The 137,447-nt window shown below is 35.3% G+C and overlaps 14 protein-coding genes and 3 pseudogenes across 27 annotated transcripts in view; 9 read left to right on the forward strand and 8 right to left on the reverse strand.

The window, feature by feature from the left end:
* Positions 1-1,772, reverse strand: part of LOC125186656 (protein FAR1-RELATED SEQUENCE 5-like) — an 8,752-nt gene extending 6,980 nt beyond the window's left edge. The window contains exons 1-7 of the mRNA XM_089059266.1: positions 1,761-1,772; positions 1,611-1,691; positions 1,337-1,399; positions 1,183-1,246; positions 995-1,069; positions 381-551; positions 188-306 (exon numbers count right to left, since the gene is read on the reverse strand). Of these exons, the coding sequence (XP_088915392.1) occupies positions 188-306; positions 381-551; positions 995-1,069; positions 1,183-1,246; positions 1,337-1,399; positions 1,611-1,691; positions 1,761-1,772 (585 nt within the window). The remainder of the gene's footprint in view (positions 1-187; positions 307-380; positions 552-994; positions 1,070-1,182; positions 1,247-1,336; positions 1,400-1,610; positions 1,692-1,760) is intronic.
* An 11,474-nt stretch (positions 1,773-13,246) lies between these two features.
* LOC125186710 (pyrophosphate-energized vacuolar membrane proton pump-like) lies at positions 13,247-17,623 on the forward strand. The gene is made up of 8 exons (XM_048083139.2): positions 13,247-13,627; positions 14,635-15,209; positions 15,285-15,664; positions 15,884-15,970; positions 16,062-16,392; positions 16,515-16,925; positions 17,000-17,059; positions 17,146-17,623. The coding sequence occupies exons 1-8, from the start codon at positions 13,381-13,383 to the stop codon at positions 17,350-17,352; spliced, it is 2,298 nt and encodes a 765-aa protein (XP_047939096.1). The 5' UTR covers positions 13,247-13,380; the 3' UTR covers positions 17,353-17,623.
* A 679-nt stretch (positions 17,624-18,302) lies between these two features.
* LOC125190328 (triphosphate tunnel metalloenzyme 3 pseudogene) lies at positions 18,303-20,107 on the forward strand (annotated as a pseudogene). Of its 7 annotated transcripts, XR_016130899.1 has the most exons (3): positions 18,303-19,028; positions 19,806-19,826; positions 19,915-20,107. The product of XR_016130899.1 is annotated as a triphosphate tunnel metalloenzyme 3 pseudogene, transcript variant X5 (transcript). The 7 variants fall into 7 exon arrangements; XR_016130898.1 differs by lacking the exons at positions 19,806-19,826; positions 19,915-20,107 and adding an exon at positions 19,579-19,799; XR_016130901.1 differs by lacking the exons at positions 19,806-19,826; positions 19,915-20,107 and adding an exon at positions 19,583-19,799.
* Positions 20,108-20,243: 136 nt separating this feature from the next.
* On the reverse strand, positions 20,244-23,077 carry LOC125190329 (uncharacterized). The gene is made up of 4 exons (XM_048087604.2): positions 22,983-23,077; positions 21,706-21,848; positions 20,864-20,916; positions 20,244-20,779 (listed from the first exon to the last, which is right to left on the reverse strand). The coding sequence occupies exons 2-4, from the start codon at positions 21,808-21,810 to the stop codon at positions 20,446-20,448; spliced, it is 492 nt and encodes a 163-aa protein (XP_047943561.1). The 5' UTR covers positions 21,811-21,848; positions 22,983-23,077; the 3' UTR covers positions 20,244-20,445.
* A 1,574-nt stretch (positions 23,078-24,651) lies between these two features.
* LOC125187967 (topless-related protein 1) lies at positions 24,652-32,043 on the reverse strand. Of its 3 annotated transcripts, none has more exons than XM_048084665.2 (26): positions 31,727-32,043; positions 31,390-31,528; positions 31,111-31,290; positions 30,904-31,017; positions 30,672-30,830; positions 30,268-30,442; positions 30,059-30,179; positions 29,540-29,646; positions 29,273-29,447; positions 29,067-29,176; positions 28,903-28,972; positions 28,743-28,816; positions 28,561-28,656; positions 28,388-28,483; positions 28,106-28,233; positions 27,792-28,026; positions 27,516-27,674; positions 27,334-27,408; positions 27,014-27,163; positions 26,819-26,929; positions 26,559-26,738; positions 26,338-26,466; positions 26,150-26,245; positions 25,822-26,010; positions 25,568-25,734; positions 24,652-25,084 (listed from the first exon to the last, which is right to left on the reverse strand). In XM_048084665.2, the coding sequence occupies exons 2-26, from the start codon at positions 31,467-31,469 to the stop codon at positions 24,874-24,876; spliced, it is 3,387 nt and encodes a 1,128-aa protein (XP_047940622.1). In that variant the 5' UTR covers positions 31,470-31,528; positions 31,727-32,043; the 3' UTR covers positions 24,652-24,873. The 3 variants fall into 3 exon arrangements, with proteins under 3 accessions (XP_047940622.1, XP_047940621.1, XP_047940623.1); XM_048084664.2 differs by having other exon boundaries at positions 30,265-30,442; XM_048084666.2 differs by lacking the exon at positions 27,334-27,408 and having other exon boundaries at positions 30,265-30,442.
* Positions 32,044-40,414: 8,371 nt separating this feature from the next.
* Positions 40,415-41,976, forward strand: LOC148926841 (uncharacterized). The gene is made up of 3 exons (XM_089059267.1): positions 40,415-40,674; positions 40,759-41,596; positions 41,863-41,976. The coding sequence occupies exons 1-3, from the start codon at positions 40,415-40,417 to the stop codon at positions 41,974-41,976; spliced, it is 1,212 nt and encodes a 403-aa protein (XP_088915393.1).
* Positions 41,977-51,809: 9,833 nt separating this feature from the next.
* On the forward strand, positions 51,810-54,784 carry LOC148926842 (RNA polymerase II C-terminal domain phosphatase-like 4; annotated as a pseudogene).
* Positions 54,785-62,954: 8,170 nt separating this feature from the next.
* LOC125191319 (Transmembrane amino acid transporter family protein) lies at positions 62,955-65,176 on the forward strand. 2 transcript variants are annotated; one of them, XM_089057906.1, is made up of 2 exons: positions 62,956-63,170; positions 63,413-65,176. In XM_089057906.1, the coding sequence occupies exon 2, from the start codon at positions 63,541-63,543 to the stop codon at positions 64,729-64,731; it is 1,191 nt and encodes a 396-aa protein (XP_088914032.1). In that variant the 5' UTR covers positions 62,956-63,170; positions 63,413-63,540; the 3' UTR covers positions 64,732-65,176. The 2 variants fall into 2 exon arrangements, with proteins under 2 accessions (XP_047944803.1, XP_088914032.1); XM_048088846.2 differs by having other exon boundaries at positions 62,955-65,176.
* A 3,580-nt stretch (positions 65,177-68,756) lies between these two features.
* Positions 68,757-69,762, forward strand: LOC125189000 (uncharacterized). Its single transcript, XM_048086162.2, has one exon. The coding sequence runs from the start codon at positions 68,905-68,907 to the stop codon at positions 69,595-69,597; it is 693 nt and encodes a 230-aa protein (XP_047942119.1). The 5' UTR covers positions 68,757-68,904; the 3' UTR covers positions 69,598-69,762.
* Positions 69,763-69,801: 39 nt separating this feature from the next.
* LOC125188999 (GTP-binding protein Obg/CgtA) lies at positions 69,802-73,490 on the reverse strand. 2 transcript variants are annotated; one of them, XM_048086159.2, is made up of 6 exons: positions 73,285-73,490; positions 72,627-72,824; positions 72,051-72,159; positions 71,397-71,479; positions 71,237-71,299; positions 69,802-71,135 (listed from the first exon to the last, which is right to left on the reverse strand). In XM_048086159.2, exons 2-6 carry the CDS (start codon positions 72,756-72,758, stop codon positions 69,936-69,938), a joined length of 1,587 nt encoding a protein of 528 aa, XP_047942116.1. In that variant the 5' UTR covers positions 72,759-72,824; positions 73,285-73,490; the 3' UTR covers positions 69,802-69,935. The 2 variants fall into 2 exon arrangements, with proteins under 2 accessions (XP_047942116.1, XP_047942115.1); XM_048086158.2 differs by having other exon boundaries at positions 72,627-72,848.
* Positions 73,491-80,693: 7,203 nt separating this feature from the next.
* On the reverse strand, positions 80,694-82,839 carry LOC125189338 (putative UPF0481 protein At3g02645). The gene is made up of 2 exons (XM_048086623.1): positions 81,364-82,839; positions 80,694-80,783 (listed from the first exon to the last, which is right to left on the reverse strand). The coding sequence occupies exons 1-2, from the start codon at positions 82,837-82,839 to the stop codon at positions 80,694-80,696; spliced, it is 1,566 nt and encodes a 521-aa protein (XP_047942580.1).
* Positions 82,840-83,102: 263 nt separating this feature from the next.
* LOC125186799 (BRAP2 RING ZnF UBP domain-containing protein 2-like) lies at positions 83,103-87,371 on the forward strand. Its single transcript, XM_048083240.2, has 12 exons — positions 83,103-83,374; positions 83,963-84,078; positions 84,171-84,279; positions 84,379-84,493; positions 84,698-84,795; positions 85,198-85,304; positions 85,422-85,653; positions 85,751-85,804; positions 86,046-86,195; positions 86,332-86,396; positions 86,898-86,952; positions 87,086-87,371. The coding sequence occupies exons 1-12, from the start codon at positions 83,162-83,164 to the stop codon at positions 87,248-87,250; spliced, it is 1,479 nt and encodes a 492-aa protein (XP_047939197.1). The 5' UTR covers positions 83,103-83,161; the 3' UTR covers positions 87,251-87,371.
* Positions 87,372-98,244: 10,873 nt separating this feature from the next.
* LOC125186111 (uncharacterized) lies at positions 98,245-102,410 on the reverse strand. Its single transcript, XM_048082429.2, has 5 exons — positions 101,954-102,410; positions 100,085-100,135; positions 99,708-99,770; positions 99,534-99,602; positions 98,245-99,025 (listed from the first exon to the last, which is right to left on the reverse strand). The coding sequence occupies exons 1-5, from the start codon at positions 102,260-102,262 to the stop codon at positions 98,774-98,776; spliced, it is 744 nt and encodes a 247-aa protein (XP_047938386.1). The 5' UTR covers positions 102,263-102,410; the 3' UTR covers positions 98,245-98,773.
* A 6,829-nt stretch (positions 102,411-109,239) lies between these two features.
* Positions 109,240-112,670, forward strand: LOC125187368 (uncharacterized; annotated as a pseudogene). The gene is made up of 6 exons (XR_016130784.1): positions 109,240-109,839; positions 109,988-109,992; positions 110,824-110,914; positions 111,746-111,857; positions 112,116-112,168; positions 112,295-112,670. The product of XR_016130784.1 is annotated as an uncharacterized LOC125187368 (transcript).
* Positions 112,671-113,623: 953 nt separating this feature from the next.
* Positions 113,624-118,325, reverse strand: LOC125188883 (plasma membrane ATPase 4-like). The gene is made up of 13 exons (XM_048085957.2): positions 118,128-118,325; positions 117,422-117,640; positions 117,197-117,334; positions 116,788-117,102; positions 116,388-116,714; positions 116,068-116,310; positions 115,876-115,980; positions 115,482-115,791; positions 114,872-115,386; positions 114,628-114,801; positions 114,356-114,538; positions 114,096-114,280; positions 113,624-113,969 (listed from the first exon to the last, which is right to left on the reverse strand). Exons 1-13 carry the CDS (start codon positions 118,173-118,175, stop codon positions 113,873-113,875), a joined length of 2,859 nt encoding a protein of 952 aa, XP_047941914.1. The 5' UTR covers positions 118,176-118,325; the 3' UTR covers positions 113,624-113,872.
* Positions 118,326-126,115: 7,790 nt separating this feature from the next.
* Positions 126,116-130,645, forward strand: LOC125188900 (plasma membrane ATPase 4-like). The gene is made up of 14 exons (XM_048085994.2): positions 126,116-126,255; positions 126,587-126,805; positions 126,883-127,020; positions 127,100-127,414; positions 127,485-127,811; positions 127,889-128,008; positions 128,092-128,214; positions 128,317-128,421; positions 128,508-128,817; positions 128,910-129,424; positions 129,512-129,685; positions 129,785-129,967; positions 130,040-130,221; positions 130,301-130,645. Exons 1-14 carry the CDS (start codon positions 126,211-126,213, stop codon positions 130,395-130,397), a joined length of 2,853 nt encoding a protein of 950 aa, XP_047941951.1. The 5' UTR covers positions 126,116-126,210; the 3' UTR covers positions 130,398-130,645.
* Positions 130,646-131,174: 529 nt separating this feature from the next.
* Positions 131,175-131,948, reverse strand: LOC125191259 (ethylene-responsive transcription factor ERF003-like). 2 transcript variants are annotated; one of them, XM_089059730.1, is made up of 2 exons: positions 131,784-131,948; positions 131,175-131,678 (listed from the first exon to the last, which is right to left on the reverse strand). In XM_089059730.1, the coding sequence occupies exons 1-2, from the start codon at positions 131,864-131,866 to the stop codon at positions 131,255-131,257; spliced, it is 507 nt and encodes a 168-aa protein (XP_088915856.1). In that variant the 5' UTR covers positions 131,867-131,948; the 3' UTR covers positions 131,175-131,254. The 2 variants fall into 2 exon arrangements, with proteins under 2 accessions (XP_088915856.1, XP_047944731.1); XM_048088774.2 differs by having other exon boundaries at positions 131,175-131,663; positions 131,784-131,946.
* Positions 131,949-137,447: the final 5,499 nt, after the last annotated feature.

A 137,447-nucleotide genomic window follows, 5' to 3' on the forward strand; every position in this document is an offset into this window, starting at 1 on the left:
TCTTTAAATTTGTAAATATCAGCAGCAAAATTGGACAGAGGACGTGTTGGGTATATCTGTTTTTAAACTAATTGGTACAATGCAGCATCAGCTGGAGTAATCGTACTAGTGCATAGAGACTCCAAAAACGAATATAGTTGAAATAATATATTGTAACAATAACAATGGTCCTCAAAACGAGAATTACAACAACATCCTCGACCTTTTCCTTCCCTTTGCTATCCTTCTTCCCAGGTGCATTTTTGTGTAAATCTTCTTCACCTGGACAGCTTGCTTCCTTCACAGATTCACGAAGGCGCTTTGAGCCTGCAAACATAAATCCAAATCAGGTAATATTACTTTTAGTTAATAGTATTAGTTGTCTTATAATGGATTAATACCTTTAGACATATCAGGTGATTCAGTTACATTGCCAGTCGCATTGGAGGTATCTGCCTTATCTCTTGTTGTTGTCTCCAATTGCAGAATTTTGAGGCTCTCCTTAGCTCTGGCTCTCTTCCCGATGATCAGTTCGTTTGCCTTGTTTAAGGACAGACCAATCCTGCCTACACCTACACAGTTATAGGCAAAATTAATTATTTTTCCAATGGCATAATACTTTCACAACGTATTTATTATAGCTGTAACTACAGCCATGATTATATAAAACTTAAAAATATAGTAAATTAGACACAGATGTTTACAAGTTGTGCATTACTCCTTGAAGTGCAATATTTATACCTTTAGAAGTGGTTGTATGAGGCATCCTGTTGCACTAAAGTAATTATGTAATGATTCGAATAAATGATTATTATGACCCAGATTACCCATACGATTTTTGACTTCAACATCTGTTTATTATGACCCAGAAACAATGAAGCTGATTGTGTTATTATTTGAGCTAAACATTTGAGTGTATTTTTTTAGGGTCACTGTCACAAGTCCTAAACAAGTATGTCATTATTCTTAGATGGAATAAGCATTACAATTTTCTTTTAAAATGTGAATGTATAACCTTTTGCAGCCTTCATTACGTTTTCTGCCACTTCGTTCCCTTTTGCGGAGGTGTCTACTCCCCCTATTAGTGCATCTGTACAATGGAACGATGTTAATACTTATAGTTAACCGTCATAAATCAACATTTGTGTAATAGAGACATCACCAAAATCATAGTAAGTTATTATTTGTGTTAAAAGTAAGTACCTTTTCCAGAATTGGAAACATGATCATCTGTTTCTTTCTCTTTTTCCACTTCTGGACTGATTTTCTTATGTGGTGATGTATCAGAAACATCAATAAATTAGTACAACATATATATCCTAGCAAGTATGACATTATTCTTAGATGATAAACTTACTGGACCCTCATCAATTTCTTGGATCATAGTAGAATAAGCATTATAGTTTCTCAAAAGATTCAACTAAGTAATACATTTTACACACTTATATAACCACATCACAGGCACCAAAGATGACTCTTTTGTTTTCCACAATAATGGGTAGTACATACACAACAGAGGGAAGAATATATGACATGTTCCAACTTAATCTCATTGTCATTACAAAACAATTGTGAAGTAGAGATATAATCACAATCATAGCAAGTTATTACTAGTTGAATAATGTAAGCACCTTTTTCAGAATTTGGAAAATCCCCAGCCGTCTCTTTCCCTTTTTCCCCTTCTGGAATGATTTTGTTATGTGGTCCCGTATCTGAAACATCAATAAATTAGCGTATAACATTACAACAACAAAGCATAAAAATATGCCTTTATTCCATACCTGGTTTCCCATATTTGTCATACCAATTCATTATTTATTAAAAATCAGAGCCACATAATGTAAAAAATCAGTAACTTTAACCTTGTTTTGTGCTGTGGCTACCAGGCCTCACTTCAGTTGAGGGTTTTGTGGAAGTTTGGCCTTTTGCTTATGAAACAAAAACCACAATTATATACCAAATTCGAAACAAAACTACATGCATCCAAATACCAGAAAGTGAAATCGACTTACCTTTCGGTGCTTTTGGGATTTGCGGGTTCTTCTTCTTCGCGTCCATTCTCTGATACACTACGCGTCGAACAACGAATTGAAGTGAAATTTTGTCCTGATTTTGTCAAATTGAAGTCAAGGGTTGAACAAATTCTTACTAACCTTTTCCGTCATGACTAGCCGATCCAAATGCTCGAGTGTCCACCATTGTTGAATTAGGTTTTTTGGTTTCCCTTCTTCGTCAATTTTCTGGACTAGGAATAGGGTTTTTGTGGAAGAAACGATTGTGTGGAAGGAGGCGATGTTTTTGTGGAGGAGACGATGAATGTATGGAGGAGACGACGATTTTTGTGGGCGGAGAGGATTTTTTGTTGAAGGATTTTTGGTTGATTTGGTGGTAGAAGAAGAAGATTTGTGGGAAATTGAAGGGATTTTGATGAAAGAGAGTGAGATTGAATGGCGCGGGAATCCAAGCACCAACTTAACGTGTGCAGTAATCACTCCCAAATCCCAATTAATCAGCGCCTAGAAAACGGAACGACGGTTCCTAATATTTCCAATTCCTAAATTACCCCTCACATGACACAGATCGGTCTTATTATGACCCATACAAAACGAGGAGTCACTACAGATCTTAGCCATTAATCACCAGATCTGACGGTCTACATATGGTCTATATTTCTATACTTAAGGACTGATTTTGGTAGATGAAGACCCTATATATATATAAATATTATATATATATATATAGATAGATAGATAGGGGTGTATTCAGATTAATGTATAAAAAGCTGTTAAAATGGAAAACTAATCTAATCCATTGATTCTTGTCATCTAATGGTTTATATTTGTGCCACATGGAATTAATTTAAACATTAAAAGAAGGTGAAAAGGGTAGAAAAGTAAGTTGACATTTTGAGTAGTTATTCTCTTTGCATAATTCACGCCTACCATGATTTATTAGTTATTTTGCATTGATTTGTTTTCCTTTCTTAATTATAAATATTTTAGTTGATTATCCTATTGATTTTGCAGCATCTTTATACACAAATATTGTTTAAATTAAGAATATTTTCGTCATTAGCTTGATTGTGTCGAATATGGTATAATAATGTACGTAATCGGTATAATAATGTACGAAAACGATATAATAATGTGAGTAAAAAAGTAGTTAAATGTTTTGCAGCACGTTGAATCCATACCATTTGGGTTTAGCAATCCATTGGGCTAGGTTGTAGTACCGACTCACTAAAGAAACCTTCACCAAGGGCAGGAAGATAAATCTTTTCCCATTGGGTTTAGTAATCCATTGGGCTAGGCATATTACCAACGCTTGCTTATAATTTCTGTTTTTATTGTTGTTTTTGATGTACGTAACCGGTTTAATAATGTACGAAAATGGTATAATAATGTACGTAAGAAGTAGGTTAATGTCTTGCAGCACGTTGGATCCATACCATTGGGGTTTAACAATCCATTGGGCTAGGTTGTAGTAGTGACTCGCTAAAGAAAGCTTCACCAAGGGTAGGGAGATAAATCATTTCCCATTGGGTTTAGTAATCCATTGGGCTAGGGCATATTACCAACGCTTGTCTATAATTTCTGTCTTTTATTGTTTTTTTTTATGTACATAAACAGTATAATAATGTACGGAAATATTATAATAATGTACATAAGAAGTAGTTTAATGTATTCCAGCACGTAAAATCCATACCATTGGGGTTTAGCAATCCATTGGGCTAGGTTGTAGTACCGACTCACTAACGATACATTCACCAAGGGTAGGGAGATAAATCATTTCCTCTAGGATTTAGTAATCCATCGGGTTAGGGCATATTACCAACGCTTGTCTATAATTTCTGTTTTTATTGTTTATTTTTTATGTACGTAAACGGTGTAATAATGTACGAAAACGTTATAATAATGTACGTAAGAAGTAGTTTAATGTCGTCTTGTAATGTATGAACCCTACACATTAATGTACAGTTACTACTACACCAAATAATAAATAATTGAACCCTATGAGAACGACTCTAACTCGTTGCCCTTAGTGAACGTTGTGCTACTGGTTGGTACTACACCCTAGCCCCATGGACTACTTAACCTTTGGGGGAATGGATATAACTTCTGTCCATCATCAAACAAATTTCAATCTACATTACTCAGTAGGTGACATATACATTAAAATACAATTTTTGTACATGATATACTACAACACAATAATAATGTAGCACATCTTTGAACATCTTTAATGTCAGTCGTTGTCCAAGTCGTCCTCGTAATCGATTCTTGCACTCGTTGAACCTATTCAGAAACACATACAATGCAATATCAATTAATGTACATTTATGGCTAAATAATGGAATGGAACATAATGTACAAATGTAACTAAATGATGTAACAAAACATGATGTAACCCAAGGGAAATGATTCAAACTTCACGCATGTACATTAAATGTCACTTTTCGTACATTAATTACTGTATGCAATCCAAAACACACATAAAAAAATGAAATTCAATGCATGTGGTGGTACTATACCCTAGCCCCATGGATTGCTAAACCCTAGTGGAATGATTCAAACTCTCCATCCTTGATGATGGTTTCGTTTTGTGAGAGGGTACTACATCCTAGCCCCATAGATTGTTAAGCCCAAAGGGTATGGATTCAACTCCCGCCAAACATTAAATCCTTACACAGGTACATCATTTAGTATTATGCATGTACATTAAAGGCCAATTTTCGTACATTATTTACTGAAAATAGAGCATAAAAAAAAATGTACAACATCAGACTGAAATAAGGTACGAATTTGATTCAATAATGTAACAAAATTCGTACACATCTACCTACATGATGTATCATGAGAAGATGCCCAAAAATCAGAAGCTCATTATGTACTAATCTACGTGGATGATGTAACTGAACGGATGTTCTTAATTCATGTTAAATATGGCATGTATAGTGTAGCAGTAGTTCAAACAATGATGTAGCATCAATTTAGAGCACAATAGACCTCTTAATCAGACACAAATCCTCAAGAATGATATCAAATAATGTACATAAAAAATCAAATTATGGTTACAGAAGTTTAGAATAAACTTAAATTTGAAGAAAATTTAAGTTTTAGGGCTTTACCTTTCACGCCGCCGTCGGAGCTTTAGAGAATCGACCGATTCGTCGTCGTCTACAGCGTGAGAAACGCGTCGTGATGGTAACCGATTCTCCGTCGTCTGCAAATTCAGAAACTCGTCGAGAAGAGGAAAGAAGGTGGAGTGAGGCGGCGGTTAGGGTTCCTTATGAAAAACGATGAATGAGGGAGAAGAGAAGGTGGAAGTAATGGTGAGAGAGAGAGAGAGAGTGGGAGGGAATTGTATCAATTATGGAATTAAATCCCATAAATCTCGTACATGCATTTAGGAATAGGAACCGCCTCATTATTTGATTACTAAATTGCCCTTTAATGTAGTAAAACACTAACATAATGTACCGACTAACCATTAATCTAAGCCATCCGATTAATCTATCCAATGGATTATATTAGTACTATGTTTTACACTAAGGGGATATATATATATATAGGTTTGTGTTAAAATGACAATGTGACACCGCTTATACAACAATATTATAAACGCTACACAGCAATATTACAAACACTACACAACAATCTATAGATTGTTGTATAGTATGTCGGATATTGCTGTTCAAGAAAAATTGTTGTTTAAAGACCAGCACATTGCTGGTACAAATGATTGGCTAGAAATGGTGGTATGGTGTTATTTTAAGGGGTGGTGGCACCCTAACATGCCCATATATATATATATATATATATATATATATATATATATGTAGGTTTAACTGTCATGCTACAACTTACTGAAATTTATTAGCATTATCGAATATACTGAGGAAATTGAGCTCTCATATAGAGTTTAGTATGAACAGCGAGTCAATTGGTATTCTTTTCAAAACTATAAAATTTATAAAATGTCGATAGTAATTCAGGTTAGCAATTGTTTATCATATATTTGTGTGGTGCGAACAATTATTGTGGGCTCGTTGTTAATTAGGCCCCAACTGTGGATTCACTTATAAGTTACTCAAACTTTAAAATAAAGAAAATAAACAATGAAATCACAATACTATGTTTTCTTTTCTCAAGCTAATATATACTACTATTTCAGTATGTCAATATAAATACGACAATTAATTTGCAACATTTTCCAATTAATTTGAAATGACACGTACTCGCTTCGATAATTGTTGAATTAATAATATGTCTAATATCCGATATTTCCTAAAACTCACTCACTCACTTAAACAAAGTGGCCCGTCTGGCTAACGCTTATACCATTAAAATATTTAAAATCTTCACGGGTTCAAACCCTGTCACGTGTTGGGAGACTTTCCGATCAAACAGGATTAGTCGGATTTCGCCAAACAGCCTGCATTCGGTACACATTTGGTCAAACTAAAAAAATAATAAAAATGTTTAGAAATGAAATTCACAAAATTAATAGTCTGTCTTCTTTTGTCACATTCAGTATTATACATATGTGAATTTTTATATTAAAAATGACATATCATTATGTTATCATGTCACCATAATTACCTATAATATGGTCCCATCCAAATGAGGTCAGTGGGCTTTGAAAAGGGCCCATTTAACTTGCCGGTGGGTAAACAAATAATCATCTACTACTAATTATTTACTCTTTTTATTTTCTTTTTCATTTTCGAATGTATGCATGTAATTTACAAATTCACCGTTATAATAAAGGCATGTAATAATAGATATATGAGCTCATTATTTGGTGACCTTTGAGTTAGGTGACTGCCAATCCTTTATACATACATGCTCTATTATTAACGTGACATTAAATTGTGCGTGCGTGCGTGCGTGTTTTTTTATGGTACTAAGAAATATTGGTAAACGTAATTTGAGAATGCATTGTGGATACACTTTATTTATGGTGGTGTTCAGTTTGCAAGATAAAATAATACCAAGATACAATCTAGAATTGAGTCGTGAGATTATTTTAGTTATAGGAGTTAGCTATGACTAATTATCCCATGATTATTCATTTAGGATTGAGTTGTGTGGTTGAATCTCATGAAACAAGCACATTACAAATTTAATCCCGGATACAATCTTGCAAACCGAACACCCCCTACGTGTATTGTGTAATAATCATCGTGCTATTGGAACTTGGAAGAGCAAACTATTAGCTAATAATAACATTACTACAAGAATCTTTAATTTATGCGTATATTCGTTCTAAAATACAACGTATTCCTTCACCTCAAATTCAATTATTAAATGTAACTTTTTTTTAACTTCCTAAAAGAAGAGAATATTACTAGTATAAAGTTTGGTATCAAATCTCGCCGCGATCACGATCTTGTAACTAAAATCTTATTTACTCTTTTTTTTTATGATTACTTGTTTTTTTTTGTATTTATATTGTCTTAATCAAGTGGTTCAATAATGATAAATTTTGGAGTTGTAAAATCACGTCCCTGATCAGAAGAATCTAAAAATACCTTTATATATGAGGTGGTTTCCTAAGTTGATGGGACAAAACACCTAACATGATTAGCAAAAAAGTTTGGAGAAATATCGAACACGTGAAATGGCAACTCTTTTTTAACCTATTGGTTTTATTTTTTCCTACAGGTATAATATACGACATCAATTAAAGCATTACTATATTATGCATATAAGCAAAAATATATAAATCATCATAATATGTGAATCTACAATAGACTTGTCGAATAATTATGCACAATCATGTTAAATGACTGGCAGATCTAACTATTTCAATTTAAAATTAATTTAAATTAGATTAAATTAAATTATAACTATAGACTATGAATTTAGGTTCGATATGTAAATTCCCCCTTATGTGAATAATGAAAATAATGGGTGTAGAAAAAGACGCAAGTTTTGGAAATAAGTGAACGGGATGGGGATGATTTATTTTAAGAATTATACTATGAATATTCGGTGGGATATTGCACGCCATTCAATACACGATAATAAATATATATATACTACTGCTACTAATAATTCGATCGACCTATGGATTGTAACTTCGAAAAATAAATTGCTTAGAATTTATTCATGGAGTGAAAGGAGTAATGGAAATAAGTTGGCAGACACAAAAGTCCCATCTTTACCCTAATAATTAATTGAAGTTAGCCCTGCATCTTATAGATGCTCAAGTTGTTTGTTGTGAATAAATAAATAAACGGCTAATTGTATATATTTTATTTATTTCTTTGAAAATTTATAAGTTAGATCTAATTAGTGGACGTGGGAACAATCTTGATATGGAATTTCGACAACCAACCATAATTAAATTTGTTCGACCATTTCTTTTGTTTGAAATTCTTATCTACTTCATTTGTTTTCACATACTTGTGTTTCCCTTTTTCTTTCTTTTAGTAGTATTTTATTTCGATGGAGAAAGTGTGAAAATGAGGACCGTAGCATGTTGGTGTGACTTGAGGCCGTATATCCAGTGACTTTGTCAACGTGTTTCCAAGAAATTGTCAATGGTTAATTAAATAATTAGGCACCTAATGAATGATTAATTATTCATACATGTAATTAAGTTACATAATGTAACTCCATGTCTCATAATATAATAATGCAGAGTTGGTCTCCAACTAAGAGGACTGGGTGGTTGGCTTGTATTGGTAAACATTTCAATATACTACTACATTTAAATGCAGCCTTTAATACTAGTATCATAATAGTTACCAAAGTTTATTTAGTATGCTTTGCGATTTGAATTTTGTAGTACTATGTGGCTATGTGCTTTAAAAAGATGCTACATGAATTTTTATTTATTTTTATAAAACCTCCACCTTTTTTATAACTTGTTTGCGATCGAACGGCACAGAATTGTGGATAGAACTTCAAAATACACACAGTGCTGACGTCAGACGATATTTGGATTATATAAAACCAAACGGATAAATTCTAACGTAATAAGCGGCGAAATTACGCCTTTTTATTCCCAATTTACCCTTGTACACAATTTCGTAATAAACAAATTTATTTAGTGCGACCGTAATATCGTGATTCAGTTGTAGAACGCAACTACAACCCATTTTTATATAAAAATAAAAGTGGTGCTCAATTGATTATTTAGAACGTGACATTATAGTTTTGAATAAATAATGTAAATATTGTTTACTCCACTTCTTAGGTATAAATCATTAGCTTAATCTTTTCTTATCCATTACGGTATTACTAATTCGTACGAAGCCTAAAATATGATGCGGACCCAACTAATTATCAATTAATTGAAATTATGTCCGTTTTAATATGAATGGAGGAAAATGGAATGACTAATACTACTACTCTTCTATTTTATTTTATTGTTTAGCAGGAGTAGTATATTTTTTTTCTTTTGAATCATCTCTTAGTTTTAAGGAAAGTTTCATTTGAAAATATGTACTTCCATATTTTATGTTATCTCATGGGTCAATATGATATAACTAGAATAAGATCGCATTTTATGAGTTCAAATCAAATCGGAAATTTGATAACAAAAATTGTTGAGGCGCTTGAATATTCGATACATGTCTGATTCAAATTGCTCTTTTCTATCAGGTGACTTGAGAAAGCTTTTGTATAGTGTTTAAGTATATGCCTGCCTGCGCATTATTTTAAGAGCATGCACAATGCATACTCATTGTTCCATTCCGAAGATACGAGACGGGGCAAGGACGTGTTCCCAAGAGATAGAGGGGACTGCCCCCGGCCAAAGAGGAGCAGCCGTTACTTCATTTGCCCAACTTTTATTAATCTATTTCTAAAATAAAATGAAATTACAATTTCACAATGATCAATATTAGGGGTGGCGAAACGGGTTACCCGCGGATACCCGCACCCGACAAGTCGGGTACCCGTACCCGATTTTAGCTAAATTGGTTGTCCCAATACCCGCCCCGTGATATACCGGGATTACCCGATACCCATGTCGGGTATCTCGTACCCGGCATTGCGGGTACCCGTACCCGACCCAAAATTCGAATAAAAAATTTGAAAACCATAATAATCGTCAATGTTCCCTAATTTACTTAATTAATATTGGTGGTAAACTTTGAATAGATTAAGAATAAAAGTGAAGGGACTCTATAGCTAGTTCCGATGAGTTTTCAATTGTATGTTCGTCGGAATATAAAAATGTTTCAAAAGAATTCTTAGAAACATTTCATTTTCTTCACTCATTTTGGAAAAATAATAATATAAATACTCTTCTTCTCTACATTATTATCTCTCTTACTTTATTTTTTCTCCATTCTAACTATTTATTTTTAAATTTTCAAAATGAATGTGTATATGGCTATTATTATTTAACTATTTATTTTTTTTTCTCAAATTTAACTATTTGAAACGCCTCTATTAATATGGAATGGAGGGAGTATTAAAAATGATATATGGCTACTAATAATAACGGGTATTAACGGGACTAACGGGTATACCCGTACGGGTAGTGGGTATACCCGCTACCCGGAAAACTCTAAAACACACTATCCGATCCCGCCCCATTTCCCGTTATCGTCGGGTATCGGGTACCCGATACCCGGCGGGTAACGGATCGAGATTGGAATTACCCATTACCCGCTACCCATTTTGCCACCCCTAATCAATACATAAAAGCATTGAATTAATGTAAGATTATATATTTTATAGGAGTGAATTTAGTATTGTTTGAGAGAGCCATTTATAGATATATTTTGAATTTCAACATTGTTTGTGAGTTTAAGCTGAGACAAATGGCTTTATTCTCAATTCCATCATTTTTTATTTTTTAATCTTATTATATACTATCATTAATATATATGAATTTTATTAGTATAAAAATTGGTATATGAATTTAATTAGAATATTAATATACTATTTTACTTGAATTTAATGTATTTGTGACTTATTTTCAATGCATCTCGTATTTTTATGAGAGAGAAAAAAATAATTTAATTAGATTTTATTATGTATAATTAAATTCACATAAGAAATGAAAATCTAAAAAATGGGACCATGAATGGTTATGAGAATAAAAAATGATGAACCGTAGGTTTTAATTGTTGTTTCTTAAGTGATGAATATGGTAAAAATTGGTGCGAAACAAATTAATAATGTAATGAATAAGTGATTTTAGACTTTAGTGATTGTAAAAACTGTATCTTGTTTTATGGAGCATAATTTTGTTTTTAACATCAATTTCATTAGACATACATGTCTTGGCCGAGCAATCAATTTTTTATTCTTTAATATATTAGTATTAATTATAATTATGAAAGTAATTCCATAATAATTTCGTATCTTGAACGGTATGTTTTTAAAACTAAAATTCCATTTTAATAGTAATTTTTAATTTTATTTATATTTATAATTTGTCATTCGATTATTTTTATATTTCCTGTCAATTTTTCAAAAATAAAATACAAAACATATAAATAACTAATAGTGAATTATTTATTACTCCTATAATTTATGGTAATGAATATTTTTATTAAGAAAAGATTGTATTTTAATTAAAATTAGACTCCTGATATAATTTCGAACTTATGAGAAAGATTAAATTTCCCTAATTATATATATATATATATATATATATATATATATATATATATATAGTTAGGGGAGTGATCAATTGCTAACTCATCATCTAATTGTTAACTACAACTAATTTAAGGCCATAGGATTTTAAAAAATGTGTGGTTTACAATTTGCCACGTGTAATTTTCGTTTTTATTAATAAAATAAAAAAAGATTAAAAAAACGCCAAATTAGGGTTTTAGATGAAAATGTCAATATAGTGTTTCGAAAATATCAACACAATGCTTTGAGAATGTCAACACGATGCTTTAAGAATGTTAACCCATTGCTTATATTGACATTCTACATGTATTATATTGACATATTTTATATAGTATGTTGACATTTCTGCTTTACGAAAAAATTGAAAAATTTTCAATTTTTTTTTTAAATTTTGACGTCGGAACATATGCATATATGATATCGTTGGAATCCTTATAAAATTATCTTTAATTTGATATATGTTATATGAATTTAAAGTTTTGGGATTTCTTTTAAAAGTTAGTTATAATTAAACATATAGTTAATTGACATTAATACCCCTATTGATATTTTATGGAATTAATCCTATGGCTTTATTGATGTTTTTTGTTGATCGTATAGATATTTCTTGGTTGATGATTTAGGCCTTTAATTTGAATATCTAATGGCTATTATTTAGTTGTAGTTAGCAATTAGTTATTAGTATTATTTTCTGTATGATTATCCATTATCCATGACGTTTCATTGCCTTAAATAAATTCCAATTATGATAAATGATCTCTAATAATGAATATTTTTTTATTAAGAAAAGATTGTGTTTTAATTAGAATTAGATTCCTGATATAATTTTGAACTTACAAAAAGATTAAATTTCCCTAATTATACATATGCTTATTTGTATTTGATTATGTATAATTATCCATTATCCATTACGGATAATTGTCTTAAATAAATTCCAATAATCCACAATAAATGTAGTGGAGGTAAAACTATCCAAAATTGGGTTTTATTAATCATGATATTGGTTTTCATACGAAAAAGTGAAAATAAAAATGATCTTCAAGATATTTTTTAGAATCAAGAGGCTACAATACATTTTAACATTTTCCCTTAAACGTGACCATTTTAATTGTAACTAGCTTAGAGTGATTTGTCATTGCTGACATGCCAATAAGGCTATTACCGGATGAGTTTATCTTATCCAAAGTAGTACTTCTAGCACTTTAATTTTCTTTTCTTTTTCCTTTTCCTTTTTCTTTTTTGTTTCAACGGATAAACACCTCTTTTGTAGTTGGGCTATTCTGCATAAACAAACACTCTTGCAAGATTGTATCTGAGATTAAATTTGTTGTGTGTTTGGTTCATGAGATTCAATTCCACAATTCAATCTTAGATGGATAATTATAAGATAATTAGTCATAGCTAACCTCCTATGACTAAAATAATCCCACAACTCAATACTTAATCTTGGTATTACCCGAACATGAATTAAACAAATAAAATATGAATTAGTACTAATGCACAAACTTAGTGCGGATAATTTGACACGTCAACCTGCGCTATATCAAAATCCAAAAATACCGAAGGATCCATAGTAAGACGGTGCACCTTCAAGTAGAGTAGCAGTACCTTCGACTAGAAGAATTTTAGTTATCCTATAAATATCCTTGACAGGCGTTGCTCGAAAACCTCCTCAAATTCGTGAGACCTCTTTCTGTCACTTTCATTCTCTCGCCGCTCTTTTTTATTTCAATTTTTTGTTTCCTATTTTTTCTTTAATTATTCCGGCGAGCTAGTTAGGGTTCCGGAGAGAATGGCATTGCTGTCAGATCTGGGGACCGAGATCGTGATTCCGGTGTGCGCAGCCATCGGAATCATCTTCTCGCTCGTGCAGTGGTTCTTCGTCTCCCGCGTCAAGGTCTCGGTGGACCGCTCCGGAGACGCCGCAGTGAAGAACGGGAAGAATGGGAACGCCGACTACTTGATTGAGGAGGAGGAAGGCATTAATGACCACAACGTCGTCGCCAAGTGCGCCGAGATCCAGAACGCTATTTCTGAGGGTGAGAGTTGTTACAGATCTCTCTTCAATTCGCCTAGATCTGTGTTTTGGTTGTTTTTTATGTTTCGTTGTATGTGAGTATGGTTGTCTCTGCTTGCTTGCTACTTGATTTTGAGCTCTGTTTTTTGCTGCTGACTGTTAATAAGTTACAAGGATAGTGGAAGTTTATTTATTTACAACTTTTTTTGCCTAATTATTTTTTGAGTAAAGCTGGTGTTTTGTTAGCTGTGGTTTCTACATTTTTTTTGTATATATGATTCGTGTTGCTGATTTATAAGATGTTCAGTGATAGTATTGTTTTAGCTGCAAGCGTGATTTTGTATCCACAATCATTTCTTTTGCGGATTTGCAGTTAAAGCTAATTACTAGTAGATTATTTAGTGCAGTAATTTTTTTTTATGGCCAAATCTACTTCTTCATTTAGTACTACTAGTATATTTTAACCCTTTGAATTCAAGCTTCGTTCTTTGCTTGAAACATCAGAGCTGGATCAATATTTATGATCACCGACAGAGGTTATATAGTTTAATAGAGGTTTCAGGTCTATCCTCTTACATTTAATATTATGAATTTTTTTAAAAAATATTTCTGGGTATTTTTCTCATTATGATTTATTATCGTGGCGGCGGATTTAAATCTTAGGGTTTCATGCTCGCCTGTGCGCTGTGTTTATTCTATTACTTTGTATATATATGACGTGGCATTGAGAATTGAAACGGATCTTATTTTCTTCGGTTATTGCCTCTGGGCTTTATTTTTTAATTCCTTTATAGTACCAAAATCTTGGGAAGGTTGTATTTATTATTAAGTTAATATATAAATGCTGCACTTATCGTCTAGGGATAACTTGGGAGTTGGCTTCTTGTTGTCTTATATGAATTAAAAAAATTCAAGTGGCTTATTCCTATAAATAGTAAACAGGAATACTTTATGGTGATACCTCTTGGAGCATGTGAGGTGCTTATGGGTTCTTTAGCTGGGACTGATGTTCTTTTTTTGTCTTTACAGGTGCTACATCTTTCTTGTTTACTGAGTACCAATATGTGGGAATTTTCATGGTTGCTTTTGCAATCCTCATCTTCCTCTTCTTGGGTTCAGTTGAGGGTTTCAGCACAAGTTTCCGGCCCTGCACTTATGATCAGGAAAAGCTTTGCAAGCCTGCTCTTGCAACTGCTATCTTCAGTACAGTTTCCTTCTTGCTTGGTGCCATCACCTCTGTCATTTCTGGTTTCCTTGGGATGAAAATTGCAACCTATGCAAATGCAAGGACAACTTTGGAGGCTAGAAAGGGTGTTGGGAAAGCTTTCATTGTTGCATTCAGATCTGGTGCAGTTATGGGTTTTCTGCTTGCTGCAAATGGCCTATTGGTTTTATACATTACCATCAATCTATTCAAGATCTACTATGGCGATGACTGGGAAGGACTTTTCGAGGCAATCACTGGATATGGTCTTGGTGGATCCTCCATGGCTTTGTTCGGAAGAGTTGGTGGTGGTATTTACACCAAGGCTGCTGATGTTGGTGCAGATCTTGTTGGAAAGGTTGAAAGGAATATCCCGGAAGATGATCCGAGGAACCCTGCTGTAAGCCCCCTATTCATCCCTGAAATTAATATTTTTTGCATGGAGATTGTACTGATGTCTGTTTTTTTCCCTCAGGTGATTGCTGACAATGTTGGTGACAATGTTGGAGATATTGCTGGAATGGGGTCTGATCTTTTTGGTTCATACGCTGAGTCATCTTGTGCTGCTCTTGTTGTGGCTTCGATATCATCTTTTGGAATTTCTCATGACTTCACTGGAATGTGCTATCCTTTGCTTATTAGTTCCATGGGTATCCTGGTCTGCTTAATCACTACTCTCTTTGCTACGGACTTTTTTGAGATAAAGGCTGTCAAGGAGATTGAACCAGCATTGAAGAAGCAACTAATCATATCCACTATTTTTATGACTATTGGAATTGCAATTGTTACCTGGACTTGCTTGCCGTCATCATTCACTATCTTCAATTTTGGTATTCAGAAAGATGTGCAAAACTGGTAATTATGCTCTTATTCTGCTACAAACTTTAAATTTGTTCTTCTCTAGTGGACAGTTGCATTTCATTTTGTAGATCACCAACCTTTTCTGTCTCTTTAGTTGCAAGGCTAACAGACATAAATATTTCGTATTTTCTGCCTATTGTGCATTAATTTAATCTTGGCATCTGTCTGTGGCTTTGTTTGGAAGTTTTGTGCTAATTCAATGTAACATTGCAGGCAGCTATTCCTTTGCGTTTGCGTTGGACTTTGGGCTGGACTTATAATTGGATTTGTGACCGAATATTACACCAGCAATGCCTACAGGTGCAAATATGACTGTCTGTTTCTTTAAAAACTATTTATAATTTTCTTTTGAAAATGGGTGTTTAAAACTTTTATCGATGTTTATGTGCAGCCCTGTCCAAGATGTTGCTGATTCTTGCAGAACCGGTGCTGCAACCAATGTTATATTTGGCCTTGCCTTGGGATACAAATCAGTGATTATTCCCATTTTTGCCATTGCAGCTAGCATCTTTGTTAGTTTCACATTTGCTGCTATGTATGGTATTGCTGTAGCAGCTCTGGGAATGCTAAGCACGATTGCTACTGGGTTAGCCATTGATGCTTACGGCCCCATCAGTGATAACGCTGGAGGTATCGCTGAGATGGCTGGCATGAGCCACAGGATTCGTGAGAGGACTGATGCCCTTGATGCTGCTGGGAACACCACCGCTGCTATTGGAAAGGTCTTGAAAAATGATATTGTCATATGCCACATTTCCCTATCAAATCACATGCAAACATGCTTTCTACTAGTGCACTTGCTGGATGTTACACTGTTACTCAACTCTTTTAATTTTGTTCCCAGGGTTTCGCCATTGGGTCCGCTGCACTTGTCTCGTTGGCACTCTTTGGTGCCTTTGTGAGCCGTGCTGGAATCTCATCCGTTGATGTTCTGACCCCTAAAGTCTTCATTGGACTACTAGTCGGAGCTATGCTTCCTTACTGGTTCTCTGCCATGACCATGAAGAGTGTGGGAAGCGCAGCTTTGAAGATGGTTGAGGAAGTCCGCAGGCAGTTCAACACCATCCCTGGTCTCATGGAGGGTACTGCCAAGCCTGACTACGCTACATGTGTCAAGATCTCCACCGACGCTTCAATTAAGGAAATGATCCCCCCTGGCGCCCTAGTCATGCTCACACCCCTGATAGTCGGCACCTTTTTTGGCGTCGAGACCCTCTCTGGTGTTCTTGCTGGCTCACTCGTTTCTGGTGTCCAGGTATGATCTCTTCTTCGTATTAATGCTTGACGTTTAAATTTTATCTCCTTCGACTTATCTATACCTTCATACAGATTGCGATTTCTGCATCCAACACCGGTGGTGCATGGGACAATGCAAAGAAGTACATCGAGGTAGTGACCTGCTCTCACGAGTTTCCTAGTCTCTCCAGTTTAGATTCGTATTTGTTGTCTAACACTCAGGCGCATGTATCTTGCAGGCTGGTGCTTCGGAGCATGCACAGACTCTGGGGCCAAAGGGATCTGAGCCACACAAGGCGGCCGTGATTGGTGACACCATTGGAGACCCTCTGAAGGACACTTCAGGCCCATCGCTGAACATTCTTATCAAGCTGATGGCTGTGGAGTCGCTGGTGTTTGCTCCCTTCTTCGCAACTCACGGCGGTCTGCTGTTCAAACTCTTCTGAAGAGTCAAATGCCAGCTTACTGTGTGGTTTATACCTTCTGCGGTTGTACGAGTTAGTTGGTAGTTAGATGGTTTTATTCCGATGAGAGGTGATGATGACGATGATAATTGTGGTGGAGGAGGTCCTCCAAATCCACCACATTCTGTCGTAGTTCCTATTTTGTCGTGTCATTTCCTGACATGTACTAGCTTTCTAGTCTTTTTTTGGTCGGCAACATGGATCCATTGAGGTTCATGAATTTTCTTTTGCCAAAATATAACTGTTCTTTATATTTTTGAGGTGTGATTTTTGAGTATTGTGTGATGGCGGATTTTGATGGATTTGCACTTTTACTTCAATTTTGTAATGCATTCGTTTTTAATAATAGTGAAGATATACACTATGTCATACTCCCTCCGTCTACGAATAAAAGTCTGATTTCTTTTTGGTATGGATTTTAAGAAATATTAAGAAAAATGGGTGGAAGAAAGTCTCATTTGTACATATTAGTTTTAAATGATACGTGGGTGGAATGAGTTTGTGGAATATGAGACCTTTTTAAAATTTATAGTAATTATGAACTAGAATTCTTATTCGGACGAATTAAAGTGGATAAATGAGACTCCTATTCGTGGACGGAGGAAGTAACACACACATCAATCGTTTAGATTGTTCTAAAACCAGAGATCAGTCAAAATTAATGATAGAGGGAGTAAATTTTGTGGCTCAATTGGAAGATACTACTCCCTCCATTCCATAGTACTATGAAGCATTTCTTTTTGGGATGAAGATTAAGAAAAAAGTGTGTAATGTATTAAATAAAAAGATAATAAAAGTAATATGAGAGGGGAAAAAATAGAGAAGAAAGTAGGAACGAGGGAAATGAGTCTACTGGAATATATAAAAATGCAATACGACTCTAGTATGGAAGAAGGAGTAGTAAAAAACTAAATGAGGTGCAAAATGTAGGACCCGGATCCACATAAAGATCCGCAGCGGTTCAATTCCAACCGTTTTGTGTGTTCCCAACCACCATTTCATTAGAGACTATTATCTCCCTATTCAAATCCAAATAAAATAAAATGGAAATTGAAGTGAAGCTCCGGCTCCCGTCCTCCGCCGCCCACGAGCGCCTCTCCGCCGTTCTCTCTGCCTACCACCGCCGCACTCACCTCCAAGAGAACCTCTTCTTCGACGGCCCCAACGCGGAGCTCGCGTCCAGCTTCGCCGCCCTCCGCATCCGCTTCTACGACCTCGACTCCCGCTGCGTTCTCTCTCTAAAATCGAAGCCCCAGATCTCAGGCGGAATCAGCCGCATCGAGGAGCAGGAGGAGCCTCTCGACCCCACCGTCGGCCGCCACTGCGCCGCCGATCCATCGCGGCTCCTCCTCATCGAGCCGTCCGACGTAATCAGGAGGGTGAGGGAGGAGTTCGGTTTGGGCGGGAAGGGTTTGGTCTGTCTGGGGGGTTTTAGGAACGTGAGAGGGGTTTACGAGTGGAATGGGCTCAAATTGGAGCTCGATGAGACGCTCTACACCTTCGGCACGAGCTATGAGGTCGAATGCGAGAGCTCCGACCCCGATGAGGCGAAGAATTTGATCGAAGGGCTCCTGCAGAGCAATGGAATTGAGTATCAGTATTCGGAGAAATCAAAATTCGCCGTTTTTCGATCAGGGAAGCTACCTGGATAACTTGAGGTAGATTAAATTGTTACTTGAATTTGAATTTTATTTCTTTGATTGCTTTTCTTGTGTCTGAATTTGATGAATTGCAAATTAGGATTTGCAGAAAGATTCGATTGCCATTCAGCTGAAAGCGAACATTATCTTCATTTGCAGATAATTGAATCACTTGCTTTGATGGATTGATTAATTTCAAACTTATTTGCTCATATAAGCCTATGTTTTATCTATCCATCATATCACACAAAGTAAACACATTGATATAAAATTGGTAGATTCTTGTGAAGTAGGATATTAGATATATATAATCATTTCTCCATGAGAGAGAGTCCAATAATTTGTTCTACTACTAAATTCCTGTGATTGATACTAAAGGGGGATGAAGGCGCTCAAATCTTTGCGAGTTTTCTCTGTTTGCCATTGCTACGACTCATTAGCTTATACTATCACATTCTAAATTTCTAACTCATCATTTTCCAGATCAAATGCACTACTAATATTTTCTGTAGTATTATAGAGTTGAGCTTCCAAATCTAACATTTTGGCATGTTTATCAATATGCAAGATAGTTTGATACTCCATCCTCCCCTGAAAAATATAAACTTTTGGCTGGACACGAGTTCTAATGCATAATTGGTCAAGTAAGAGAGAGGAAGATAAAGAGTAGTAGAAGTAATGTTAATGGAGAGTGGAGTCTACATTATTATTAGTAGTAGTGTAGCTGGATTTCCAAAATCAGAAAGTTCATACTCTTTGGGACGAACTAAAAGAGAAATAATCCATACTTTTCAGGACGGATGGAGTATATTTCTGGTTAGTTTTGTCTATAGCCTCGTTCTTCTTTTCTCTGTGGTAGGTATTCAATTAACTTTTAGCAAATCCATGGTTGTTGATTCGGCAGTCAGAATCGACCTCGTATCCACGATGAGTGTATCCTAAGCAGTGGACGTTCAAGAACATCCAGCAGTTGGGGAATGTGGGAGTTTAGTCTTGAGTGATGATAGTGACATTACAGAAATGAGCAAAAAGTTGTGGTGTATAACCTATTTATTTTAGTTTAATGGAACATGTTTCAAGCTGCTCTTGACAAGATATGATGATTGGCATGAAATTTTCACTTCCTAACAGTCTTTATTGCACGTTATGAGTAGATTTATAGGAGTACATATTTTAGCACAGTAACATTATAAGTCCCTTCACTGATGAAGATAAATTTATCAAACAAAAAGATGTAAAATTGATAATTTAATTTATAGATAGTAACATGTCATATAACATGTTACAATTCACTCTCCAATGAAATGGAGTAATGTCGAATACCAAAGTAACTAAAATAAACCAAACAACATAATTTCAGTCAATATGACCAAAACAGAGTACCATTTAAAAATGCTACTTGCTATAGCTGAAACCGAAACAGAGACCTAACATCTCACTTCTTCTTCTTCGATGGACGTTTCTCTTCATCTTCATCATCCTCACTGTCGTCATCGTCATCGTCGTCATCATCGCTGTCACCTCCATCATCATCTCCGTCGTCATCGCTATCATCGTCCTCTTCACTCCCTGCATTACCATTGTGCTCAACCTCATCATCAGAGTCTACATCATCGTCATCACCCCCATCTCCAGAGTAATCATCGTCGTCCTCATCACTGTCATCGTCATCACTGGCTTCGTTGTCTTCATCATCATCGTCGTCACTCTCACCAAAATCTTTGTTCTCCTCCGTCTCAGTGTCTTTTTTAAGATCACCGAATGGGAATCTGTAAGTGGAGCACATATACACACCATGGCTTAGTACAGCAATACAACTTCAAAAGACTATAACAAAGAAGAATTCACAGTACCTTCTATTCATCAGGGATGGAACAACGTCTGTACCATCGAGCAGGGTCCCAGTCTGGAGAGAAACAACCCCAATCCAACAATGTCAATCAACAAAGGAGACGAATACAAGCACAATAAACTAAACACAACCAAAATCCATGCTTGCTTTAGATTTTCCATTTGTGATGTCAATCAATAACAGAGACGAATACAACCAATTTTCCATTTGTGATGCTATAATTTCACAGAATATCAACAGAAAACAATTCTTTAAGTTAAACCAAAGATTGAACAAGAGCTACAAGTGACTAAGAGAAAGATCCTTTTAGGGTTCGTTTATTCGTCCCAAGCGAAAACACCAGAGATATATGAAGTAAAGATAAATCGACCTTCGATATAAGATTCTTTCATAGCATCTCAAGAGAAAATCAATCTGTTCGACCAGAGCGAGACTAATCAGAAGCATCAAAACAGACAGCATTGTTTTCATATGTATATACCACCAATTCAAATAAGGGTTAAACAGATCTTTGAATTCATGGAACGCAGAGACGGTGGTGATTCGATCAAATCTGCGTTCTCAATTAAATCAGGGACCATTTCCTGCTGCAGTTATCAAAACAAAACTCCATATAGCATCTTATCCCAGTCAAAAATCAATTCTTGAGAGAAACATAAACAAGGCCAAATACAGTCGCACAGATTTAAGCAATGATGATTGATAAAGAATAAACTAAACTAATTCAAATGCAGATTCAATCACTCAATTAGCTACTTATTCAAATGCAGTAAAGAACTTACAGAAAGCAAGAACAAACAAGCAACACAGAACAATGTAGAGTAAAGGGTTGAAGGAATGTACCATGATAAGAAGCAAAAGGAGGCAGCTTTGAGCAGCCCCAAGAATGGAACAGCACATCATTTTGTGCAGAGCAGCATCAGCAGAAGAGATTTTTCCCACATCCATCACGTCAATTCGTTTCTGCTTTCACTCTCTGTTAGCCTCTGCGGAAACGAATGCAAATTGAACAAAATTAGGGGAAAATGCAAGATATTTAAAGGGGGATTTTGCCAGTGTAGTGTATGTTGGCAAGGGAGGAACAGACAAATTCTAGGGTTTTGGTGATTAATGCTCAAAACTCAGCATTTTATGTCAAACGGTCAAATAATGAAGAAAAAAAGGAAGGGAGCCTACCCCCCAATTTGAAGCATGTTTATGATAATTTTCCATCGACTAATTTCGGAATATGATTTAGTATTATTATTTGAATTTTGAATCAACCATCAAATTTACACCTCTGTTCATTATTGGCACTCGGTTAATTTGGGAAAATGATTTAGTACCAAAGAAAACTTCATTGCATTGTTAATAAACATTGCACTGAACATGTAAAATAAAACCAATTAGATTGGGGCTGAAATTAACTACACAAAACATGAAATTTTTTGTATCTTAGGGAATTGGAACCTTGATGTTGTACTAATGCTGCATTTAGTAGGGATCTGCACAATTAATAGACTAAAAATGAATTGTCAATCTTATTTTTTGGATATAGATTCTCGGTTAAAACTATGAAATAATTTGGACCTCAAAACATATTGATTTTGTTTCAAACTATCCCTTGGTATTTTCAGCGTCTAAGTGGGAACAATAAGTGGTGAGGGTGGTTGTTTATAGTATCAAAAACTAGTATTAGAGGAATTAGATGTGAATTTATTTTTCTGCCTAAGCATTTTGAATCATGGTATAGTGCTCTTAAGCATTAGGCAAATGAACAATATCCCATTGCTAGAAAAATAATACTAATACACTTTTAAAGATCTGGAGTAAATTATAGAATGATCAACACATACATTTTCATGACTACAAGGACAAACATTCAGATGAAAAAATAGGGTAACAATTGTAATAATCACCCTTCTATGCGAATAGATCTAACAATAAAACAACAAGAAATATTTTTTTAGTTTGGGAAATCAGGAAATAAATAAATAATGTATGCAATTGAAATTAAATGAATGTAGTAACTCACACCTTCGTCTTGCCTCCTTTCTTTCCCTTTGAAATCCTCTTATTCTTTCCACGTCATATCAAACAAAAATTTAGCAATCGGAGATAATAAGGTAAAGAGTGCGTACCGTCGTTGTATGGTTAGATATGAGAGAAATATATCCGACGACCATGGTGATAGCAGCCTTGCTTTAGCTTGAGCTTAGATAGAAAGCCGATAAACATCTGCGCTAAGCACAAAAACCCTAATTGCAAATGCAGCTATTTATTCTGGGTTCGGAGAGTTTCTAAAAATTATTATTATACAATTCTTAATAATGTGGCGGTTACAAATTTTTTAATTAGTGTAATTGCGGATTCAATGATGAAATATACCAAAATTTATTTTATTACCGATGCAAATGAAGCAACAAATATTTTATTGTATTATTAATTGTGTAATCGTCATTCCATGTTATATTATTAATTGTGTAATCGTTATTTACAAATAACGTCGTTCCATGGAATGACGATTACACAATTAATAATACAATGATATTTGTTGTTTCATTTGCATCAGTAGTAAAATAGATTTGGGTATAATTCATCATTGAATCCACAATTACACTAATTAAAAAATTTGTAACTACCACATAAGAATTGTAATTATAATTTTTTAGAAACTCTCCAAACCCAAAATAAATAGTCACAATTGCAATTAGGGTTTTTGTGCTTAGCGCATATGTTTATCGGCTTTCTATCTCAAGCTAAAGCAAGGTTGCTATCACTCTTGTTGTCGGATATATTTCTCTCATGTCTAACCATAAAACGACGTGGCGTACTCTTGACCTTATTATCTTCTATTGTTGAATCTTTATTTGATATGATGCGGAAAGAGTAAGAGGATTTCAAAGAGAGAGAAAGAATGGAGGCAAGATGAATTAGGCATGATTTAGTAGCTTTATTCAATTTCAATTGATAAATTATTTGTGCATTTACTACCGATGCAAATGAAACAACAAATATCTTACTGTATTATTAATTGTGTACTCATCATTCTGTGCTGTAAATAATGTGATATTTGCAAATAATAAGTGTAAATATGTTGCTTATTATATTATTAAATATAATTATAAACATTCTAATGATAAACCGCCATTTCAAACCTTCTAACGATAAATTATATGGTGCTTCTTATATTATTAAATAATTAGTGTAACAGTTACAAATTTATTTTTTTATTTTCTTTTATTTTTTTTTTAAAAAATTTAACTCCTATATGAAGGAGGATATTACATATAAACTCCTAAGAAAAGAGGAAATTACAACTGAGGTTAAGATCATGATATCTAACCTCCTTGTCGCTAGGACAAAGACTCTAGACAACTGTTACAAATTTATAAATGTTTAGTAGTACTAATTTATATTTAAAAAATGCTTATATTAGAGGCTCAAAATTGGCTTTTTCTATAGTTATATATATTGAGTGTGAATAAGGTAAATATTCCCAACATGAGCTCGAGCCCATTGTCGCGGACAAGACAGCCACATTGCGCGTCGCCGGCTCACTGGGCTGCTTCGCAAGGTCGAGAAACCTCACCAAACTCATGCCATATGCGTACAGCATAAGCGGGCTGCTCGGCCAGTGATTCAAAACAATCAACTAATTTTTTCTCGCACGGTCATCTCTAGCTATCAAAACATGATTAAATGTTCGATTAAATCTAAAGAGACTTGAACCAAGTAATAAACAACATCAACTCAATTTTTTTTAAAAAAAACATCGAACAAATTCAATCAAAATTAGCACTATAAAAGTAACGAGCGGTAAAAAAGTGCATGGATTATTAACATGATCTTCTAGTCCAGTCTGGAACATATTTTCTTGTCTTAAATGGGGTGCCAGATTACTTCTACTTAGTGTAATCACATAAACACCTCAACTGTCAAGTAAACAAAAGCAGTGTTGCAAAAAGATAAGATCTCAGAGAGCCACTCTACAAATACCAGACCGAGAGCAATTCAAGGGCTACGTGTAGATCATCTTTGAGGCTGATCCGAGGATGAGGCTCCAACTGAAGGAGTGACGGGGGCATTGCTTGTGGAGCCATTTTCGGGGGGCGGAGGCACACCCCACTTGGCCTCAGATGCATGAGGTTCGATGACATGGACAGAGCCATCCGACAGACCTAATGCAAATTGATTCACTTCTTGTGGGTGTGCAGCTATCACCGTTGGGTGAATGCTGGAGCTGCAAGGGGACGAAAGTAGCACACAATTTTCAGAACAAGATTTCTTGCAGCAAACAGATTACAAAAGAAACAGAATTTTAACATGCCTTTTAAATTGGTTCACAAAAATACACGATACAAAAATTTTGGCAATTACAAAGTCAATTCGAAATATAGCGAAATTAAACAGCTTCGTACTCGTGTAGATTAAAACTCTGGTTCTAAGACGTTTTATGTTGTCTTTCATCTTTCTATTTTCTCTCAACTCTAAGAACTAGTCATACTATAAACCATGAAATGCATAAGTCATGCTTTTAGATGCAATTATCCCTTTTGTACATTGAGCTGGTGCACTTTACTTGTTAAAATCGAGTTCCTCATATGTTCAAATTTATATCTTAATTAGGTTCTTGTATAAATTATATAAAGACCTAAATCTAAAGGTCAGGTTGGAAGCCTTTGGTAATGAAACACGAAAACATAGTATCATGTAAGAGACTTGCCTGACACTTGGAGGAAGATAAGCAGCGCGACTGATACGGCACCGCAAGCGAAGGTGTGCAGCATTGAATATGCAGATGGTACCATCTAGCAGACTAGCATAAACCAGCTGGCTGTCGCATGAGAATGTGGCATGAGATATCGGGGCAGCAGATTCGGGCGGTACCCACTGCAAGGAGAAATATAGTTACAGTGTAAGAGAATGTTGCCTCAAGTGATTTTCTTAATCAGTGCCTTCAATGGAATTTTCTTTTACCTGATGTATGCAGTCTAATTTGGTTGTTTCATATATGGCTAGTTGAGTCTCGTGTATGACCAGAAAGTGAGTCTGGTCATGATGAAATTGCACACGTGTTTCAGATGGTGCCTCAGGCGACCTTCGGGATGGCAGTTGCAAGAATCTGGACTTCTGCATTTCCCATCCAACAGAGCTCCACACACACAGCTGGAGTGGGGCAAGAAATTAAAATCAGCCGTCATATATAAGAGAGATCATTATACTTATCAAAAATCTTAACAACAAAATCATGCACTCCATCTGCAACTGCATTGCAGAAAAAGATGAGTTTGATAAAATTGTCAACCTGGGCATCTGCACCCGATGAAACGAGCACATTTAATGTGTTCGAGAAAGCAAGGCCCGTGATGCGCTTAGAATGTCCTTTAAGCTTGCTTTTAACCTGCAAGAAGCGGATATTATCGATAAGCTACCTAGACTGTTTGGATTAGCCACAATGACAATGTATGCTGATATTATGTTCTTATGAGATACCTCATCCACCCTAACGTTAAATATCTGGATTGAGGAGTCATCCATCCCAATAGCGATTATGTTGTTATCTTGAGGATGGAAAGCTAAGGATGTTGCTGCTGGTGGCGGAGGCATAAAAGTTGTCATAGTCTGCAATTATCCAAAAAAGTGAGGGGTGAACATTCATGCACATGGGCAGAAGCACACCTAAACACGAAACATAATCTATCGCTGCAAGTCACCTTGAAAGTCATCATGTTAAACAAAGAGATTTTCCCCCCTGAGGCTGACATTACATAAGAGTCGTTTTTCGACAAGGCAAAGCAAGGAACAGCTTCCTCGGGGTTCACATCAGGCATATCATTGGTCATCAAGATTCCACTTGATGGCTGCCATAACTGAGGTGAAACACTAGTTGTTGCCTACAGAGAGCATCGTTTCAAAATGATTAGTGATTGGAACTCCCAGTTAAAGAGGGAAGTAGCTTCAGTTCTGTTCTCACCTTTCCACTAAAATTAGGGTCACTCCGTGGCCATTTCCAAAGCAAATGGATCGCATTTGAAGCTAATGCAAGTATGGCATTGCCTGAATTCGTATATGTCAACCTAGATATCTGTTGCAACAAGACCAACAGCTTGAATATGTTAGAGCTCCAATACAAATGCATAAGACGCTTACATATTAGTGAACATCATACCTTTGTTACTTTTGAATGTTCGGGAAGTTTTGATGACCTGCACAGAGATGGTTCGTTGATTTCACTAAGCTTCCAATTCTTTAATTTGTCATTAGCATCCTCTGCTGCTATTCTAGGCTTAACATCACCATGGTCTCTCGTATCACGATTCTAACAAAAATCAAAGACTAAGCTTTCAGCACACACAATTGCAAATAGTAAGGCGAAGCGCAGTCCACCAAGAACAAAATTCAGAATGAGTGGGTGTTTAAAATTCCAACTCATGGCTACATAATAGCACATCGTATACAGCAGAAAGGAGAAAACCGCAGAATACCAACCATTGCAGAGGCCGCCACCCTCTCTGCAAGTTCCATGCTACTTGTAGCTGCTGCAGATATGGGGCTTACAACGGGCTGCAGGTAACAACATGAAAAGCTTTAGTCATTTTTTCCCATCTTTTTTTTTTCTTCATAATCTCACCATCTCTGCAAGTAGTTGGAAATATGTCTGAAGAAATTACCTTGGCGCCTTCAGATGTTCTCGAGGCATCGAAAGCCAGATTCTCAGATGCACGTAGCACGCGGAAACCGTCAGTGTTTGCTAATATCTTGATCCCATTGTCATTGGCAGAAACAGCTAGCAGTGTCCCATTCTTGCTGAAGCGGATTCGAGGACTTGCCTGGCATTGGTGAAAAAGCAAATTTGAGGCACAATGGGCAGTGCTTTTCGCATAATATATATGCAAGGATGTGTCATGTGTGTGTGGGTGTATTACGAAACTATGATTGAAACTCACAGGAAGACCTCCATCAGTATCAATACAGTGCAAAAGTTGAGTGTTATCCATATCCCAGATTTTGATGGAAAAATCATCACCAGCTGCCAAAAATCTGTTTTTAGCAGTGTCGAACTGCACTACTCCCAAGGATCGTTTTCTGAAGCCTTGATATATTCTCTTCACAGCTCCTTCACTTTCATTCCATTCCACGATATGGGACTCTCCCTCTTTACTCGTCCCACAGGAGAAAAGCCTGAGCGAGAAATTGCCAAATTATAATACGGCTGAGTGACAATTTCACAATAAATCAAAATGCAGCAACAGGGTAAAACCTTTTTCCGTCAGCACTGTAGGCCAGAGTTGTACACCATCGACCAGGAGCATCATAATCAACTCGAGAACCCAGATTATCATAAAGCCATGCCTTAATTTTTCCATCTAAAGCTGTAGAAAAGATAAACTGGAAAATGACACAGAAATTAGAAATCATAACCACTACAAGATCTTAATAAACCCTACAGCAATGCTATAGATATTCTTAGTCGTGAGGGGGCTAAAGATTGGCATGATATACTCAAGTTATATAAAAATAGAATGGTATAATGCTTTATTACCTGGATACTGTCTTTATTGTGAGGGCACACCGAATAAACAGGGGCTTCATGACCTTCAAAAGTATATTGTTTTGCACCAGTGGTGGCATCCCAGACCTAGAAATTAAAGATAATGAGAGTGATATCACATGACACTGTTTGATTCTTTCAAGCTAGAGTGTATCTTAAACAACCTTGATAAGCTTGTCATCCCCACAGGTTATCACCGAGAGCTGCTTATTGGGATGGGAGAATGCAAGATCGTTTACTGCACCAACATGAGCATCGATCTGGAACACAAGTACTCAGTAGCAATTTCTCAAATAAACCATAAACTTTCTAGTAAGTAAATAAAGGTAGAATGATCATATAATACCTCCAAATGCTGACGAACATCATTCTTCCCATGATACGAATAAATTTGTACGATGTGTCTAGAATATGCAACACCTATTAAGCAGAAAATTAAAGATCACAAATCAGATAGCTTCCTCTAGGATTTCTTGTATTGGAAGATATATCATCTTAACTCATACCAAACAAAGATCCATCAGGGCTCCAAATAACACGATTTATCGAGACACCAGCGTCTTTTGCCACACTAGCCTGAATTAAACAAACGAGTCAAAACCTTGTTGACACTAAATGAATTCCATAAACATTATTGCGGTATTTTTCAGTCAAGAAAATATCTGGCAACCTGAAAAGACATGGAACATTTGCTCAGATCCCAGACTTTGAAGTTTCTCTGCATGAGCCGCTCCCTTGAACCAACCTCCCACAGCCCGATATCTCCCACATTTGTGCCAACTGGTTTATACATACATAGACTATTGATTCAACATTTTTGACAAATAAAAAAAACCAACTAAGTATAACAAATATATCTTATCCAGTTAACTCTACCTAGAAGTAACGTTTGTTGGGCAGGATGAAAATCCATGCTCATAGGAGTTGATCCTTGGCTAAAAGTCCATGCTACAGATTTTGGAAAATCATCCAGAGCGCTGAATGTATGGCTGTGAGCAATCCCTGGAAACGAGAGAGGCTGTATATTCACAGGAAGACTAGCCTGACTTGCCTGCATATGAAAGCACACATAATATAACCAGATGAATGTAACAACAACGATTATCTCATCTGAAGAATTTGGTCTTCGTAACATCTAATTACCTCATCAGAAATCCCCAAAGGCCTGGTTCTTCTGTTCACGTGATCAGAATCACCAGATAGGAAATCGATAGATGGGTTTGGTGGAGTCCTAGGATACTTAAATCCAGCTGTACAAAAGTCAACAAGAAATACACTTAGCTCTTGCAAGTTTTTGTGGGCACAAAGGATAAGGGGTGTTTCATGAAACATGGAACAATTTAGGACATCTAATCAACTTGGTTTGTCCGACCAATAAAACTTGCATGGCAATTGCCATATACTTCTCCATGCATATCATATAAGTGTTAAATAGATAAGAGATCTCCAGGTCTCTCGATATAAACCAATATACTGCAAACCATACTGACAATCCTTCAACACAATATGCAATTCAAGTTTATTGATATTAGAATGTTCAACACATCAAGCCAAGCCAGACAGATTATAGTGTCTTGCGAGGTACAAAACTTAGCAATCATCGCGAGATTTGAATCTTAAAAAATCTAGATCCTCGTCATTGATAAAGAGAGAGAGTGCTACCTGGAATCGGAGGAGAACCAAGAAGAGGCCCACCAGAAACTGCTGGATGAGTTCCAGCCGGTGGATTGGACATCCAACTAGCAAGAGGTGTTGGGACTGGTACAGGCATAGGTTGGAACGGCTGGTATCATCAATCACAGGCCAGTAAGTATAACAGGTCACAGCAAGAAAACTCCATAAGTTAAGTAAGATATACAAATTCAAACCACATGTGCAGCAAGAGGGAAGCCTCCAGGCTTTGGTACTGCTCCTCCAAGCAGGGGGTTATTTGCTTGAGAAGGGGTGCTTGCACCGTTTGGCTGTCCGCATGAATGATCCACGAAGAGTGTTTTGATATCTGGGTTCGGCTTGGGAGTTTTACAAAGCTGATGCTGCCAGTTCAAGCTGCATTGTAAATATTATTAGCACCTCCACTGTCCAAACCGCTGATCTCCTAAACACCTTAGGCTTCGAGATACCAATCAACAAAACATGGGGCAAAGCATAAATCCTACCCATGTTACCATGTAAATACTAAACTATATCAGACATATCAGTCCATAGCCAAACCTCTTGTAATCATAAAAAAAAATCATATAGTTACGATTGATTCACGTGTCAAATTGAAGTCTACCTTTGATTAATGAGTGTCCTGAGCCTTGAGTTCTTGAGGTTAGGGAACTGCAGCTTGTCACGAAACAATGGATTTGCCTCGATAAGCTTTTTCAGTTCAACTAGCATAACAGCTCGTGCGGATCTTGTATCTCCATACTTGGAGAGCTGCTCGTTGTCCCTGAGACATATTCAAGCAAAACATATTCAACATCTGTCACGATGATTGCCAACAATCACAAAAGAACAAGTACCTGAAGTTCTCCAACGTCAACAGCTGAGTTATCTCCTTAAAAAGCTCTTCATTAAAAGACGAAAACACTTTAAGATCCTTTACAAGAACATCAACAGCTTTGGACAGATCATGCCTAAACAACAACACAGATACAATTGATAAATCTACCCACTCTAATCTCTTAAGGGCTAATTCAGATTCTAAATTATGAGTGTTAAAATCTCACTTATCCAGTGCTTCAAGGTACTTCTGCTTTCTAATCTCAAAAAACAACTTCATCGAATAGCGATTGTCGTCCACTTTCGTGAAGCCAGAGAGGTATCTTTCGACCTCCTCCCAGTTCCCATTGTGCACCTCATCCTCAAAATGCTTCATATTAAAGAAGAAGCCCGATTCTTGCTCAAGCCTATCATTAGACGCGTCAAAAATATGAAATGCACAATTTACAGACAAAAAAAAAAAAAAAGAACCATACAAATGTAAATCACTAAAACAATAAACCTACTTGTGAACAGTCTCCTTAAACTTCTCTTCATCCAGGAATTGTAAAATCAAGAAAACAAGTTCTCTACTCAGAGAAGACATCTCAATCAACTCTTCTTCAGTCACAACGCAACTTTTCAAAAGCGATTACAGAAATAGATCTGCAAAAACCAAAAAGCAAAATCAAGGGCGAATCAGAAACAATCCCTTCATTTAATTTTGCTTCACATGAACTGCAAAAGAACTAGTAGTGGAGTACAACACAAACAAGAAAAAACACAGTAATAAAAAACAAACCCTCCCCCAAAAAAAGGGCAAGAGGAAAACATCACAGAATTAACCTAGATCCTTTAGATCACCTCAATTAAGGGGAAAAACTTGAATTTTTTTCTGTAAGATCAGCGTAGGATGTAGGGTTTAACGCTTGAGCATGCACCGACAATATGTTGTCGAAATTTTGATAAAGAATTGCTGCATCCGAGGTTATATGGAAAAGAATCACACCAATGAAAGTGGCTTTAAATCGAATCCGAGATGCAAAGGAAAAGGGCACTTAAAGGAAACCCCAAAAGCAATTTCAAGATTTCCATGTATGAGCTAATAAGTGAGGAAAAGTTGGAACTGAAAAAATGCGAAAAACTAGAAAATATTGCCCTTCAAAATAAAGATTCCAGAGTGTGGTACAAAAAAAGCACACTCCCGCTCCCACACACACTAATATTCATTTTATTTAATAATATTACAAGTAATTAAATATTGGAGATGACGAGTTTTACAAAATCAACAAGTACTCAAGCTGAAAGTAGGGTTCAATCTCTCATTACAAAAACCAATGAGTTTTACAAAGGCCCGCAGAGTCCACGCAAAAAGTATAGTTAGGAGGGACTTCAACGTATACTTCATCCGTCTCACGATAACTGCGTCGTATTTTGTTTTAGGGACGTCTTAAGATAGTTGAGTCATTTCTTATTTTGACAAAAAATTTATTCTCTCCCCACTTAATCTCTAAGCACTCATTTTGTAATTTATGTGCAAAAAAAATGCTCCAACTAAGATGAAATTATAAAGTCAATTTCATAAATTTCATAAAATTTCAGCAAAAACTTTCATATTTTCATTCTCAATTTCACATAATAAAATTATTAAACACCTATGGAAAAACTGATTTTTTGAATAATTAAATTAATAAAGGAAATTAAATAAAAAAAGAACAACTAAATTTATAAATTAAAGCTGCAAAGTTATGATTTTCTCGTGAATTATGTGGGAAATTGTAATAATATTTTATCGATAAAGATTTAGGAAAAATATAGTAGGAAATCTATTACTCTTATGGAGTGTTTACAATTGATTGATTAATCATTTATTTAAAAATAAATAATGAATTTGGAAATTAATTTACAGTTTCTAAACAAAATTAAAACTTCCTAAATAAAAATGAAAGCAATACTTTAGTTGAAATAAATTAATTAATCTAATATATTTGGATGGATTGCTTTTATTCTAAAAAAGGATTAAAAGATCGATTATATTAGTATAGTAGTACTTGCATAATACTCTCTCCGCCCGCTTTAAAAGTCAATGGGACTGTTAAAGGGACGGAGGGAGTAATTGATTTGACATTAAAGTTGTCTTCTTCCTCGTGAATACACCAACATCCATTTTCATCCTTTTGCCACTGTAATTTTTTTCCTAAATCTAAATTCGGCCCTTCCTATCATCTAACTTTGGGTGATTTAATCTTCAACCACGTTGATTTGGGGAGGGCTGCTGAGATTGCTCGAAAACTTTTGGAAATTTTAAAATAGAAAAAATCACAACCTTGATTGCAGCACAAATTAATGAGTTCCTTTGTCGGAAGGAGCAAAACAGTGAAGATGATAAGCAACAAAGCGTATCAATTGGCCAATGTGCTTATCACTATAGGTACAGTCATGCGGGGCCCAATCGAGCCGGCTTGATTTTGCTGAGTAATCGGCTTGATATCTTTGGCTCCAAGTTGGGTTGTGATACCCTACATTTGGCGTACGGTGCACAGTAAGACACGAAGCTTTTCGAACCGCTGAATGGGCTGGGCTGTGGAGAGTGGGCCCCTGTGACGTAGTCTTGCGCTGCATTCAACGGCTGTGATTGAGCTTTTCGTATGATAGGATTGTTGCTGGAAATATGAGAGACAGTGATATTCGACGCTTTAAATTGACCTGCTTTTTTGGACAGCGTATGTAATTTTTAGACAATCCTATCTCATTCTTATTAAAATAATTATAACAGTATGGACTTTTAAACTTTAATTTAACTTTGAAACTTTTATTATGAACATTATTATTGGCAAAATTAGCTTACGATGGACTAAGAATATCATACTTTTCCTAAAGTTATTTACTTATATTTCTCTTGTTCTATACAAATATAAATAAACAAACGGGTATGAATTTTAAATAGTTATAATGTTCTACTACTATGTACTATTAGTAATTATGAATGAATAAAATGACCGTGAATAAATTGTGATGACAAGAAAATTATGGTGTAACATAGTTTACAGAAAAAAAATCATGTGTTTATGGAACGGATGACGAAAACAATCCATATTACTTATGATGGGATTGACTATTAGGACATAAATAATGATGATTAAGTAGTATAAGTAATTATATAAACACATACCATCACAATTATTATAAAAAAAATCAACACATGAATTGATTTCACTACAATATTCATTTATTTTGGGGGCGATGCTAAGTCAAAAATTCCACTATATAATATTTGGATGTAATTGACAACAAATAAACAACTATCATATAAGAAATGTAGAGAACTCTATTATGAAAAAAAAAACAACCAAATTCATAAAAAATATACTGCCTAAAATAAATACTTAAAACCAAACATCGAGCACATGTAAAGGATTTATAGTTTAGTCATTGATCACTCGTTTATGTCAACAAGGCGCTCATCTTGCCAATTCAAATAATTTTACTGTAATAGAAGCCTCAAATCTTTCATGAATAATTAAATTTATCTACGATCTTCTTATCAAAAAATATTACTACATCCGTCCCACTTTAAGAGTCCCGTTTTACTACTTTTAGGCGTCCCACTTTAGAAATCCCGGTTGGAATATTCCATTATTGGTAATAGGCTCCACATTCCACTCACCTTTTCCCACTCACATTTTATTATAAAACTAATATATAAAAGTAAGACTCACATTCCACTATTTTTTTTACCAACTTTCCTTTATATTTCTTAATACCCGTGCCGAACTCAACCGGGACTCCTAAAGTGGGACGGAGGGAGTATTTAGAAATTAGAATCTTACTCGAATTTTAAATTCACAATTTCCATTTGTCTATGCTGACCACCACATAATGCAAATATTTTTCATTGTTCTCTCCATTTGAAATTGTACAATTGTTTTTTACATGTTTTTTTACGATGATGTTATTGATTGAACGAGAGTAACGTATGTATATAGGCCGTATACATAGATGAAACATTGGTAGATTAAAACTCTAGCCTAATTACACATAAATACTCCTTGTCCCTCATCTCATTACATAGGTTAGAAACTATTTAATGTGAATAATATGCACTGTATAAACACGTGTTTTTTTAAGATTATATGGCAATGTCGATATGATATAATAGGAGTACTATATTTTACTATTGTGATCTTATTATGAAAAATACAAGCAAAGTTAGGGAGATATATTAAGCATAAATAAAATACTAATACAGTAAAATTAACCAAACACCTATGATTTTTTCCGAACATTGTTTTTTGTATTTTCTGTCTTGACCTAAAAAATGCATTATTTAATTGCTATTAATGGAATTGTACTTGAGATAATGGAGAGCGTACATTTCGCCATCAAGAATGTGGTCACTACTAACTAGGGAATAGGGATGCAAATTGTGGATTATGATTTATGACTAAGATTGTATTTTAATTTTATTTTGAGAAAATAATACAATGATCATTTATGTAATCGCGGAATAAAGCAATACAAACATAACACGACTTATGTCACATCATACTACACTGTTTGGTAATTTGATAGAAAAAAACGAAAGCTATGTTTTGTGGGCCCAAATAGGGGTGTCGAAGTAGTATTAATAATGGGCATAGAAAATGCAATTGTTTGGTGAAGCTTTTGATTTTGAGTGGTTGGTATAGCGACTATGCACAATTGCAATACAACACACTCCCATTTTAGTTCATGCCATTATTAAATTATAAGTACATGCAACCTAATCGACTCAATAATTTCTTTTATACAGTACTTTACAAGCTTCATCTATTGCTTTTGTAATATTTCGATCTCTTTCGTCCCTCACTTTGATATAACCCCCCTCCGTTCCGTCCTAATTGAATCATTTTATTTCTTATACTCATTTTTAAAAAAATATTAATAAATAGTTAAAATAGAAAAAATGTAGATAAGAGTCTTATCTATGTTATTCTTTTTCGTATTTTTTTTTTATTTAATTATGTATTACTATCATGTTTTAGTGCAGAAAATGAAATGACTCAACTAATTGCGGATGGGAAAGAGTACTAATTTCTATAGAGTTAAATCACGTGTCATGCATTTACTTTGTTTAGATACCACATATTATGGTCTTCACAACAGTGATATATTTGAACATAATTGTTTTTAGTTATATCTTCACATGTGGATGGGTCAGACTATATTCAATATACTTTATTCAGTACACAAGCAATTATAATAGACATTTAAAGACGAAATGTTAAAATAAAGCATAATTCGATATAAATTTGTCTTGTTCAAAAATCTATATTTAGCCTTAATAACTTTGTGACAATATACTCCTGTGGACTATTCTATGAGTATTAATTGTTTTTACATGAAATCATACTATTACCTGTTCTTGTAAAAAAACAAAAAAAAAAAAAATAAAATTATCTGTTCTTTTAAAAAAACAAAAAATTAAAATAGGTGGATTTGGAAGCTTCTCTATAAAGACTTATCAAAGGCAGGTTTCGATCCTGGGACCTGTGGGTTATGGGCCCACCACGCTTCCGCTGCGCCACTCTGATTGATATTATAGGTAAGATTTAATTTTTATATATTAGATGTCTAGGACATTATTTAACTTCGATTGAATAAATATATCATAAAAATATCAAAGATATACATCACGAGAAGTAGATTTTCTAAAGTTTCAAAATGCAGAAATATAGTTATAAAACGAAAATGCATTATATTGTCTCAAACTCTCAATATCTATATATATATAAAAGTGGAATACCAGCCAATCCATTTTCCCGCCCACTTTCATGAAATGTTGATAAGCATATTATAAAATTGTATTAGCATATAATATACAATATTAATATATGATTGATTTGATATAGATAATAATGAATGTCAATTAGTCAAATTGTGTTCTTTTGACCATTGGGTAAAAATGAGATCAAGTGGTCTCTCTCTCAATTTATTTTATTGACCAATAAAATTATGCCATTTGTTACAATCTCACAGGTCAATAAATATTTTATTTATTATTCAAATATCTTTTGTATATTAAATGAAATATATAAAAAAGTTATACCAAAATTCGTATTTTTTCATCCTCTACAAATTGAGATCACATTTGCTATGGTTCTATTCACAAAAAAAATCTCTATTTCTCCATACATGTAATCTTTCTTCAATTTTATTATTTCATTATATTAACATACGATGGATATGAATATATATGACATAAAGAGTTGTCAAATCAATCAAATCGTACTAATATATATGTAATTAAAACAATAAACACTAAAAACAATCTCACAGGTCAATAAATATTTTATTTATTATTCAAATATCTTTTATATATTAAATGAAATATATAAAAAAAGTTATTCCAAAATTCATATTTTTTCATCCTCTACAAATTGAGATCACATTTGCTATAGTTCTATTCACAAAAAAAATCTCTATTTCTCTATATATGTAATCTTTCTTCAATTTTATTATTTCATTAGTATATAATATACTATATTAACATATTGATATGAATATATATGACCTGAAGAGTTGTCAAATCAGTCAAATCACACTTATATATATTCAATTAAAACAATTAAAACACAACACATTATTTTTTAAATTTAGTTAGATTCACAAAATATGTTTTATATTTATGAATCTAACAAAATGTGTCACGTATATATTTATGAATCTATATTTTGTTCGTTTTGTTTATGGATCTAACTAAATTTTAAAGTAGCATTAGTATAAATTTATAAATGAAAAAAATATCCAATAGTAAAAGTAAACCTATTAAACAAAATAAAGATACATAGAAAACTTGCGCTGTTCCTTTCTTGAAAATATACGTGGTATATAATTTGTGTATTTATTTAGATGATTTATAGTACTCCATTAGTATTTTGTTTAACATTCTATCATTGCAGCAATAGTTTATCATAAAGAAACATGGGGTCATAATAAAGGGAAGTCAGAGTAGTCAAATCTCATTGATTGAGGCTCTCAAGCTACAAGGTAAAGACAAATAATTAGTATTATGTTATTACCCGATGAATAAAATAAAAATTCTTTTAATTGTTATCCTCTTAAATCTGATAAATAATACTGGTGACATTTCAAAACCTATCAGATAAAATTCTAATTCAGAAATTATGGTGACTCCTCATTTTCTATAAATACAAGTTCAAAGAACTAAATTCAGTTTGCTCACCATACACTGCTGCTAATCCTATTTAGTAAGTTTTTCTCTTTCTTTATGAATGTTCAAAGTATCATTTCTTTTTTGCATTTGTTATGTATTTATTTTGTTATTAATTGTTGTTACATTGTTAGAGTATTACAAATGGAATTAGAGATGTAACAATTTTTTCCTATCTCAGCTACGTATCTTCCTCTTTGCTTGCCATCAAAGTGAGTTGTAGTGTTACAAAAATTACTGCACCAGAAAAGGAAAAAAAAGTGAATTGCATAAAAAACAAACAGAATATATTGATTATATTTGTTACTTTGATATAGGTATTTACATAAGAATGAAAAAATTAACAAAGTCTACAAGAATAAATCCACGAAGCGAAAACTCAACAGGTCAGTTTTCATATTTTTTATTATAGCACATGCAATTATGAAAAATTTTGAACATCAAATTAAAAGTTGGAAATAAAAAACCGTATGAAATCTAAAAAATAAAAATATAAGTAATTAGCTGCAGATCTATCTAAATCTGCAATTTTGAACATCAAAATATGAGTTTGAAATAAAAAATCATAAGTCAAAATAGGAAGAAAAGAGAAACGATCTTTCGGCGTGAATGGAGACGGCGCCGTGCGGCTTTGGCGGACGGTAGTGGATGCGGTCGTTATGTAGAGAACAAGGGAGAGGGAAAAGTAGGCGGTAGCTTAATAAAGGGGAAAACATGGCGGCGGCCTAACCAACAAATGCATATCGCGGAGGCAGCTAACGGAGGAGAAGCAGGGAGATCCGGATGGAATGAGAGGCAGATGAGAGTTGAACCCTGGAGAAAAGACGGAGGCGCCGGCGGCAATTGGCGGCGCCGGACAAGCAGCGGCGGTTGCATGGTGCAGAGAGTGGACGCAGTGGCGGTTTCTTTGTAATATTCATCTTCTCATCTAGATTTAGGTAATAATGAAGATGAATATGACTTGGAGGTATATATACTTGGGCTCTTCTCTTTCTTTTGGACTTGAATTTAACTTAATTGGGCTGTGGGATATACTAAAGGTCCAATTTCGAATTAAATCTCCTTATTTAATTTAGTGAATGAGGCCATATAATTGAGTTGGTATAGAAAGGATGTTTTAGTGATCTGTACTTATTTAATCTCATTTAATTTAAATAATCTTCTATTTTTCTAAAAGCATTCTTCACTTATTGGGCTTTATTGTTTTATTTGTTTGCCACTTCAGAGATGTAATATTTTTTAATAGTGAGTATTTGTTTGTCGTTGTGTTTCTTTATACGACACTGTGCATGTTTTACTATTTTTTTAAAAAATAGTACTCATTCTTTTGGAGATGCAAAATACTTATGTAATTAGCTCATAGATGCAACTTTTTTGTAGATGAGCCATGTGCAAAGATTCGTCGGTCAAGCTTTAATTATCATACAAACTTCACAAAGGTTTCTTCGTCCACAGATGGTTTATCGAAATCTAGCTCATCATCTATGATAGGTATAAAGCTAAATATTTAAATAGTCTTTTTACGTCATTGTGCATGATTTATAATTTTATTTAATTTCAAATAGCATTACTCATTTTTTGTAATTAGCTCATGAATATAACTATTTTGTAGATGAGTCATGTGCAAATATTCGTGGGTCAAGCTTCAATTATAATACAAACTTTACAAAGGTTTCTTCGTCCATGGATGGTTTGTCGAAATCTTGCTCATCATCTATGATCGGTAAAAAGCTAAACATTTAAATAGCGTCTATTTCATTCAAAATTTAACCTATAAATAAATATTGTTTTGGCTTATTATATTTCTACTATATACTGATTTATTGAAATAAATATGTTTGACATATTTTTTATAGGTCATGAAATTGGTGGTATTGATTGTTTAGTGAAACTTAATAATTGTAATAAAGATGCATATAATTCATCATCTTTGGTTGAAATAGTTGATAATATATCAAATTGGGCCACTACTGAATGTAAGCATTTTATGTTATTTATATATTATTTGTTATTGGTTATATATTAAATTCATAATAAAATATTAATCTGTACTAACAGTAAATCTAATTTTATGAAAATTTTGTTGTGTTTTTAAATAATTAAAATTTATACACATACATGCACAGAATTTTCATCTTGGTTATTGTTTTAATTTTGTAGAATATTGGGACATCGGTGATGCTTCGTATACGTGTTCACATTGTGGTCCACTTTTTTGGTATGAAGAACGACTTGGAAAACCAAAAAAATTCAAACTTCCAAAGTATTCAGTGTGTTGTATTCAAGGTAAAATTCAAATTCCTAAGATGTCGTCTATTCCAATAAGTTTGGATAACTTAATGTATTCCGGAGATGAGAAGAGCAAACACTTTTTGAAAAATATTCGTTCTTACAATGCCATGTTTGGATTTACATCCATGGGAGGCAAGATTGATAACAGTTTGAATAATGGAAAATCTCCTCCAACTTTTCGTTTGCTTGGACAAAATTATCATCTTATTGGCAGTTTAATGCCGTTGGATGGTGAAAAACCAAAGTTTGCCCAACTATATATTTACGATACTGATAATGAGGTTAATAATAGAGTGGAGTCAGTAAGGTATGTTTTTCTCCTATTGTTGTTGTAATAAAATGTTCGTTTTATTTGAGCTTTTATAATTATTATATTTCTTTTTATGTGAAGGAACGACGTGAATGAGCTTCATGTGGAAATTGTTGTTGATATTCAGAAGATGTTAGATAAAAATAATGTTTTAGTGAAATCTTTTCGAATGGCTAAGCAGATGATTGTCGAAAGTAACCATCGGAATGTCAATTTAAGATTGATTGGAAAACGAGGTAAAGATGGAAGAACCTATAATTTACCCTCTGTATCTGAAGTTGTTGCCTTAATAGTTGGGGACTTTGATGAAGCTTTGGGTAACAGGGACATTATTGTTCTAACACAAACTGGTGAACTGCAGCGCATTGATGAATTACATCCCTCTTATCTAGGTTTACAATATCCACTTCTATTCCCTTATGGTGAGGATGGTCATAGAGAAGATATTGGTTTTGCAACTTCTAATAGTTCTCGCTCATATGGTAGAAAGAAAATTAGTCCGAGGGAATATTTCTCTTTTCGTTTGCATGAAAGAGAAGATGAGCCTGCCACTATTTTGTACTCTCGGAGACTATTCCAACAATTTGTGGTTGATGCATACACAATGATTGAAGCTGGACGATTGAGGTTTGTTCGAACTCATCAAAAGCAATTGAGGGTTGATATGTATAAAGGTTTGGTAGATGCTGTATTTAGAGGAGAGACTGATCCTTCTACACATGGTAAGCGGATTATTTTACCTTCGACCTTTGTTGGAGGTGCGCGGTATATGATTCAAAATTATCAAGATGCTATGGCTATATGTGGTTGGTTTGGTTATCCAAATCTTTTTATTACATTTACCTGCAATCCAAAGTGGCCGGAGATTGTAAGATTTGTTGATATTAGAGGATTGAAGTCGACTGATCGACCTGATATTGTTTGTCGAGTCTTCAAAGTTAAATTGGACGGTTTTATAAGAGATATTCGAAAAAAAAAAATATTTTGGAATGTCCAAGCAGGTTTGTTTCTACTAATTTTCAATTATTTGGATTTTTCGGTTATACTGTGTGTGTACGAGGTTGTAAAACTGAGTAAATTTTTCAAAAGCATCAGATTTTGATTTTAGAAAATAAACCCAAGTTGTACGCGTACAATCATCAATAAATAACAGGATATACTTAAATCCATAACTGCCCAAAACAGGGGCCGGACCCCAGACATCAGAGTGTATCGGGGGAAAAAGAAGTGTTCACACAAGAGTTATTAAGCTTAAATGAGTGTCTGTGGCTTTTTGCCAAAAAGCATGTGTCGCAATGAAAGGAAAACTGAGTATTAGAAAAGCTGGGAAAAAGCAAGAATAGATATCCTATGAAGGGTGTCCTAACCGGCGATGCCCAGAGCCAACCCTGTGATTCATTGGATCCGTGAGTCAGCATTGCAATACCGGGTTGGGCCACCTTATCCACATAGTACAACCCTTCTTGTTCAGTGCCACGCCCAACTGTTGAGCTCGTCTTGAGATCCTGCAAGACACAGAAATTCGGTTGCATTAGTAGGCTGCACTGTAACTCCTTAGTAACATGGCTAACAGATAATAATTTGTTTGCCATTGGTGGAACATATAAGCAGTTTGAAATCTTCATCGACGGAGAAATTTTGATTGTGCCTGCTCCTTCGACTGGAATTAAGTGTCCGTTTGCTGTTTGGACAAATTTCTTTTGAGGAGTAAAAACATTAGTAAAATCAGAGATATCAAAAGACATAGTATCAGTGACACCACAGTCAAATATCCACTCACTGTCCTTTCCTCGTGTCTCAGACGAACCAATAAGAGCTAGGGCCTGAAATTGATTTTTGCAAACAATACCAGGGGCGAAACCCAATATTGGGTTTTCTAGAGTCTTTTTTGTATTTTTGGCAAAAGAGTGAGGCCGTTTTGGAAAATATGAACCGATATGGGGTGTATTTTGGGATTTAGCAACGTTTATAGGTGGTTTTTGGTATTTATGTGAGGCTGGGGCATTAAGTGAAGTGGGCGGAGATTTTGGGGTATAGTTTGAAAAAACATGAAAGTCAGGGTATTAATTCCCAAATTTTCATTACCTTCTTCGTGAAGGGGTTGGCAGCGGAAGCGTTCACATAAATTGATTACATAATAATCATGATCTATTTAGCGTATTATTTAGACAAATTCTATTCGCGCAATTATCACATGTATCATGCTCATAACTCAAATAAATCATGCTTTAAATTAATTAAAACCTAAAACATGCTTTTCTACGGTTTAGCTATTTTACCTTGATGATTCTCCAAATAATCGAAGATATCTAGCGTCTTCTCCACGTGAAGATCTTCAGTACTAAACCAAAGATCTTATGTCTGGTTCCCGGACTGTAATCTGATTTCAGGGTGGGCTGATCTCACCAGTATACTAGGACTTAAATAAAGAAGACGGAAAACCTTCCCACGGAGGAGAGAAAATCGCCCCTTTTCTATGTAGAGAGGGGGACGAAATTTTTGGAAGAAAACAAATGTGTTTTCTGTCTCCTTTATTCTCCTATTTATATTAAGTCACATATTGGACCCAAACAAGAATCTATGGAAGGTTTTGGATATAGGCTTCTCCAATTAGCTTTTTACTAATTAAATTAAACCCAATTTAATATAAGCTTATAATTGGAATATTATGAGCAGCCACTATAGAAGTAATATTGTACTCCCCATCCAAATCTGAAATTATAAGTACTCCAGGTTTCCATTGCTCGATATTTATTTTCCTCGCTTAAGATAGAAACATCCATTAATTAATTATTGTCTGCTATGAACTTAATTAATTAATATCTTATTAATTCCAAGAGTGAACTCAGCAAGAAATTCTTATTTATTATTCATAGAGTAATCAAACTCCAACTAGCTAGGTTTCGAATAATAAAACCTTATTTCAAGCTCCTCTTGAGGATGTTATCAAACGAGACTCACCTCGCGCACGATTCAACATAATAGCAATCCTAGCACCGCTAGATATTAATCACCACTACCCAATATACCAGGCTTATTGGGTTGCGAAAAACCCGCACCATTTAGTAAGTCAAAGTAGTGCATAATCAATACCGTATGCTCAATGCTAACGTACATTGATTAAGAAATAATAATTTACAAGACCTCGTCTTTCAGTAGATAGCATAAAGACGTGTCTCGCTGTTACATCCAATTAAGTGCTATATCACACCAACGTCATCTTATTTCAGTAAGGCTTAGAAATAATCGGACTGACAATGCAACCTTTCACGATAGGTAGTCTAAGCCTACCTAGGTTGTGAAATTCTTCTTTTTCTTTGTTCAAAACTGACCATGTTACCTTAACGTAAACGACGACCACAACCGGTCTACTAAAACAAAGACTTAGACTTTGTTAAGTTACTTATACATTTAAATATGTACTCCCTCCGTCCCGCTTAAGATGACACGTTTTCCTTTTTAGTTTGTCCTAACTAAGATGACACATTTCCTTTTTTGGGAAACTTTCTCTCTCCAATTAATACACTCAACCACTTTTTCTCACCCCTATTAAAATATTCACCTTTCTTTCTCTCTCTATACTTCCACCCACCTTTTCTCTCTCCAATTAAACACATTAACCAATTACTCCTAAAACCCCGTGCTGGCTAAGGAATGTGTCATCTTAGCCGGGACGGAGGGAGTAATAAACATCAATTAAATGTAAAACATAACAACATTATGACAAAAATAATCTGTTTATTCCTTTGGAAAATAAAATAAGAGTTTTAACAGTATTCAATCACTCGAAAGGTGATTTCTAGTATACAAACTCTAACACTTCGTTCCAAACCCTGGCCGCTGAGGCTCTCGCCGTTTCCTCACTTTTCCGGTCTGCTCCATCACTGTGTTCTCTGCTGGAGTTGTTTGCTGGTTTCCCGGTATCGGCGAATCGGTCAGCCACTGCAACCGCGACCCGTCCATTGTTCCGAGTCGCCGATTTTGCTGCTCTTGCCTTTTTCATATCGTCCCACCAATCTGGGTATCCAACAAGGAGAAAACATCCATCTTTCGTTTGTTTCCGACCACCACAATGTGAGCACGTTAATTTGCTCTTTTCCTCATCCTGTCGTCGGTTCCACGGGCGATTGGCGGTGTTCGGTGGCTGACTGCGACGGCTGCGTTCAATGGCTGAGAGACCGGAGCCAATTCCGTGTCCTGCCTCCTTCGCAAGGCTACCTCCAGTTCCAAGTGTCTGGTCGTTGTTCGATTCTCTTCGAACTATCACGTACGCAACACGTACGGTCGGTAAGGGATCCTGCCTTACTATATCCTTTTTTACGGCCTCGTATTTGTCGTCCAAGGCCGTGATGAACTGGTATAACCTCTGTTTCTAGACTATCTTGTTGTATTTCTCAATCGCCGATGCTGCTTCCCCATCCATGGGTTTTGGCTCCCGTCGGTCAATGAGATCCATAGGCCTTGCAGTTTATTCCATAGTGCCTTTAACGACATTCCATCCTATTTGATAATAGGATCGTTACATTCCTGGCCCAGACCATCATCATCAGACATGTACCCCTCACCAGATCCCTCACCATGCTCATCAGTACCTTCACTACCTTCCTGATCCTCATCCTCCTCACTACCTTCCCGATCCTCATCCTCCTCTTCACTTGAAGAACTTGTAGTAACACCATCTTCCATTCTTGCCGCCTCTTGTGTTAACTGACTCATAGGCATCTCTCGCCCCTCAGCATCATCAATTACAACACCCCCAACCTGAACTACATAAACATCCACGACTCCATAACAGACTCCTAACTTTGCCATGTCAATTGCGGACTGGTTGTCAAACAACCGCACCAATCCATTCTCCAAGCTCATCCTTGGCCGCAGGTAGAAGTATTCCAAACCAGTGACATCTTGCATTTATCAATGTATTCACACTCACCATCAACCTCCAGTTTTGACCACTTGTCCATATCGCATTTATGAATGTATTCACGCTCACCATTTACATATTGCTTTCCACCCCCTTCCCATGTCTCCATGACACCATTGTATAGGATCCTTGTAGTGAATGTCCCATCTGTAAGCAAAGGTGTCTATCATAAGTAAACAATAAAAAAAATAACAAAGTGGTCCAACATTTATACAAAATAAACCCATTAGTCCAACACATATCCAGACAAAAAAAATTCTCCCTGTCGTCTGGTTTCCCTACAACCAGACCATCCAGTTATTTTCCCCACCACCCAACAACACATAAAACACACCATTTAATGCAGATAAAACAAAACACCACATAAGACCCAAAAAACACATTTCCCCAATCCTACCGACACTACCAACTCAATTCAATGTATATTCGTGTTAGGGTTGGTATACTGAAAAGTATGTTTCGAGCAAGTTCGTGAGAATAGAATCTTGCTTTTGTATACAAAAACTCTACAATCCACTTTTAACCCGATTCAGTATTATTCAAGCAGTTTCGTACGAATAGAATCAGTATATTATTACATTGTGTTTGCTTCTGCATTTATAAGATGTTTTATAAACATTTAAACGTATAAGAAGCAAACAAAGTCTAAGTCTTTTGCTTAGTCTGCTTAGTAGACCGATTGGCGTCGTCCACTTTAAGGTAACACGGTCAGATCTATGCAATGCTTTGCAAAAGAAAAAGAAGAATTTCACAACCTAGATAGGCTTTGGCTACCTATCGTGAAAGATTGCAATGTCAGTCCGCATATTTCTAAGCCTTACTGAAATATGATGACATTGGTGTGGTATAGCATTGAAAGGATCTAACAGCAAGACGTGTCTTTATGCTATCTACTGAAAGACTAGGTCTTGATAAAATACTATTTCTTAATCTACATATGTTAGCATTGAGCATATGGTATTGATTATGCACTACTTTGACTTATCAAATGGTGCGTGTTTTTCGCAACCCAATAATCCTGATATATTGGGTAGTGGTGATTAATATCTAGCGGTGCTAGGATTGCTATTATGTTGAATCGTGCGCGAGGTGAGTCTCGTTTGATAATGTCCTCAAGAGGAGCTCGGACAAGGTTTTATTATTCAGAAAACTGGCCAGTTGGAGTTTTATTACTCTATGAATAATAAATAAGTGTTTCTTGCTATGTCCACTATTGGAGTTAATAAGATATTAATTAATTAAGTCCATAGCAGATATTAATTAATTAATGGACATTTATATCTTAAGCGTGGGAAATAAATAATACAAACAACGGAAAGCCGAATTACTTGTGATTTCGGATTTGGATGGGGAGGTCAATATTACTTGACTGCTCGTAATATTCCAATTAAGCTTGTATTAAATTGTGGGTTCAATTTAATTGGTAAAAAGCTAATTGGGGTGAGCCCATATCCAAAATCTTCCATAGATTTCTGTCTGGGCCCAAAAGGAACTTAATATAAATAGGAGAATAAAGGAGACAAAAATACACATTATTATTTCTTAAAAATCACGTCACTCCCAAAAATAGAGAGGGAACGATTTTGTCACATCCCAACCCTTATGACTTACGCACTTACTATAATTAAATTCAAAATTTTAAAAGAAATAATCCACACGTCAAATACAAAAACACATATATTTTATAATTTCAAAAACTAACATTTATCAAGCACATATTTAAAAACATTCTAAAAACATTTTAAACAGTAGTGGGACCCTCTCACCACTCTTTATACTATATATTTATCTATATGCAAAAATGATGAGGAGGAGAAGGTTGCCAAAAATGCGTCAGCCGCCGACCCTGATAACATGTGGAGTTCCTATGACCCACGTCAATAAAAAACGTCACTGATATCTTATTCCTGAAAAATATTAGTGGTTTATATGAGCCACAACTCAGTGTATATAAATCTTAGCTTTAATTCCACAGCCCAAACAATCAATTATATTCTTTAACCAATATATATAATAAATAATCAACAAAATAAAAAATAATTCCATACACATATGCACATGCCACTTTGTTCGTTTTATTATTCTGTGATAGTTCAAGCCCGGTATCTGCCCGGGATTTCCAATATGCCAATATGATTTGACCCGAATGTCCCACTATGATTTGACCCGTAGGTCTCAATATGATTTGACCCGAAGGTCCCACTATGATTGACCCGAAGTTCCCAATATGTCCACTATGATTTCAGATCCAAGACATGACTATCACAAATCCTCTTTAATCAAATGATTCAGTTAATTCCAATACCATATGCAAAACATATCTATTGCACCAATTATATATCCATATCATCACCATTCACAACATATCATATCAGAATCACATTATATAATTCACTTATACCTTACTTAAACATGGAGCAATTAATCACATAACATATATAAAATTTAAAGTGTGATTTATACACGCCTGATTATGATATTTTATTTTTACCTCAAACTTCCTTACCTTATGAGATTTTATTTTCGCCTCAACTTCCTTTTCACTTCATAATCCTTGATTAAATCTCAGTGAATGCTCGACGACATATTTCTTGAGTTTATTTGTTACTAATGCTATAGAGCGTCTAAATAATATTTGAATGGATGAATGAGTATATTCTCTAAGAAAAACTCAACTATCGTCTCTTTATACACACAAATGATAATGCAATATATAAAATTTATAGTAGCTTAAATGAATCACACATATAGGCTTGCTTAGCTATTGAGTAATTATGCACGTGTAAACATATACGTCATTCAAATACATATGACATACTAATATTTAATTTTAGTAAACTATTGCATATTAAAATAATGATAACTAGTGTATACATGTATTTTATTCGATACTTATACGTATAATATATTCCTAATATTTATATTCTTGACAAATATGAAGCTAAGTATTATCAATATTATTATCTCATCTATAATACTCCCTCCGTCCCGTTTTAGCAGTCCCATTGACTTTTCTGTCATCTTTTTGTAAAAATGATAAAAAATAGTTAAAGGGGAGAAATGATAAATTAAGAGAGAAAATAATATAGAGAAGAGTCTTATCTACATTATTGTCTCTCTTATCTTACCATTTCTCCACTTTAACTATTTTTTATCATTTTTATAAAAAGAGGGCAGAAAAGTCAATGGGACTGCTAAAGCGGGACAGAGGAAGTATCACAAATCAAGTCTATATATATTTAAATACATTAATTCCCCTAATTTATCAAATACTATCTTTTTATGTACTTAATTAATATGTCTAATGATTGTATAAATATTCAATAAAATATATAAAAATATATGTGCTTCGGGTCATGGATGTCACAGATCTTTTCTATTATTCTCCTCCGTGAGAATTTCAGCTCCTCCTCCGTGAGGAATTTTCTGTCTTCTTTATTTAAGTCCTAGTATCCCGGTGAGATCAGCCCACACTGATATCGAAATACAGTTCGGGAACCAGAGAGAAGATTTGTGGTCTAGTAATCAAGATCATCATCGTGGAGAAGACGCGAGCAATCGACGATTCTTTGGAAAATCAAAATCGGTAACCATAAACCGTAGAAATCATGTTTTAGGATTTATTTTCTTTGAGCATGAATTATTTGCATTCTAGCACGCAATTATCAGTTTAACATGTGAATTGATTAATCGCATAATCGGTCAAATAGATACTTATCTATTTGACCTCCTCGAAATGGATTTCAAGAGAGTGGATCTGTAATTTCAACTAGAAGTGGCGGCCTCGAAGAGTTGTTCATCGGCCTCGATGAAGAAGCAACATCCTTCTCATTCGGAGGAAGTAGCGGCTTATGAGAAACCAAGCGGTCGCGTCTCATCTTCGTCCTCCTCTCATATTCGGGGCCATCGGCGTCAATCGGAGGTTGTCGGTCACCCTTGGAAGCATTAGGGTTTGACTTTGACCCATCGTTACCAGAATGTAGCTCCACTTCGACTTCAGCGACGGAGCTAGGGTTCGATGACGCCAACCCACCTTCGGGACTAGGGTTAGCCACCGACGGACCAGGACCCTTCTCGCCCTTCTTGCCTTCATTCTCAGGTGGCTCGACTTCAGGTGGGTTCGGCGAAACCCAACTCATGGTTGGACGCCAGTATATCGCTCAGGATCGCCAGAATTTAGGGCTTGGAGTGTGAGTTGGAGTTTATCGCTCAGAATCGCCGGACGACACTTTGCCTTCTTCTTTTTGTAAATGAGAGTTGAAGAGTCGTACTCATTATATTCTATAAATGTAAAATAAATGGTATTTTGAAATAAAATAATTAAATGGTAATGTTTTATAGAAAATTGGTAATTTTTGCTTTAATCAGTCAAACTTTTGCTAATTAACGGTTGACTTCCGCATTTTAACGGAGCCGTCCAAAAAGGACCTAACCGAGAGCGATTTTCGTATGTTATGGACCCGAAAATCTGAATATGAATGTAATGGACAAAATTCGTAATTTGGCTATATGTTGTGGGCCAAAAAGGAGTTGTACTCTTTACTTTATAGTCCATATATAAATAGTTCATATATATTTTTTCGTCCGTCTCACCAAACACTACACAATTTTAACTATTTTTTTCCCCTCATCTCTTACTTTATAAGTTACGCATTAAAACATATGTGAATCCTTAATGACATATTTCTAGTGACGGATGAAGTATTTAATTATGGATTGTCGATTGTCTATAAATTTAATTTGTCAATCAAGCGTGCATATTTTTTCGTGCAAAGATATCCAGAAATTTAAATGCATTATATGTTTCATGCATGCAATTTGAGAACTTGATTAATTCAAATATACTGTATATGATATCATTAATCATCAAATGGAAGCATAGTTGTTAATTAAACTTTATAATATAATAATTTACAACTAATTTAAATATATTTTATTCATTGATTATTTGATCACACCTCTATCTATAGATCTATATAAGGGCGGGATTGTCGATTGTTTATAAATGTAATCTGTCAATCAAGTCCACATACTTTTTTGTAGAAAGATATCTGAAAATTTAAAAGTATTAAATGTTCTATAAATGCAATTTGAGAACTTGAACGAATTCAAATATATATGATATCAATAATCATTAAATGGAGGAAAATTGTTGATTAAATTTTTTTAAAGTAATAAGCCACACCTAATTTAAATTAAGCATAAAGAAGATTTGACGGAGTATAATCTAAATCTATTTAAACTCCAATCAGTCTAAATCACCTTAGACTATTGTCGGAAATCCACAAACTCCAACCAGTCTTCACCGTCTTTATTCACGATCTTGTTGACTCTCAATTCCAAAGGTGAGCAAACATAAAAATAAATACAGGTTTGTGTTTATTACACGACCTTTAAATTTCTATCAATTTAGCTATAACATATGTATGTCTATTTACTATAAAAAAATCAATTTGGCTACACCAATCGTATGTCTATTTGTTATAAAAAAAACAAGGTTTGTGTTTAAATTGAATCTTTGGGTTGGAGAGAATAAATCTTTTTATTGTTCCCACTTTTCTATATTGCATTGTTGACTGTTGTTCATAATGATTGTACATAAGATAAGACTACCATTTGATAACAATTAAAAAATTAGTGTTTCCTTGGTTTTCAGCTTGTCAAGACGTTTCTTTTTAATACATTATTTTAAGATTACGTGAAAAGAAGAAATTATAAATTAAAGAAAATAACATAAGAAAGAGAAAGTAAATAGGTAATAGTATTATTTTTTTTAAAGTAACAAGGGAGTACTTATTTGAGTTTTAAGGGGTTCAAATTTCTATTCTACGGTATAACATGTTTTATTACTACTATTTATGTTCATGTTTGATTGTTTATTACATCCTACATCGATTTGCGATATGCGATAATGAGAGGTTGAGTTTGAAAAAAATAAAATTCTTCAATTTTTTGTAAGGGTCGACGGACATTTGTTGTTAAGATTTAAAAATTTAATTTAATAATTCCTTAGGTTTTCACATAATTTGTACTCCTTATCCAAATATGACTCGTCATCTTTTTTATAGAAATTAATATAATAGAGAAAATAAATGAATATTAAATGAGATTGATATGTGGCATGATTTATAAAATTTTAAATAAAGCCAAAAGCTAAGATGTTTGATGTAATTTATTATTTGTATAAATTGATTAACTGGAAAGACAGATGAGTGAGAAGTGTGCAGAGGTTCTTGATGCGGAGGTGGATGCTTCTCATCAATTGGACCTCGAGAGGTGGGGTCTACTTTCATTTCTTCTGTACTATACGTTATTCCTAGGGGTGGGTCGATATATCGTATCGAAAATGTTGTATCGTGTATCGTATCAAAAATATCGATATGAAATAATTTCATATCGTTATCGTTTCGAAAGTTTCGATATATCGAATTTTGATATATCGAACTTTCGATATAAAAAAAATTCATATCGTTATCGTATCGATATTTCGATATATCGTATCGAAATTCGATATATCGTTAAATATCGATATATATCAAAAAATTCGATGTATATCGAAAATAAAATATCGATATATCGAAATTTTCGATATATATCGTATTTTCGATATGAAACGATATATCGCGATATAAGGAAATTCATATCGTTATCGTATCGAAAACTTACGATACGATATCATATCGTATCGAAAATTACGATATATTGAAAATTCGATAATTTTTTTATATTTTTCAATACGATACGAGCGATGTATCATTTTTCGGTATTTTTCCCCAGCCCTAGTTATTCCAATAGTGATTGGAGTAAGGATTTTAATTTGATACGAGATATAAAATAAAAAAAATTGAAATTGGTATACGAGAGATAAATATTTTTAAAAAATGAAATCGTGTAATTCACATAATTAATACGAATTTTAATACACAATTGGTATAGTAAAAGACATAGAAAGAAAAAGTTATTGGAGTATTTAATTAGGAAAATAAGACCCACCTTATTAGAGAGAAAATCTTCTTTAGATAGAATTGGTCTATTTTTAAGGGATATATCAAAATAGCAAATGTGATTTATTTTTAAGGGACGGATGAAGTACAATTTTTGGGATGCATGGAAAATTTGATTGTCAATACTTAATACCAATTTTGTTGCATTTTGATAGAGTTAAACGTAACATTGAAGAAGTTGAAGATATACTCAGACTTAGAGAAAGAGGAAATATGTTCACATCCTGGTTTTGTTAATGAATTATGCATCAGATGTGGGCTACATGTTCAAGACGATTCTGCCATTCCACTTAAATACATTCACAAGGTTTTTTCTCTCTAACATTCTTTTTTATATATTTCACAGAATAATAAAATGATTTTCCAATACAGAGATTAAGGATTGCTAAAGATGAAATGGTCCGATTACGTGATAAAAGTTTCAAGGATTTGGTTTGTCACAAGAAAAAACTTTATTTGGTCCTTGATTTAGATCACACGCTGTTACATTCGATAAGGTTAACCGATATTAAAGAGGAAGAAAAGTACTTAATAGATTCTCCGCCAGGTAAAGTTTGGAATTTTATCCTATACGATACTATTATTTGTTCCTATTTTGACTAAGTACATAATTTTTGAAATATAAAAAGTGCGAAAAAATTTAGCATGAAAGAAATTGGTTAGTAAAAGTAAAATTAGAAAATGAATAAGGACCGTCTCATAATAAAACGCATAATGGGGATGGGGGAGTCCTATTTCATTGACTCAACGCTTTGTGATAATTAGATACGTTGAAGAGCAGTCTGTTCAAACTGGACAAGATTCAAATGATTACTAAATTAAGGCCATTTGTGCACACTTTCTTGGAAGAAGCTAGTAAACTATTTGAGATGTGTATATATACCTTGGGTTCACGTGACTACGCTTTGGAAATGGCAAAACTACTTGATCCTAAAAAAAGTACTTCCATTCGAGAATAATTTCACGACATGATTGCATTTCCAAGAATCAAAAGAGTCTAGATATTATTTTTGGCCGAGAAAGCACAGTCCTCATCGTTGATGACAAAGAAGGGGTGAGTATGTAGTTCAATTTTAATATCGGAACCATCTTGTTCGTTCAGTTCATGTTGATTAATTAATCGATTTCCTTTTTTTAGGTATGGGAAAATAATATGGGAAATTTGATATTGATCGAACGATATTATTTTTTTACCTCAACATTTGGTGATAGACACTGTCTAAAAAAAATCGATGAAAGTGAGGTGGCTCTTGCCTCTGTTTTAAAGGTGCTCCAACGAGTTCACACTTTGTTCTTTGACAAGGTATTGTCTCTACACTCTCCATAGATAGTAGTGTTAAATAAAGTTGGATGTGATTGGGTAAATTAGCAGAAAAACAACTAAGTCTTGCTCAATTGTCATATACCCAAAAAATCAGGCTTTCTACATGTTTTCATTTCTGTTGTATAGTTTGTTTTTGCATAATTTTTCTACTAGGGGGCCCAAAGATAAACTTATACAACATAAATGAACATGTACAAAGTCTGAAGATAAACTTATAAAACAAGAAAATTTGGTAAAAATTATACATAAAAAATGATGACATCATATTTTTTGTTATGGGACAATTTAGAAAATTGTCTTAGTTATAATTTGAAGACGGTTTCTTTTTTTGGCAATGTGCCAAAGTTATTTATCTCTATTTGTTTATCTTTTTATTCTGCTATAGGTACACAAGGATAATATAGAGGGTCGAGATGTGAGGAAGGTAAATCATTAATTAGCTCTACATTTTAGTAGTAGTAGTATTTTACAAGCAAACATAAGAACCAAAATGGGCTCATATGAGTTGAAGTATGGTTATTCCAGAATTCACAAAGTTTTAATTTCACCTTTTGAGATTGACTTTGAGATGATTTATCTTGGCAGATACTAAAAAAAACTCCAAAGAAACTTTTGAAGGACTGCAATATTTTAATCAGAGTAACTAGGGGTGGCAAAACAATTATCTTGTTTAGAAGAGTTGCTTCCAAAATAGTTATCCAGTTTATAAGATCTAAGAAGCAATGCAATAGTGCTATCTTTTGTAACCTCAAACGAGCTAATGATAAGAAGCCCAAGGAGGATGTAAATCATGTATCAACCCCATGTGATCATAATTCTGGTGCAACTATGGAAGGATATTGGAAGAGATATTAGAAGAAGATGCTATTGAGACCACTAAAAGTGTTGGATAAAGGGCTCTTATATCTAACTGCATTTCATTGTGTTACTTAATAATCCTTGTATTTCCATATCTACATCTAATGTGTGATCCTTCATCATCAATGAATAAAGTACTAGTACTATAATTTGTAACCCAACTTAACAATCATGTTATGTTATCCCATCCCATCCACACTATAATTTGTTAATTTTCTATTGAATCTGTAATTAAAAACATGGGAACTAGAATTATGAGGCATTTTTGTGGTCTACCATATTATATAGTTATTCTGAGTCGGCGAAACAGAAGGCTTTCTTCCACCACTCTCGCAACTTCTTCTCCCTCATCTTCTTCTTGATCCACTCTTCATTACTGCTCATAGCAGTCTCTACACTCCTCTCCTCCGACCCCTCCTTCTTCTTGATCCACTTCTTACCCTCCATCAACTCAGTATTGGATCCAGTAGAGGAGCCGGAGCCGGCGCAGGTGGTAGACATTTTTGATCAATCAAAAAGAAATGATGAGTCTTTAACCTTGTTATACATACTATTTTTGAGAAAAGTGATTAGGTGTATCACAGGGCTTTAAAAAAAGAAATAAAGAAAGCAGCAATAAAAAACCTTAATCTAAATTCATAATGTATTAATTGGAGAAAAGTGATTAGTCGTGGTTGGTCTTTAAATGTTGCGTCCTCGTACGGTCACAACTTTTGGTTGAAGTGATATGCATAGAATTTAATAATTATTTGATGGTGTGCTAGAATCAAAATTTATGGTTCGTATTATTAATTACTACCTTTTTCAAAACAAAATCAACTATGTATAGCTATTTGAATGGGTGCGAAACTTTACCTTCTCACTCCTAAATCAACTCATGTCAAAAGAAGATGATCTATCATCTATGTATAATTACTATGTAGGCTTGTAGTTAATATTGGATTATATGATTGTAATAATTTTAAACGAGATCTTATACAAATACAGCTCATTAACTTGGCAATTGGGTTTCATTTTTCCATACCACAAAATAACGTCAATGCACCTATTACATTAATATTACCAATATTAGGTTGGCTCACTGCATACGAAACTACACTCTATTTCCCTCCTTCCATTTTCAAGTGGTGTCCCTCCTTTCACCACCAAAAAGGTGATACTACTACGTTTTATGTTTAAGTTCAAACACACCCTCAAAGGAAGTATAAAAAGAATTACCAAATATTTAATCACTTTACTTCAATGCTAAATAGTAATGATAGCCCATGTGGTGGAGAAAAAAAATCCCAAACACACACTAACAGGTAGTATAAAAAAATTTACCAAATTTTAAATTACTTTACTTCAAATGCTAAATACTAGAAGCTGAAAGCCCATGTGATGGAGAAAAAAAATTCCCAAACACACCCTAAAAGGTGGTATAAAAAATTACTACTTCAATGCGGAGTAAAAATTGATAGCCCATGTGGTAGAGAAAAAATTCCCTAAGTCATGATGTGACGGAGAGTTAATAAATGTTTCAAATCCACGGCACTATTTTTGTTAGGACTTAGGAAAGAGGAAAGTCGGTGAATTAAGAGCATCCGCAATGGTCGGCTAGCGATCGGCTAGCCGATTCGTCGCGCTAGCCGATCGGCTAGCCGAACCATTGCAATCGGCGAGCGGATCGGCGTGGGCTGACCGATCGCTCATCGCTGGCCGAAGCGCTAGCCGATCGGCTAGCCGCCATTGTAGAGGCCCGATCGGCCAGCGCCGATTTTCAATTTTTTTTTTTTTTTTTAAATCATATATAAACGCGATTTTCGTTTCATTTTCATTTGCACCACTTGTTTTAACGAGTTTTCTCTCTCTCTAACTTTCTGTACAAGAGCATCATCGAGCGATGGATCACAACAACGAGTCCAGTCCGGCGACGAGCGGATCTCAGACTCCCACAGTACCCGTGGGATCTGGATGGGGGCAGATGGGCCCGGGGTTTAACATCCCTTGGAATCAGATGATGGGGATGATGGCGGGTGCGCCGGGGGGGCGATGGGGGGGAACCAGGGGGGAATGCCGTGGGGGATGCCGGGCGGCGGGCAGTCAGCGCCCGGGTGGGGGGTATGCCCCAGATGCAGCAGCAGATGATGCTGCAGCAGATGATGGGGATGATGTGGCAGGGGGGGATGCCGCACGGTATGCATCCCGGGATGCCGAGGGGTCACCGGGAGGGGACGCGGTATATCGGCCCTCGCTTGATTTTTTGACGGCTTCGTCTCACACGTCGACCCCGGTGGAGACGCAGTTCTCTGGCGATGACCTTCTATCATTGCATGATATGGGGATCGATCTCGGGGACGATGATACTCCCGTTCCAGCGACGCCGGCCGCGGCGAAGAAGAAGACGAGGGGGAAGGGGAAGGGCAAGGCGGTCGGCGAGTCATCGCAGCCCGCTGCCACTGGCCGGAGGAAGTGGACGGAGGATGAGTACGCCGGGGTGGCCAAGGGGTGGTTGGAGGTGTGCGACGATCCACTTGTTGCGAACAACCAGCGGGTCGTCAACATGTGGACGAAGATCAGAGCTGCCTATAAGAGCCACTGCCCGCACGGGAAGGACTTCAGCAACGAGGAGGTCCGGAAGGGGTGGGAGCGCACCAGGGCCGCGGTGGGCCGTTTTGCAAATTTGTACGCCAACGCCCTCCGTCAGCTCAGAAGTGGGCAGACTGAGGACGACGCCCGGAGGATCGACGCGAGTCAGTTCCCCTTGGAGGGGAAGTATAAGGAGTTCACCTTCTGGGAGTGCTTCTTGTTGTTGAAGGACTTCGAGAAGTTCCGGGCGGGGTGCGACGCTGGGTGGCCGAAGAAGCAGCGACTTAACTATAGCGGCGACTACAGCGGCAGCAGCGGCGGATCCCACGACCTCCCCCCGGATGCTGAGGAGTTTCCATCCCCTCCTTCATTTACTGGTCGCCTCCACCCGGTTGGACAGAAGCGGGCGCAGCGGGCTGCGAGGGGCGGATCCCCCCTATCGCCCCGCGAGGTCCAGTCCTCCGCCCTCCCAGCCGCCCCACTCGAGTACACTCTCCATTCGCGTAACCAAACGCGGGCTCAGATGTTACAGGTCTTCCGAGAGTGGAAGAACACCACTGACCCCACGGAGAAGAGGTTTCTTTACGAGATGCTCGAGAGCATGCGTGCTGATTTAGAGATCGCGAGGTCACGGCTGGGGGGTTCCGACGTGGGCTCAGATACCACGGGTGGCGGCAGCGGCGGCGGCGGCGGCGACGACGAGGACGACGGCGACGGCGATGAGGAGTAGAGAGTGGCGGGGCTCGTGTGTTGAAGCCCTTTTTTTTAAAAAAAAAATCATGTACTTTTTTTTAAAAATCTTTGTACTTTTTTTTTAATGGAATGGATTCTTTTTCCCGTATATGTGTCGTAAATTTAATTCCGTATATCGCAATTTTAATTCCGTAAATGTAGTATATTTTGAATTGTTTTTATTGCGGCGGGCCTATGGCTGACCTAAATCTGACGTGGCAGGTGGTTTTTTTAGTGTTGCTGACGTGGCAGGGGAGAAAATGATTGGCCTATGGCTGACCTAAGCACCATTGCGGATGCTCTAACATCTGGTGGTAGTATAAATCAATTTTAAATAAGAAATTGATATGCTAATTGTGAACGTGACGTGACGGAGAGAATAATTTTTGGTTTCAAATCCGGAAAGATGGAAGCAGGTGAATTAATTAACATCTTGCATCCTATCAGGCTGTACCATAAATTACTAATTCTCACTCCTAAATCAAGTTTTAAAAAGAGAACGATATGCTAATTAATTTTGTGCTGCATGTATTACTCCATCAATTACTAATTAACACTCGTAAATAATTTCAATCAGTGAACAATTTGACATGCAAAAAATGTGACCATATATTAATCTTTAAATCAAACCAGAATCAGTCACACTTGCGTAGTAAGTCTCTATTTACATACTACTGGGAAGAAATTAAAACTTAAAGCTATATATAAATATAATAGTGGAGTAGAATGTTTAAATCTGGAATATAGTAGGAGTACTAAAAGGAAGGAGGAGTCAGTCTTTGATTTTGAGGCAATCCACGCTCAGCCATTTTCCCAGCTTCTTCATCTTCTTCTCGCTTTTCTGCAACTCGACTGGCTGAGGGAGTCGTCGACATTGCTGGACTTTCAGAGGGATATTTTTCAGGGATAAATTTCAGAGTGATCGATAGGGAGTACTTTTCTAAAGAATCGACATCAGTTATATAGGTGGAAATTTGCTATATATGTTTTATTGCTTTTAATTTGTCAGTAGTCACCAAAGAATGAAATTAAACTATTTTTTAGTCTATGAGTAATTAAACATATTGTTAAAAGCGTAAAATTCTAACTCACTAGGTAAATTTATACTACATCAATAATTCCTTATATATAACTAAGCCCAGAAGCCAATAAGTTATGATTACCACATCATTATCTTATAGTAATGACAAGAGTCTCATCTTCACTACTTGTTTATAATATTTTGAAAAGTAGTAATCCTAATATTAACATCGGTCGACACATGTGTATGATGATTAAGAAAAAAGCTATAGATTCGTACTCCATTTTGTGTAAAATGAAGCATAAGTACAATATAATGTCTATGATAACTAACAATTCCCAGCTGTGAAATCTTCATTTTGTTGGTATTATAAGATTGATTTGAAGATTATATATATGAACTTGGCCATTTTATTTCGTCACCTTTGATTCCACTGTTAGTCAAGCTTTAAAGGTAGACCATTAGTGTACCATTTTAATGTTCATATAGTATATCAAATCTGAACCCGTCCCATACTATTCACATTTTTCTTTTTTTGGTCGTCTCAAACTAATTTAGATTATTTATATTTTAATTAAGTAAAAATAAGGTATTTAAATAAGATATTCAAATTAATTAAATGTTCCCTTATTACACTTAATATACTACTAATTTAATTACACAAATTATTCAATCTTTAATTTACGATGAAAAAAAGTGTGAGTATCATGAGACAGAGGGAGTAATACTTTAATATAGACTATATGTCACGCCCGCATTTTCTAAGGATAGAAAACACGGTTGATCGCGACTAGGGATAGTTAAAGAAGCGGGAAAGAAAGGGGAAAACAACGAAACTCGACCATAGCTCAAAATAAATGGAATAGCTCGAATAAAATCAGAGTATTATCTCAACAATCAACAATTCCAAATGAAACTATGTTAACAATACACGAACTCAAAAGAAACAACATCCAGCGGAAGCATTCGAGAGAAGAATAATATTATGTATGAAGACATAATATATTTGGAACATTTAAAAGCAAACACAAATCTTCACCAGCTTTGCTCAACACCCACCGCACTCGTCACAGCTCAACCTGCACATTTTTAAAAAGAAATGCAGGGCTGAGTACTTGATGCACTCAGTGGACTCATGCCGAAAACATTTTATAAAAAGTATTTATCATGCCACCATTGAGTGACCTTGGGTTTTAAGTTTAAAAAAAATACCCAAGACACTAAAATCATTTCCATCGTAAAATTTGACTGCAGTCATTTTCCCATAGATGTCTACCATATCTGATCCATTGATGACAAGGAATGTGGCCACTATCTAAGTCACTAGACCGGCCGACCCAAAAGACAGCTCACGATCCCCATTGGTGTACACTAGCCTGAGAAGGGACTCACTCCCTAGTCAGACCCGAATTCGATTATCCATATATGGCAAAAGCCACAGCAGATAGGTTCCATAGATAAAACAAAACACGGCATGACAAATATTCACATCATTTTCACATAAAAATATACTTAGGGCATTGCCCTTATATAAAAAGAAAGCCCAGCTCGTTCTCTTAAAATCTCAACTCGTCTTTCCGTTCCGTTCTCGAAAAGAGTGCATGATGTCACCCATTGATTTAGTGTACTCCGGCCCAATCTTCATTTAATTAATTTGGCCCATACCAAGTACTCCAGTCCATCTCCTTTATTAAAAGAGTAGGCCCAAAAGTCTAAATTAATTCATTAGCCCCAAATATTTGAATAAAACAAGGTCCAATCCTAAGTCTTCCTCACCTTACCTTTTACGTGAACTCCCCAAAATGGGATTTGAACTTCACAAAATCAGAACTCTTCTCAGTCTTTCCACGCCATTAATTCTAACTCTTCTTCTCACCACTGCCTTCACTTCGCGGCCTCGCTGCTGTCCGATCTACCGTCATCACCAAGCAGTCGCGATCCGCCATTCGCCCACCGCCATGGTCACCGTCACCCCGGAAACCATCGCCTCTCTGCCGCAAATGTCTTTGCCCGCTCGCTGTTCAGCAGCCTCGCTGCTGTCCGTCCTTCGATCAACACCCATCAGCCTTGTCACCAAGAGACACGCTCGCTGTCCCGACTCCTCCTCCGTGGCTGTGCGTGGTGCAGCCCGGAGCCGACGCTGCTCTAGGCTGCTCCTTCATACTCCCACGTCACTTTCTCAAATCTGCCATCTCTATCCCCATCTATCTCTCGCACCCTCTCCGTCCTTCTCTCTCGGTGGCGCCACTGCCCTCCTTTTCATGGCGGTGCAGCGCCGCCGCTGCCATTGCCGCCTCCGTCGCGCCGGCGTCGCTGAACGGCTGCTATCCGTCGCCTCACATCCTCTCTCTTTTCCCTCTAAATAAATAGCCACCGCACTGTCGTCTCGATTCCGAAACTTGTTGCAGATCGTGCCGCTGTGCAACCATGGTCGCTGTCGGGTCAGCAGCTGCTGCTGCTCTCTTCTCCACGGCGCCGCCACCCGCCTGGTCTCTCTGTCGCCGCTAGCTCCACACTCGCCTCTACTCTCTGCTCTTTCTCTTCACTGAATTTTGTTTATCTGTACTCTCTCCTCCTCTGATTTTTAGTTCTCGATTTGGTTGGATTGAAATGGTGAAACGTGGAGTGGAGATATATATATGTAGAAAACTGATTTCAAGGAATCATGGGGTGATAGAAACCGCTCAGAAACGGATTTTGTGGAACTGAAACTTGTTGGATGAAAAGTGGCGTTGAATTGGGTATATAAATGAAGAAAAATAAAGGTGATTTGGGCTTGCAACAAACTCCTCTCTACGTAAGGAAAATAATTTGGTTAGAAATAAAAATAATTGTTTAAGTCCAAATTTATAGCTCATCCTCTCAACAAAAGAAACAAATGCGAAAAAATTTTAGGTCCGCAATCAACGTTCTTCCAAGAATAAATAAAAAGGTAGAAAAAAAGTCGGGGTGCTACAATAATATCTCAAAAATTATTAACAGTTTATATTTAGGTTAGTGATAGACGTATATAAGTATTTATTCATTTTCATATGTACGCCGGCACACAGATTTGAATATTTTTCTTTCACACAAAAGTTAAATTTTCGGAATCCTAACATTGGCATTAATAATATATACATTGTTTTCTACACATTTAAAGTTCATATATACTAAATTAATTAATACTTCGTCCACACATGAGATAACATATTTTTTCGCTTAGCATAAGTTTTCTATGGTTATTTTCTAAACAAAACTTACACATTAGAAGTCATTAGTAAGATCATCTTCGACTTCAATCATACACCAAAATCTCATTTTTAGTGTAGAAAACTTCTTCATTCATATTGTAATAATGTAATCCTAAACTCTTTTTTGAATTTTTTTATGAAACAATATCAAATGTGGGTTTAATGCAAAAATTTTGTGAGGCATATACTAAAAGATGATGTAAAATTTGAATTTAATATTAAATAATAAAAGTGAAATTACTTTTTAATATGACATACATCACATCTGCATAAAATTAAAATTTGAGTTTGATTTAAATGATTAATATTACTTGACCCTTAACCCTAAACACAATTAAAAAACTTCTAGAAGTTTTGACTCAAAAGAAAGAATTTGTATTAAAAAGAAATCAGCCGATGTTATTTCAACACGCGAATGGAAACTAAACTTATAATTAAATTCAATTTTGGACAAAAAGTGTTAATAGTTTAGTTATAATAAAGTAAAAGGCCCAAAAAAATAAACTTGGAAGTAGGGTAAAGTGAAACTCCCCCCTAAACTAAGCATCTGAAATTAAAATTAATAATTTCATGAGCCCCTTAAAAAAATAATAAAAAAGTTGAAAATTAGCCAAGTCCGACCTCCAACCGTCTTATACCGCAGATATCAAGATTCAACTCCAAATTCCATAAATCTTCTCTTTCAGCTATTCTCATTGGTTGTTTTGCTGATCCAGATCAAAATCATATAAATTTGCCGCTGAGATCTGGATCTCCTTTTGCCAAAACCAACCCATTCTTGAATTTCAGGAAATCCCGCGTCAAATTATTATCTGAATCCAAAATATCTGTAAGTTTCGCGGTTTCCTCTCTGGGTTTTTGCTGGCAATCTTTGTTTTTGCTTTTGAATTTATACATTTAGAGAGAGAAAGGTATAGGTACATGTGTGGTTATAGGTAGATTAAGAAACACAGATGGATAGCAATTACTCGAAATTAGATGTGAAAGATGAAAATTTTCTATTAAAGACTCAAGCTTTCCGATTGATTTCACCCGATCATGAAAATGGGTATTCGAATCGTTCTAATACAGATGGCGTGGACGATGAAGATGACCTTGATTTTGATGATTTGCCCCTTATTTTTGGTGAAAATAAATCTGGGTCTGGGATTTATGGTGCTGTCTTTAATCTCACCACCTCTATCATTGGAGCTGGCATCATGGCCTTGCCTGCGACAATGAAAGTTTTGGGGCTTTTTGTTGGTGTAATCTTGATATGTTTCATGGCTATTTTGTCTGAAATAAGTGTGGAGTTGCTAGTGAGGTTTGCTGTCCAATGTAAGGCAGCTACATATGGTGAGGTTGTTGAGGCTGCATTGGGTAGGACTGCTAGAACCTTATCCGAAATCTGCATAATTGTGAACAATGCTGGTGTTTTGGTTGTGTATTTGATCATCATTGGGGATGTGATGTCGGGATCCCTTCATCACATGGGAGTTTTTGACCAGTGGTGGGGTAATGGTTTTTGGGATCATAGGAAGATAGTGATTCTAATAGTTCTAGTGCTGTTTCTTGCACCGTTGTGTACCTTGGATAGGATTGATTCCTTGAGCACAACTTCAGCAGCTTCTGTAGCGCTCGCAGTTGTGTTCGTCGTTGTTGTGTTCATTGTGGCTCTTATCAAGCTTGTTGAGGGGAAAATAGAACCTCCTAGGATGATGCCTGATTTTGGATCCAAGAAGGCGATTCTTGATCTGCTTGTTGTGATTCCTATCATGTCAAATGCTTATGTGTGCCACTTTAATATCCAACCAATTTATAACGAGCTTGAAGGGCGCTCACCAAGCAAAATGTACCGTGTGGGAAGGATCACGGCTGCAATTTGTGTTGCTGTGTATGCTTCTACTGCTATAGCTGGCTATTTACTCTTTGGGAAGGATACTGAATCTGATGTGCTCACTAACTTTGATAAGGATCTTGGCATCCGGTTCAGCACAGCTTTGAACTACTTTGTTCGTATAGGATACATTCTGCATTTGGTTCTCGTGTTCCCAGTGATTCATTTTTCCTTGAGGCAAACAGTGGACACGCTAATTTTTGAAGGATTGAATCCTCTCTCGGAGAGCAGGAAGCGGTGTCTGGTCTTAACCTTTGTGCTCTTAGGGCTTATATATTTAGGCTCGACTATGATCCCTAATATTTGGACAGCGTTTAAGTTTACAGGAGCAACAACAGCGGTCTCATTAGCTTTCACCTTTCCACCTCTCATTGCATTGAGGTTGAGCAAAGTAGGGAGCGGGCTGAGCTTTTCCGAGAGGTTATTGTCTTGGTTCATGTTAACATTGGCTGTCATAGTTAGTATCGTTGGAGTGGTTGGCAATATATATAGCCTCAAGGGTGATTCTGAATAACTCAGCCAGTGGAGTTCTTCTTGAGAAGGCCCAATACGTTGAATGATTCATAGAGTAATATAAACATTTGTTGTATTGCTGCTTTCATCATCATTACATGTGATGTGATGAATTTGGCGATTGTTGTATCCTAAAGGAGTTTCAAGATTTTGTTCTGCTAAAAGCTGGCGTGTTTTCTTGTATCCGGGTGGTTTTCTCTTGACGGGATGCTGCTCACAGAAAAATGCGGCCAGGCAACCAGCGTAGAATGGGATACTTTCTATACTCCTTTTCCTCCCTTTATAGAGAATGTGAATTTATTTTTTTGGCTATTCTTGTCTGTACAACTAGATTATTAAAATGCCACTAAATTCATCGATTTACTGCAACCATATATCATTATATTGAGCTGTTGTATTATGAGATCTTGGTGACTTTTTATATTATGAGTTCTTCTTCTTCTTAATGATTTGTTGCACACGCGCGCGCGCACACACACACACAACGTGTGGTTTGTATGTGATTTGATTGAGATTGTTGAGGAAGTATGGATGTGATCATTTCAGGTGTTGTTCACTTAGATATCTGTTTGATCAGCAAGGACAGATGCAGACAGAGAATCTTGATTTGGTATTATGTATTCTATTCTCTATGGATGTTGTAGTCCATCCCTGATGCTTGAAGCTCATTTTTTTAGTGTTTTTTGACATCAGAGGGATAAAGGTGCTTACTTGCTTGATGAACCATACTATACTTGTTGGAGAGAGAGAATAGCTCATTTAGCACTGTGGGATCAACTAGTAAGTTATTGCTTGATGAATCACAATATACATGAAAAGTAGTTACGTAAATCATTTTGTGCATTTCTTACCTTCCAGATTTTTGTTTTTGTTTTCCCTAATTTTTATGCACCAAGCATTTTTGTTTTCGAAGTATTTTTTGTAAAGTTTTCGTGAGAGGAAAATGGGGGAATGGAAACCATGTTACTCAATCGGACTGTGTTAAAAGAGGCTAATGTAACACTGTGATGCAATGCGTGTGGTTTTCAGTTTTTTTTTTTTTGGGAAAACGGCCAAGTAAATCACAAGTTTAATCATATTTTGATCGATCTCTCAAAAACAAAACAACAACATTAAGGTTAAAAATTTTCTGGTGGTCTATGTGTACAAATTTTAATGACATGATATTGATATACGAGTGTACTAGTGATTTATATGATGTGGTGTGTGTGTATACTATAAGTAATAGCCATTTTAAAAAGGCAAATACTAGTAGAAAACTCTACATTTTTCAATTTTCGTACATCTTTGATTTAAGTTTGATTTTCAAGCTCTATGGAATTTATGGTCCCATGGTAGTACAAATGATTATCAATGAAATATGATATTCTGAATATAAAAAACAATTGATACTATGATATGTGAGCAAAAAAGTCTTGTTAATACAAATATATGTTCGTGCAGTAAAGAGTAAATCGATTGATATTTTCTGAAGTTTAATCACTAATTATTTGTTGAAAAGATGTACTAAAAGTAGGGATGTCAATTGGGCTAATCCGCTCGGGTTCGGGCCAATCCACTCGGGTTATCGGGCTATTTGGGTGCGGGTTGTTCGGGCTGTTAATTTTTCGGAATTTTCGGGCCTAACTCTAAATCTTCGGGTTTCGAGCTAACCCATGGGCTATTCGGGTCAATAGTAATTAATCTTATATGTTACTTTCTATCCAATCCAATATTCTAAATTATTAAAAAGTAGATTGTCGCAAATAGTAAAGTATTATCAAAGCGATCAAAAGAAAGAAAATAATAGCAATTGAAAATTGAAACAAAATAGATAAACATATCGTTTAATTAATAGCACATGTGAATTTGACTACAATTAAATGAAAATCATGCATTTCATATAACCCTAACTTTCTATTTGAAAGAGAAGACATAATTACCATATATTCTTCATATCAAATGTTGTACTATATTTAATATTGATATTACCAAATATACTTCATGTAAGTATATAATCCAAAATTTTAATTACTATATTTTTATATTAAATGCTCAACCCGTGGGCTAACCCGCAACCCATTCGGGCCAGCCCGTATAACCCGTCGACCCGAACGGGTTAGCCCATGTAGCCTGCTTCTGAATATGGGTTGCAATTTTTCGGCCCTAACCCTATAATTTTACTCGGTAACTCGGGTCGACCCATGAGTTTCGGGCTAGATTGACCTCCCTAACTAAAAGAACGTTTGTGATCTTGTATTTAAGTCTCCATTTTTTTTGTCATCCCTACATTTCGGGCAGTTGGCGCTGTCATAGAGGTTGTTATGTAAATAGATATTTTTATTTTCCTTTTTCATATAAGATTTATCATTGTAGTATTTGACTTGTAAACATTGTAAACCTAATTGTTCAAGAAAAGTGTATTTTCTAATTTCTCTTGTAAAATCCAATTCTCCCTAGATCCTTATTATATATAAATGCGTTAATTCATTTTCTAATTTCTCTTTACTTGAACAATGATACTCCTTGTTATCTTAAATAGTAAGTATGAATTATCTTTTCAAGTTTAGGTTTAGAGAGTTAGATTTCTCAGTGATGCAGGAGTAACTTTGAATATAGGTCTACTTTGGAATTTGGATCTTTGACACATCTTCAATTTCGTCTCGTGTTTCAGTTTTCATAAATATAATAACTTGATCATTCATATGCTCATAAAATTTCAAATTTCCGTTTGTATGATACCAAATTAAAATAGCACCCAATGCAGCATCTGCACACCTAACCTTATCGATATCTTAAATGCACAAGGTTTTTTCTTGTTCCTGATATTTGTGAAAAAATATCACAAAAGAAATAAAAAGAATTATTAGCGAAGAGTAGGGAAATTAAAAAATTAATACAAATTAACCACATGAGGTATTAATTGTAATTGAATTGTAATTGAATATTCAGATACATTGAATATTTTGATAATGCTGATCATTGCTGAGTATTTATCATTCCTTTTGTTGCATCTGCGGCTATTTTAATAAATAATTCATGAATTTATTTCTCCACACTGAGCTGGACCAGATTAATAAATACTAGAAATGGTGAAGGTTTGATGAGCAAAGATCATAAATGGGCCTCCCACAAAGATACTCACTGCATTTGCAATCATTTTGGTACATTAAACCAGAGAAAATTTACTACTCCTCATTTAGCTCTATAATTGACTCAATGGTAATTTTAGCTTCAACTTGATTACTAAATTATTTCAAGCCCGTAATTGATTTTCGGCGACAAAAGTTCAATTGACAGTTGGAAGTTATACGTGAGTTTTGTACACATTTAATGATTTAAAAAATCAAGATATTTCCAATAGATTTTTCCCATTGAATTAAGACCTCCATTGGAGGATTTGATATATTATTCGCATCGAACTTCCGTAATTGTCTAATTATCGACTTAATATATTTCGAACAATTTCTTTTTATGTAGTAGTAAATTTTTAACAATTTTTTGATCGTAGTAATTTTTATTAAATATTACATGTGGAACATCTTCCCACTGACAACACAAATTGACTTGTTTAAATAGAGAATTAGTCAAGTAGCTTAAATCCTTTGAAGACATTTTTCTTTAATAATATAATTTGTGTTCTGATGAAATCTAAGTCGAGACAAAATAGTTAGATAATATATGGAATAATGTGACTTAATTATTAAAAATAAAGTATACAGCATCTACCTCCAAAGTAGGTAGATGATCACGTGATACACTCTTTTGCCAGCCAAAAACTAGTTATCATTTTATTAAATTGTCAAAACTAATTTGAGAAATTACGACCTTCCTCCTTTGATCTCACATAAATTTGTCTTTCCATAGCAAATCCTACATCGGATCCCCACAATGCTCGTAATTTCACGTATATTTAACCATTTTGGTCATACGAATTACCAAGTGTGGGCCCACATAGTAACATTTTTTTCTCCAAGGAATGCCTTAGCCTACACTCCTATGGACATAAAAGTGTGACAAACTTACCACAATATAACATGGCCTTAAATAGGGCAAAACTAACTTTAGTCTTTTGTCACTCTCAAGTTCAGCTACCACCCCACAATAAATTTGGATCAATAACACACTTCTAAAATGGAATTCACATTTTGCCATCTTCTCAATTCAACCAGTACAGTTATACCTCTAAAGAAGAATGGATTGGTTCAGTTGGCTATCGAAAACTGACCTCGATCCTTGTCTTGTTTACGAGTACGCCCTCACCTTCACCCACAATGAGCTCGGCCAGGACGACATTGCCTATTTCAGCCACGAGTTCCTGCAGAGCATGGGTGTCTCGATAGCCAAACACCGGTTGGAGATACTCAAGCTAGCGAGGAAGAACAAGGGGATGAGGACCATACACCCGATTTTGTGGCTCATGTTCGCAGTCAAGCAAACCAGGAAGTATGTGGTCAAACACATTCAGGCACTGCTGCATCACCAACGCTCGCCTCTTTTGGTCGTTCCGTCAAGAAACCACAGCCTCAGATGGAAGGTGTCAATGCTGCAGAGGAACAAGAGGCTGAGGGCTCCCCTGGGCGAGGCAGAGTGGCCAAGGATAGGGAGTGACAGTCCCAGGTTCGTGTCTGTCCCTGGAATTTTAATGCTGACAAACGGGAGCCCCATGGCTGGCTCTCAAAGCTCAGGCTCAACTCAGAGCTCAATTTGGGTCGAGTCTGAGGCCAATGCTGAGTCGGGCCATATCACAACAGCAGAAGCACTGGCTAACCCTTGGAACAGCAGCTTTTCAAGAACTTCTATACATTCTCCAGATATGGATTATTGGTCGAGTAGCACAGTAGAAATCAAGTGGGATTCGATGTTTAAGAACTTGAAGCCGACGTGAATGTAAGGTACCTTTTTACTGCAGCAGAACGTAGCTTTAGGCTTCTGAAACCGATCCTCCTCTGTTGCATTTCCTCCCTCCCCTGTAATAAGAAGGATCCATGTATGGCGAATCGAGTGGAATATATGTATACCCAACATTTTATATATATGTGTAAATTCAACCTTCTCATATCAGATAACAAGTTCATTTTTGCACATATAATGAAACCGAATAATTAAGCGATGAATATCTTTATCTCCAAACCAGTAATTAGTATGTACTATATCAAAAATTTCCTATGATGATATCTGCTTAAATAAACATAACAAAATGAAGGTTTACTGAAACACACTGGTCTAATCAATCACAATGCCATCCAATGTTAGTGGCGGCGACTTTTCTCCATCCACAAGCATCTTCAAACCAGCTTTCAACTCCGATATTCCCTCTTCCAGAACCGCACAAACTGGAAAAATATGAACACCATGTACTCTTTGCCTCAACTCTTGACACACTTGTTCTGCCCCTGCCTCATCAATTTTATTTGCCACGACTAAGGATGGTCGGCCAGAGAGGCCCTCACGATAGAATTCCAATTCCAACATCAGTTCCTTCAGCTGTTCCCATGGGGGTATGCCCTTTCGACCATCTATGGCTGCACTTAAATCTACCACATACGCCAACACTTTGGTGCGTTCAATGTGGCGTAGGAAGGCATGCCCAAGACCACGATTCTCATGTGCTCCCTTTATAAGACCCGGGATATCAGCCACAGTAATGGAAAGATCATCGAAGTTTATGTTACCTAGATTAGGTCTTAGAGTGGTGAAGGCATAGTGGCCAACCGTAGGCTTCGCCCTAGATAATGCCCCAAGAAGAGTGCTTTTACCGGCATTTGGCATCCCAACAAGGCCCACATCAGCAATACTCTTGAGCTCTAACAAAAGAACAGCTTCGGTGCCAGGTGAGCCGATGTTAAGTGCTGCATAGGCATCATCATCAGAAGCATCCTCTGTTTTTAAGTCAGGCAGATTTTTGCTCGTCTTAGAACCTTTTGCCAAATGCAGATTTCCCAGGCCACCATCACCTCCTTGGGCCACAATAATTTGCTGGCCAGGCTCTGTTAGTTCAGCAACGTTGTACTGTATTTCAATTTCTTCTTCCATATCTTCTTCATCTTCCATATCTTCCTCGCACTCAGATCCAGACATGCTTACTTCGCCATCCATATCCTCCCACTCGCTGTAGCCATGGGGTTTAGGGAAGAAATCGGATTCAATTTGACTCCGGGATTTACCTGTAGAAGGTGAAAATCTAGCAGAAGCTGCTCCTTTAAGGTCTTCTTTACTTGAAGGAGCTGAGTCCTCATTAGGATTGTCTGTCTTCTCTACCTTTTCTCCGCCAGACGTAGATTGTGGGGAAGATTTAGACGAACCAAAATCAAGTGTACCAGGGATATCCCAAGGATCCAATATTCCAGAAGACTTCTTCTCAACATAGGAAGGAAATTCTCCCTCAATAAGATGAATGACAGTGCCAACAGGTACCAGAACAACCTACAAAAGAAAATATTTTCAGCAACTTAAGAGTATACTGAATAGGCTACGTAGAGATGATGCTATAGTACTGAATTGAACAATTATAAGTTAACTGCAACCTTGTCATCTCCTCGGCTTCCTATCATATTTTTGGAAACCCCATTCCCTCCTCTCTTTGCATTCTAGGAACATGTTAGAATCATTAATACAAATATTTGGAAGCACAACTGGTGTCAATAATATAAAATATCAAGTGGCGTTACAGAACGGGTAACCCACAATGTGATGTTGCAGACCTCTGAAATCCCAAACCGCCGCAGAACATTCTAAGATTACATCACCACCTCTGCCACCATCACCACCTGCATTGTGCAATTACTCAATATAAGGAAGGGACATAAGTGGAAGGGCAATGGAAGCAATCATCTGTTTGCTACTTGATTCTAGTAAATGTGAAATAATTTAATTCTAGGTTTATAATGCTAATCCACACTCAGATAATAGAAGGGGTTCGTGGAGCTCAATTAGAAGCAACGAAATATCTAACTAGAACTTGAAGCATGGATGTGCTTAAAAGTCAAAACCGTATTAGCATATACTCCCTCTGTTCACAAAAAAATAGTCTCATCTTTCAATTTTTGTCTGTCCACCAAAATTAGCCTCATAAAAAAATGGAAAGTTACCCCTAATTTTACTAATCATTTTTTATCTTTCGCTCTCCTACTTAATCAACATTTTCTCTTTCTTTTTTTTTTACTTTACTTATTTTATCTATTTCTCTTTCATACTTAACCAATTTCGCATAAAAACCTGCCATCCACCAACGGGACTATTTTTGGTGGACAAAGGGAGTATATTTTACGAAGAGGGTTCATGTGTTCTAGCAGAAAAGGGAAAGGATGACAAATATCCAGGATAGCGTCAAAAACTAACCATCAGGTCTACCACGTCGGTCATGACGGCTGCGACGAACGCTGAAACAACCATTTCCTCCATCACCTCCTTTAGCACATAGCCTATGTTGATCTATCATTTTGCGCTCCTGAAAAAAGTAGAGGACAATGAGATAGGTATTAACCACTAAGGATCCATTTGGAACGTAAGATGTGCTAACTTGATAGTACATGATAACTTATCCTGAGTTAGTTTATTAGTGTAAAATATGGATGTTAGATCCACCATGATGCTTAACTTAACAGTGCTACCAAATGGTTGTTGATCCATATAACTCTTCTATCTTGGACTCATCTACTCTACCAAAACGGACCCTAATATAACATAGTTTCCCTATTAGTGTGCAGGTAGCTAGGCAACAAACTTAAGGTTGCTACAGAGTTTAAAATACCAGTATGATAAACAAAATGAAAAAGAGATATTGCGAATCTTTTAGATAAACCTCTTAAAGAATTAGAAGGCCTAGTATATTGCGATGTGTGATTTGATCAAAATTCTGATTTTACAGATTTGAAATGAGAAACTGTCATCCCGACCAAAAAAGAGATTATTTACCTGTAAAGGTGCAAATTTTTTTCTCATGGAATAGCTGCCAGAATAAGAACAAGATAGAGAAAGCCATGGCGAACTAGAGAATTTTGTGATAGCTTCCAAATATGTGGTTGTTTTTCGGCTCCACGACCACATCTCTTATCAACGTCTCGTCCCTCAGAAGATCACCGTCCTTGGTGTTCTCGATTCATTCAACAGAGACTGAATATCACAAGGCCAAGCTCACTGAAGTCACACAGATGAATCTTTAGATAAAAGGAACTTTAACATACTATCAAGTTCAGTTTTTCTTAAATCCGAAACTACCTAGATAAGGGGGGGATAGAATGGGTAAAGATAATTTGTACAATGATTATGAAAAGCAAGGGACAATAGGATCAACATATTAGCAAAACAAAAAGATCATCTTTATCAACTGGATTTCAAATCAAGTCATCCACATCATTAGTGCATTCCGTCGAACAGGTAACATGCACCATCAATACATTTAGTAGCTACATCCATTTTGCAGGCTAGAGCTCATTCCAGTTTCTCAAGGGAATATCCAGATAATAGAGGAAGAAGAATATTAGTTTTGATGTTTTCGGAAGCGGCGAGGCTATATTATGATACGACAATAAAGGAAAAACGCGGAGAAATAAAGAGATCGGTATCTGATTACCTGGCCCTGCACTTTCCAACACACCGGAATATCATCAGCTGCTACAAACTCACCCGATTCATCAGAACCAACGGAGCTGGAGGCGTCAAGGTTTAACTGAGGTTCTCTTCCCAATTTAGAATTGGCAGATTGAGTTCAATATTAGATAATGGAGACTTGCAAATGGGCCGAGATCTGTTCTGTCACTTTGTGTGCAATTTGTAAATACATTGGTGATTCAAAACTAAAATTATTGCTGTATGAAATAAAAAAAGAAATAAGTAAAACATTGCAATCGTTAATTCATAAAAATGGAAATATTTATTGACCTTAATCATCCATCGTTCATATACCATTAAAACACACTCAAGAAGATATAAATAAATTGAGTTTTTTGACATGTTAAAACTTCAAACACTAAATATTCTAATGTTAAAAAAAACGCATATTCATTTAAACAATCACAAATAATGTTAAAACTTTATCATCAATTTTTTTCCTTTTTTGTTTACCACTCTTTCGTTTTCGTCGTTTACTTCCATGATTGAGAATCCCCGTCACTCCTAATTTTATTTCACCATGGTTTCTCACCTTCATAATTTCGGCAAGCCTCCACCCCAATTTAATGATTCTATTAAAGTTTCAATCGTCTCCCTATTTTTTATGCTTCTTAATTTTTCCAACTTTTTTTTCTTGGAAAACATATCGGCCGGTTCAACAGTGAACCGGTAGACAGTTTGGTCCGGTTTACCCTAGAAACCGCCAATATGTTAAACCGTTGCTGACCGGCAAAACTGGCCGGTCAAACCTGTTCAACCGTGAACCGGAAACCGATTTTTTACTTTACAAAATAATTTTTAAAATTTGTTGTTGGCAAGACTTGAACCCATGACCTTTCTCTATATACCAACACTTTTACCACTCCACCATATGACCATTTTGAAATAATATGAACATTAATCACCGTTATACACTAAAAATGATATTTTTATCCACATAAAATAATACTTCATTTTAAATTTATATTCTTTTAAGAAATTGTTAATTATAATATAGTAGTATATTTCAATTATGTTTTAATAATCACTAGATTTTTACAATATACTTATGAGTTTGTTATTACACATAAATTTAATATGTTTTATATATAAATATAATTTATTAGTATTACTTAATATTAATATATTTCTTGTACTATATATTTAATTTATATACACTAACCATTGATATTAATATTTTTACATAAAATAACTAATTATTCATATTTAATTATTACTTAATATAATATTATTTTATTCAATACACTTTTTTAGTTACAATGAAATTTATCTATTTATATATAAAATATTAAATTTTTTTATCTACGATAAGTAATGAATCATATATTTAATTTTATTTACCAACAAAAATATTTATGAAACTTAGTCATTTACTACTAAATTTTAATATTTACATTACAACTAAAATATAAGGTTAATATTTTTGATATATTATTGATTATATGTAAATTTAATATATTTTGTATGGATGTAATCAATTGCTAACTAATTATCAATTCGACCAATTTTCAACCATTAGATTAAAAGATCTTGTGGTTAATATAATGCCAAGTGTAATATATTTTAACTTTAAATAATTATTAATTAAATTAAAAGGATATTAATGTCAAATTATATGTAGTAATTATAACTAACTACTTTCTCTCTCATCAAAATCATCTCAAATCTTTAAATTTACGTAACTCTCTCAATTTAAATTATTTTTTCGCAAAAAATATATCAAATTAAAGATAATTTAATAAGGATTCCAACGAGATCTCAATTGCATATGTTCCGACGATGTTTGGGTGATGAAATTTGATAAATTATATTTCAATTTTCGTACATGTTGATAAGCAGCTATTTTCAACAAATACAACAAAAAATCTCAATATATTGTAGGCAAAATCTCAATATTATGCATGTCCAATCTCAATAAAAATGTGTTGATATTTTCTTGTCCTTATGTTGATATTCTAATGTCATATTGTTGATATTTGTAATACACAATATTGATATAAAAAAACACTCACGAAAATTATCATATGATAACATAATGACGATATTACCCTTTTGTTGATATTTTGTCTACTATTTATTGAGATTTTGTGAGCTTTAATCTCATCCACTCATTTTAAAATCCAATGGTGGAGATTTAGTCTTGATTTTGAATTAGGGTGCTATAAGCATTAGAATAGGACCCATATATTGTATACTTAATTATAGTATTATTTGCAACAGTAAAATGGTTCGACCAATGATTGAACCGGTTGGACCGATTGAACCATGAACCAGTAGCTTTGCCGGTTCGCCGGCCGATCCGGTTATCTGTGTCTTTGCCTACTTGATACGAAATATTGGATGAACACTTCAGAAAAGTTTAGTTAGTGGGAAATTGTTGAGATATCAAATTCAAACCCAATGCCCATAAGTCATAGATTTGAAATTGTAAGAGTCGGGAATTTGGGGAGAATTCTGGTGCCAGCGTTGATTTTCCGGATTTGGGTGAATTGGATTGTGGAGGCATTCGTTGTAACAAAGAAGTAAGAGAGGTGTTTAGTGATGATGATGTGATAAGAAAAGAAAAAAATCTGAGTGATTGAGCAAAAAAGATACTCCGTAAAATTTGAGCAAAGAAGCAGAAGATTGATTTAATAAATATGTGGAGCTTCAATTTGGTAAAGAAATGGAGGAGAGATTACGGAGATGAGTTTCTGATTTCAAAAAAGTCAAAAGAGAGGGTGGTGTTGGCCAAAGCACGGAGCTGCACGAGTGAATTGGGAAGGTGGGAAAGACAATTTCATAGTAGAAGCAAGGGGCAAGAAGAAAAATACAGCAGAAATAAATAAATTTAAATATTATTAAAAAATAACGATAGTATAGAGTATAAAAGGAAACGGTGTGGCTCAAGTTAGTAAGTACTCCCTCCGTCCCCCATTAAGAGTCATAATTTTTTCATTTCGGTCCGTCCCCAATTAAGAGTCACACTTCATTTTTACCATAAATAGTAAGTAGGTCCCACATTCCACTAACTCAATTCACTCACATTTTATTATTAAACCAATATAAAAAAATGGGTCCCACATTCCACTAACTTTTTCAACCAACTTTTCTTTACATTTCTTAAAACTCGTACCCGGTCAAAGAGTGACTCCTAATAGGGAACGGAGGGAATAATGAAAAAGGAAAAATATTGATGATAAAGGAGGTGCTCAGCTGGCGCCCAGCTTGAGTCGCTCAACATAGCATTCCTCATCATAAAATTACTGAAATATGTATATACATTATACTCACATTATAGAAACAAGTAGTTCATCATTATTACGAACTAGTTTTACCACCCGTGCTATGCACGGGCCAAATTATCTTCAGAAAAAAATAAAGGAGTATATTTTTTAACATATAATATTGTTGAATTCTTTGCAATCCAAGAATAAAAACTATTGAAATATTGTATAAATATGATTATTAATATTTTAAAAAACATACTTTTTTACTTCTACATATATCAATCTATCGATCCACTATAAGGGAAAGACACGAGGGAAAGAAATACAAATATCCTTCAAGAATAAATAATATAGAGAAAAAAAATTAAACAATTATTGAATTCACGATTAAAACTATTGAATATTTTGTAAAAATTGATTATTAACCTTTCAAAAAATAAGAAAATATATTTAAAATGAATTAAATCAAAATAAAGAATATATATAATGAAATATAAAAAATTATTGCAAATCAAGAATAGAAACTATTTAAATATTGTATATATTAGATGATAAAGATTTAAAAAACATAATTCTACTTCTACATTTATCAATTTATTAATCAACTGTAACGAAAGAATATGAGGGAAAGAAATATAAATAGAATAGGATATACAAACAAAAGATTGAGAAATACTAAACACTAAAGTAAACAAATAAATTAAAAAATTCAAAATAAATAGTTCATTATAAATTCGACCAGCATAACATAGAATTCAAACACCTTCTCAAAGTGAAGATTACCAACATTTCTCTCCCTACAAAGATAATAAGTACGTTAAAATAAAATATAAAAAAATCAACTTAAATTTAACACTAAAATCATATAATTATAAATACATACCTCACACACCTCATTCTATTATTGATCTCATTATCTGTGTCATAAATATACAATTGAGCAAACTTGGGAGATGCACCATGTGCGGTAGCAAACTACCAATTAAGTGGTAATTTTGACCATGTAAACGAAAAACATGAGGAGAACGACCAGTGTTCAGACCATTATCAATTTTACCTCCCAAAGAAGTAAAGCAAAACATAGAATTATATGAACGAATATTTTTCAAAAAGTGAACACTTTTGGCATCGTTAGAGAACATCAAACACAATAATACTTGAGGAGGAGTTATCATAAATGGAATCTCAATATTCCCATTCATACAACTAAAGGAATATCTCGGACTCTTCGGTTTACTCGGTTTGCCAAGACGTTCCTCATACCAAAACAACGAACCACAATGCGAACAGGAGAACATTGCATCACTAATATCCCAATAATATGCAAATAAAAAATAAAAAATAATTAAATTTTTACCACTATTAACATATTTACAATGAAAATAGAAAACAAAAACTAAAATTCATTATGTGCAAATCTACACGAAGAGAGAAGTTTTCGTCTCAAAATTTAGTGTTTTCTAGTATTTTTTAGCAATTGCATGCCTAAATATTGTTCATAAACTTTTTAATACATCTATGAGTGTGACTATAAATTGTTCACAATCTTGCTTATACATAACATTAAGAGTAGTATTTTTAATACTTAATGTGATATAATATGTATGTTTAAAGTATTATATTTTTTTTTAACATTGTCATATCTATTTAATTTTATTTTTTTATTTTAACAAAAGAGTATTTGTAATATTATAATTAATTAAAAATATTATAAACAACAACAAAAAGATATTTGTACTCCACTCAATCCATTCTCAATGAAACATTTCATATTTTAGCTGATGATTGTATACTATTTTAATATTTGATATAAGTGTAGTAGTATAAAATAAAAGAAATAACAAAAGAGGATGTGTGGATGAAATACAATAAGAATATAGAGTAAATAATATAAAAATATATTTACAGATAAAAATATAAACTATTTATAAAGAGTATTCATAACATTATAAACAATTAAAATATTATAAACACAATATAAATAAATTTGTACTTCTCTCAGCATACTCTAAATGAAACATTTCATATTCATCATGTCATTTTATACAATTTTAATATCTAATAGTATGAGTGTAGTAATATTAATTAAAAGAATTAACAAAATAGGAGATATGTGGATGAAATAGAATAAGATATACAAAGAAAGAAAGTGTATCACTAAATCCAAAAGATAAAAAAAACCCAAATAATTTGAACAGATAAGTAGATCTTGATTTCGTTCGATCGACAAAACATATGCATCCATAAGTGCAAACAAAAAAACTTATAAAAACAACAAACCAGTAGTTTATAAATTTTGAAAAACTTTTTTACAACATTAACAGTAGAATCACTTGTACTATAATTTCATCTCCACAAACTAAAATCTTTAAACCTCCACGACTCATGACTCTAGATATAACAACATACAGTTTGTCCATGACTTGACTTATTTAAAAATATTTACACGATGTGTTCAATTTCAATTCGTTAAGTTTTATTACCATTGATAGAATTTTATATTCTTAATTAAAAAAAATTCACAATAGTTCGAAATATGGAATATTATTATCATCAATACTTTTATACATTATAATTACTATTCTTTCCGCTCCATAGTAGTAGAGACATTTTTTTCCGACATGGAGATTGAGAAAAAGATGTGTGAAAAAAGTGAGAGAGAAAGAAAAGTAAGAGTGACAAATGTGTTTCATAATGAAAAATGATTCTACTACTATGGAACGGAGTAAGTATAACTTTATGGATTCTAAAAAGAAAAATATGAGTAATTGTAAATCGAAGTCAACTCAATTTTCACTATATACTTTGAATTTAATTACTTAGTAAAAAAGATTTGAAAATTTTATTTTCCCTCTTAAGTCGAAGTAACACCAAATGTACGATCTAATAATACCAAGAAAATAACACATATTATGTGTTTGTATTAATAAAAATTTTAATGTGATGCTATATTGTTCTTATTTAATAATGACATTAATTTAATTTCACTTCTTATTATTATTTATTTGTGTTTTAAATTATTACTTATTTGATTTAGCTAAATATAAATTCAATTTTTATACCATTCAAAATTCGTGGTGTCTAAAAAATAGAAATATTAGTAAATCAAAGTAAACTAAATTCTAACTATATATAAATTTAATTAATTATGAAAGAAATTTTAATTTAAATATATATATATATATATATATATATATATATATATATATATATATATAGGGGTGCACTATGGTCCATAAGGCAAATTCTGTCAAAAATCAAAGCAAATCTCAGCCTTTGGATCCTGAGATTGGATGGCTGTGATCATGTTACCCGAACTACATTGTTACAGTAAAAGCGTTACATTATTAACTGGGCTACATTATTAGACTGCACAATCTACATTATTAGACTGCACAATCTATATTATTAGACTAAAGCGCGTTACATTATTAGCCGATCTACATTATTAGACTACACAATCTACATTATTAGATGACACGTGGCATTAATCTAACGGTTACATCACAGGATCCAATGGCTGAGATTTGCTTTGATTTTTGACAGAATTTCACTTATGAACCTGATAACATCCCTAATAATAGAGACAACACTCAAATTAAAATTCTATTTAACTGATAAAGATGTACTACAATACTCTAAATTGATTTTATACCATTATTTGAAATCTAAATTATACTTCAAAACCCAACACACTAAAAGCCCATTTAACATTAAACTAAAGTCCAAAAAATATACATTGAATTAATATTTCTCAAACCCTAAAGCTAACATGCGACGCCTCCACATCTCTCAATTCTCTCTCTCCCTCCCTCATTCATTCCTAATAGGCGGCGGAAATCAGCTACCGGCTAGAGCACCGCACCTTCTTCCTCGCCGGCTCTCCTTCCACATCGCCGCGCCTTCTTCACTCGCGGTGCTGCTCTGCCTCCTTCCTTATTCGCTCACGCCCGCCGTCCCACCGTCAGCCCTGCCTTCCATTTCTTCGGCGAGCTTCACGCCCGCCTGCCGACCTCGGCCACTGCTCTCTCTTCTTCTCTCTCACATCGGCGGCCACACGACGACCGCCCAGCCTCATCAGTTCTAGATCAGCCGCCCGCCGCCGTCCACCGCCCTGCCTCATCATTTCTTACAACTCTACTTCACGACCGCTTGCCGAATATTATTTTTGAAGGAAAATCGCACAGGCGGCAATGCGGCGCTGGCACTCTTTCTCCTTCCTCTCATTTTTCTCCTTTTCACTTTCTTTATGCTGCAATCAAAAAATCACAAAATCAGTCACACCAATAGTCCTCAAAATTGCAGATTCAGCTAATGACTTATCAATATATAAGTGTTAATCTTCTTTGAGAAGCCACCATTTCATTGCACCAATTTTTTATCCAATAATGTCGGCCTTTTTTCTTGCTAATGAGTGACTTTCCCGTCAGAAACAGTGCCACATGGCTTGCCAAAAAACTGGCCCCTTTATATATTGATAGATTTTATATACTCCATTTCTTAGTAGTTAATGTTACTCTTAAATGATTTGTTTACTTAAATAGAGTATAATTTTTTTTTATATTGAAACAATTTTGTGTTAAAAACAATTTATTAGAATTGTAAAAAATCTAATAACGAGATGAACTTTAACATCATAGGTTAGCTACCTTCGCTACATAATAGTATGCGTGTGTGAGTTGATCAAACGGTAAGACCAAATGTATCTGGTTCAAGTATAATTATTACAGTATTATTTTTAATTTCAGCATCAATTTAATCTGTCAATGGATCGCACGACGAAAAAACAGACGACCACAGCCGAACAACGTGCAAAAGGACTGCAAACTCACAAAAAACAGCAGCATAGAAGCAGCCATTAACGTGATCGACTGCCACGATCCAAAAACGTATCTACTCACAAACTTTGCTATCCTAACCTTCCATCTACCGTCGTAATAACTGTTCACATCTTCAATGACTCTATCCAACAAGGGCACTTTCGTCATTCTAATCGACCTGCTCATGCCATTCCACAAGTCAGCCACATCTTGATCGCTCTTCAAGTAGTTCCAAACAATCCCCTTTTCCCTCAAAATCCTTGCATCATCCTCGCTGTCGATGATCCCGTTCATCAATTCCGTGTACCGCGTGAAGATCAAGGGCTGCGATGCGTCTCCACAGGCCTCGTACGCGACGAGGTTCCTCATCACCACCTCAGTGTTTACATCGACCGACAGCGATGGGAGATGGAATGTAGCTGTTTCTTTGTCGAAATCTATGCCTGGAATGCCTTTATCCGTCCTTGCGAATTCAATTCCCGCGTTGGAGAGCTCAGTCACCGAAGGGATTGTGATTTCATCCATCAGTAAATGATTACTGTTGTTGTTGTTGTTATTCTGGTCTCCTGTATTTCGAGAGAAACAGAAGTACTCGACCTGTTTCAGCATTAGTATGCCTGGAAGATTGGAAATGATTTTCCAAGGCAATGTGAGGATGATGTTGACCGGTTTCGACAACACTAGCCTCTTGATCAAACTAAACGGGCCTGTTTTGGCGGGAGCAGCCTTATTCGGGCCTTCTTCGTCGTTGTCTAGTTCTGTTTCGAATGATTCTTGGAGGTGTGGGAGGATCATGTTGTATAGGAATTCTAGGAGATGAGCGGATTTGTTGATCTGATCAACGCCATTCGATTCTTGGATCATCAAAGGGGAGGAGTCTGTGCAGAGCCCGACCGCCATGGCGTAGAGACGATCATCCACTCCGTCCGTTGAGCCCGAGATGAATGCCAGCGTTTTCTTCAACGAAAATAGTGGGATTTGATTCTCCAACATCACAATATCTCTAAGGATTGCATCATGAAGGCCCGTCTTACGGCCGCTTCCTGTTTTTCTCTGGAGAAAATCCAGCAAGAAGCACGAATCCACGGCCACCATCCAAGCTAAGGTTTCGCCGTTGAGATTGAGGAACTTGTGATAAGAGGCCCGAAACATGTGCTCGGCCCGGGATAATTGGTCGACGAGGTTGTGCAATTTGAGGCCCGGGGAAGCTTTTTGCGATCTTTTGGCTGTGGAGAGCTTATGCATTTCCATCTCGTATAGTTCGGGCCGAGAGTGGTGGTACGGGCCTAACGCTACTAGCTGTGGCACGTAGGATTCCGGGCTGGTGCGCATGAGGAATTTTGGGACGTTGAAGATTGAGACAGGGATGTGGGATTCTTGGTCGAGATCATCTTCGTGGTCCAATGCTTGACGAATGTAGATGATCCAGCGTTGCTCGTCCCAGATTGGATTCGGGTTCGGGCTTTGGTGAGAAGGAGAATGTAGCATTCTTTTCTTTTTCTTTTTCTTTTTGGTGTGCTTTTCGCTGTTACTGAAACAATTTAAAGGGATTTAATTGTAAATGAATGTATTTATATTGTTGGTATAAATGAATGCGTTTCTCATTTGACGGGGGTTTCTAATACTATAATTCAAATTTATTTAATTTAATAGATACAGTAAAATGATTAATTAACTCCGATCGAATTTTCATTTATTTATTGGTTTAATACACGTGTCATTGTTGTATATATGGATATAAAATTAATTTTGATTCCAAAAGTAGAAGAGGCAATCTTCCATTTCCGCGAAATTGACACGCAAGCAAAATATGCTGGAGAAGACTTCGACGAGTTCGAGCGCCGCCACCGGAGCTCCGGCGGAGGATTTGTTCCGATCGACGGAAGATGCGGACTTTACCGGAGATCCCTCCTGGTCTGCAACTGCCCAGGCGTTGAATTTCTCTTCTGGAAACCCTAGAATCGAAGAGATCACAGGCGTTATGCATCTCTTCAAAAACGACGCATCATCAGACCAACTTCCGGTAAACAGACTTGATTCTTAGAATCAAAATTAATCGTTGCCTGATAACAATTTTTGAACTAATCGCTGCCTAGTCTGCTGAAAATTGAGTTATGGCCTTATTGTACTTGTGTTGTGGAGATAGTTTTTGCAATGTTATCTGCTCTTAAGATTATGATTATGATACTGCGAAATGCGAATGGATAGGTATGGACGAACTGAACCAATACTGGTATAGTGGTATAGAGATGTGGTCATTAAAAGTAGTACGGAGTAGTAATTTGTTTATAGCTAGCTGATGTTAGTCCTTCATTAGTGTAAATTTCCTCGTTTTTATTGAAATGATTGAATTCTACATGATGACATGTTCATTTCACTCGTATTTGTAGGTCAACCTTGTGTTTAATTCACTTATAAAAAACAACACTTTCAGTGTGGAAATTTGTTTGTACGATTAGTAGAACTGTATGTTAGAATCAAAAGATGATTGTTTCATGGATATTGTGTAAAGATAAAACACAAATGTGTCTCCCTATACCTCATTTTGCCTTTTGTCTTGTTGTTGCTTTGAAAGTTTTGCACCTTCATTTAACTTTTTAATGTCTTTCAGGTTGAGAGAAATCCTCTTATTTGTGTAGTTGGGGTCCCCAATCACACTACCTATGCAGATTTCTGTCAGTTCTGTGGTCCATTTATTCAGAACATGTTGGAAATGCGAATTGTGAGGTTGGTTGATAATGGCAGATTGTTTGGTTTTGTAGTGGAGGAATTGACCTATTGCTTTCCACTGATGATCTAGTCTGTCTGTGCTAATGCAGGACTGAAGGATTGGAGGATCGCTACAGTGTGTTGATCAGGCTTGATGATCAAAAAAATGCAGATTATTTTTACAAGCAGTACAATGGAAAGTGTTTTTCGTCACTTGAGGTGATTCCCCTGCCCCCATGGTTGTGTATTCATGTGCCGTGCTCCATATCCTTAACCTTTTTATTTCCTTGTATGCACTTTTTATTTCCTTGTATGCAGGAGGAGACCTGCCGCATGTTCTTCACTGTAGATATCCAATATACTGGGTCAATTGAGCACTCACAACCTTCCTCTGCAAGCTTTACAGAGCTGCCTACTTGTCCAGTTTGTCTTGGTACTGTTTTTCGAACATCATTATGGATAAGATGTAGATGTATTACTACTTGCAATACTAGAGGGAATTGGCATCCAAAATCTTAAGATTTGTAACATATGTAATCTGAAACTGTCATAGATTTAACGGTTTTGTGAATGATTTGGCTAATCTTTGAAGCTATAGATTCTGACTATGGTTTACACCACTTTCCAATGGCTGCAGAGAGACTAGACCAAGATACTGATGGGATTCTCACTACAATCTGTAACCACTCCTTTCACTGCTCCTGTATGTCTAAATGGACTGATTCTTCTTGCCCGGTGGGTGCTAATGTTCCTACTGAGAAGTTTTAGGATTTATGATTGTCGTGCCTAAGAATCTATAGAAGTGGAGAGAACACTTTTTTTCCACTTTGTTTGATTATATATCTAGTTAACGGTTGGTAGGTGCTTCTGGGATTAGTCGTGTGAGTTGAGTTTAAGATAAACTTGTATCCAGTGGGATGAAACATCACAATTCAAAGCATTTTTAGATCATGTGAAATTGTGAATTAATTTACTTTCGTAATTAACTTAGTGTGGGTAGACATAATAAGCACATGGTATTTAATATATGGGGTCGAATGTACTCTATTTTAATTTATGCGGTGCTAATCACATTCAAGCTGTGGACAGCTTTGTGACTTGGATCTAGACTAATGTCACTGATTGTGACTTGAACAGGTATGCCGGTACTGCCAGCAACAGCCTGAGAAATCAGTATGTTATGTTTGTCAAACTTCAGAAAATCTTTGGATGTGTCTTATTTGTGGTTTTGTTGGCTGTGGGAGGTATTAAGTTTGTTTTCCATTGAAGGGACTCTATATCCTAATGTATACAAGTATATTGATTTATGACTCTTGACCAGAAAAATTTGATGTTTTCCGATGCATGTCATTGTGTTATAGGTATAGGGAAGGGCATGCCATCGGTCACTGGAAAGAAACTGAACACTGCTATTCCCTTGAACTGGAAACACAACGTGTGTGGGACTATGCTGGTGACAATTATGTTCACCGATTGATACAATCTAAAACCGATGGAAAATTGGTTGAGCTAAATCACCACTGTGCCCAGCATTATGATGGTTCGAGTAAGTCTGCGGGACAGATTGACACTTTGGGTGATGAAGTTGAATATGTAACTTTTATAACTTTTACATTTAGACTTGTTTAATCTTTATCTTCTCTATTTGACAGTTTTTAGTTGCTCCTTAATTATATTATTCATGATGCAGATAAAGAGCGAGTACAATGAGCTTCTTACTTCTCAACTTGAAAGCCAGAAAAATGTGAGTCTTCTCCTCTTTCTAAGCTGCATGGTTTTATTTTCTAGTGAAACTCATTAGATATTTTTATCTCAATTCTCAAAGTGAGAATTGATTTACTACTAAATTACATTCGAGGCATGCATTCGTGGATTTAGCATGCTGCAAAACAAACGTTTTGGTCTATCATATCCAGTCTACTGTTTTACATTGTGGGATGTTGCATACCCACTTACTCTTCTAACACTTTTCACCTTGGTCTCAGTATTTTGAGTCATTACTGCAAGAAGTTGAAGAAGACACTGAAAGGGAATCTTCCTTAGCTATTGAAAAGGCTTTGAGCGAAAACACAAAACTGCTAAAATTGCAAAAGAAGCTTGATAAAGGCATTGAACAAAAGAGATTTCTTGACGAGGTGGGTAATTTTGACATCTATCCTTGTGTATCTAGTACCATGTTTTAATTTGATGACATATTAACAAAAGCAAATGTAGATGAGTTGTTTATTAAGATCACCTCTCATCTTACTCCTAGTGACTTTTCTCGTTCAGATCAATGATAATCTTCTAAGAAACCAAAGCATTTGGGAATCTAAGATAGAGGAGATCGAACGAAGGTAACATTTCCTTCATGCAATATATGAAATATGTCTAAAATGATTTACCTGATTTTTGGTCAATTCTGAGTGATGGAGGGTTTTCCTTCAAATGCATCTAAGCAAAGCACTCCCACTTCATCACTGCATTTGCTCGCTTGAATTATCACTTGACTTGTATCTGGAGGATTGTTATGTTGCAACTAATTAAGAAACACTAGTTCCACTTCCACATAATGAGAGACAAAAGCAGAAAAATCTAAACTAGTCATTTGTATTTTGTAGCCTTCATCACTTACTTATTAGACCCAGGAATTGGTGATTCACGTTGATTTACAAAAGTTTCAGAAACTGCAGTACAACTGTCACCTACTGGCAATTTTTTCCATAAGCACCATACTGCTCCCAGTATTTCCTACAAAGACTAGTCGCCCATCTAAATTCTTACCACGAGCCTTTTGTATGTTTTTTTGTTTTCTCTCTATGGATTGGAAGTTGTTTTTAAAAGAAAACATATGCCAGGGAGAAGAAACTTTTGCAAGTAAAGGACAAAAGAATTGAAGTGTTGGAGGAGCAGGTATGCTTCATTTCAATTGCTTTAGTCTTGTTACTTCAGCTAAATACACTAGTTAATAGTATATCTCAAAAGAGAGAAAAATAAAAGTAAACCACTTAATGACCAGACTTCGTTGCTTATTATGCACTTGCAGTTGAGAAGCTTGATGGCATGCCTTGAAACTCAGAACTCAGAGCAACAATCAGCAGTTTCAGATGAGCCAACCGATAGCAACTCTGAGGCAGTAGTTGCAGAGACATCTTCTGAAAGTGGTAGCAGAGGGACCAAAAAGACGAATAATCGAAGAAAAAAGAAGTGATAACTTAGATGCTGCTTGTTCAAATCATTAAGTGAAACATCATTTCTGCACATAACTCACTCTTGATTGTTTTCTATAGATACCGCAAATAAGTAGGAAAAAAATATGATTGGAGTATTATTAGTGAAGAATGAGCTACACCTTATTAGAGCGAATAAAGATTCGTAAATAGAAAGTTAATATTTTAAGAACTTACTAAAATGAAAATAGTTCCTATTTTTAAGAGACGGAGGAGTATGCAATTATTTCTATTGGTAGCGAATAACGTCATAAACATATATATTACCCAAAAAAACACAATGATGCATTTTTCGATATTAACATTTGATGCACTATTCAATAGGGGGGGTGATTAATTATTAACTCACTCTCTGGTTGCTACTAAAACTAATTTAAGATCATTTATATTAGAAATCTAGTGGTCTAAAATTTTCCATGTGAAATTTTCGTTTTTATTAATTAAATCGAAAAAGATAAAATTTGTCATGTAATATTTTTCAAAAGTTAGTTACAACTAATTTGTTGTAAATTAATCTTAATACCTTTATTGATGTTTTTTGTTGATTGTATTGACATTCCGGGATTAATCTTAATTTAAATATCTAATGGTTATTATTTAATTGTAGTTAGCAATTAAATACTGAGTTAGTAATATTTAAAAGATTTAACTGTTACTCTCGTAGGGCCAGAAATTATAATGATGATATTTGTAATATTATTTGCAGCCCCATTTCTTTTAGGCCCACTACCCGAACCCAAATACGAAATCCCATTCACCTTTAGAATCTACTTGTAGAAAAATGTCGGCTATATCCTCATTTGTATTTTTGTGAGGGATAAATGATTCATCTTAGAAAACCTATCTATCACCACAAAAATACTATCCATGATCCCCCTTTGAGATGTTGGCAAACCTTGCACAAAATTCATAGATTCATCTACTCAGGGATGAATTGGAGTGTAGACAAAAGTGTGTATATGCACAAAAATATTCAACTATCCTCTTTTAATATGGGGCCAATAAAGTAAGCACACAAGATATTACTTCCTCCGTCCCGCTTTAGAAGTTCCAGTTGAGTCGCCCACATATTTTAAGAAAGTGTTTGAGTGTATAATAAATAAATGTTGCAGTGGATGTTGGGATCCACTTTTAATTGAGTGTGTAATAAATAAATGTCGTAATGGATGTTGGGACCCACTTTTAACACTTTTTTTATTTACTTTGTAGGCATTTTTTATTAGGTTATCCCAACCGAGACTCCTAAAACGGGACGGAGGAAGTATAAGTTAGTTAACAAGCACTTCATTCAGGAATACACATTCTATCTCTTTGAAATGGAACCCAAAATTTCTTAAAAGAACATTTCTCGCGAGCAACAAAGATAGAAGCAAGATCATGACCATATACAAATAGAAAGCATTTGCTTCCTTAATTCAAGATTAAGCATCAACCACCACATTATCATTGCCCTTTTGTACATAATCACATATAGGAAAAGTCTCTAAAGTCTCTAGAAAATATACTCCATTCAGCATGATCTTTTGTCAAGTTTATATTGATCACCACTTAAAACTTGATAGACTCTTGGTTTGTTTTGCATATCTTTTTGTACAAACTCCCTATACATAAGATAACGTCGTCAATTATGTAATCTACCTAAAGAAAGAAATCTGTGACGCTTCGATCCTCTCGATGATGATTATGATTTGTTTTAAATTATGTACTTTTATCATTTTAATTATTTAGTTCAATTATGTAGTATTTTATTTTAATTATATATAATTTGGATTAGTTGTTTTAGTAAAATATTTGTATTTTTATTTATTCATAAATTAATTTAATGAAAAAGTATTAAAGAATAAGAGTAATAATATATAGTGATCAAAGATTATACTAGTACTACTAATTAGAAGAACGGTTATACTAGTATAGTATACAACCACACCAATCCATCCCGAACTAGGTGGTTAAACTCTACTGCGGTTACTAGTATCAATAATTGAAGATTACACAATTCGCGCAATTTCTGCGCGCTCCCCCCGAAGTGCATACTATAATAAGAGGTTGAAATTGATTGGTAGGGTACTCAATCAAAAGGATCTTGGACGATCTGAGAATCAATATCAAATACTCCATGTCCATAAAATTCTTGAGAAATATTCATGTGGGTTTATCTACGCAGTACTTAAAATTTGATTGAAAGTTGGAAAAGTATTTGGTATTTAGTTGGGAAGATCTACAAGCAAAAGACCATCAAAGGGTCCCTTTCACTTCACTCCAAAAGATTACAGTGTCATCATGACATCATCAACACAACAGTGTCGTCTTAAAATCTATATACTCTTCCATTACTAATACTGTCAAATCTGCGCATCATGTTTGTGCCATAAACCTAATTAGATACCCACTTAAATGGTGGCCGATAAATTGAGCAGTGGCGGATCTAGGATCCGAAAACGGAGGGGACGGAATATATAGTATTAGCTTGATTTAGTATGAATATGGCTATTTTTTTCATTGTTAGGGCGACGACAAAGGCAAACGGAGGGGGCGAACATGGTAATTTTACGTCCCGATAAGGGGAAAATAGTCGCACGGAGGGGGCGGCTGCCCCCTCTGCCCCCCCTAGATCCGCCACTGAAATTGAGGTTAGCCGGCCTCATTTTAGCTAAAATTTGAACTAAGGGTCTCCACAATAGTAGAGGCCGTGGGCCTGGGTCAAGCCACAAAACTTGGCTTGGCCACCAAAAATACTTGTTCATGCTATAGTGGACAAGTCCAAGCCACCAAATTAATTTTTTTTTTGTATATTTTAATTCAAATAGAATAAAAATTATCGGACTATAATAATTAAAAAAATCATAAATTAATTTTAAAAAAAAGTTAACAATTACAAGTAAATATATTTATTGAAAATTCAAATTTTAATTATTTCCGTAATTAAGGTGTGAATTGAAATCACAATCCTTAATTAAAAAATTGCCCAATTTTAATTGGGATTTAGTTTTAGAGATGATTTGTTTCTTAAATTAATGCTAATTTATTTTTTTGAAATCGTAGTCCCCTTTATTTTTTTTTTAAAACTGTTGTACTCTCTTTCTCTCTCTCTCTCTCCATATTTCTTTCTCTGCACTTCATCTTCTCCATATTTCTCTCTGCACTTCATCTTATCCAAATACAAAAATTGAAAAAAATAAAATAAAAATCGAACATGGGCTCGCGCCGCGGCTCTCGGCAGCTGTAATAGGAGAGCCGCGGCCCCTGCCAAAGCGCCGCAGCCGAGCCGCCGGTGTGGTTCCCTCCTGGGCGACCCCCCTCCGCTGCGAAATTCCATGGCTCTGACTCTAGGGGCTGCGGGCGCTCTAAGAGTGTCCACTTTAGTTGCCCGGGCCAAGCCACAAAACTTGGCCGGGTCACCAAAAAACTTGGTTTACACTATGGTGGATAAGCCCAAGCCACTAAATAAATTATTTTTTTCAATTTGTGTACTATTTTAATTAAGAAAATGGGGGAAAATGGGTATATTTATAGAATTTGTGTAGGAATGGGGTAAAATAAATGGGTATATTTATAGAATTAAGAAAAAAAAATTGAAAATAGGGAGAGCCGCGGCTCGTGGCCGCTGCAATAGGGGAGCCGCGGGCCGCGGCCGGGCTACCGGAGTGGCGCTCTCGTGGGCACCCCCCGCCCGCCACCGGCGCCCATGTTTGTCACTATAGGGAGCCACGGCTCTCCTATAGTGGATGCTCTAAGGTTGGCCAAGTTCAGATACATTTTTAGTGTAAATGTCATATGAAATAGGATTTTATTCCAATCATTTATACCAAATTTAAACTCGTGAGAATATTATCTATCCACATATTTTTATACATAAAATAAGTGATTTGGTGTAAATTCAAAATAAAAACTTAAAATAGAATAGGTTTTACAGTACTTAGAACTATTTTCTTACTCTGTTTTGAATTTAAAAGTACTGCTGAACAATCGAGATGATCCAAGAACACATATTTAAAAAACAATATGGATATTAATATCTTTGTTTTAGAATAATTATAAGTCAAAAGAAGTGTGGCTGTCTCGGTAAACAAGGTGAAGTCACGCATATAGCTAGTCTGATCAGGTTATTTTCTAGAAAGAAAAATTGTATACTCCATATACCAACTTCCAAATATTACTCCATATGAGCTTCACAAATCAAACAATATAGACGAATATAATTAAAAATAGTTTACCTTTTAGTACACGCCTTTCAATCTGACCACAAAATCGTCTATATATTGGCTAACAAATGTTTTAAATCCGCATAACATAAGAATATCGAAAACAAATTATTGCGATGATCTAATATTAATCGAGGATATAGAATCATAGATCATGGACGGGGATGATTATGAAGATGTGGATGAATATTGCTTTCTCCATCCATAAAAAGTAGACAAAATTATAAATATTAAAATTTTTAATGTGTAATTGATAAAGTAAGAAAGATGAAGAGAAAGTAATGATAAACTAATATTGGATTATGGAGTCTATATTTAGTATGATGCATGGTGTTAGAATGTTAGTATTGGTTTAAAATTTTTTATTTTTAAAAAGGGAAATTGGTCTCTAAAACCATGAACTTTGCCTAAAATTTGGTATTTCCCATGAACTTTGAAATTGGTATATAATATCACAAACTTTGCATTTTGTTTGGTATTTTCCACGGCATATTTATTACTATATTTGACTAACTTACGAGGCTTTTATCATACTTGACACAATTAAATCATCGTGGTTTTCAACGTGACTTTTTATGCTACATGTTATGAACTTAAAAAGTGGTTTCAAATATTATAAAACATATCACGGTTGCTTATGTTAAATAAGATTTTGATGAAAATATCTTATTTGAGTGAGTTCGGGAAATACCAAACAAAATGCAAAGTTCGTGATATTATATACCAACTTCAAAGTTCATGAGAAATACCAAATTTTAGGCAAAGTTCATGGTTTTAGAGACCAATTTTCCTTTTAAAAATAATCTAATTTTGGTGGACATGGCAAAATATAAATAGTCTTTTTTTTATATATATACGAAGCATTATTAATTAAATAAATCTGTATAGGTGATTGAAAATAAGTGATTGAAAAATGGGTGATGCATTTCTGTCATTAAAAAGACAAGTATATCCCGTCTGCCAAGCATGCAATCTTACTACTAATAAATGCCATTGTCCCATCAACACAAATCTTTTACACTTTTCCAATATCTTCTTCAATAAATTTCATCTGATATTACGCTCATTACATTTATTATTAGAAAAATAAAATAAAATGTCGTAATATTTCTTAACAATCAAATTTTGTACAACCAAAAAAGTTTATACTACTACTAATTTGATGTATTTATTATGTATTAAAATAATAAATATAGTTAGTGAACATGTTAAAAAGACTTATTAGTTTTTAGCCTCATTTTCAATTTTTTTTTTATATTTGAATTGTCTCTATATTATTTTTTAAATTTAACTTAAACTATGCATTAATTATATTTATGGTTCTAAAAAAGTAAAAAATTTATACACAAATCAGAAATATATGTTCATAATATTATGCATGTTCAATATACACCAATATATTTTAATCAAATGCATAAATAAACTCATTTTTTCTCAAACAAAATAGTTTTTGGTTGTACAAAATTTGGTCACATAGACTTATTGTTTCTTTAAGTTTATTATGTAAGAAACTCATCGTTCCAACTTCCAACCGTAGGTAGAACCGGTACCCCGATTAATCTATAAATCGTTATTTTTATAATAAATGCTCATGTAACAAAAATATCTCAAATTGAACTCATTAAATTTGAAAAATGGCCAAATATGCACTTAGAGAAAAATATTATAGGAGTAACTCATCAAAGTTGAAAAATGGTCAAATGTCGCATTGCATTTGATTTTAATTTTTTTGGATAACTCATATAAGCTGAGTCATTTTTAGCCAAAAAAATAGTAATTATTTTTATATTTTCTTACTTTATTCTGTCATTATATTCTTTCTCCACTACTGTATTTGACTTCTTATCTTTTTCCATTTAACTCTTTAAATAATATTTTTAAAAATCTTATGCTAAAGAGAAACGATTGACTACTTGAGATACGAGAGTATGTTTTTCAAAAAAATTCGGAGTAGTATTTATTGATTATTTTTTTTGAAAAATAGAATTTTAAGTACATTAAATAATCCACTCAGTTGTTTAATTAAAATTATTATTCACAGTCACACACACACCTATTTACTGATTATCTGTACCGCCAACTCCAAAACAAGAAAACTAGTGTAAAATGATGAAAAACAGCAATTTTGATCTGTCCGAGAAGGGCCAAGACCATAATCACTTGCATTTTCATCCATTTATTACTATACCATCGGAGATTGAGGCCTACTGCCCTGGAAGGGATCGCAGCGGTTGTTGGAGAGAGAGTCCTGTTTGGAGACAGGAAATTAGAGGGAGATAGTAGTATAATTAGTATGTATATGATCTCATGCTCATGCAGCTTAACGTTGTAATATAATCACGAAAATGGTGGTCGACACGTTTCAATCAAACTTCACTAGGGATTTGCATTATTACTCCATTGCAGTGTTGATCGTGTTTGCCTACTGAATTTCCAGAGTTTGTAAGCACTAGAATGAATGTCTGTTTTATAGCTTCACTCATGACTACATATTCAAGGGTGGGTATTTCATAATTTTAATAGTACTACTACAGTTTAATCAGATCCAACCTAGTCGACTGTTTTATTTTCGTTTGAGGACAAAAAGATGTCATAACCTGTTGTGTGTTGATCAGTTTTAGTTGGATATATTTTTAGAAAAAAAATCGTTTTTCTCATATTATTAAATACTCTCCTCGTCCATAAAAAATACTCTCTCGTCTCATTAGAAATGAAACGTTTTCCTTTTTGATCTGTTCCATTAAAAATGAAACGTTTTTAAAAATGGAAACAATACTCTCTCTACTTTTTCTTCTCTCTTACTTTACTCTCTCTTCATTAACTCACAAAATAACACTACATAAAATCCCGTACCGAAAAGCAAATGTTGCATATTTAATGGGACGGAGGGAGTAGTTACATTTGTGTGGATGGTACAAGTTTTAATGAAGAATTTGTAAAGTTAGAAAGATTAGAGAAAAGGTAATAAAATAGGACAGAGAATGAGAAAAATAGATAAAATATGTGAGAAATTTTCATTTTTGAAATAAAAACAATTTTTTTTAGACATTTTAAAATGGCAAAATGAAACTATTATTTTTGTACGAATGAGGAGAATATCAAGTACTAAGTATTATTGTAAGTATATAATTTAACCTAAAAGATGATCATTTGCCATATATTTGCATGGATGTATGCTAAAAAAAAAAAAGTTGTTACCAACATGTGGTCAATCTCTCGGCAATTAGTGATGGAATTTTCATAGTCTATAGCTAAAAAATATTACAGACAGGTAAATTACCGACAAAATTTTCGATGATAATTCGTGGTAACACTTACCGACGGAAAAATTGGAATTACCAATGGAATTTATCGGTGAATTTGTTGTTTTTTTTAGTGTTATGCGCGCAGTAGTATTTTGAGTAGTACTCCCTCCGTCTCAAGAAAGTTGAGTCGTATTCTTTTTTAATCCGTCCCAACAAAGTTGAGTTGTATTCTCTTTTAGTCCGTCCCAACAAAGTTGAGTCATTTCTTTTTTTAACAAAATACAAAACATTTAATCACTCTTACTTTATTCTATCATTTACTTTACTCTCTCTTATCTTTCCTACTTTTTTCATTTCTCCTTTTTATTTAATATAATTTTTTAATCTCCTGTGTCCAAAAGTTTTGTATCAACTTTCTTGGGACGGAGGGAGTATTTTGTTTTATTGAAGTATACGTACTATGTCATGCTTCTTTGTACAAATTCATATTTATTTACTTGGAGTTAATGTGTAATAATTGACTAAAAGAACTCAACTTTAGAGTGTCTCCGGCGGCGCCCCTCCCACTCGCCCTTCCCATGCCACGTCAGCACTAGCCCCTCCCATTCCACTGCCACATCACTAGCCCTTTCCACTGCACTAGCCCTTCCCACTCGCCCCTCCCACTCGCCCTTCCCACAATTAAATTAATTCACAATTAAAATTCACGGAATTAAAATTCGACACAAATACGAACGGAAAATACGAATATTTCAATAAAAAAAAAACATACATCATTCGAAAAAAAAAAATTACATAGTAGATAGAAAAAAAAACAACCACATCAATGTCCACCCCTCCGCGTCCAAACCTCTTCGATGATATCCTCCTGAAGTCGAATATGGGCATTTTTTTGCCGCATGTCGGCAAATGCGCGCAACCGCTCAACCTCTCCATGAGGTACCCCCATGTTCACATTCGCGGTGGCCACGCCGTGGCTTAGACCGGCACCCGTGTCATCTTCGCTGGTCCACTAAGTCAGTTCGTCCCCTTCGCTCTCGACAATCATGTTGTGCAAAATGATACACGCGTACATGATGTCGCCGATGTTGGGAATATACCACTGCCGTGCCGGACCCCTCACCATCGCCCATCGACTCAGGAGCGCACCAAATGCGCGCTGCCTCCTGCCGGGTCGCAAAGTAGGACTTCTTCGGCCCGACCGCATGCTTGATCGTCTTCACAAAGACGGGCCAGTTTGGGTATATCCCATCCGCCAAATAGTACCCCATGTTGTGTTGGTTGCCGTTGGCGACGAAACTGATGGCGGGACCAACGCCATTGCACTGATCGTTGAACAGGGGCGACGACTGGAGGACGTTGATGTCGTTGTTCGACCCGGCCACTCCAAAATAAGCATGCCATATCCATAGCCGGTAGTCAGCTACAGCTTCAAGGATCAACGTGGGATGCTTGGCTTTGAAGCCGGAAGTGTGTATCCCCTTCCAGGCGGCGGGGCAGTTCCTCCACTCCCAATGCATACAATCGATGCTGCCCAACATCCCAGGGAACCCGTGCACCGACCCGTGCATATTAATCAGCCGCTGGCAGTCTTCGGGGCTCGGACGCCGAAGATACTGATCCCCGAATATCGCTCTAACGCCCGCGCAAAACTCCAACAGACACTGGACGGCTGAAGACTCCCCAATGTGGAGGTACTCGTCGAACATGTCGGCCGGGCCTCCGTACGCCAGTTGCCTGATTGCGGCCGTACACTTCTGTATTGGTGTGTGTCCGGGTTTGCCAGCTGCATCCTCCCTGATTCTGAAAAACTCATACCTTCTCTCTAACGCACCAACGATATGCATAAACAGAGGACGGTGCATCCTAAAACGCCGGCGGAATAAGGCATCCCCAAAACGCGGCTCTGGAGCAAAGTAGTCCTCATACAACCGCTGATGTGCAGCAATGTGGTCCCGGGGTACATGCCGTCGGCGATGGATTGGCCGAGGCACGGCCGCCGCCGCCTGCTGCCGCCGCTGCTGCCTCTGCCAGATCCGTCAATCAATCGCCGCTTGCACAGCGAGATCCAATTCATCATCGCTAAAGCCATCACTATCACTAGCGCCTCCGCCACTACCACCCGCACGACTACTCGCCATTACAGATAATTGAAAAAAGAGGTTTAGAGAGAGAAACTTGTCAACACAAGTGGTGTGAATGAAATGACGTTGGAGGAGCCCTATTTATAGAGTTTAAAAAATATATATATATATATATATATATAAAATGTCGGACGTCCGAGTGGGACGGGCGACCTTCGCCACAGTGGCGCCCGTCCCACTCGCCCGTCGACGGGAGGGGCGAGCCCATCGCAGGGGCACTCGGGACGGGCGTGGGCGCCCTTCCCGCCCACTATGGCGCCCGTCGGGTCGCCCGTCCCCGACGGGCGAACGGGAAGGGCGCCGTAGGAGACACCCTTAACCCAACTAAATCAGAGATCAGAGATTCGTGCGACAAAACTGTTGGAACACATGAAATGGAGTACCATTTACCAACAAGGGTTAGTGGATTAGTTTTTCATTGTTGAGACTTGAGAATATAGCAAATTAAAGGAGAAGAACCAGATCTCATTTTTTTTTTGTAAAAGTTGTGATATTCATTTTTTTAAGTCACACTACAAATTTCTATTTAACAAGATTTTTTTTTTGTTTATGCTAAATGACATGCATGCAGATATGTGGCCTACTTGTTTAAATTAAACATAATGGTTAACTGGTTATATACGAACAATTCATAATTGGGAACTGATTGCACATGAGCATAAGCAGCCAATAATAATCATACCATAATCACTGTCAACTCAAAAAATTAACCCACTCAAAACATAAAAAAGAACATTGATCAAAATCGATTATGAATTACGGAAAAAAAAACAAGGAGCAAAGGAAATAAGAGAAAATAAAAAGGTAAAAAATAGATTTTTATAGTACACTCAGCATGCCGTGAATCTTGGTGCGGCAGCCCTCCCTAGAGCCGAGTCTCGTTCTCTAGTCTGGCACCACTCCGGGTGCTTTTAGCTAAAGCCGAAGCGTGCAATGAAGTAAGGGTGGGGAGGAATTAATCGGAGTTTCCATTGGGCAATACACTCATTTCAGGATTATCTTGGATTTTCATGATCTGTTTAAATTTTGGTTGAATTGAAGTAGTATAAATTGAACTAGAATACATTGTTTATTGTATACCCACAACATGGTCTCATACAAGTTTAAAGTTGATAAAGAAAAATATGGATTTCATCAAATTAACATATTGAGCAAAGTCAGACCATATGTATACTTGTTTAATCCATCCACAAAACCAAGATTTTAGCAAGTCCTCATTTTTCATTTTGTAGTTTTATTAGGTCTAAATTGTGAACACAAATGATTTGTTGAGTCAACTATATATCTCAGTATCTTGGCACTGACAAACAAAATCTAGATAGAGAATATCAGATAGCAACTGAGAAGGATAGATACTTTTCCTACATATTTGTGAACCATTGGATATAAAAAGTTGAGTAATAAAAGAGTTGCACTGAAAATATTCATGTGCCCAATATCTCTCTCTTGGATCTAAAATATGCTTCAAGAGGGCTACAATCTCATAAGTAAAGACAACTCCAAAGTCTTCCCTAGAAAAGACAGCCTATGTACATCTAACTATTACATGAGATGTTTACATCTCATCTCCAAACGTCCCTGAACACGCGACGGGAGCTGAAACAGGGGAACAGGGGACGGGTATGCTCTACGCAGCAGATAAGGAAATTACAGAACCAAAAAAATGGCTCCATAACAAGAGTTGTGATTTAAACTTAACCTCAGACCTTCACTTCATACATAAGTAAACAAAAAAAAGAATAGATCCTAACTACAACAAGACACTTTGGTCAAACATGTATTGGTTGTTTGGCACTATCATACAGTTACACTACACTTTGTCCTAAAGCAAGGTTAGCCCTTATTCAGTATAGGTGTCACTTGTTATGTTTTTTTGTCTGGCTTAGTAGGGGAGTATAATCTAACCGTCCGGTTTAGCTGACACTGCAGACTATATCAGGGCAGGCATCCTCGAAGGGCATGTTTAGATCGGGAAGCATAAAAGCATGACTAGTTGTGGCATCTTTAATAGGTGATGTCGGGCAGTCATTTGAGTGTAGTGCCGCTGCTTTGTCTGAGATTAGTGGTGGCGTAATGGCGGGACCGGCTGGATGCAGCTGGTTGTCTGAAACTGGTTCCTTGGTTGAAGATGCCGTTTCTCTATCAAGCAGGGGTTGCAACTCTATCTGCATAGCCAAAGGGACGTTAGTTTTTTTGAAATAAGAAAACAGTTAATGCCGTTGTCTGAGACAAATACAAGATTCAAGAAATGAGTTTCATTTTTTTATAAATGGAACTTGTAAGATGCAAAAACTATGCAATTTTGAAACCTACATATGTTAGTATTTACGTTGGAGTGGTTTTTGAGCTCTCAAGATGTTGAATAAAAACATTAGGAGAGAAGGGGAGGGGTGTTAGAGCTTTTTCTCAAAAAGAAACAGAAAGGGATATGGGATTAAATTGAACTTCAACAGTTGGAGTCACCAACATGACATCTAAAATTCTGTCTCATAACGACGAGAAACTTTTAAAAAGTTATACACGAATGGTCTGTTTGGTTGCACAAGGGCATAGATTGATAGGTTCATCTCAAGTTTAAGAAGCAGAAATCACCAGAGACACAATGAACCAACATAATAACAGGTTAACAGCAGACAGAGACAAGGATTGAATAGGTGAAGAATGTAGATGCACCTTTATTCTCTTCAAGTTCTCATTTTTAGCTATTTGTTTCTCCAAATTAACGCGTAATGCAGCAATATCCTGAGAAGCGAAAATGGGGGAAGAGATGTCAGCATTGAGCAATGAACATCAACAAAAATTTTCAATCACAATCATGGGGAATAAGTTGGGTACTTAGGTACTTACTCTCTTCAAGCTTCTTCTCTCCTTTAGCAATGAGTTCTCTTCATCTTTTAGTTCCGTTAAGTTCTGTGAACAACAGGGGAAGAAGTAAATTGGTTAGAGCCATAGAGAAAGGCCGACACGTCCACAAGTAATACAATATGCACGTACTAGTAAATAGAACATGTATGTGATGAAGGAAATTTCTCTACTTCGTCTCATAATAATAGATGGCACAATCGTATAAAAAATTGAAGACTTGCATAAACCACTGCTGTTTCTTGCCATGGAGTATTAACATTTATAGTGGCTCGTGTTCTGCAGGCAAATTATTTGACAGGAAGATGCAGGTTTAGTCACTGCATTCCCTTTTACAGCTTAATGAAACCCAATATGTTTACCTTCTTCTTTCTTGACCTCTTTGAGATGGCTTTGCCACTATCGCCATTAAGCTGCAAAAGATACAACACAAAACAATCAGTTCAAAATTAAAGTCTGCTGATGACTGGATACAGATATTCAGCACATATGATGAACAAGAATCGAAGGTCAGGTAAAGATGGAAATATCCTAAACAAACAAGGAAATAACCTTTACTTGTTGGTAAAACGTAATGGAATAACAGTACAAGTCAATGACCTCCGAGCTAGTTCACAGAAGGGGGAAACATAGATCATATTGTTTGACAAACCTAATGCGTCAACTTTGCCGAGATGGCTAGGTTTTTTATAGCTCAATGCTCAACTCAGCACGACAGCCGTCAAACTACCAAACACAATCGACAGCCAAGAAAAATAGGAGGAAGAAATATGATGTACTACAGTATATAATACTAGAAAAATAAAAGCAAAGTTGAATGTGTGAGTGAAGTTGAAGAGAAACCAGTACCCAACAAGTCTAGTTCAATACTTTGATTTTTTATTCCAGTATAAGCTAGCAGAATCTGAAACTGGTGAACTAACTACTTATCTAAGCACACACAAACCCCCAACCACAAACCTAAACCCATCCATATCATCCAATTTTTCTACACCAATTCATACTTTTCACACATAGTATTTTCCAGACAACATAAAGATTCAAATTAGATTCAATGTGGAGCCATGATTTCCACGAGAAATAACTATAGTATAGTAGGTAGTTTAGTTTGTTTTCAAGAAAATATTTATTGTAGAAAAAATATTTAAAATTTGAGGCGGCAAATAAAAGAGACATGACACAAAGTACAGTTGTGTGGTGGTGCCTCGGGAAGTTCGCTTTCCTGCTGTACAATTGGCACAAAATGATTGGATGCTAAAGACAAGAAGGTCTGAAATGGACACAATGCTCCCGCCGCACCAAATTGCAACCCCCTTTTCCCTAATTTTACTTATAAAAAAAAGGGCTTTTTTACATAAAGTGCCCAACCACTAACAACGCTCTCACCAAACTTCAAACGCAGACCTATTTGCCACGAAAACACGCCACCGCTTAACAAGGGGCCCCGAATTGACCGATATGCCCCTCATCCGTAACATTGCTAACAGAAGAAGCCTAATTCATCATTTGACCAGAGAAAATTGCTGACTCTAAATAGTAAACACAGACACCCTCCAATCAAATGGAGTAACATAACAACAAAGTCTAGTATTCCAAATCGTAATCGATCGATCCGCACAAAACCTTAAAATAGACAGTAAAAAGGTACGAAATTGACGGAACTGCCCCTTAAGGTAGAGGGTCATTTTAGTAAACTCAGGGACATGATCAAGGTGTGCCGACGACAAGAAGCATAATAATGAGGCGTGGTGAAAAATTGGAGGAGAGTTCAATCTTGCGTTAAAATTGGAAATTCAAGTTTAACAACGATGCCTATTTTTATCATTTTCTGAAAAATCCAAAAAGGAGAAAGATGAAATGGGGAAGAGTCCAAAAGATGGGATCCTGAGCGGTGAAAGAACGGGCGCCGGGAGGAGGAATGAAATGACAAAAGTAGCCCCGATGTCAGTTTCCGAAACCGAAAAAACGGTGACAGGTGAAGTGGGGAAGAAGCGAATCAAAGTCGTTCTGACTTATTCCAGAAGCGTGGCAGTAAATAACCGTATTCCACAGGGGTAGCGCGGTCAATTGACTAAACCCACCCAATGGCAACTGCCACCACGACGCACTAATAAATACCGAAACCGCAGCCAATCGCCGCCGGCTGCCGGAAAACTGGACATACAGTATTAGAAATTCAAACGATTTAGCAATGCGCGGACGGCGATGCATCATCGGCATCGTATACAAACCTTAGATCTCGCGTCGGTGGAGAGTTTCTGGCTGCGTGGCCGGCTGGACTCCTCGGAGCCGCCGGCTCCGCCAGATCCGCCGCTGAGGGATGTGGCGGCGCCGGTCCACCAGAGCGGCGTGCTAGGGCTAGCTCGCTGGCTGTGAGCTGGCTTCCTGGCGGCGGCGGGCCTTGACCGGCGCTGGCGGACGGTCCACTCCAAGGCGGGCGGAGGCGACGGCGCGGAGGCGTGGAGGCGCACCAGGAGCTCCACCACCATGGTGTCGTCGGTCATGGCGGCTTTGACCCACTCCTCGTCGGCGCCACCCATGCTGCTTTAGTTTAGAGAGAGAGAGAGATGGAAATTGGAAAATATGGAATTGTGGTGACAAAGAAAATCCGAGGGCGAGGGATATATTTATATATAAAGAATTAATTAATGGTATATATATCTAAATAGATGAGGAGCAGAGATATGACATGAGTTTGTGTGTGTGTGAGCGTTGAAATTGAAAGCGCCCGGTGTGTGACTGTGTGTATGGATTAGAGTGATGATTTTTCTTATTTTGTTCTTTTTTTATTTTATTTCCTTTCTTTTCCTATTATTGCTTCAGGATTATTTTAGTAATGAGCGGGGACTGGCCCCACGTCTCTAAATTGTGAATTTGTGGGATGCTTTTATGTGACTTTGTAGATGCTCATGCTTTAATGGGTACTTGCTTTTGCTATGCTAAATGGGAGTATGGTGCTCCAAAGCATACATGGATCTTGGGGTCGGGAAGGGTTGACCGACTCTATCGCCAATCTATGGGACTGCCGGAAAACTCCGACATGTCCATATTCGATCTAACTAGAGTGCAGATTTGGTGTTATAGATTTGCATTGTGTTTTGTTTTTAAAGAGGTAACAAAAGTGACGATGGATATAAAGAGGATTTGATTTTACTTTTTGGGTCTTAAAATTAGATTGGTAAAATTTGGTTCTAATCTATAGGCTTTGAATAACATCGTTTATTTTTCATTTACAACGTCAATTTCTCTCATTTGTATTAAAATGAGAGATCAATGACCGTTGAATTATCATTTTATACACAAATAGTTGTCTCAGGCTAATCATCTCAAGATGTCAATTCACGGTGTGTGCTTGAATGCACATAGGTTGTCAATGGTAGAGTAAATCCTATTAACTATTCTTGGATTATTTTACTGTAAATGATGATGCTAAGGAAGACTAGTGTAAACTTTTTATATGAAAATAAGATCTTTAGTATGGGATCAAAATTTGCTCTCAAATATACAAGTCAAAACTATGAAATCTTGGCAGCATTCAGTAAGAGATGAAGATATTCTCTTCCATTACTAGTAATATTAAGTCGTTCAAGACGTGGATGAAAAAACTCATAAAAAATCGGCTATCATGCACAAAACAAGATAAGTGTACTTACATTATAATGTATCAATTAAAAAAATTTATTCAACTATTATATTTATAGTCAATTCTACATTGTTTCCGAGTCTACCAATTTTATTTCCCGAATCTATCAATGCATTGAAGCTAATTATGGTTTTCTATTTAAGGTTATTTTTTTGAATTTCAAGAGGCATAAATAGATCGAGGCCCAGGTCAAGTATTTGGTTATTTGAAAAAAAAAGGGCCTTTAATGTACTGCATTCGTTTGCTACACCAAAATGAATGGGGGAAGTTTAATTTTGATATTATCTGTCTTTGCAATTACCAGTGTAATAATATAATTTGATGTTCATTTATAAATGCATCCATTTTTTTATAAGGTGTTGGTCTTATAAATACGTATGAACGTATCTATCAGAATTTAAGTATGAAATTAGAAACGGGCCTCTGGATATTTAAATATCTACCAAAAAAATCAGTGATGCATTTAGTGACAAACTTGTAGTTATGCCTTTAGTTTTACAAATTGTACTCAATTAAATGGATTTGCCAATTTACATTTTGGACTGGTTTGCCATTCAATGTATTTGCCACTTGCCAAATGGATGCAATTCCTTCTTTATTTGTCAATTTTGATAATTTGCTTCATGCATGCAACTTTGAGCGTGTTTTAATAAATGGCAAATACTAGGAGTATCATTTATCACCTCTACCTTCACAGTTTTTTACTTTTGTCTTGACATAAGTTTATTAACAAGTCAATTTTCTATTTTTTTAAAGTAGTCAATTACACACATTAAATTTATTTTTCTATTATTTTTTTCATTTTTTTTTCTTTACTTGACCAACAAAACATATTTTGTTTCTATTTGGATATTGTAGTGCCGATAGCTCTGCATCTTCATTGTCAGTATAATCAACTCCATTTAAAGAGCAAAAAAAGACCACAAGTAAAGTGTGTAATTATAGCATGCAGAAGCAATCAATAGTGTCCGCGCCCGAGACATCGTCCGCGGACGATGCGCGGAGGATACCCATTGTCCTTCGCATCGTCCGCCACTGTGGACAACGCGGACGATAGGAACGCGTTTCGATTTTTTTTTTAATTTTTTCAAAAAAAATTTCTTATTTAAACACTACTATTCACTACCATTTCACACACTCCAATTTCACATCTCTTCAATTTCTCTTCAATTTCTCTTCAATTATTCTCTCTCATCGTCTCAAAAATGAATCCCGATGACTACGATTTGAGTACATCGGATGGCTGCAGACGGGCCTTGACTCGAGCCTTGTTCGATGCCGTTAATGAAGCCAAGGCGGAATGCTTAGCACAAATGCAGCAGGAGGAGGCGGCGGTGGAGGAGGAGGCGGCGGAGGCACGGGTCCCTCGCCCGATACGACGTCGGACATTGTGTCCCCCGCGAGCACGACGTAGCGCACGAACGTCTGTTCGCAGATTATTTTGCCGAGAATCCAAGGTGGGGCCCGAATGTTTTTCACCGACGTTTTAGAATAAGCCGAGATCTTTTTCTCCGCATCGTGCACACGTTGGAGGGACGTGATGAGTACTTCCAGTATCGGGAAGACGGGATCGGCAGACCCGGACTTACGCCGTTGCAGAAGTGCACAGTTGCGATCCACCAGTTGGCCTACGGCACAACAACGGATATGTTCGACGAGTACCTCCACGTCGGGGAGACAACTGGCCGCGAATGTCTCAAGACTTTTTGTAAGTTAGTTGTGGAGGATTTTGACGACACATATTTGCGACGCCCGACTGCTGATAATTGTCAGAGCCTGATGCAGATGCACGAGACGGTGCACTACTTCCCTGGGATACTAGGGAGCATCGACTGTATGCACTGGCAGTGGAAGAACTGCCCGACGGCCTGGAGAGGCCAATTTACTAGCGGCTACAAGGGCAGCCACCCGACGATGATCCTAGAAGCCGACGCTGACCACCACCTCTGGATCTGGCATGCCTACTTTGGTGTAGCCGGGTCGAACAACGACATCAACGTCCTCAACTCGTCCACCCTATTCGCCGATCAGTGCAGGGGTCGCGGTCCGGCTTGCCAATGGCCGCTCATATCATATGGAGTACTACTTGGCCGATGGCATACACCCAAGGTGGCCTGTTTTTTTTAAGACGATCAGCTGCCCAATTGGTGAAAGGAGAGTCTTGTTTGCGGCAAAGCAGGAGTCCGCACGGAAGGATGTAGAGTGAGCTTTTGGGGTGCTCCAATCGCGGTGGGAAATCGTGAAAGGTCCGGCGCGTTTCTGGTACAAGGAAGTCATCGCCGACGTCATGTATGCTTGCATCATCATGCATAACATGATAGTCGAACAAGAACGTGGACATGTCACCGATTGGGTGGATGATGAAGCCGGATCTAGCTCCAGCACGGCGACCTCGCCTGTCACTCGAGGATTACCGACTGGTTTCGGTGCGGTTCTACAGCGACATGCCTCAATGCGCAACCAACAAGACCATACTCAGCTCATGACCGACATGATTGAAGAAGTTTGGAACCGCAACCGCCGCCGTTGAGAAATTGTAGTTTTTTTATTTCGTATTGTAATGTTTGAATTTTAATGAAATGAAGTTATTTTTCCAAATTTTGAAGTATTTAAATATTCAAATAATAGATAAAATGCTTAGGGCGTCGCTTAAGGCGGGCTATATTCCGCCCCACTGCAGGTGGAATAGGAGGATAAAATGCTGACGTGGCGGTGCATAGGGCGTCGCTTAGGGCGTCCCATTGTGGATGCCCTTAACCCACTATAGTGTTAACCCACGTGCGATGTACGACAGAATATTTTTTTGTCATACAATTTTAAATTGTTAATTAATTAATTAAAATAAGAAACAATATAATTATATAAGATTTAAAATAGAAATATATACTACTATAGAATAAAAATTCAATAAATATATACTCCTCAATTCATTTTACACCTAAAGACATTAAATTAAACCTATTTAAACTAGAATTAAGACAAACACAATTATTTGGACAATGCTAAAGAGACTATATTAAGTGTTGACATTTTTGAAAAATATGTTTAAAACAGTCTTTTATATTTCTCTACTAAAAATAATAAATTGTGTAAAGATGAAGATAAATACTATGTATGTTTGAGTTAAGGATGTGTCAATTCTTCCCTCTCTAAGAACTGTAAGAAATATTGGGATAAAATTCTGGAACCATATACATGCGATACTCTAACTATTGTAATCAAAGAAAAAACAACAACAATAAATGAAATGGAAATTACAATGAAAATTAGTCAAGAAAAATCATCTTTCCGCAAGACAAATTACATCACGGTTAGTGCTCTCAATTTGACGTATTTTCCCCAAAGATGAAACGACTTCCTCCTAATGTATATAACATCTCAAACCTACTAGACACCTATAAATTATGGGGCTCCAAAATCGAGCAAAACACTGTTCCTAAAATGTGCAATAAAATATTGAGAGCTTGAGAGAGAATGTAGAATGTTTTGTTAGTGTGTATTTCATCCACAACCCTATGCCTTTTATAGGTACAAAATTAGTACATGAGAGATCATGGAATTAAAACATCATAAATTATAAAATCAAGACAATATAGGTTACAAAATTTGTTAAATGCTCATTATTCTATTTAAATATTTGTAACCACCAATGAGTCATTGTAGTGCTTTAAGAATTAGTCTAAGGCTCATTAAAATATCTAAATAAATATTCATGAGAGTTACTTAAAATATTCAAATTGGTCTATAACTTATAAATATTTTAAAATAAGGACAAAACATATAAATATTTCAAAAAAGGCCAAAACTCACCTTTTATATATGTACTGACTAGTGTTAACCCACGTGCGATGCACGCCGAAATATTTTTTTGTCATACAGTTTTAAATTGTTAATTGGTTAATTAAAATAAGAAATAATATAACTATATAATATTTAAAAATAGAAAAATATACTATATAATAATAATTCAATAAATATATGATACTCAATTCATTTTACAGCTAAAGACATAAAATTAAACATATTTGAAATGGAATCAAGACAAACACAATTATTTGGACAACGATAAAGACACTATATCAAGTGTTGACACTTTTGAGAAATATGTTTAAAACAATCCTTCATATTTCTCTACTAAAAATAATGTAAATCACACTTTTAATAAAATAATAAATCGATAACTCATAATATTCAAAATATCAAAATTATGACCATAAAAAAATTCAAATGATAGACTACACAAAAAAACATGACATTAATTGGTTGAACTAACACTATTATATTCATGAATAATGATAGCCATTTTGAACATTGGAACGTTTATATATAATTTTATTGCACTTTTAAACGTGACTTGTTGAAACATGAGACATCTATGTTATTTTTTATGCTACTTTATAATTCTTAATACTGCAAATTTTCTTTTTGTAAAAATATATTTAATATAATATATATTCATTATGATCATCTATAGATAAGATAATTAGATTCTCTATATAAAGTCAGTTGCATCCCTGAACAATTAAGTGCTAAATCCTAATTTCAACAATAGTATTATTAGTAAACCAAAATTTGGTAGCAGACTATTTTATTTTGTTAGAACAACTAATTGTTTGATCAACTCGATTTTGATAGGTTTAATTATCGCAATGCAAATATACATATTATGCACCACTTATTAATTCATCATAAATGATAAAATATTATTTTTTGTGTGACACCACTTAATATAATTATAGTGCCAGTGACAATATAAATATACAAAAATAATAAAGTGTGAAAAGATGAAGATAAATATTATGCATATTTCAACTTAAGGATGTTACAATTATTCCGTCTCTAAGAATTGTAAAAAATATTAGGATAAAATTCTAGAACCATATACACACGGTACTCTAACTATTGTAATCAAATAAAAAAAACAAAATATGAAATGGAAATTATAATCAAAATTATATAATAAACCGAACTATAAATCTAATCGAGAAAAATCCTCTTTCCGCAAGACAAATTACATCACGGTTAGTGCTCTCGAATTGAAGCATTATCTCGAAAGATGAAATGACTTCCTCCTAACGTATATAACATCTCAAACCCGCTAGGCACCGATGAACTGGATGGAGCTCCAAAATAATTATTCAATAAAATGTTGAGGGCTTGAGAGAGAATGAAGAATGCTTTGTATTATTCATCCACAACTCTATGCCTTTTATAGGCACAAAATTAGAATATGAGAGATCATGGAATTAAAACATCTTAAATTATAAAATTAAGAGAATAGAGGTTACAAATTTTGTTAAATGCTCATTATCCTATTTAAAGATTCGTAACCATTTACTCACTGTAGTGCTCTAAAAGTCAAAGAAATTAATTTAATAGTTTTTATCTATTGCATTTACATTCCTTGCACAAAATAATTATTCAAATTCTCCCGAAACTCGCATTTTATATATGTATAGATAGATTAAGATAATCATTGATCAATTAGTTTAAATTTACCATCAAAAGTATCCAAAATGTGGATTACACTATAGTCAACAGTTAACTATCTTACCAAAAACACATGTCAATTTTATTTTTGTTTTTATAATAATTATTTTTAATTTTAGTTATTAGTAACTTCAAACTAGAAACATTTTATTAAAAAAAAAACATCTCAATGAGATTTATTTTAACAAATAAACAGTTGAGATGACAAAATACTTTCCCTATTCCATCTTCTGCTTCACCCCTCGTAAACATAAGTGAAGGACTCCCTATTATATTTTATACTTATTTTATTATTTATGAGGGGTGTAGTAAGGGATTGGAATATGGAAAGTATTAGGTGATCCACCTGGACAAATAAGTACTATTAACATTTCAATTACTCTTTATTTCTCTCATTTATTTTTATGCATTAAAATTCAGTCAGTTTCATAACAACTCGAATACTGTAGAAATGGAGGTTGATTGAAAATTGAAATCGCGAATGGTTTGATTAATCGGCGTCGCATCCGAATTCCGAGCTAGATCCCTAAACCCCTCTTTCCTCACTAACCGCCATGGCGGCGATAGCCAAACGCCTCCTCAATCTCCACTCCAATGCTCGCCCGCCAATTCTCATCCTCCTCCGATCAATCACAATCGCCTCCTTCAGTCTCATTTCCCTGTGGTGGTCCCACGGACGAGATGCGTCAGCGCCTCTCGGAGTTCCGCTCCCGCACCGCGCCGCCGCCGAGTTCCGTCGATATATACGTTTCGCTGCACGAGCTCTACGAGAAGAACATCAAATTCAAGGGCGAAAACTCCGGCGACCGGTCTAGTATCGGTGCTGGCGACGGTAATCACTCACTCGAATCCATTTGGAAGGAAGCCCTTTGATTCGTCGGCGATTTCGATTTTTACCAAGGGTTTGAGGATGAAAGCTGCCGTGCCCTGGATGGGAGAGGAAAAAGTGAGGAGATGGGGAATAGGGCAGGACTCCCGCATGTAGTTGCAGATGGTCTTTTCAAAATACACAAGGACAGTCTCCAAAAGGAAAAACACAAAGGGCCGCTTGGTTAGCAGTTTCTGTTCTTTTTCTTTTGGTTTTGCTTAGTGTTCGTGATGCTGATTGATTTTATTGCTTTTATTTTTTTAGTGACAGTATCGCAGTTGATATTGTTCGGGTTTAGTTTCATAATTATACTGAAAAAGACCATCTTTGTTCTTAATGGAATTTGCTGGTTTTATGATGTAGTGAATTCCTATGTAGCATGTTTGTATGCTGCTGTTGCATGAATGCGTTTGATGTTGCTGTTTATTGGTATTGCAAAATAATTATGCCAGCAGCCTACATCTACACATGCAAAGAATCAAGTGTTTTTCTTGGGATGAAAGGGTCTTGGTTTTCATAGAGCGAATGAGCATGGAAGTTGGGAAATAAGTCAATTGAGCAAGCATTTGGGGTGGCTTTGGGATATTTTGAAAAGATATAACTGAGTGCATTCAGCATTGGAAATCAGGATGAGTTGGGGAACTGCATTTGATTCTGGAGTTTCATTTTCGTGTTGTGAGAATAATTTGTGAAAGAGAAGTTTTGACTGAACCATAGTGGACATGCCCTCAGACCTCAGTGTCTGATTTAATAACCTGCTGAAATAGAAACTGCTGTCAACAGTTATACAGTAAATATGATACATGTCAAGATAACTCACAAATACACTTGTAAGTGAACCTAGACTGTGACAAAATCAATATCTTTTATAGTGTCGGAATGGAAATGGAATACATCTCTTCATCTTATTTGTTTTGGGACTATCCGGGCTCAAGAGTTTTTCTTTTACTGGTCATGGAAGAAGACTTCAAATTTTCTCAAATAAACTTGTAAAATGTACCTGCAATTCCTTATATACACATTAGAGATGATGGCTGGTACTTGATTAACAGTTAACAAATCTGCTGTCTGACATCTTGTTAACGGTTAAATTATTGCAGTGAGTATTAATATTTTGGGTTCCATGGGTGCGGCCCTAGATGAGAAGATAGCAGGACCCCCATTCCCCCAAAAGATCATTTAATTGAGAGTGTAAGTTTTGTATGACCTGATCTTGTTGCCATATTTGTAGCTCTTTTTGCCTGTCAAACCTTTTAGGGTGAATATTTCATGTGAAGTGCTTAGTCAAGTTTAAGTAAATACTAGACGGAAATTCTTATAAAAGCTGTAGCTGTCCAAGATCTGTCCAATGGGTTTCTAAGAAGCCTTAATCTGTTTTTCATTCCATAATCTTTGTTAAGTTCATATCTTTGTGTTTTCTGCATGTCATTGTTGACCACAGTTTATTCACAAGTCACAACACATTTTCCAAATTAACTGAGAATATTTTCTGAAAAGCTGGAAAACTAGAATTATTGTTTTTTGTCTGCTTGTTGTCATTACTTATATATTTTAGTGTCTGGCATTTTATTCAGTTACACAACTGCTTGTATTTCACCAAGAAGTTATTGTAGTGAAAATGACAATGCATCCACTATCGCATAGTAGTTTGTCACTTCTGAATTATGTAATGAAATTTAAACATGTGTTTTTCATAAATGCCAAGCATCATGGGCTGCAATAGAAGACCCTCTGTGATGGGATCCTATTGTACTCTCATGTACAATTAGAATGCCTTTATGAAAAGTAGATTTTTATTAAGCATTTGATTAATGATCAATTTTCTTATATAATGTTTTACGTTGTTACAACTATATGCTTTATTCCTATATGCTTTCTTTTTCCTTAACTTATAGTCTTCTTAAAGAAAGATATGCTCACACTCGCATGTTACTGTTTATATCACTCTTCCAGTTTGCCCGTAAGTTTTGCACTGCCTCATCTAAGCCGTCTGATACTAATACTTTTTCATGGGATGCACAGTATTTTCGTTCTGACAACATGTCATCTGCTGAGAAACTGAAGTTGGAGATTGAAAAACTAAGAGATGAATTTAAAATGTCGGAGTCAGATTGTGGTTCCGCTTGTGCTCAAGGTAAATCTGTTTGAACTCTTATTCACATGGAATATGCTTCATATTTCATGTAACACTCTCAATAAAAAAATTCCATTTCACGAAATGATTAAAAGTTACTTTTCCTGGTTATAAGGCTCTAAGGTGGAGGCGTGACGAACTGCTCAATTCCTTATTCTTGTAACATTAACTGCTAATGGGGTTCACTATCATGTTCAAACTCATTTTTATCGAAAGAATTCTATTCCTAAAACTAAAACGACCCTCGTTTATTTTCAGTGGCTCAATTGACAACAAAGATTAAACATCTGTCAACTGTTTTACATAAAAAGGTTAGTATCTCTACCTACGAGGACACCACAGTTGTGGAATTAAAATGTGCTCAAGTTCTAGTATGGTGATCTGATGTTTCCTGGAATACGAACTCATGATCACGTGCTACTGTGTGATTGTTCTAGGATAAGCATTCTACAGGGGGCCTTCTAGCAATTATTCAAAGGAGGAAGAAGCTGTTGAAATATCTCAGACGGACTGACTGGGACTCGTACTGCCTTGTTCTCTCGAAGCTTGGTCTCCGTGATAACCCTGATGTTAAAGCCTAGGCAACTGCTGATGGAAAGTGAGTTTTCAGGTTAGAAATTTCTGTAGTAGATTCAGCAGCGATTGCCTTGGTTTTATTTTTTGGCAACACTTTGTTGGAACGATAGAAATAATTTTGTTTTCTTTCTGGAAACCTGAGATTTAATCAACATGCTATGGGGGTTAATTTTAGCCCCTCAAATCTGGAAATTCTTGGTCATCCAATAATATGTAAATTTTGATTTTGTTATAGTTTCACACTTTGAAATTGATTCTATCTACAGTTTCCTTATTTATGTAGTGACCCAATATATGTAGACTTGGTTTTAATAGTAGTACAAATATAACAAGAATGTCAGTCTTAGATTCTTGGTTTAATATAATCCTCTTTAAAATGTTGCATCATTGTAGAGTATTTATTTGTACCAAATTAAATAAAGGAGATTATTATCATACGCTTATAGGTGTCATGGCCTCAAGATTTATGTTTAATTAGATTAGATGCACTGAGAAAACATGATTTTTCATGATTAATTTTTAGATATATAAGTGTAAGATTTGAATGATTGATAGTGAATCATGTGATCGAATTATTACTTTTAAAAGGGCGTTTCTGTTTGTACATAACTTAATAAAGTAAACTTAATGTTATGTAACTTCTTAGGTACAGAGAATAAATTTTAAACAAAAATATAGTGCAAAACTTCCTCAGGTAATTAAGGACTTGATATGATAACAATAAATATTTTAAGTTTGTTCCTATTTTAGGCATACACCACAATGATTATAATCGGGATATCCAAATTTCCTAAGTCCCATAATTTGTGAGACAATCACTATTTAACACTAGAAAGAAGCTGCAAGTGTTGCACAAGTTAAAACAAATCTACCAAAAACAGAAAAATGCCAACCAATTCACATCAATAATATTAAACCTTATATAATCAAACAAATAATAGAATCGATCAAAACTTAGGCAAACATGCATGAGCTCCATTTCGAGGTGGCTGTGCTGTGCAATAACAACACAGTAAAAACATGATCGTGAAGATCGTGCATCCCAAATGCTGCGTTGCCCATCTCACCGTCACGTCGTTTCTATCTCATGGCTTTGCCGAGAAGAAGAAGAAGGTGGTAAAGTCGATTGAGTCAGTTTATGTTTGAAACATTGTTTATCAATATGAATGGAAATAAAAGAGCAGAAACCATTACAAAAATACTAATTTCTCATTAGCAGCACAATGAAGATACTTCTTCTTGAAGAAGAAAATATGGTCTGGCTGGCCCAAAACGCTCAGCCCTACACAATTATTCGACTTTGCAAACCAAAACTACGTTAACTGCAAAACAGAATTGCAATGCGGTAATTAAGCTCGCACCAAAACTATGAATCAACTCTACCTCTCTATTCCCTTTTATTCCACCATATCAACTCTACTCTCTCTCGGACTTGCTGTCTAAACTGTGTAGTTCTGTTGTATCGTATCGATGTCTAGGCCTTTGAGCTTCACCACGGACTCAACGTGCCCCTTCAGGGTGTGTAGCTCCCTGAGTCTGATATTCAGTCCAAGGAAATTTATCTTGTCAAAGTTGAGCTTGATAAGTATATGTCAAGACCAGCTCTCCGATTATTTAATAAGAAAAATGAGTTATTCATTCGTGGTGTAAAAGCTAGCCTACCTTGCAACTTCAGCACGTTTCTTGGCCTGCTCAGCTATCTCGGAGAGTTCTCTATAGTTGTTGCTGTTATCTTTGTAGACGTCGGAGCTCTCAGGAGCTTGGAGGCCGTGGAGTGTGCGTTGAGCCATTGCCCACTGTGCTTCCCTTTCACCCTTGCCGTAGTCCTTCTTTGACGTGAAGGCCGTCTGCACACCAATTCAAGTTAGTTTATGTGTGTGTTTGGTTTTGAAGAAAGTGAGAGGAAATAAGTATAAAAATACCCTATTATCAATCATGTTCTTCCAAGCCTTGCCGCTAAGAGCATATCTGATGATGAATTTGAATAAATCGAGAGGGATGTAGAAGATGACGCTGTATAACCAGATGACACCCGCCCAACCCCACCCGATGCCCTTGATTCTTGCAAACTCCCAGTTTGCATACACAGCAATCAAAGTTGCGATCTGTGTGATCATAACACAAAAAACAAGCAGTGTTTATGTTTTTGAATGGCAATATAGAGTATGGAGTAACGAGTAAGTAAGTGACTTACCAACTGAGCTACTAGGAAAGCAAACACTAGGAGAAGACCGGGGCGTTCTATGTAGGACCAGCTTCTTGATCGTGTCACAAAGATGAGAGCCTGACTCACAATACTCACTTGAAGGTACACAGCAGAGTTCAGCTCATGGTAGTGGTCCTTGATTGGCCTAACACCAAATTTGTCCTGAAACAAGATTATGATATTGTGAGTTTGCATGATTGTAAGAGAGAATATGATGATAATAGTGCATTACCGTGAAGAATGTAGATTCTTGAACAGCCCAGAAGAAAACAACAGTCATCACTGCAAGGTAAGTGCCAAATACAATTCCAGTGGCGAAAATCTCCCTCAGCTTCCATGAGTCGGGCATGGGGGATGGCTTTACCTTGTCCTTGGAAATGGTCATGATAGTTCCGTCATTGAGGATTGCAATGACTAGAACCATGAAGGGTGAGAAATCAAATTTCCAGATGAGTGCAAGAAGCATGAAACCAAGCACGACACGGATGGTAATGGAAACTGCATAGATTGTGTAGTTCTTCATCCTCTGGAAGATGGCTCTGCTTGTCAGTACAGCACTCACAATGACACTCAATCCCGGCTCAGTCAAGACTATGTCTGATGCACCTCTGGCAGCATCAGTGGCATCAGCCACTGCAATGCCGATGTCTGCCTTCTTTAGAGCTGGGGCATCATTGACTCCATCTCCTGTCATTCCACAAATATGCTTCCTCTCTTGTAACTTCTTCACAATCTCGTATTTATGCTCTGTGCCATAATTGAATTAAAGAGTTAGTACATGATAGCTTGCTTAGAGAGTGAGCACACGTAAAAAAATTCAACAAATTATATATGAGGCAAACCAGGAAAGACTCCTGCAAAGCCATCAGCCTTCTCAATCAACTCTTCAACAGAATAGCTGGCAATTGCTTCATCCTTGTGCTGCCCGAGAAGTGAGGACGAAGGATACATGTTTGTTCCCATTCCAAGCCTTCGGCCAGTCTCTTTTGCAATAGCTAGCTGATCTCCAGTAATCATCTTAACATTGACACCAAGATGAAGAGCACGCTTGATTGTCTCACCACTGTCATGCCTCGGAGGATCAAAGAGTGGCAAGAGACCTGTAAACACCCATGGGGTGCCAGCACCCTCCTTTGTCTTCTCTGGTATGGTCTGACAAATTAATCATCTTCAGATCCTTCTAAGATTTTAAACTTCATATCAACTATAGATCTTCTTTAAACCACAAAGATTTACCTGCTCACAAACAGCCAAAGAACGAAGTCCGCGATCAGCAAACTTGTCGATGATGGACAGAGCTTTCTTCTTTACGTCTTCCCTCAGGTTGCAGATCTCAATGATCTAGGCAAATACATTAGGCAAAAGATTAACCCAATATAAAACCAAAACATTGGTGATGCTTCTCGACCAAATAACAAGATTAATTACCTGCTCAGGAGCTCCTTTGCTCACTCTATGCCAATCTCCACTACTATCAATATAAGTAATAGCGGTACGCTTCTCCACGGGATTAAATGGAAGGAAATGCACTTCAGTGATCCCTGCTCTTGCCTCTTTGGGATCAGCCAACATTCCGACAATGCAAGCATCAATTGCATCCTGATTCTCCACCCTCGATGCTCTAGCTCCCTGGAGGATCACATGATCTTTGTCGGCGTCTTTTGAAAATACCTTCACCAAAGTTGTTGTAGTTAGAGCATTGTATGTCAATCCGAGAGATTCATGAGATTTAATGAATATGAATCAACCTCAATCAGATTTTTGTCAACAGTGAGCTTGTTTAGAGTGAGGGTTCCAGTTTTGTCACTGCAGAGAACATCCATCCCAGCCATTTCTTCAATGGCTGTCATCCTCTTAGTGATAGCACCCTGCTGTGACAATCTGTGGGATCCTATGGCCATGGTTACAGACAACACTGTTGGCATGGCAATCGGAATGCCTCCAATGAGAAGGACCAACAGATTGTCAATTCCACTCCTGTACTTCCTATGTTGAATTGGGTACATGACTACAATCTCAATTATGATTCCAACGGCAATGGAGCAGATACAGAAGTTACCAATGGCAGTAAGCACCTAAGCCGAACACTCAAAAGTTAGATACATCATAGGAAGCCTAGTGCTAATAAGATGGTTAGGAATGCACAACCTTTTGGAAGTGACCGACATTCTGAGTGCTGTCGACAAGATGTGCTGCTTTACCAAAGAAAGTATTGATTCCAGTGGCAATGACAACAGCCTCAATTTCACCTTGTTTGCAGGTGGAACCAGAAAACACTCCACTCCCGGGGTTCTTAGTCACTGGCAGTGATTCACCGGTGAGAGCGGATTGATCAATCTTTAAAGCATCGCCTTCTAGAAGACGTGCATCAGCTGGGACAATGTCTCCCAACTTGATGCTAATTATGTCTCCAGGGACAAGGATGGCGGCTTCTTGCTCACTCCATTTCCCATCTCTCAATACCTTCATTTGAGTATCAAAATAAGGTGTTTTACAATTAAGATGACACATACATCCTTTCAACTAGACCAAAAGAAATCTGAAATATGCAGATTACCTTTGTCTTGGGTGCAAGACCAGCCATGAGAGCTGCCGCAGCATTGCCTGCATTGTTCTCCTCGATGAAACTAATGGTGGAATTGATGATCAACAACGACATAATTCCAACAAAATCTTGCCAGTCTGGTGGTCTTCCCTGAGAACAAAACAAGATCGAGTCAACAAATCACATCAAATCATTCACAATCTAATAGTAGTAGTTTGTAGGGAAGGTATTAATTACATCTCCATTAGCCAAAACAATGGCCATGATAGCAGCAATCTCCATAACCCATGAAAGGGGATTCCACATAAATCCCAAGAATAACAGAAATTTGCTCTCTGTCTTCTCTTCCAGCTTGTTTGGCCCGAACACTTCGAGCCTGCCTTCGGCCTCCTTTGATGTCAATCCATCCCTCGAACTGTGCAGACGACTAAACACTTCCTCCAAAGGCAAGTTTTCCTGAAATCCCCCCAAAAATTGACAGATTTCAACTGGGAAAATAAAAGGAGAGAAAGAAATAACAATGTCTATAGTAGTTTTGAATAGAACAAAAGACTCCCGATTATGATTAGTATTGAACTTGCTTCAAACACACAAACACTCTCATCACATAATTATAAACTCTTATAGCGAGATAATGCAAATAGATTGAGGGAAGTTAACTGAAAAAAGTGACAAATACAACCGATTTTATACATATACATATAAAATCAGATTTTCAACGCAATACAAACTGAAATACAGAGCCTTCAACAAATCTAAATCCAAATCGAAATCCAAATTCAATTCAAAACATGACAAAAGTTTCGGTATCTGGAAATTCAGCGGTGAAGATCCAAAAGCTTTGAGTTGAGAATAACAACAGTATTTTGTACGACGAAATCTGTGACAATCAATGGATTCAAAATGAAAATATGGTGAAATCAAATACTAACATAAACATTACCAGATCAACGTTTTCATTCTTGACGTCCTGCAAATTAACGGCTGCCATATTTTCGATCGATCTAGCAGATCAACGCCGCGCCGCGTGCCTACCTATCTGAATCCCTCTCTCCAGAACTCAAATCAAATTCGTTCATCGAAAAAAGAAAGCAATTATGTACATTGAATTAGAGTTTATTCGATTATTATATCGCGTAGCTGCTTTATTTGAGTGAGTGCGCGCTCTTTTATACTAGCATTCCATAACCAACTCTTATAGTATTTAAAATTTACTATTTCTCGATCTACTATATTTAGGAATTTCAATGCTAACCACAACAACACGCCCTCCTTGTGCTCCACCATGCATTTGCGAAAGAGCTGGAGCCGCAGTCGCTTCCTCTGCATCGTCTTCTTCTCCTTCTCGCACATCATCTCTGAATTGGCGCCAAAATTGAAGATCGGGATAACTCATTAAAGCTCGTCTTATCTCTTCGTATTACCACTCCAAACCAATTTCTGGTGGGAGAATTCAGAGGTGAAGATTGTTGAAATTTTGCTTATATTAAAACAAAAGGAGTTTGTTCTGCATTACTCAGAATTCTTTGATATTGTTTTCTATTGATTAAAAAAAGTGATAATTATAAGTTGTGTGTCTGTGCAAACATCAACAAGTTTAATTTTTTTTATTTTTGTGTATGCCTTCATATTGATCTCTTCGTGGTGTTAATTATCCCATGATTATCAATCTAGGATTAAGTTGTGGGCTTGAATCTCATGAACCAAACACACCACAAATTTAATCTCGGATACAATCTGACACACCGAACACTTCCTACATATATCATAGATTCATAGACTTGATTAATCATCTTCAAACGATTTTGTAATTTCAGCTTGATTCTGGAAATTGTCCCTTAATCTACCTTTGCATTTGTAAGTAACTCGACAGTCTCATACATATTTAGCGACTCTCAAATCGACACGTAGCTTATAATGTAAAAAGAAATTGTTTACGTAATAAAAATAAATCTTTTCTCGAATATGACGAAATATGGGAGAGGTCTAATTTGATTACAAATTGAATTAAGGGTAATTATGTCATATCACATGCATAACTAATTAAAAAAGTCACATCATATGCAAATTTAAATTGTGAAAGTAGGCGGGAGCCTTGTTAGTGTTGCCACTAATTAAGAACAATTTTTAATTACTTAAGGCCGAGTTAAATGGAGATTAGAGGAATGCTACTTATGTTTCTGCTATCAAGCTCTAATCAGATATTCAGACCACTACATATGATAATTTTTAGCAATTAGCGTACGTGGCATTTTATGTGAAAAAAAATTAATGACGTAAGATTTGCTTTACTTCCGTTACAAGAAATATGAATATTTACCTGATTTGCACATATCTAATTATGATAGTATGTTAGTTACTGAATATAATAAGTTCAACTATATACTACTCCTATGCATTAATATCAATATAACTATTTAGTATTTGCAATAACTGGCAAAATTTTAAATTACCTATACCTTGCCATGAGTATAAAATGGACAAATGAAAATATTTAATAAAAAGTGTGGTTTTTAGGCAAATAAAAGGTTCATATACGATTGAATCATAGTAACATAATATATGCGGTCGTACGAATTTTAAGGAGTAATTATTTACTATATGGAGAGAGTGTGGGTATTTTTCTTTCGGAAAATAAGTATGGTGTATAAAAAAAATATCATTAGTAATATTTGGGATATTAAATACTATAGTAGTATTATGGAGTATGGTGTAGGCATGGGGAAACGGTTCTCGGTTAATCAAGAACCGAATCTTATTTTTTCAGTTTTCGGTTAACTGAGAACCAAAAAAATAAGGTTAAGGTTCGATTCCAGTTATTAAGTTTAGGCTAATCTTGGTTCTCGGTTCTCGGTTCTAACCAAGAACCGAAAGGTTAGAACTGAATAACCGTTATTTTTTAATATTCAATTTTATATATATATATATTTTAATTTTATTATTTTGGTTTTAGAAAATTAAAAACTAAAATTATGGAAAGTTAAAAATCTAATTAACCACGCCGCTACTGCTCCTTTCAAACTTTTTTAGTTTATATTGATGTTGATGTTTGTGAGATTATTGGTTTTAGTTCATGAAGTTCAATTTTCTAGCATGTTCTAATATACTCTCTCCGTCCACGAATAAGAGTCCCGTTTTTCCATTTTGGTCCGTCTACGAATAAGAGTCTCGGTTCTCATTCCACTCACATATCATTTAAAACTAATATATACAAGTGGGACCCCTATTCCACTAACTTTCTTCCACCCACTTTTCTTAACATTTCTTAAAACTCGCGCCATTTAGAAATGAGACTATTAATCGTGGATGGAGGGAGTATTAATTAACAAAGTTTATTTTTTTTAATTACACGAAATATGTATATTAATAATATTTTACCTACATTTTAACTAAAGTAGCTCATAGTGCAGGTGATAAGCTTTTGTTGAATCTGTCATTCTGATTCACCATCCTCCCGACGTTACTGGCTTGATTAATTTCTAGTACTATAAAAAATTATAGTCGGTGCTTAGTTTACCTTTCTATATATTTGGTAAATAACTAGCTAATAGTTCATTGTAAGATTGAAAATTAAGAAGAGATATGGCGATTTCAAGAAAGTGAGTGAAGTGGAGTATTTGTTAATAGTAACTTATTTACTGTTTAAGTTTTATATTTCGACATTGTGGTATTATGGAGTACTACAAATCAATACACCTAGCAACAACATTCTCATTATTTTTTATTTTCACTGAATGTATTGTATTGTATTGCACTTGAGTTCGGTTCCTTCGGTGGAACCGAATACTGAACTGATCGGTTCCTCAAGTAGCCGAACCAACGAAAGGTACGATCCCGATTCTAGATTTTAGAAAAAATGGGATTCGGTTAACTGACTAATCGGTTCGGTTGGAACCGAACCGACCGAATCCCCATCCCTAGACTATGATGTATTCTACAAGTATCCATAAACTAAAACTAAAATTGCACATTACCAACATGTTGTAGCGCAGTTGATAGCGCAGAGTTGTTGAAGTCACGGGTTCAACCCCCACCACCCGTTAAGGAATTTTCGATTTTAATCCGTAAACCTGGTTAAAATAAAAAAACTGCACATTGTTTGTGGACACAATATAATATTGTATTTAAGATAAACATCATTTATTAGGTGAGCTATGAGTATAAAACTGATAATAATTAGTAGACGAAATTAAGCCTGATCATAAATCAAGTAGAATCTGAATCCAAAGATACTTAGTTATTAAAATGTTAGAGTACTATTATCATTTGATGCAGTCCATCTGTCCATGTACTAATTAAAGATTATTTACATTTACTGAACTTAGCCCTAATCTCACTAGCTTGTATAGTTATATACCCGTATAGTAGTGTGTGTGATCAAATACTAACTAAGTTACAGTAATAACTAATATCAACTTTGTATGTTAAAAATATCAACACACAGACATAAATTTATCAATCTTCTTGTGCTAATAAACTTATGTCTTTGTGTAGATATTTAAATTTTACATGTTGTATTGATATAATTATGTCTTTGTGTTGATATTTTTAATACACAAAAGTGAAAATTATTAGTTATTACTGTAAATTAGTTAGCACACTAACGCAACCCCATATAATTATTACTGTAAATTAGTTAGCACAACGCAACCCTATACGTATATATCTCTTCTTCTTTCTGTTACTTTATTTTGTTTATCACTATTATCACACTCATCTTTCGCGCTTTTCAAAAATTATGATACATAACTAAAGTAAAAGATAAAATTTTTAAAAAGTAATGATACACAATATAAGTATATGGAGTATAAAATAAATTTTTACTCTAACCAATAGAAATATGCTAAAAATAAATATGAACTCTTTAGTTGAAGTTGATTGCCGAATGATAGAACGAGAAATATGCTAAAAACAATAACACACAACATAAATATATTATGTAGTATAAAATATTTTTTTATTCCACGCGATAATAATAAATTTGTAACAGTTATACGATCACAAAACTTTTGAATACATCAACATTAACACTAACATTACATCACACAGTCATATTTAATAACATCCCCAACCATTTATCATACTACTACACAAATAATATACTCCATATCATCGGCGGATCCAGGTGGGATCGAGTGGGGTCGGCCGACCCCACCACCCTTCCCGGAGTGCCGCCGGAAAGCTCTATTCATCGGCCTCCGACCCATAGCGTTCGCATCTTCGACCCCACCAACGTAGGGTGAGATGACGCTCGGAATCCAGCGGCGGCCTCGCGGCAGGGGAGACGACTTGTTTTTTGAGAGAGAGAGATGAAACTGGCCTGGTTTGGCGCTGTGGGGGAAGACGAGGAGAGAGAATGAAAATGCTGAATACGAAAAGTATTTCTATCGTCATTCCTTTTCCCAATATTTGCAAAGTTAATAAAAATAATTTAAATAAAATTTAACTAAAGTTAATGGACTACTCCGTAGATTAAATATCTCGAGACTCGAATTATGGTGTCTCTAACTGTAAAATGGGCTGTGAAAATTTCTCTCTTTTCTTTGTAATAATTATTAGAATTATGGTGTATCTAAATGTAAAAAGGTTGTGAAAATTTCTTTCTTTCTTTAAAATATATTTAACCTTATTAGAATTTCATTTCAAATAAATTCTCGTCAAATGATTTCAATTAAGGTTAAATATATTTCTTACTTATCAATAAATCAAACTTATTATAGTACTTTAATGAATATAAAGTTAATATTTCCTAATTTCATATTTTTTAATTTTATAACGTAGATTTCAACCTTCGTCTTCATATTCAAATTATATTTTCAAAATTTGGGAGGAAAAAATTATACCCCCTCCGTCCCAAGATGAACGAAGCACTTCTTTTGTACACGAGATTTAAGAAATTGATATTTAAATAATTAAAGTAGAAAGAGTAAAATATGAGAGACAGAAAAATACAGAAGTAAAGAGAGAATAAAGTAGGTGAAGAATAGAGTAAGAGTGGGAATTTTTTTGTTAAAAAGAAAAATGACCCACTTATAGTGGGACATCCCAAAAAAAAATATGACTCTACATTAATTATTTATATTAATACTATATATATTTATAAAAATAATTAATTTAAATATTTATTTTCTAGTCCGACCCCATGATATTTGGTTTCTGGATCCGCCATTGCTCCATATTCTAGATTTTGAATTATCTCTTTATACCCAAATTCCAAATAAAATTGATGATTTAAGAAATACGAAATACGAAAAACGGAGTAATTAATTTCTTGATTTCACTAAAAATGTGTAGAGTTTCTATTTTCGAAACTTTATTTCAAATTTAGTGAAATAAATTGTGCATTTATGTGTTTAATGATATATTAAAATCAATTTAAATTCATGTTTACAAAATACTAACCCAAAAATATATGCATCCGTTTGCATGCAAAATTTAAAGATCACCCGCAAAAAAATATAGTAATTAATAGTATATTGTATAATAACAGTTCAATTATATATACAAAAAAGATGTTTGCAATTTGAAAAAATTATATATTTACAAATTTGTGTTTATAATATTCAAAATCACACAAAACAATTTCGACCGTTTATAGAAGTAACTTAAACTCATTTTCCAATAATTAGTTTAACATTTCACATCAGGTAGTATTAATTATTATACTCCACTTTTTTGAAAATATCGACAATATTTGCTGCAGTACGTATTTGCCCACATAACTTAAACTAATTTTGATATAAAATTAAATGTTATATCGCAACTTAATTAGTAATAAAATGATGCTATTACTTTTTCTTTACATGTTACCGAATAGATTAAGAAATTTTTTTATGTAAATAAACGAATAGACCATCACATTCAATACGGTGATTGGAATAAATAGCCTTTTGATCCACTAATTGAATATGGTAGAACTACAAAGTTAAGTCCCTATATTCGAGAGGTGAAACGTTTAACATATTGGATATTTGAGATAAATTGGTTATATCCAAAACTACATGGAGATAGTAATTTGATTGAAAAAAAAGCGCAGCAAATAAGTGCACTAATATCAATCTGCCTAGAAAACAATAAACCAAATTGCCGAAAATAATCTGGCGGGAAAAATAAATTCTCACAAACTAGGGGTTTTCTTTTGAAAAATAAAGCTGAAAGCCCAACCCCAAAAGTCCTTCGTATTTTGGCTGACGGTATTATGAGGGGTGTTCAATTAGGATACGCAGGTCCACTAGGAGGAGGACCGTTAACCCACTGTCCTGCTAGAAACCCACCTCTCATGACCTCATATTTGTGCCCGAGAGATATTGCAACTACACGACAGTAGTAGGAATCGATTCTTTGCTCATTCTTTCAACTCTGGCCCTCCAGAACCAACTACACTGCCTCTGCAGGTAAACGACAGGTTTTCTATCATGTATGTATAGATGTATAGGTAGGAGTGGGACAATATGAGTTCTTACCGAAATTGTCATACCGTACATTACATTGAAAATATATGAGAAAAGATAACACATTTACCTTACCGAAAGTTTTGGTATCATGCATTTATGACCAAATTCAATACGGTTGTCGTACCGCATTCTCTGTAAGTTGTATCGAAATTTTACGGTGTATCGGATTTCGGTACGATACACCGCACTACTGTTATACCATTATAAATATTATAACATAAGTATTAAATATATCATATAAATGTATTCAGTATTCACGGTATATACTGTTTTTACAATATATATTGATGTCATTATATACACGACCGTCGCTATACCGTAAATTCCAATGTATACCCTAATGTATGGTATATCTGAAATTTTATTATGTCGCAGTATATCGCGGTATTAATAATGGACCAAGGTGGGGTCACGCTGGGTTGGCCTACCCAACCATCGTGAATTTCTTCAATTAATCGATTGTTTATCGTGTTTCTTAATAGCAATTTTTTCCTATTCATCGATTACATATAATGTTTGTGAGTTATGAGTACACATCTTGATATACATTGAGACAAAAAACAATATTCTCTTATTAATGATAGATTTTGGAATCGTTTTTAACATGTGAATACTCATAGTACTCCACGATAGATCGTGATAGAAAACTATCTTACTCGAGTAGTATTTATTAGTATTAATTTGTTTGACTCCACAACAAATATTTTCTAAATTGTCATCGTGCATTATATGAAAATTCATATCATACCGAAATCTATTAGTAAGGTGCCGAAATCTATTAGTAAGGTGTCCTACTGTATCGAAATTCAACATGTTTTCGATGCAATAAGTCCGGTACATCAATATTTTCCCCTCTATGTATATATTTTTGTCTTTCTAAATTGAATGTATTATTTGTGTTTTATATTAGGTTTTATTGTGATTTTAATTTTATGTAGCTTAATAATTTTTGTAACTGCTTATCTATATTTAAAAAAGAAAAAAGGAATTTTTTTTGTTCTTGTGTAGGGGTAAGTATTCAGATTTCAAAATCAAATTTTTATTCAATTCTAAAATTCAAAATTTTATGAAAAATTGAATCCAATTGTATCCATGTTGTCCTAAAATCTGAAATCCGTACTATAAAATTCTACCCGGTTTGAAAATTCCAAAATTCCAAAAAAATAAAAAAAATCTGAAAATCCAATTCCAAAAATAAAAAATCCCAGAACCAAAATATGAAAATATAATAGTGAATACCAGAATATTGGTCAACAAAAAAGTTTAATATTTGTCAAGTTAGAATATATAAAAAATATATTCGGGTTTGAAAATAGTATAGCAATAGCATAGAGTATATAATGAGTTAGTTATAGAGTGAAGAAATCAGCGAGCCGACGCCTCCTCTCCAAAAAGCACGGCCTTCCAAGGATTTGTATTACTCAGTCCTACATTCAGTGTACATACACTCATCTCTCATCCTACACCTTTCTCTTCCCATTTTTACTCATCTCATTCTCAGCTATGTTTCTATTGCTTACTCTGTCTCACACCAGATTCAATTGAATATACTACGCTCTTGTAGGTCATAAGATGGATACTGAATGGAAATTTGCCGTAGATGGGAGCGTTGATCTGGTATTCATTCATTTTTTTTTTCGCTTCTGATCTGGATTTTGAATTAATCAACTGCTATTTCATAGTGCCACATGCAAAAAGTGTGTAGATATATATATATTTTTTCAAAACATTTCTGAAGATGTTTTTGATTGAACTTGGATAATGCGCATGTTCTGATGAGTTTACGAAAAGTAGACTTTGATTTATGTAAAATTTTTCTTCTTCTGCATATTCTATTCGCATTATGCTTTCACTGTCTTATCGTTTATAATTGTGTTTGAAAGATGTTGAATAGTACTAATCAAAAAGCGGTGAATTCTGTTGAAAATAATCCATTGGGTGATTTCAGGAGAACCTAGCTTTGGAGGAAGTGTTTGATCATCTGAAATGTTCGAGGGAGGGACTGACATTAGTGGAGGCCGAAGACAGGCTCGCAAAGTTCGGGCCGAACAAGCTGGAAGAGAAGACAGAGAGCAAATTTCTGATATTCTTAGGATTTATGTGGAATCCCCTTTCATGGGTTATGGAGATTGCTGCTATCATGGCCATTGTTTTGGCCAATGGAGATGTAATTAATACCTTCTCTACAAACTACTACTATTAGATTGTGAATGATTTGTTGACTCGATCTTGTTTTGTTCTCAGGGAAGGCCACCAGATTGGCAAGATTTTGTTGGAATTATGTCGTTGTTGATCATCAATTCCACCATTAGTTTCATCGAGGAGAACAATGCAGGCAATGCTGCGGCAGCTCTCATGGCTGGTCTTGCACTCAAGACAAAGGTAATCTGCATATTTCATATTGGTTTGGTCTAGTTGAAATCTTAATTGTAAAACACCTTATTTTGATAATCAAATGAAGGTATTGAGAGATGGGAAATGGATTGAGCAAGAAGCTGCCGTCCTTGTCCCCGGAGACATAATTAGCATCAAGTTGGGAGACATTGTCCCAGCTGATGCACGTCTTCTAGAAGGCGATGCTTTAAAGATTGATCAATCCGCTCTCACCGGTGAATCACTGCCAGTGACTAAGAACCCCGGGAGTGGAGTGTATTCTGGTTCCACCTGCAAACAAGGTGAAATTGATGCTGTTGTCATTGCCACAGGAATCCATTCTTTCTTTGGTAGAGCAGCACATCTGGTCGACAGCACCCAAAACGTCGGCCACTTCCAGAAGGTTGTGCATTTCCATATGTCTTCTCACTAGGCTTGGTCTGATGTGTCTAACTTTTGAGTGCTTGGTTTAGGTGCTCACTGCCATCGGCAACTTCTGTATCTGCTCCATTGCCATTGGGATTGTCATTGAGCTTGTAGTTATGTACCCAATTCAGCACAGGAAGTACAGGAGTGGAATTGACAATCTCTTGGTCCTACTCATTGGAGGCATTCCAATTGCCATGCCAACAGTGTTGTCCGTAACCATGGCCATCGGATCCCACAGACTGTCGGAGCAAGGAGCTATCACTAAGAGAATGACAGCCATTGAGGAAATGGCTGGAATGGATGTTCTCTGCAGTGACAAAACCGGGACCCTCACTCTAAACAAGCTCACTGTCGACAAAAATCTAATCGAGGTTGATTAATATATACTAATTCAATTTAATTAATCAAATTGGTATACAACGCTCTAACCACGAGAACTGTTGTGCAGGTATTCTCAAAAGATGCGGACAAGGACCATGTTATCCTACAAGGAGCTAGAGCATCGAGGATGGAGAACCAGGATGCGATTGATGCCTGCATTGTTGGAATGTTGGCTGATCCCAAAGAGGTTTATTTGTAGTTCTATAGATTATATTTTTGGTTGAACTATTGCCCAAAAATTGTTTGATTTTTACCATATTGTTCTTTCAGGCAAGGGCAGGGATCACAGAGGTGCATTTTCTTCCATTCAATCCCGTGGAGAAGCGCACTGCTATTACTTATATTGATAGTAGTGGAAATTGGCACAGAGTGAGCAAGGGTGCTCCAGAGCAGGTAACTGATCTTGTTATTTAGCAGGGGAACGGTTCCAAGTTTCCACTTTCTCTTTTCATGATCATTTGATCACTTAGCTTAACTATTTATGTGTTTTCCTAGATCATAGAGCTCTGCAACCTGAGGGAAGACGTAAAGAAGAAAGCTCTGTCCATCATCGACAAGTTTGCTGATCGTGGACTTCGTTCTTTGGCTGTTTGTGAGCAGGTAAATCTCTGTGGTTTAAATGGAGATATATAGTTGATATGAAGTTTAAAACCTTAGAAGGATCTGACTGATGATTAATTTATCAGACCATACCAGAGAAAACAAAGGACGGTGCTGGCACCCCATGGGTGTTTACAGGTCTCTTGCCACTTTTTGATCCACCAAGGCATGACAGTGGGGAGACAATCAGACGTGCTCTTCATCTTGGTGTCAATGTTAAGATGATTACTGGAGATCAGCTAGCTATTGCCAAGGAGACTGGCCGAAGGCTTGGAATGGGAACGAACATGTATCCTTCCTCCTCACTTCTCGGGCAGCACAAGGATGAAGCAATTGCCAGCTATTCTGTTGAAGAGTTGATTGAGAAGGCTGATGGCTTTGCAGGAGTCTTTCCTGGTTTGCCTCATAATTTGTTGATTTTTTTTTATGTGTGCTCACTCTCTAAGCAAGCCATCATGTACTAACTCTTTAATTCAACTATGGCACAGAGCACAAATACGAGATTGTGAAGAAGTTACAAGAGAGGAAGCATATTTGTGGAATGACAGGAGATGGAGTCAATGATGCCCCAGCTCTAAAGAAGGCAGATATCGGCATTGCAGTGGCTGATGCCACTGATGCTGCCAGAGGTGCATCAGACATAGTCTTGACTGAGCCGGGATTGAGTGTCATTGTGAGTGCCGTACTGACAAGCAGAGCCATCTTCCAGAGGATGAAGAACTACACAATCTATGCAGTTTCCATTACCATCCGTGTTGTGCTTGGTTTCATGCTCCTTGCACTCATCTGGAAATTCGATTTCTCACCCTTCATGGTTCTAATCATTGCAATCCTCAATGATGGAACTATCATGACCATTTCCAAGGATAAGGTGAAGCCATCGCCCATGCCCGACTCGTGGAAGCTGAGGGAGATTTTCACCACTGGAATTGTGTTTGGTACTTACCTTGCAGTGATGACTGTTGTTTTCTTTTGGGCTGTTCAACAATCTACTTTTTTCACGGTAATGCACTATCATTGTCATTTTATTCTACTCTTTTGGAATCATATAAGTTCACAAGATCTTAATAAAAAAAATTTATTTTCTTAGGATAAATTTGGTGTGAGGCCAATCACAAACCACTACCATGAGCTCAACTCAGCTGTTTACCTTCAAGTGAGCATTGTGAGTCAAGCTCTCATCTTTGTGACCCGATCGAGAAGCTGGTCCTACATCGAACGCCCTGGTCTTCTTCTCGTGTTTGCTTTCCTAGTGGCCCAGTTGGTAAGTCACTCTCCAGTTATACCAATTCTTTGAGCAACTTTTTATTACCATTTCAACAACATAAACATTGATAGTTTTGTGTTATGATACACCAAACAGATTGCAACTCTAATCGCTGTTTATGCAAACTGGGAGTTTGCAAGCATCAAGGGCATCGGGTGGGGTTGGGCGGGTGTCATCTGGCTATACAGCCTCGTCTTCTACATCCCTCTCGACATATTCAAATTCATTATCAGATATGCTCTCAGCGGCAAGGCCTGGAAGAACATGATTGATAATAGGGTATTTTATACTTGTTTCCTCTCACATTCTTTAAACCAAGCACACACATAACTAACTTGAATTGGTGTGCAGACGGCCTTCACGTCAAAGAAGAACTATGGCAGGTCTGAAAGGGAAGCACAGTGGGCCGTGGCTCAACGCACACTCCATGGCCTACGAGCTCCAGAGAGCTCCGATGTCTTCGTGGGCAGCACCGACTATAGAGAACTTTCCGAGATAGCTGAACAAGCCAAGAAACGCGCTGAAGTTGCAAGGTAATTAACACAAATCATTATCATACTTCACTTGTTGAGCACAAATTTTGACAAGATAAATTTGGTTGAACTGAATCAGACTCAGAGAGCTCCACACCCTCAAGGGGCATGTTGAGTCCGTGGTGAAGCTCAAAGGCCTCGATGTTGGAACGATACAACAGAACTACACAGTGTGAGTGCAGATGCTGGAATAAAGGTAGAGGAAACAAAAGAGAGGCGGAGAAACTAGAGTTGACTCATTAGTTTTGGTGTATTAGTGCTTAATTAGCACTGCAATCTTTTTTTCCAGTTTATGTTAGTTTTGCAAAGTAGAATAATAGTGCTTGCTGTGAGATTAATTAGAAGCCAGCAGCGCTCTATTCATTCTTCTTCTTCATCCTGTGTTTTAATGCTGTTGAGGAGAAACATATCAGTATTTCTGCAATCTTAATTAATTTTCTCATTATACAATTCAATGTTATCTAATATTTACTTAATTTTCATTTAAAAATGTAATGAGATAGGTGTTGAAAAAGAGAAAAGCAAAAAAGTTAAAGAGGAATGTATCAGTGGATGCCATTGGTGCAGTGTGTTGATAATTTTGATATCTAAAGTGAGTAGAAGACTTTTGAGAATGTTCCTTAATCAATCATCATCCATTATGAGCCCAATTCCCACAAATCTCATTCACATTCAGTTATCTAAACACCCTTTATTTTTGGAAAGTGTTGGATCTGATCAAGACTGATAGCATCATCTTTTCCAACTTAATATAATATATTAATGTGTGTGATATATATTTGTCTATTGAGTTGATGCTTATTTAGTTATAAAATATGATTGGAATTGTAAAATAGGATTGGAGACATGACATGATAGGGGTGGGATCTTTTTGTAATATAGTTGTGGGAGAGAAATAGAAGACTATGTTATTAGAGCTGTTAATAAGTTAAGTTGAACCAAATAATAAAATGTACACCAATTTTAGTGTGAATTGATAATGACTCTGTTTGAAACAAGAAAAACAAAGAAACAGATTTATAATAGTATTTCATTATTGTTGAGAAATAGATGAATTGGAACAAAGCTCAATTGAACCATAATCAAGCAACTCATTTATCATTTGCTCTATGCCATCATCATCATCAGCAGCAGTAGCAGCTTTGAATTCCTGCACATTCTCTGATTTCCCCAGAAATTCATTATTTCCACTCATTTTCTGTGCCTCCATTCGCTTGTCCACAGCTAGTTTATTGCCCTTTGAGACAGAAGTCATGTGGCACCTCTGCAGCTTGGCCATCAGAGTGGGTGAAAGAAGCTGCGTAGACGGCCATGAAGACGACAACGGATCGTACGAGAAGTTTGTCCGAGCCCGGGAGCCACACATGATCCTTGCAGCCTCATCATATGCCTTTGCTGCATCCTCTGCCGTCTCAAATGTCCCAAGCCATATTCTTGTCTTTCTGCAAAGAATGTATCTGATCACTTTCATCAATGCACATTCTTTTATAATAGTAAACAGACACAAATGATACAAATGAATGGCAAGAGTAGTGATGGGAAAGAGGAGATGGATTGCTTACAGCAATGGGTGGCGGATTTCGGAAACCCAAGAGCCCCAGTGGCGCTGGCGTACGCCGCGGTAGCGCTGCTGCGGCCGGGCCATGCTGCTTCGTTTTGCACAGGTGTTTGTGAAGAGACGAAGATTGCGGTATAACAGTGAAATGTGTAGCTTGAATTACAACAAAAACTTGGGTGTTGAACTCTATTTATTGACCGACTAATGTGTTGTAGTAATCAGTTTTTTTTTTGGTCTTATTATCGACTCTATTTTTTTTTAAGGGTGAACTATAAAAATAGTTTTGGACTATGCGTTTATCTCGTCAGTGAACCCTGAACTTTAAAAATATCCCTAGACAATCCTGGACTAAACTTTTATCTCAAAAATGGTCTTTTTTCACTATTTCGTGACGAAAAAACCCTTTTGGAGGGTTTTGGGGGATTTGGGCAATTTGATCTTTTTACATTTTAAATCTTATATTATTTCAGTTATATACTAAATCTGATATTATTTCAAAATTATCATTCTTCTTCTATTTTGTCATCATTCACTTTGTTTCTTTATTTCAATATTAGATTTAATTTTATAAAATTAAATTTTAAATTTTGATTCTTAAATATCAATAAATTTTTTTAATTATTAAAATTGCTATTAAATAACAGATTAATAGTTTTAATCAATATTTGATAGCGTATAATATTTAATCAATAAGGTACGACGACACCTTAGTTTTTAGTCAACTTCATAATTTTTTTAGTCAAATTCTCCTATACATTAGATGCATATTTATTTCGGAATAAATCGTGTTATATGATCTATTTATGAGTAAAACTATTAAATATTGATTAAATCTAAGGTGTCGTCGTACCTTATTGATTAAATATTAGAAACTATCAAATATTGATTAAAACTATTAATTTGTTATTTAATAATAATTTTAATAATTAAAAAAATTATTGGTATTTAAAAATCAAAATTTAAAATTTAAATTTATAAAATTAAATCTAATATTGAAATAAAGAAACAAAGTGAAGGATGACAAAAGGGAAGAAGAATGATAATTTTGAAATAATATCAAATTTAGTACATAACTGAAATAATATCAGATTTAAAATATAAAAAGACCAAATTGCTCAAACCCTCCAAAACCCCCTAAAAGGGTATTTTCGTCACGAACCAGTGAAAAAGGACAATTTTCGAGATACACGCTTAGTCCAGGTGGTTGTCTGGGGATATTTTTAAAGTCCAGGGTCCATTGGCGAGATAAACGCATAGTCCAGGGACTATTTTTGTAGTTCACTCTTAATTTTATAAAATTAAATTTTAAATTTCGATTCTTAAATATCTATAAATTTTTTTAATTATTAAAATTACTATTAAGTAACAGATTAATAGTTTTAATCAATATTTGATAGCGTCTAATATTTAATCAATAAGGTACGACGACACCTCAGTTTTAATCATAAATAGATCATATAACACGATTTATTCTGAATAAATATGCATCTAATGTAAGACTAATATAATTTTCGTTAATTTGAATCAAAATTAACTAGAAAATTTCAACAAAAATTCTCATATATCAAATTTTTAGCAGTATCAAATTTTTAGTCAACTTTATAATATTTTTAGTCAAATTTCTCCTATACATTAGATGCATATTTATTTCAGAATAAATCGTGTTATATGATCTATTTATGATTAAAACTATTAATTATTGATTAAAACTAAGGCGGCAGCGTACCTTATTGATTAAATATTAGACACTATCAAATATTGATTAAAACTATTAATTTGTTATTTAATAGTAATTTTAATAATTAAATTTTTTTATTGATATTTAAAAATTAAAATTTAAAATTTAATTTTATAAAAGTAAATCTAATATTGAAATAAAGAAACAAAGTGAAGGATGACAAAAGGAAAGAAGAATGATAATTTTGAAATAATATCATATTTAGTACTCCCTCCGTCTCAGTTTTATAGTCACATTTTGCCATAAAAGTCCGTCCCATATTTAGAGTCACATTTAGAATTTTCCATATTTTGACATAAAATTTTACCTCATTATTCACTAAAATTACACCCAAATGTCATTATCTACGTTAAAATAAATAAAAAAGAAAAACCAAAAGTCAAAAATGGATCTACCTTTAACCAACTCACTTCATTTATTACACACTCATCATCTCACTTCATTTATTACACACTCCACCATCTCTCTTCATTTATTACACACTCCACCTCTCACTTCATTAATTACATACTCCACTAATTCCTTAAAACATGTACCATAACTAAATGTGACTATAAATTTGGGACGGAGGGAGTACATCACAAAAATAATATCAGATTTAAAATGTAAAAAGACCAAATTGCTCAAACCTCCCAAAACCCCCCAAAGGGGTATTTTCATCACGAAACAGTGAAAATGACCATTTTCGAGATAAACGCTTAGTCCAGGGTTGTCTGGAGATATTTTTAAAGTCCATGGTTCATTGGCGAGACAAACGCATGATCCAGAGATTATTTTTGTAGTTCACTATTTTTTAAAACGTGCAATCATTGTATTCTCCTTCTCATTTCGACGGGTTGAAATAAGTAGATTTCTATATCTATTTCCCATCCTTACTCACAAATCTGCACGTACTATAAATTAGTGTATTACTTTACAATTTTTGATATGGGAATGTGATCAAATGAAAACTCTAAATATTGTACAAACTCAAAACTATGATCTGGACCATTGAAAAATGTCAACAGATCACATAAAAATATCAACAGTAAAATGCCAACCGAATTTCAACAGTAGTCAATGATTGATGTTGTGTTAATATTGTGTTGATACTGTGTTGATATTAAAATCTTGAAATTTTACGTTGTGTTGATATTGTGTTGATATTATGTTGACATTAAAATCTTGAACTTTTACATTATGTTGATATTGTATTGAAACTGTGTTAAAGTTGTATTAAAGAGTTTTGAATTTTTACAATATATAAATTGGGAAATGATTTTCGTAGAGAATTTCTACGTACGTAATGCCCTTAACTTTTTAATCACACCGAACCGATTTTATATTAACTGGTTTTACTATTATTCATATTGTTTACTTACTATATTACCCTTATTATATTTTACATTCTAATAAAATATTAATCTTAACATTTAAGTATCTCATCAAATTAATTCACCATATCTAATCCTCATACTCCATCGATTAACTCTAGCTCATCAAGTTAAATCTCCATATCTAATACTTACTCCTATTCCATCAATTAAATCTATCTCATCGAATTATATCTCCATATCAAATACTCCAATTCTTACTCCTCTATCGATTAAAATAATCAATGTGTTTTCAATTAAAACTCATTATTTCTTTCAAAATAATGTTTCTATTGTTCTTTAATATTCGAACTCTCTTAATGTTTATCATAATTGATAACTTCCAATTTACTAATAGTTCTTTTTTTATTCTTATATAATTTAGTCAGGCAATTTTTTTTTTTTTTTATTGAATTACAAAAAAAAAATTGTTTGGTACAATTCTAGTGTGTATATATATACAGTGAATTCCCTATGACAAGAAATATGCTTCTGCTTCTGCAGTCTTACTCCGTCATATACATTAAACATATATACCTAGCTATTTGCTATTTTATCAATATCTACATAACAAATTCTATAATCAATGAATAGTACATATTAAGATATAAATTGTGCATTAAAATAAAAAAAAACTGAATCAAACTATCCTTGTGGTTCAGTTATTCATCGTACATGAGTATAGCATATATAAATAGAGTTTTGATATAAGCGACTTCAGAAATATCGTCCATGTTACCTTTTTTCATATTGCATACAATTTTTTAAAATATGATTAAATAATATATTTTTTATTGCATTTATTTTAAAAAAATATATCTTCAAAATTTTAAAATATTAAATAAAGATCTATTTGGTAGCAAATGAACAATATCAGGTCTCTCATCAAATTATTCTTTTTAAATCTAAATTTAAATAATTTAATAGTAACAAATAATTAGCGTTATGAAGTACTAAAAAATTGTTATCCAATACTATTGAAGTGTTAATAATCAGATTTATATGATAAAAAAAATATTACTACCGTATAAATTTTGATTTAAATAATTTAATAGTAATAAATAATTAGCGTTATGATGTAATATTAAAAATTTGCTATACAATACTATTGAAGTGCCAATAATCAGATTTATACTAGTATATGATTTAAAAAAATAATTACTACTATAATTAAATTGTAATTTTCAATATCAATAAACTTATCAATTTTGTCATTTTTTATTCACAAGAATGTTTATAAAATAGTAGAGTTTTTAGCTCAATTCACCATAACATCCAACAAATTAAAAGTTGATACTACTAATATAGTAACTAAATAAGTGTATTGTTTTGATTTTAAGAATGTTATAATTTTAATTTCTTATTTTCTAAAATTTGATTTCTTTAAATTCTAATATCTTGGGACGTTACAGTCGAATAGATAAAACTTTACATGTTCTTATCTTATCTATTTCATATTTTTAATATATCCAAAAATATTCTCTTTTTCTTTATACAATACTCCCTATGTCCCATAGAAATAAGCCGAATTTCCTTTTTCGTTCGTCCCACTAAAACATGCAATAAATTAAATGTGATATATGGTGTAATATTACTAATTGAGTTTAGTGTTTATGGTTTTGAAAGATTATGTTGAACCCTAAATGAATAAATAATCGCATGTTCATAACTTATTTATTTAATCTTTTAAAGATCAATAAATATTTTCTATTCATCTTTATAGAATATTAGAGTTCTTAGCTCTTTTAATTGTAACATGCAACAATTTACAAGATATATGGAATACTCATTAAGTTTACAATTTTGATTTTAAGAATTTCATAATTTCAATACTATTCTTTACTTTCCAAAATTTTTTGTAGTTTCTTTTAATTCTTATTTTTGGATGTTAATTTTTGGAGTATGTTCTTAACTCATCTATTTAATACGTATTTTATAGATATATAATTAATATTTTTTAGAAAATATTATACTCCTTGTTAGCTTAATTCTTTACTTTATTAAATTTTAATTTCTATAAATTCATAATTTCAGGAACGTTACAATTGAACATCAATAAAAAAAAAAGAAAAAACATATTCTTACTGATCTGTTTAATATTTTATAGCTATATGGCTAATGTTTTTTTGCTTTATAAAATATTAGTGTTTTTTGGCTCAATTCACTATATCATGCAACAAATTAAAATCTTGTACTTATACTCATACTTCGTATGATACTATATTAATACAGATTGAGTTTGCGGTTTTCATTTTAATTATTTAGATTCCAAAATTATGATTTATTTAATTTCTTAAATTTTAGAATGTTAGAATCAAGCTCGATGAATAATAATCACATATTTTTAACTCATTTATATTTTAAAGATATATAGTTAATACTTTTTTCCTTTTATAAAATATTAAAGTTTATTGCTCAATTCACTGTATAATACAAGAAATTATAATATGATCTACAATGCATTAATACTAATTAAGTATGTGGTTTTTATTTAAGATTTTTCTTATGGAGTATTTTTTATATTAATATTTACGTTCCAAAATTTGAATTATTTTTAGAACATTACAACCTGATCAAA

Source organism: Salvia hispanica, chromosome 5, assembly GCF_029641045.1.
Source record: "Salvia hispanica isolate PSC_SH4W2 chromosome 5, Shi_PSC_v1, whole genome shotgun sequence".
NCBI classification, from domain to species: Eukaryota; Viridiplantae; Streptophyta; class Magnoliopsida; order Lamiales; family Lamiaceae; genus Salvia; species Salvia hispanica.

Coding starts and splice junctions, on each gene's coding strand:
- LOC125191319 (XM_048088846.2), top strand. CDS start 63,295: ATGGATAGCAATTACTCGAAATTAGATGTGAAAGATGAAAATTTTCTA.
- LOC125187967 (XM_048084664.2), bottom strand. CDS start 31,469: ATGTCTTCTCTGAGTAGAGAACTTGTTTTCTTGATTTTACAATTCCTG. Junction 28,234..28,387: donor ACAATAAAGACAGTATCCAG/GTAATAAAGCAT, acceptor GTCATTTTCCAG/TTTATCTTTTCTACAGCTTT. Junction 28,027..28,105: donor TACAGTGCTGACGGAAAAAG/GTTTTACCCTGT, acceptor TTTCTCGCTCAG/GCTTTTCTCCTGTGGGACGA.
- LOC148926841 (XM_089059267.1), top strand. CDS start 40,415: ATGTATTCCGGAGATGAGAAGAGCAAACACTTTTTGAAAAATATTCGT. Junction 40,675..40,758: donor AATAGAGTGGAGTCAGTAAG/GTATGTTTTTCT, acceptor TTTTATGTGAAG/GAACGACGTGAATGAGCTTC. Junction 41,597..41,862: donor CGACTGATCGACCTGATATT/GTTTGTCGAGTC, acceptor TGCCCAAAACAG/GGGCCGGACCCCAGACATCA.
- LOC125188999 (XM_048086159.2), bottom strand. CDS start 72,758: ATGTGGTCGTGGAGCCGAAAAACAACCACATATTTGGAAGCTATCACA. Junction 71,480..72,050: donor CCGACGTGGTAGACCTGATG/GTTAGTTTTTGA, acceptor TGCACAATGCAG/GTGGTGATGGTGGCAGAGGT. Junction 71,136..71,236: donor GAAGCCGAGGAGATGACAAG/GTTGCAGTTAAC, acceptor TTTCTTTTGTAG/GTTGTTCTGGTACCTGTTGG.
- LOC125188900 (XM_048085994.2), top strand. CDS start 126,211: ATGGATACTGAATGGAAATTTGCCGTAGATGGGAGCGTTGATCTG. Junction 128,818..128,909: donor CTTTGCAGGAGTCTTTCCTG/GTTTGCCTCATA, acceptor ACTATGGCACAG/AGCACAAATACGAGATTGTG. Junction 129,686..129,784: donor CTTTCCTAGTGGCCCAGTTG/GTAAGTCACTCT, acceptor TACACCAAACAG/ATTGCAACTCTAATCGCTGT.
- LOC125191259 (XM_089059730.1), bottom strand. CDS start 131,866: ATGGCCCGGCCGCAGCAGCGCTACCGCGGCGTACGCCAGCGCCACTGG. Junction 131,679..131,783: donor GAAATCCGCCACCCATTGCT/GTAAGCAATCCA, acceptor GAAAGTGATCAG/ATACATTCTTTGCAGAAAGA.
- LOC125186710 (XM_048083139.2), top strand. CDS start 13,381: ATGGCATTGCTGTCAGATCTGGGGACCGAGATCGTGATTCCGGTGTGC. Junction 13,628..14,634: donor CCAGAACGCTATTTCTGAGG/GTGAGAGTTGTT, acceptor TTGTCTTTACAG/GTGCTACATCTTTCTTGTTT. Junction 16,393..16,514: donor CCACCGCTGCTATTGGAAAG/GTCTTGAAAAAT, acceptor TTTTGTTCCCAG/GGTTTCGCCATTGGGTCCGC.
- LOC125190329 (XM_048087604.2), bottom strand. CDS start 21,810: ATGGATGTGGGAAAAATCTCTTCTGCTGATGCTGCTCTGCACAAAATG. Junction 20,917..21,705: donor TCCTTTTGCTTCTTATCATG/GTACATTCCTTC, acceptor GTTTCTCTCCAG/ACTGGGACCCTGCTCGATGG. Junction 20,780..20,863: donor CCATCCCTGATGAATAGAAG/GTACTGTGAATT, acceptor CTCCACTTACAG/ATTCCCATTCGGTGATCTTA.
- LOC125189000 (XM_048086162.2), top strand. CDS start 68,905: ATGGATTGGTTCAGTTGGCTATCGAAAACTGACCTCGATCCTTGTCTT.
- LOC125186111 (XM_048082429.2), bottom strand. CDS start 102,262: ATGGGTGGCGCCGACGAGGAGTGGGTCAAAGCCGCCATGACCGACGAC. Junction 99,771..100,084: donor AGAGGTCAAGAAAGAAGAAG/GTAAACATATTG, acceptor TGTTGTTCACAG/AACTTAACGGAACTAAAAGA. Junction 99,603..99,707: donor AGAGAAGAAGCTTGAAGAGA/GTAAGTACCTAA, acceptor TTCGCTTCTCAG/GATATTGCTGCATTACGCGT.
- LOC125188883 (XM_048085957.2), bottom strand. CDS start 118,175: ATGGCAGCCGTTAATTTGCAGGACGTCAAGAATGAAAACGTTGATCTG. Junction 116,311..116,387: donor TTGACAAAAATCTGATTGAG/GTTGATTCATAT, acceptor ACTTTGGTGAAG/GTATTTTCAAAAGACGCCGA. Junction 115,387..115,481: donor CTTTGCAGGAGTCTTTCCTG/GTTTGCCTCATA, acceptor ATTATGGCACAG/AGCATAAATACGAGATTGTG.
- LOC125189338 (XM_048086623.1), bottom strand. CDS start 82,839: ATGCTACATTCTCCTTCTCACCAAAGCCCGAACCCGAATCCAATCTGG. Junction 80,784..81,363: donor CTTCTATGCTGCTGTTTTTT/GTGAGTTTGCAG, acceptor TTTTGATTGCAG/CATAAAGAAAGTGAAAAGGA.
- LOC125186799 (XM_048083240.2), top strand. CDS start 83,162: ATGCTGGAGAAGACTTCGACGAGTTCGAGCGCCGCCACCGGAGCTCCG. Junction 86,196..86,331: donor AAAAGAGATTTCTTGACGAG/GTGGGTAATTTT, acceptor TTTCTCGTTCAG/ATCAATGATAATCTTCTAAG. Junction 86,397..86,897: donor ATAGAGGAGATCGAACGAAG/GTAACATTTCCT, acceptor AACATATGCCAG/GGAGAAGAAACTTTTGCAAG.